The sequence below is a fragment of the Xenopus tropicalis genome, chromosome 5, assembly GCF_000004195.4.
Source record: "Xenopus tropicalis strain Nigerian chromosome 5, UCB_Xtro_10.0, whole genome shotgun sequence".
Taxonomy (NCBI): domain Eukaryota; kingdom Metazoa; phylum Chordata; class Amphibia; order Anura; family Pipidae; genus Xenopus; species Xenopus tropicalis.
This window is the reverse complement of record NC_030681.2, coordinates 119,670,955-119,815,133: the sequence shown is the minus strand read 5'-3', so window position 1 is coordinate 119,815,133 and position 144,179 is coordinate 119,670,955. Positions and strand designations below refer to the sequence as shown.

At 39.3% G+C, this 144,179-nt stretch overlaps 3 protein-coding genes across 3 annotated transcripts; 1 reads left to right on the top strand and 2 right to left on the bottom strand.

Annotated features, from left to right (window-relative positions):
- Positions 1 to 38,007: 38,007 nt before the first annotated feature.
- pcolce2 (procollagen C-endopeptidase enhancer 2) lies at positions 38,008 to 67,201 on the top strand. Its single transcript, NM_001005804.1, has 9 exons — positions 38,008 to 38,227; positions 47,333 to 47,441; positions 52,108 to 52,363; positions 52,487 to 52,611; positions 52,933 to 53,069; positions 57,419 to 57,573; positions 64,036 to 64,119; positions 64,657 to 64,824; positions 66,383 to 67,201. Exons 1-9 carry the CDS (start codon positions 38,142 to 38,144, stop codon positions 66,511 to 66,513), a joined length of 1,251 nt encoding a protein of 416 aa, NP_001005804.1. The 5' UTR covers positions 38,008 to 38,141; the 3' UTR covers positions 66,514 to 67,201.
- Positions 67,202 to 72,332: 5,131 nt separating this feature from the next.
- Positions 72,333 to 105,902, bottom strand: trpc1 (transient receptor potential cation channel, subfamily C, member 1). Its single transcript, XM_002937099.5, has 13 exons — positions 105,407 to 105,902; positions 100,739 to 100,893; positions 100,210 to 100,311; positions 99,395 to 99,597; positions 97,695 to 97,826; positions 97,323 to 97,518; positions 96,758 to 97,094; positions 90,292 to 90,431; positions 88,506 to 88,649; positions 82,600 to 82,775; positions 79,820 to 80,021; positions 77,530 to 77,724; positions 72,333 to 74,128 (listed from the first exon to the last, which is right to left on the bottom strand). Exons 1-13 carry the CDS (start codon positions 105,885 to 105,887, stop codon positions 73,901 to 73,903), a joined length of 2,691 nt encoding a protein of 896 aa, XP_002937145.3. The 5' UTR covers positions 105,888 to 105,902; the 3' UTR covers positions 72,333 to 73,900.
- Positions 105,903 to 107,714: 1,812 nt separating this feature from the next.
- On the bottom strand, positions 107,715 to 133,594 carry pls1 (plastin 1). The gene is made up of 16 exons (NM_001130259.1): positions 133,584 to 133,594; positions 130,476 to 130,591; positions 125,891 to 126,054; positions 123,552 to 123,681; positions 121,791 to 121,923; positions 119,623 to 119,704; positions 118,736 to 118,901; positions 118,503 to 118,645; positions 117,799 to 117,876; positions 117,461 to 117,656; positions 115,964 to 116,042; positions 115,703 to 115,817; positions 114,494 to 114,627; positions 112,169 to 112,292; positions 109,972 to 110,096; positions 107,715 to 108,626 (listed from the first exon to the last, which is right to left on the bottom strand). Exons 2-16 carry the CDS (start codon positions 130,543 to 130,545, stop codon positions 108,491 to 108,493), a joined length of 1,875 nt encoding a protein of 624 aa, NP_001123731.1. The 5' UTR covers positions 130,546 to 130,591; positions 133,584 to 133,594; the 3' UTR covers positions 107,715 to 108,490.
- Positions 133,595 to 144,179: the final 10,585 nt, after the last annotated feature.

Below are 144,179 nucleotides of genomic sequence, written 5' to 3'. Positions count from 1 at the left end.
GTGTTGGGTATGTGTTCTTAGAATTCAACCCAATGCAAATGTCCTGCCAGGACAATGTTAGAACATGATGCAACTGCAACTTGGTCTAAAATATATTAAGCTGAAGGAAGACTCTCCCAGGCCAGCAGCCTGTCAACCTTACTTGGAAACAAATGCAGTTAAACATTAAACAGGGCATATGATCAGAAAGCTGAATCTTCACTATTGTGCTGCAAAAAAAACTTTAGTTAGAAATTGGTTTTGACAGACACGCTGGTCATTATTTAATATCTAACCTATAAATCCTTCTTTTATGTGTTTGTTTTCCAAAACTAGTGGCTTATCAATTAACCAGTCTTGTGTTTTTGTGTGTTTAATCACAAACAGAAAGAAGTGATTAAAGGTGTGATATCCAACAAGAGGAAGCTTGTGATATACCACCATGTAAAGTCTTTAAAGGAAACATACAAAACTGAAAGGTCCTCTTTTTCTAGAGTAATCATTTGGCTACAAAACTCCTGTGGACTTTCACCAATGTGAATGTGCACGGTGGGGATTTAGCTCTGTAGGTAGAGTAGCAGCTCCTTTTACGCACGCATGTGCAAGCAAGTGCACGGTGCACGCACACAGGGTGGCAGGGTCACCAGGGCTGCTGGAGGGGATAATGCAGTGGGGGGAAAGAAGAGTTACCTGCCTTGTGCCCCTCCAGAGTTGCACCCTAGGCAAGCCTAGGCAAGCCTCTGCCTACACCTGGTTCCGGCCCTGGTGCTAAAACACCAAGGGATATGACCTTCCCACACCTGGCTTAATAGCAGGTTTGATGCATTGACTTCTGACTTTAAGACTCCTTTAACAGGACATTAAAACTCCATGTACTTGAAAGAATTTCATCATTGCAAGTTTTTAAGAAACATCCAAATAGTATTATGGGAAAGTCATGTCACATACAGGCAATTTTTTAGCAAATCTAATTGCTTGGCGACCTCGCCAAGTATGTATGGCCACCTTAAGATGCATGAATCCATATAGGTAGCAAAATAATACCATTGTTTTTTTAATGGTTACATGTTTTTAAGTAGACTTAAGGTATGGGATGCAAATTATGGAAAACCTCACAGGTCTCAAGTATTCCATATATTAGAACCCATACCTGTAAGCTCCCCACATGTGGTTGTATTTACTGAGTACTTCAAGTATTTTAGTACCCCAACATGAGGCACCATGGAGACAGATACTGGATGGTCCCAACAAGAGGCAACAAGGAGAAACACATCAGGCAAAAACTATGAATGATTAAAGAATTCTGCAGATTACCAGCTGTACATGTATATACATGAAGAAAACTAGGAAAATGGAATACAGCAGAATATATTTTTTTTTGGCCAGTTCATGCCTGGGGCTGGCTGTAGCATTTGACTTGTGTAAAACATGTTCAAGAATGTCCAGAGATTTTTCTTCCAGTCATTGTGGATGCAAGACTATTGGTGGAATGTCTAGGCAATAGTAAGTGTAGGAACTTATAGGGTTAACACTACTTTCCTCATTTCCATTGTTACTGGGCAGATGCTCATGTATTTATTTATGCTATTGAACATATTTCTGTATTACTGGCCCATAGGTATGACCACTTCCTGCCACACTTTAATATATTGTTTAAAAGGGGGTTGATCTCTCTTTTTGGCCTGCATCTGTCAAACCAAGTGGATGTTCACTGAGCCTGGGGTCAACAAAGTCCCTGTAAAGCTGTTCTGCCTAGAGGAACCTTTACCTCTAGTAAAGTTGGGGAGCAGGGACCCTGTAAATAAGGATTTAGTAAGTGCGGGGTATCATTTGTACTTTTTAGAAAGTTGAGATAGTTAGTTATAGCTAGGAAAGGCAGCTTCTTTGTTCAACCAGGAAAGATAGCTGGGAGTATTCTCCTAACAGGCTCTGCTGCTTTAGTGAAAGGACCGAAGTAGTCACAAGGGTGTCAGGCCTTAATTTATTCTCCCTAATCCATGTCTGCTGTATGGGATCCAGACCAGTAGAAACCCTAAGGACATTCTTTACTGCCCGTGCCTGTGCTCTTTATAGTGGTGCAACTTTATTCTGCTTGTTCTGCATTGGACCTGCAATCCATTTGCTCTACATCTGCATTAGTGAGTATTACTGCATATCCCTGTGGATCAATTGTCTTGGACAATAAACCAGTTATGTTTGCTGCAAGAACCTGCTGGCATCCTTTATTTTCTTATTTAGCACACAGCATAAGTGAGTTGCAGTTGTATAACACCTACCCTTGAGCCTTCCATATAGCGAAGGCCCATCCTGTGTGTTAGAGTCCAGTGTACCCCATGCTTTATAACCATTCCATCTGGTCCTTGTCTGTTTTACAGTCAATAAGGGGTAACATAAGTATACTGGAGAAACTTAAATATGTTTAAAAATATTACATTAGTGCAAAATCTTAAAACAAAACTAAATCTTAAACTAGATTATATGATTAATATTCTGCAAGTTTTTGTACCTAAACCAAGCTACAGAGAGATGTCTTGCTTAAAGGAAAAGTAACACAATGGGGCTGATTTACTAAGACACGATTTCGAATCCGAATTGGAAAAATTCCGATTGGAAACGAACATTTTGCGATTTTTTCGTATTTTTTGCGATTTTTTTGGCGTCTTTACGATTTTTGCGTAAAAACGCGAGTTTTTCGGCGTCTTTACGATTTTTGCGTAAAAACGCAAGTTTTTCGTAGCCATTACGAAAGTTGCGCAAAGTCGCGATTTTTTCGTAGCGTTAACACTTGCGCGCAAAGTCGCGCCTTTTTCGTAGCGTTAAAACTTAAAAGGCGCAACGTTTCGCGCAAGTTTTAACGCTACGAAAAAATCGTGACTTTGCGCAACTTTCGTAATGGCTACGAAAAACTCGCGTTTTTACGCAAAAATCGTAAAGACGCCGAAAAGATCGCAAAATTAGCGATCATTACGAAAAAAACGCAATCGGACGCATTCGGCCCGTTCGTGGGTTAGTAAATGTGCCCCTAAAAATGTTTAAGTAAAAAATCTATTCTCCCCTGCCCCAATAATTGCCCTATCCTGCAAACCATTTATTATTTTGAATACTTTATTAGAAAATATCTGCTAAAACTTGGCTTCCAGTCATTTGAAATAGGGTGATTTGGCGATGCAGGGCAGAATCCACTATGCGACGATCGATTGATCAATCCTAACCTTCCTTATGTATAGGAAGGAGTCGGGCTAGAATCGATCAAGCGTTCGTCGCTTAATGTTTGCAAAGGAAAAAATTTTTCTAGTGAACAAAAATATGATCATTTTTGTCAATATAACAGTAACCTTGCCGTGCTGGGCTTCTTGCAATAGACCCAGGATTAAAGGAAAAATAACACTAAAATTTTTAAGTAAAAAATCTATTCTACCCTGCACCAATAACTGCCCTATCCTGCACACCATTTATTATTTTAAATTCTTTAGTACAAAATACCTGTTAAAACTTGGCTTCCAGTCATTTGAAGAAAGGCGATACGGTGATGCAGGGGAAGTATTGGGGGAAGCAGACACTATGCGGCGATCGATTGATCGAGTCTAGCCTGACTCCTTCCTATACAGAAGCAAGGCTAGACTCCATTCAAACCCATTCAAAATAATAAATGGTTTGCAGGATAGGGCAATTATTGGGGCAGGGTAGAATAGATTTTTTACTTAAAACATTTTAGTGTTACTTTTCCTTTAAAGCACCAGTTTCACACAATTCACAGCAAGGTCAATGATTCCTCACTTTGCGTGCCTTCTGTTTGTCCAGTCCTGTTACAACTTTCACTACAACTGGAAAAATAAAAAATAGTAAGCTACAGTAAAACAAGACCACTGAAATGTATATGGAATGGATGGAGTGTGAAATGTATGCAAATTTATCTTGCATTAGTGCTATTATAATATGATATTATCTTTCTGGTCACTGGCGCATTACTGCTGCAATCTGGGCACCACCATGTGATATTTGTAGTGCTGGTCACCTTGGGCAATGGAGAATTGCAAGCCAATTTCACAACAGATGAACAGCTTGATACTTAAAGCCAGGTCTACTCTGTGCTAAGAAACCCACCAAAAGCCTACAGGCAATATAATAAATATATATAGAGTAAAACAGACACTGTAAGTCTCATTTATGAAGGCAAGTGTGGTCATGCTCAAATGGATGCAATTGTTGCAAGCAATGACTTATTAAAGGTATTTGTGTCCAAGCACACTCCTTGCACTTCCATATTCTCCTGAGAAGCACAATTGCGTCTATCCAGTCTTTGATGTACAGGTATAGTACCCCTTATCCAGAAACCCATTATCCAGAAAGTTACGAATTACATAAAGGCCATCTCCCATAGACTCCATTATAAACAAGTAATTCTAATTTTTAAAAATTGTTTCCTTTTTCTCTATAATAATAAAACAGTACCTTGTACTTAATCCCAACCAAGATGTAATTAATCCTTATTGAAGGCAAAACAATCCTATTGGGTTTATTTAACATTTATATGATTTTAAGTAGACTTAAGGTGTGGAGATCTAAATTATAGAAAGACCCCTTATCCAGAAAACCCCAGATCCCGAGCATTCTGGATACCAGGTTCCAATGTACTAGAATGCAGTTTTTGACACTAGGGAACCCTGATGCTGCCACAACCCTTAGCATCACATTAATTCTAGGGTTACCCCAGCAGGTTGCATCGTACAGACTTGTGGTAAAATAACTGCATCCTAATGCTGTTTTAACACAGGAAGTGTTCATGAACACTGTTTGCTTGCTGCCTGCCCTGACCATGTACCTGAACTTGGACTTGTATTAATTGCCTCCTGCCCAGACTTGTTTTTCTGTCAGATCATTATACGCTGGAGTCCATGTTTTCAGTTTTTATTATTAAACCTTCTGTTTAAATATGCTGTTCTTGTCTCAGTATGTCTGTTGGGAAATACAGCTTATACAGTAGGCTCACACTTGCTAGTTCAACTAGCACCCCTAACAGAATGATCCAGCATAACAATAAGGTGTCTGCTCTAATATACTACCCCTACTGGCAGAACTGCAGCTCTTTGTTGAATAACTCTCCAGTGCCGGATTCCCAGCCTCCAGTATCTTCTACAGAGCAAAGTGCCCAGTCTCCAGAACCTAAAATAAAATCTAAAATAATCCATTAGTTAGAGAAAAGGTATAATAAAAAAAAGCATTTATATAAAAAAAAAACAAGAAAGAAACTAAGCTGTTTAGGTACATTGCAGAGCCTGATACCAGCTTCCATCCTGGCACATACACACACAATATTAGTGATCTTACTATATCTCAGCCAGGCCCTTCTATTATAGTTCCTTATTCATTTGATTGTTTTGTTTTATCATGACTCATACACACTGAGTTAGTAGAACAGCTTCTTCACATTGCACACAGTCAACAGAACATTACATAACAATATGGTACTAACATGACTGATGTAAAGTTTTTCAGGGGAATTTCTTCCTGCCTAAACATACTGTATACTGCTAGTGAAGTCAATTTAAGCAGTGATGTAACTCCCTGTTAGCAGACCCTGTGGGGGGACCTGGGGAAAAGAGGGGCCCTCCCTCTCACCTGCATCCATGCCTTCTGATTCAAGCACTAGGAATAGATGGAGGTAACATGGCTATTTAACCATGCACAAATCTAGTTATTTATGGCAATTATATATACATGATTAAAATCTGTATTTTGCAGATATGAAAGCATCATATATATTTTGGCAGGTGTACTGATATTTTTACACATAGCTAGCCTTCTTGTTGGATTCTTAGCAATGTCTTGGCTAAGCAACCCAGGATTTCACTGGCCTAGCCAGGGCCAGAGCTGGTATTACAAATCTACCAGCAGTATATTTCTGGTTGATTTGTAACCCCTAGTTGTTTAGCTTCTGGCCCACCCCTGATCAACCCCAATTCTGCGCCTCACTCTCCCTCCATCCTGCACAATGTAATTTTCACACTGCCTTTTAGTTGATTCTCCCTCTCCTTTGCCCGATGGAGTAGAAGCTCCACCTCAAAGGCATTATAGGCCTGTACATTTTGCATCAAAGGCCTGCCTCTTTTGGTCCCATCCCTGCCTCCACGCCAGAAACACAAATGTTAGGTACATTTTAAATATGGGCTAACATACACTTTCTCTCCCACTAAAGAAGTGGCCAGTACAAGTACACTGAGAACAATTGCAATTTACATTTATTTTTTATTTTTTAGTGGTTTCTGAGATTAGCAGTTTTAAATGTCTAATACCAGGTGTTTGGCAGAACGGCTTTCTTTGGAGGTCAGTGTCTGCAATCCTAAAGGCCCATGCATTCTATATGCACATCTAGTATTCAGTTAACCCTAGGGTAGCTGACTCTTGCTACATCTTTTTTTTATCTTTCTCTGTAAAGGTGCTTGACCCTTAAAGGACAAGTAAAGTATAAAAAAGAAGTAAACTAGAAATGCTGAACTTTATGTTTTGGGGTTTCTGTACCAGCCCATAGGTAAACACAGACTTTAGCAGGGAAGATTTGTGCCCCCGAAGATGCCCCAGTAGCTCCCCATCTTCTTTTCTGCTGATTCCCTGCACATGCTCTGTGCTGCTGTCACTTACTGAGCTTAGGGACCCACTCACAATATACTGTATAGATAGAATATAAATGTAACAGTAAAAGGCTGATGCATAATAAGTAATGCATTCAGATTCATATTACATGGCAACTCAGAAACCAGTGTAATTTGTATAAGAATCTAATAGTGAACCGTGTAGCATCAGTCCTATGACAGGCAAACCTGGGACAACCCCTAAGCTTAACTTCTCAGCAGCTGCCTTGACCACACTAAGCATTTGAGTGTCACTGACACTTTCAAAGATGGAAAGATTCAGTGCACAGTTTGTAGGCCTTAATTATTACTGTTTTAGAAATAGTAAACCTTCAGGCTGGTGCAGTAAGTTCAGTATATTAAATATAGCATTTCTAACAACATTCAATTTTAGAGTTTAGTTCTGCTTTAACTATTTAATTGCTAAAGCCTCTCTACTTTCTCTCTGTTAAACATGTAAGACAAATGAACATATGAAACACTGTAACACATGAATAGTGCATCACAACAGGCATAATAACACTAGTGCATGATGCGCAACCTATAGTGCACGATGCGCAACCTCATAGTGCACGATGCGCAACCTACTTACATGAGCAGGATTGAGCTCTAAATCCTAATCATACAATCAATGGCCAAACATTTCCCTACCTGGTGAGAACAGGAAGAAGTTATATGTGATTTTTTTATTGATTGCATGAGGTTCTCTGCATGAGTTACAAAACAACTACAAGTTCCGCATTTTGCCATTGGCAAATTTCTTCTCAAAACTTTTGGTTGTGGCAAAAAGGTTGCAGCCACGGCAAAAAAAGTTGTGGCCGTGGCAGAAATGGATCAGAGTTAACAGGACAGGTTCGCTCACCACTAACTAGAAGCAACAGCAGCAAAGGAACTCCCTTGTGCACTTCATCAGTACCTGCTATTTCCCTCCAACTCTGACCCATTCTTGCCCAGAGCTGCTAAATGGAATCCTTGGCCAATAAATTAGCCTAATGATGGAGCATGAGAATAATCAAGCAGCCTTATAATTAAAGTCACATGGAAATTGTCAAGTAGAAGCACTCTAATGTGAAACACCATATATAGATTTCTTTCATCTTTCAAGATATGATTTCTTTATATATTTATTTCTGTATAATTGATTACAAATGCACGCTCTAGTTATGATGGCATATATTCTGCTGAGTGCTTTTCTTCTAACTGCTCCTTGAGGAAGCTAAGTTTTATCGTCCTTATTTCCATAGCAACTCAATGGGTGAGTATTTTTTTTCCCAAACCGGGGAAGCAAAAATTCACTAAACTATTTTGATCCATGCATGATTTAATAACGTAGGCAATGACTGACGAAAATTGTATTAAAAATGTAAGAAACCGAATATAAAATGTTGCCTAATGAAAGAAAATGTAATTCTAAGCATCTTTCCAATATTCATTCATTAGACATTTTCAGTTATTAGTAAATATAATTGGTACTGAAAGCAGTACCCATCTGTCTGCTATTCTCTTCACTGCTGGTTCTGAGTTCGAGTGTAGTTGGCAGTTAGCATCCAGACTCCAGAGTACATTTCCAGGGTCAGACTGGGCCAGCGGGAGACTGGGAAAAAAAAACCTGGTGGCCCGACCAACCCAGACCCAATCTCTGCCAGCAACTTTGGCCCTTCACCTCCTAAGAACACAACATGGAAATGCGACATGGCGTGCAATGCGGCAGGAAGGGTGGAGGAGGCACACCTGCGAGCCCCAACTCTTTCCAGATGGGCCCCAGACACCCCAGTCCAACTGTCCATTTTGCACAATGCCTTGTCCAGATCTCACATAATGAGAGAAGATGCAACTCATAGTGGGCATTGGAGTCTTAGCTGGAAGGTTGCTGAATTATTCTGCTTCAATTGTACAGACAATGCAGTCAGAACCAGCAGTGCAGAGAACAGCAAAGGACAGACAGATATTGCTTTCAATAGCAATTACATTTACAAATAACTTTAAAATTACGTTGAAATTAACAGATATTGGAATGTTTACTAAAATAAAATTAGTTTTTAGGTCTACAAACCCTTTAAATATGGAACATTATAATTAACACTCTAGCATGAAAAAATTGTATGGCTACAAACATAGCAACTGAAAAAAGAAGTTTGACTTTGATTTGAGAATCTTTTGGTGCCTTGGTTATACACAGCTGTAAGTAGTGTTTATTCTGCTGCTGAGAGCCTAAAGTGCCTCACTGAGCCTACCCTAAACTGACCTACCTACTGACAGTATATGGCACTTTAAGGCAATCTAGCCAGATGGTAATGCTACAGTGCAAAATTAACCTATAAATTATAGAGCTGAGCTGACACTAATTAAAGAGGAGTAGCAACTTCATCATTTCTGCTGCTTCCCATGAGTACCATACATCAGCTAATGCCTCCAATATTTGTAATTGTTTCTATTTATTCCCGTGTATAAAAACCATGTTTTAGCAGAATCACAGTCCCATTTTATTCAGTCATTTCCTCTTTTTTATGCAGTTTGACTAAGACAAGGTAGTGTTGCTGGGAATCCTGAAACATGGTGTGCCCTCCAAAACTATTTGTTTGAATCCTGAAACATAATACCTAACAGCAAAGGTACAAACTCTATAACTCAGTAATATTGTCCCTATCTGAATGATCCTGAGATAACATTTTGTAAAATATGCTGAGAACCCGCAATGCTAAAAAAAATCATCTATTAAAGCAGGGGTCTCAAACTCGCGGCCCGCGGGCCATTTGCGGCCCTCGGTACAGTATTTTGTGGCCCACACCAACGCCTTCTCAAAAGCAATGAATGGATCGCGATTTTTATTGCGATTCAAGGGATAATGCAAGGCACGGCGGGCGGGAGCTGCTGATTGCGGAAATGACGTTATGCCATCATAACAGTTATTATGGGAAGACGTTCTGTGTGCACAATTAGCTGCTAAGGAGCTAATTGTGCACACAGAATGTCTTCCCATAATAACTGTTATGATGGCATAACGTCATTTCCGCAATCAGCAGCTCCCGCCCGCCGTGCCTTGCATTATCCCTTGAAAGCCATTTTTTTGTGAAATCCCTTATGCGGCCCAGCCTCATCCTGACTTTGCCTCCTGCGGCCCCCAGGTAAATTGAGTTTGAGCCCCCTGTATTAAAGATAATTCTTTTCACTGCTAATGTAAGAAAAACTAAAAACCTAATTTTTATGCTGGTATTATATAAAGGTATAACATTTTCAGTACCTGACTACTTACTGCCTTTTTGCCCTGACTACATTTCTTGTGTACTGTATATATATATATTGCTGCCTAGGAAGGCTGAATGATGTCCCATAAATCCATCTGTACTGAATGTCACAACTGAAATCCCTTCTGCTTTATCTTCAAGGATAACATCCAAGCTTGTAAATCTGTGGCAGTAAGGATTAGAAGTAAAGGAAGGTATATAGTTAATAACTTACAAATAAGCACATTATATGTTAGTTGCACAGGAAATGCTTTTTAGGAAATATATCAGCCTTTGACATGTAGATGCACCAAATGCATAAAGCTGATATGTGGTATTTCTCTTTTTTTTTTTTTTTAAAATGTATTCTGTTTATTTGGTTATTTTTTGGATTAATTTTTTAACTGCATTATAGATTTCTATCTGTATATAGTTATCTCTTGACCTTGATCTCTCCTATTCATAAAACCTGCCATTTGCAAAGCATTAGCTATAATTCCAAAGAATAATCTATGATGTTTAACTATCTAAATACAGACATACTTTATGTCCAGGACATGTTTTCTCCTCATCTGACCCAAATCATATGTTTCCCACCTTTCCCACCTTGCTCTTTATACTACTGAGGTCACATTTAGGGGCCATTAATATAAAAGGTCCTTGTGGCATTAGCCTTACATGGCAGGCAGTGGCAAGGAATTTTAGGGGCTTTGTTGCCTGTTTTTTTTTTTTTTTTTTCTTTTTTTAAATTGCCATAATAGAATTGTATAATCATTTGCTAAAACCTAATGGCTCTCATTCCCATTCAGCTGGCCTCCCCAGTGATACATATTTTTATCCTTAAAGACTGGAAGCAAAAATCTCCAATGTAAACTGTATTCTGTATCCTCTACTTAAGTAAAAACTGTTATGATGTCCCCACTTTGCCAGCAAGACCAGTCTGCTTTATATCCAATGTGTGATGGGTTGTTATGCTACAAGTAGCAGGCTGCCCTCATTTGCTACAGCAAGATATGGAGATTTTTTAAACTACATTTAGATTATAATAAAGACTCAAGAATGCACACATTCTCAGCTTAGCCTTAGTGCTTAGTGCCATAAGCTCCAAAGTGTGAGCTGGAAACATAGAAACCTACATATTTCAAGGGATTTATTTTCCTAAGACCTCTTAAATAAATCCTTTAGATTGTAAATATCTAGCAAAGTGCTACTTGACTGTATTTCCCAGAACACTTAGCAATAAACTGTACCCTAAAATGTGAATACAGATATTGCAGATACAGATAATTAGGTTGAAAAAAAACAAGTCCATCAGGGTTTAACCTTTTCAAGACATTATACCAATTGATTTAGAGGGAAGCAAACATTTGGAAGCACATTTGGTTTTTTTTATTATTGACCAACAAATTAATATACCAATAAACCACTTGTTTATTAGCCAGATTACATAAAACTAATATTGTTATAAACTAGTTGCAAGTGCATTTATTTCATGTTCTGTTACATTGTGGCCTTTTATTATTGTTGTTGTCCCTGACTGTACTGTGCTGCGGCATTTGTTAGCACAATATAAATATATAAATAAGCACAATAATGAGAAGTCAAATGAGCCCTTGTATGTATGTATGTATAACTTTATTTATAAAGCGCTACTTATGTACGCAGCGCTGTACAGTAGAATAGATTAATACAACAGGGGGTTATTAAAATAATAATAGATAAATACAAAGTATGATGATAAATACAAATAAATACAAAGTACAGTTGCAATAAGTTAAGAATCAAAGAGACAAGAGGATGGAGGTCCCTGCCCCGTAGAGCTTACAATCGCCAGATGTGGCCCTCCCATATATTTATGATCCTCAATAGAAGCTTAATTTTTTTTAAAAATAACGCACAACCATGTGACAGGATAACTGGCCAATGGCATGGAAAATCCTGGGCAATACTGTCACTAAAGATATCAAATTATCTGTTAAAGAACAGCATTCAATTTCTTCAAGTATCTTTTTTACTGCCTTTGCTTCAAAGCAGAATCACACCTGGTATATGGCCCTATTTGGCTCATTAATCACCCGGGGATGCCCTGTTGCTGTCAGGGGACTACACCAAAAGGAGTTATCAGATAATATAAGGAAGTTTAGGAAAGTATTTATTATTACATGGGTTCTAAGCAGCTGAAGATGTTCATCAATAGTGTCCAGGTACACATATGAATCTCAAAAAATGTATAGGATAGACTTGTGTCTTATTTTAACCTTACCTACTGTGTTATGTTACTGTGTAACCATACTTATGGAATCAACAGAATGCATGTTTGGAATGGCTGCAGTCAATGTCACTCCCAAAATAATACCATATAATACTTAGGTTCTAAATATGCCCCATTTCACCCAAATCAATGACTAATTGAAAAACCTTTGCTATTCTTAAGATAAACAAGCCAGAGTTTTTGTTTCAGACCACAGCTGGATTTAGGTTTGTAATAAGATTCACTAGTACCTTTATCTTATACATTAATAATTGTTCCTTCACTGGTATAGAAATTTTGTTATAAAACATTGCTTAGGAATCTTCTATACTAAAATGGAAACAAACGCTATTAGGAAGACTATAAAAATGTCCCAGGCCCAGGTGCCTTTCTCATATATATTTATTCAAAGGCACTGGCTCTGCATTATGTATCTCTAAAGACTGGAAATCTCCACCAGCAGAATCCAATAACGTAATGAGTTAATATCTACTAGTACTCATTCTTGTGATTTTCCCTGGATGATGGCAGCTGTAGCAGAACATAGGGCTCAGATAACTCTGTGTTCTCAGTAATGGCTTCTGCAGACTGGTTTAAGAATGGGTTATTTAATGGTGAACCAAAATATTCAGTTGGGTACAATACAGAAATCCACCCCCCCCCCCCACCAAACACAATTAAAATGCTATAAACCTGGCAACAACCTAAACAACCTAAATCAAATGGGCACTAGTGTTTCTCTCACATTATGCAGGACATAATTAAACTCAAATGATGTAAACTTCCCACTGCATGGTCCATGTCAGAAAGCATCTCCATCTTTCTGGAATTATCAAATGACCTTCTTCCTTGTCTGAAACCTTTCCTTTGTGGATGCCTCCTTAAATCCTATGTCTGGGCTTACACATGATAATATAAGATTATACATTTTCCAGTGATCTAGGTAATATACACAATTCACTTAGAGGGTTGTTACTGGGTCCACATTCTTTAAAGGAGAAGCATTTTACTGCCAATAGATTCACCACATTAGTGCCACCTAGAATGCTATAGTTATTCTGCAGAAAGCATACCCATACCTGAGTAAAGAGCCCTAGAAGCTCCCTCCATTTTAGCTTGGTCTTCATAGCTTGCAGTCTAGCCATTATAGCTCAGATTATACATTCCAAGGGTGGGGGGAGTGAGCTTTATGAATTCTTATGGGAGGGGGGAGCAGGAGAAAGGAGAGAGCTGCGCAGACTCTGGCCTCAGGGATGAACAATTTTTCTGAGAGTGAAAGTCAGATACCCTAAGAGGACTCAGTGCAGCGTTTCTGTGAGTGCTTATGGCTGTATTTACATAGACCTTTCTGATAAAGCTTACTTAGTTTTTACCTTTCCTTCTCCTTTAACTTAATGAACTCCTCCAACAATCCCATGAAACCAAAATTTTCTTATAATATAAGAAATTATGTGGAGTATTTATTGGACATTGTCAGGGTTGGACTAGGGGGTACAGGGCCCACTGGGGCTCCCGCCCCATGGGCCCTGCAGGTGCCCGCACCGGCCACACCCATTAACCCCCCCCACAGGGGCCCCCCTAACCCCCTGCAGGGTCCCCCCACCCGGTGTCCTCCCCTGAACGCAAGTAAGTTTTACACATCAGGGGAGGAACGGTCGGGCAGGGAGAGCGCCGGCAAGTGTCAGGTCCGACCCTGGACATTATTCCCTAGTGTGTAGGGAAGTGCTGTGGAATTTTTGCATTGCCACATTGGCTTTGTCTGCTTTAGCGACATTACCTGGCTAAGCAGGTACACACATACAGCATGTAGCAAACCTCATAAGTGTATGATGCTGTTTCTCTATCATTCTTCCAAATTATTCTTGAATTTAAGGAGACAAATAGCATAACCAAAACACCTCCAGTCTTGTAGGCAGTAATGTATAATATATGTTGCTGGTTTTACTTTATAAATCATCTTCTAAAAAAAGACCATTTTATTGGAGCTCCCTATAAAACCTCCTTGGTCCCTGTCTGTGTTTCAAATGAGGGTTGGGCGTGTCCTAACGGTCCCTGCCAGAAGCACAATAGGAGGTGAATAGTCAATCACAGCCCTGCAGTCACACAAGCAAAGACAGACGTCAGTTCTCTATCAGGTCCACCTAGATGCTAATTTCTTCTATTCCTTCTATTTAGAGGAGTATCATTTATTGGCACATTCTTAATTTTCACATAATATGTCAAAATTACAACTACATGCCATGTACTGCTCAGCATTCTTATTTTAGCCTCTTGGAGGCCATGTAATAAATCACTGATATTGAATTGTGCAAAGGGAATGCCCTCTTAAACTTACTGCCTGAGTAAGGGGTGTTTTTCTGTCAACTAGTGCATTTCAGTTTCCTATATCTGTGTGCTGCCTTCATTTCTTTACTGCTCATTGTGGCTGCAGAAGACAGAAGAGTGAAGCCCCAGCTGATCATTCCCAGCCAATGTGTTTGACTACACTAATTTTACAGAATCTGCTCCAAGAAGAATATCAAGAAAACATATTCTTATCATGATGTGATACTGCTGATTTCCCATTTAGTCTGATTATCTCTTAGTACAGAATTTCCCCTTTTCCTTTATGCTTATTTGGAAGATAGGACTTGATATACTTTGTGCATAATAGGGTTTTTTTGTATGACTGTGCTTAATTACATTAAGTAACATTTCAAATGGCTGGGTCAACTTCTAAATATAATGCATTTTACAAGTGCAAAATGCTGACTATTTCATTTGCTGAGCTATTCCTGGCTAAAATAGTGCTTTGCTTGTTACTAGAAAGTCTAGGGAATTGCTGTACTTGCACTGCTGTCTAGGGAGACAAGTCTACTATACGTCACAGTATTTCATTATATTCCTCTGGATGCTTTCACATTCCCCAGTAAGATGAATTGAGTGAGGTTAGACTACTAATATTTCCCAATATTTTTTCAAACCAGATAGCGTTACTATAGAGCTATGTGTCATTGGCAGAATGACGTGGAAACCTTCCCCATGGTCCCCGAATGTAGTGTTTCCAATTCACATTGTGTCAGTTGCCAACTTGCAGATAGATTATAGCTGTTGGGACATGGACCCTGTACTGTGTTCAGCACATTCTGGTTCTAATCCAGGCTCTTCCAGCAGTCTATTTATAACAGAGGAGTGATGGAATCTAGGGTCATGTATATTTAACTCCTCACCCCTCTCGTCTGCTGACCTTCCTGGAACCTTGTTTCCTGAGCTCAGAGCTTATATCATATAAAATACAAAGCCTTTACTGTACAGCAAGCGCTATTTAATCAGTATGTTCCCAGCAAACCTTGATGATGTTGATATTTCTTTGAACTGCTGTTTCGTGATTAGATGTAATGTGCAATATTCTTAATGCATTTTAAATATGTTTAGCTGTTAATCCCATTACTGTTATTATCATCAATTATGTATATGTTCCAATATGTTCAACATCTCCGACTGCTTAAACAGCATTAACAGACACCATTCAAATTTCAGGTTCAGTCTCCATAAGGTAAAATGTGTTTTGTTTTGGCAGCTGTCTTCATTGTCCTAAATGTTAATTTCTACCTTTTTATAAGGTTTTGGTACTTGGAACAGTGGTCCGCTCCACCTTCCCTTTGTTGGAAGAGTATTGTATCAACATGAGCAAAATAAATAGGGCTTAAAAGGTATTCTTTTGGAATAAATAAGGCTTAAATGGTATTCTTCCCTTTGTTGGAAGAGTATTGTATGAACATGAGCAAAATAAATAGGGCTTAAAAGGTATTCTGCCTGCTTGCTTGTATTGTAAAGCTAATAGATTATTGTTTTGTTTATACTTTCACAATCTCATAATCAGGAGAATTTTATTCCATTGCTATCAAAGCTAATTTGCGATTAGTTACCAAGGATTACTTCCAAGTGCAAAAATTGCCCAGTTTTATTAATTATGCTCTTAATACAGGGGTCAAACTTCAACGGCTTGAATTGCAAAGATAGAAATGAAAGTTCTTCAAGATTGTAAGCTTTGTGGATCAGGGTCCTCTTTTATCAGTTAGGTTTAAATTACCTTAGCAACCAAGAAGTGGTTTAAATGAGAGACTGGTATATGAATAGGAGAGTGTCTGAATATAAAATAGGTTATAAATAGTAAAACAATTATACTCTAGCAATACAGCACTAGATTGCTAGAGTTGCTGGCTGCTGGGGTCAGTGACCCCCGTTTGAAAGCTGCAAACAGAAAAAGAAGGCAAATAATTAAAAAAAATAATTAATAAAGACCATTTGAAAAGTTGCTTAGAATTGGCCATTCCATAACATAGTAGAAGTTAACCTAAAGGTTGTTTACCCCTTTAAAAAGTCAGTCACTTTAAATGATCTCTCTGCCTCTAGTTCTAGTTCTCTAGCTCACTTTCTAGTCTCTGCACTGCTTACTCTGACTGTTGAATCAATGTAGCAGGCAGCCGATTAACAGACCTGGAGGAGGACTGGTTTCTGTTACATTGTGTCAAGAATTGGAACCAGAGCACAGAAAGTCAGAAACAAATGGCATGTCTCTTGCAATTACATTGGCAAATAACTTTGAAACCACTGAAAATGTTTAATTCAAATATATTGAAAAGTTGCTTAAAATGGCATTTTCTTTGCTTAAAGAAAAGTATTGCACCACTGCGCCAGAGGAAGGATTTCTGCAGCCCGTAACATGTAGTGCCTTGCATCTCTAAATAAATGTAAATACTTTATCGCATTGAACCAGCTCTCCAGTGGATTTCTACTTTATGTCTTCATGATATTAACACTGAGCAAGATTATATGTACTGCAGTAGTCTCTAAGGAAAGAAAAAAGCTGGCTTTGAGCTGAGTTCTTTCCTTCCATACGATTTATAATTCTTCATTCTGCTGCTGTATTTGTGTGCATATGTATGTTCTCTGGCAAAGACCAAAAAAGGAAGAAAAGTTGTTAAAGGAAAACCAGCTCTAAGCAAAGCATCCCAGGACACATGGACTGGATAATTAATTAGGTGCCCATCTGTTTTTTAGAAACATGCGACAGGATAAACAGAAATAATAACAAGCATCAACTGGGATTTTCTTTCCCCTTGGGATTTGCAGGCATGAACACTAATGAGGAAGGTACAGAACGTTATCTAAGGATCGGAGAATTAGCAAGTTGCATCTAAGGTCACAATCTGAGGGACATCCGGGGGCCTTACTGACAATCGTAGTAACTGCACTAATCACACATGCACTTACTTTACAGAGGTAGAGAAGCTAGAACAAACAAAATAAGTCTAGGGAAATGTTTTTGCTGATACTAAACTAAAAACAAATGACTGTGATCACATATGCAATTTAATGTTAATGAGCAATATGAAGTTACTGTAGTTTTCCACTGCTGAATATTTGCAGGCTGATCCATACCTACCTGGAGTTGATTGCACTTGCGCAATGTTAGCAGTATCAAGGGGCAAGTGATACTGGTGGATTTTATTTCTCAGCATCCCAGGACAGTTGAAAGTTGGTTGAGAATTCTGGTAGTTGTAGTTCATTAAAACCTGAAGAACCAGAGGTTGCTTATCACTGGTAAATAATATCACTTCTGTTGTATGGAGAAGCCCTTAAGCTGGCCATACACGCACCGATACACCTCGTTTCGTACGATATTCGGTGCGTGTATGGCATGTCGGCGAGTCGACCGATATCGCAGGAAGCTGCTGATATCGGACGACTCGCCGATCGGCCAGGTTAGAAAATTTTGATCGGGCGCCATAGAAGGCGCCTGACCAAAATCTGCCGTCAGGGCTGAATCGACAGAAGGAGGTAGAAATCCTATTGTTTATACCTCCTTATCTGCTGTTTCAGCCCTGACTGTGTGTGGTGGATCTGACGATGTTTCGTGTGACCGATGGTCGCACAAAACATCGTCAGATCGCCACGTGTATGGCCAGCTTTAGCCTGCAAATGTCACCCAAAAGTCTGGTTGTGCCTTCTGCTCTGTGAGTAGGAGTACATTATACCTGGAGAACTGGGGGCTGAGCGTGTCTGATATTGGCTGAGAAGAGCTGTTGTGTAAAAAATACTGCATTGTGAATATACAACAGGCTGAAACAAACTCCAGAAACAGACAGGAAATGAGAAGAGATCTTTGCCTACTCCCTTTCTACCCTTCCTATGAATGAGACTTAAAAGAAGTGGTCACACTGTCTAATTTACCATCCTATGACAGTGTGACCACTTCTTACAGGTCTCATTCATAGCCATGCAGTAGATCCCAAGGTCTTGTGTCTGAAAAAGGTAGAAACTAGGGGGCTTTTTTAGGGGATGCTCTGGTACTGCCCCCTCTGACTGCAATGCTGCATTCAGGATAAGGCTCAGAGTTTTCTACCCCATTCTAGAAGTGCAACAAGCAGGGCAACATGCAAGAAACAGGGTGCTTTTCGATGCACCCCTACTGATCAGAAGTCAACTTATCATAAAGAATAGTATTTAATATCCTCTTTTTTCAATGTTCCCTCACCTGTCATACTATATAGATTCTGTAACCCTGGTTTGTTAAATTATTGTAAGACCCGTAAGGCTGTTCATTATAAATTATTATAAAGCACTGCGTGACTTGCTGGCACTATAAAAATAAATGATGGTGATGAATTTATTATTTGCTATATGTTAAAAAGGAGAGGCACTAGAGCTCCAAGATTTAATCAAAGGCAGGAAATTATTGCTCCTAATATTTTGTTAAAGCAAAGATTCCAATAAACTGTTTTGCATATTTCACAGTTATCAAAAAACCTGTAATATAGTCTTTGTTTTTCTATGTACTGAGGTGGAAATTTAATTTAGAAAAGCCTGACACAGATTGACAGCAATGACACATCATTACTAAGGATTTATGTGTGCCTTACCATTGTAACAACTGCTGTCACTGCAACATAATCCTGGGAGACTCTTTCCTCCCCCACGCATTTACGATGGTTCAGTTACCTGCAAAATGAAATGACTTGCATATGCAATTAAATACCTCTGTAGTCAAGGCCCATCCTCCTTGGAAATAATAAGCAAATTTTTACTACTGCAACCAGCAAGTTACAGAAAATATTTCATTTTGTGGAAATAGTACATTATGGCAGATAAAGGGTTAGAAGGTTATAACAGACAGAAACACATTGGATTTATATAAAATGCACATGCTTTATCCTAGAGGCATGAGAAAAGACTGGCCTCTTTGTGTATCTGGAGCCACGGGCTGCTTTGTGTATATATATATCTACAGTATGGCACTGCTCATGGGATTGTATATATTAATTTTAATTCTATCTGAACATGTATAAGTGCAAACTCTACTGGATGTGCTGTATGAATGCAACTATTCAAACATTATATACAATTAACAGATTAAAGGCAAAGTTTCAGCCCTTAGATTCTCAAAGAATTCCTAAACCAACCCATTTACATATATGACATAAATGGGACATACTGTAGTTTGCCAGTAATTGCTGGGCGTGACATTTCTCACATTGCATTTAACATTGAACATGTTACTTTGTGTATTCTCAACTGTGCTGAACTCATGGCACCTCCTGAGTCTCTTAGTTTTGCACTGGAACCCATATCATACCAAAAAGTCATCATGGAAAGACCAATGAAATGTATAAGCTATATATATATTATTACCTTTCTGTTTGTAAGCTATAGTCTCGTAGAGATGGTAGAGAGCATTGGAAAGCCCAGGATATCTTGCTGCAACTTTGACACCTTGGTTGTTTTAAGGTGGCCATGCATGGGCCGATAGCTGTCAAACAATTGGCCACATATTGAAAGAACAGGTTGAAAATCCCATATAAAAAATACAAAATTATATTTATTATTTTAAGAAATACTTATTTCTAAAGCAACAGCACATGTAAACAATACAAACGGCATACACATACTAAATGACACAGAAGAAGAAAGCTCCTTCTCGAAAGAGCTATTAGATCTATTAGATTTTAGAGTATACAAGACCATGACGTGACACAGCAATGACAATGACAGATGAGTTCCTTCAAGACAGGCTTTAAAAATTTGAACACAGTTTGCCCAAGCACAATACTTGCTGGTTAAAGGACTTGCATTAATTATTAATATCATCAGCGGGTTTTATAAATAATTGGTGTTTGCCTGAATAATTAAATGACTTGATTTCACTGACCTTAAAAATGCTCCTAACTCATCCATCAGCACAGTGCCAGTTATTTGAGCATGTTATTGAATAAGAATTAATTGGTGCAATCTATATGGCAGTACAAACAGAAAGCACCAATCAGGCATTTATTGGTAACCTGTTTAGAATAAACATATAATTTGTTGCTATGGGTTACTCTACCTAGTGTAAACTTCATTTTACCCCATCAGTCAGTACCGTACCTAAACATTAGAGGGCCCAGTAAGCATAGCACCCTACCTGGACCTGGCCTGCTCATACCCCCCTGCCCTCAGCCCACTTGCTCAGGTAGGAGAGGGGCTGGGGAGTGGGATTTCTATAGAGCAGACCCTGTGGTTTGTGTGGTCAGGGCCACACAACTGCAATCAGTATCAACTGGGCTCAGGACTGTTTTGAATCAGTATCAATTCATGTTGGGTTAGTTACCATCAAGTCCCACTTACTCACAGAAAGAATTCACCACAGTACCAAACATCTGTAATTAAAGCTCATTATATAAATCCCCCCATACCCTAAGGGGCTGATTTACTAAGACACGAATTCGAATCCGAATGTGAAAAATTCCGATTGGAAAACGAACATTTTGCGACTTTTTCGTATTTTTTGCGATTTTTTTGGCGCCTTTACGACTTTTCGGAAATTATCGCGACTTTTTCGTTACCAATACGATTTGCGCGAAAAAACGCGAGTTTTTCGTAGCCATTCCGAAAGTTGCGCAAAATCTGGCAATTTTTTCGTAGCGTTAAAACTTGCTCGAAAAGTTGCGCCTTTTTCGTAGCGTTAAAACTTAAAAGGTGCGACGTTTCGCGCAAGTTTTAACGCTACGGAAAAATCGCAACTTTTTGCGCAAGTTTTAACGCTACGAAAAATCGCCAGATTTTGCGCAACTTTCGGAATTGCTACGAAAAACTCGCGTTTTTTCGCACAAATCGTATTAGTAACGAAAAAGTCGCCATAATTTTCCGAAAAAATCGCAAAATAACGATCATTACGAAAAAAACGCAATCGGACGCATTCGGCCCGTTCGTGGGTTAGTAAATGTGCCCCTAAGGTTCAGTAAATATCTAACAAATTGAGCTTGCAGTCTCAGTTTCCTCTTTTTGCATTGTCTCAGGCTAGATGATCTTCCATAGTCCTCCTATTGTGTTATAAGGCATTAATAGGAATCTAACAAGGGACGACATCCATTAGTAAAGGTGGCATAGTTGTTAATGGGGGCACTGTCAGCTAGTGAGGACTTTAAATATATCTATAAGCACAAACAGATTGAACAGAGATTAAATGCATCTTCTGTGCCAGTATATTAATCCCCTCTACTAAGCACAATTCAGCAGGAACAATGTAGGTTGCAATGGCCCATTACACATTTACAGTTCCTTATAGATAAGGAAATAAGCATTTGATTTTCCTCGGTGGGGGGAATCTTTGTTCTTTGTATTACTGAACGAGAGAAAATGTTACCGTAAGCTTTTATGGCCCTATTTTGGCTAATATTAGTCCAGCTAGATGGTACAGAGCAGGGGTGTTAAACTCAATCACATAAGGGGGCTGAAATCTAAAACACAGGCTAAGTCGCGGGCCAAATTTTTTATTAATATACTTAGTAAGATACTAAGGGGTATATTTATCACAATGTGTAAAAAGTGGAGTAAGACATTACCAGTGATGTTGCTCATATCAGCCAATAGATGCTTTGCTACTGGTGAAATCTGATTACTGATTGGATGCCTTGGGCAACATTACTGGTAATGCTTCACTCCACTTTTTACACAGCATGATAAATATACCCCTTAGTCACTATGTGAGGAAAATGGAAATTGATCAGGCTGGATGGTCAGACACACTCACCAAGGGCCACATAAAAAGCCAGGTGGGCCGGATTATGCCCCTGGGCCTTGTGTTTGACATATATGGTACAGAGCATGGGGGGAGAATGTGAATGAGAGGTGTTGCGGAACTATATCTCTCCCCTGCCAGATGTAGTAAGAATAGGATGCCAAAGGTTCTTGGCAAATAACTGGAACTTGATTTATGTATCCAAGACAAAGCAAATGCAGGGTAAATATACAGCAATGAGGTAGTACAGTGGAATATCAGGTGCAGTCATGTACATGGATGGGCAGGTGTGGTTCAGACACAAGGTGAATATTCTATTAAGGGAACACTAAACCTAATAAAGGAAATTGCTTTATACAAACCAGCCATTAGTATATATATATATATATATGTTAAGGGGGCCCTGAATAAGGGCTCTTACACCTGGGTGTTTCACCCTGCTGGGAAGCACAGGACAAAATGCTGCCCATGCAAATACCAAATACAGGTGAAATGCAACCAAAGTTTATATGGCAAAGAAAGGGGTATAACCATTACAGATTCTAAAAACATCTGTTATATTCCTGACGATGAATGCTTCATCTGTTTTCTAGTTCCTTTTGGTAGAACCAAACCCTTATCTGTGAATGGCATGCAATGCAGCTTTTGCACAAAACAAAACTCCTATGGCCAGGGCCATTTTAATAAATGGACAAAATAATGTGCCCCACCAGGTCTGGGGGCCCAGCATTAGACCTTTCATCTGCTACAACTTTTTACTGAAGCACACCCCAGAATTTGCAGACCCCTCATTTTAATAAAATTGTAATACAATGCTGTCATTTGTGATCGCAGTTTATCTTTTCCCAACACTGTGGTACTGGCTGGAAAGTTTTTTATATCTGTATTTTCTGCTTATGGTATTCAAGTTGTGAAGGTAGGACTATTAGAAATGTATTGGAGCAGTTGTAGGGGCCCACAAATGAGATCCTTGCCCTGGGCCCAGCCTATTGCCAGGCACTGGCCTACAGTCTTGTACTTTTAAACGCAGATTTATCATAGAATGAACTTGGGAAACCAGAGGGACCTATTTTGCGATGTATCTGTAACTTTCCTGATTGTTTGCAATGCTGAGCACTGTCACCCATTTGATTTCTTAGTTCCTGATACAAATCACATACAAGGAAAAAGAATTTGGAAAACAATTTGGAACACGTCACTCCATCACAGATAACGAATTGTTTTAAGTGTTTTTTTTCCAATCTTGTCTGGGTAAAAAACAAGGTTACTTTGCATATTGGCCATTGATTTCCATATTCAAACTGTATTTCCTAGGCAATAAACAAATGGAAACTTTTAAAAATGCATCCTTATTAGTCAGTCTTGTCTTTCCAGCATATAGAAATCATTTTCCTCTCATTACACCCAGGAGCGTCCAATACAAGAATCTATAATATGTCCCTACTTGCCCTATGAATTTTGTTTATCAAAGAATATGGATATTTGTAGTGTGAAATTAACTTATTTCTTAGCCTAGAAGCATTCACAGGCACCTCTCAAGCCACAGTCCATATTTGTATGTTCACCTTTGAATTATATTTCAGTATAACATGGAGAGTGATATTCTGATACAATTGGCAATAAGTCTTCAGTTTTTATTCATTCTGGTTTTTGAAGCTTTTTGCTTTTGCTTTTTGCTAGTTTTGAATTTCAGCAGCTATCTCGTTGCTAAGGTCCAAATTACCCTATCAACCTGGCAGTGGTATGAATGAAAGGCTTTAATTTGATCAGTGACCCTAATTTGAAAGCTAACGGCTCTGGCACACGGGGAGATTAGTCGCCCGCGGCAAAACTCCCTGTTCACGGGCGACTAATCTCCCCGAGTTGCCTTCCCCCTGCCATCCCACCGGCGAACATGTAAGTCGCCGGCGGGATGGCAGACGCGGCGGCGCAATTTCGTGCAAATCGCTGAAAAAGACTCGCGAGTCTTTTTCGGCGATTTCCCAAAATCGTCCCGCCGTGTCTGCCATCCCGCCGGCAACTTATTCGGCAACTTATTCGAATTCCCCGTGTGCCAGAGCCCTAAAAAGAGTCAGAAGAAGATAGTAAATAAGTTGAAAACTTTAAAAGCTAAACAAAAATAAAAACCAATTCAAAACTTGGCATGAATTGCCAATTCTACAGCATATTAAAAGTTATTGTAAAGGTAACCCACTCCATTTAAGCATAGGCTACTCTAAGCTCAGACCAATTACCTTCACTCACACCCCCTGTTCTACAGTCAGAGTTGCTTCCAACAGAGCAATACATTGCGATGATCAGCATGACTTTACCCTTAACTGCAAATACAACCTATTGATCAAACAACTGTTCCTGCTGGGCTATAAGATATGCCATTCACCATTTCACTAGTGCCATCAGCATACGCACAAGGTAATGACCCAAAGGAGACTGTAAATCAAGGCATGTTAAACTGACCTTTACTGGAAGTGAGGAGAAAAAAATAATTGTTAAAGGAAATTGCATTGCTATGGATTTTTCCATAAAGATAAAAAAGTGTCTTAAATAAATGAAATCCTAAACTGTTGTTTGCCGTGTTTAAGTCTTCAAGCACTTACATTGATAAAAAAACTCAAGTCCCATAATGCACAGAAAGGGCATGTTCTACATGAGACAAAAGTGGTAAGCTTCATGGAGACACGTATATTTATCATGCTGTGTAAAAGGTGGAATAAAACATTACTCATGATGTTGCTCATAGCAGCCAATCAGATGCTTTGGTTTGGTTAAAATCTAATTGCTGATTGGTTGCCCTGAGTAACATCACAGGTAATGCTACACTTTTTACACAGCATGATAAATATACACCAAGGTGTGAGGACAAATATTATGGGCAATGTTCAATCAACACCTCTCTTTACTTGTGTGTCTGTCGCCCTTAAGGTGGCCATACACGGACCGATTTTTTACTTACAAACGACCGATTCCCGAACGATCCGATGCTATCGTTAAGTTATCGTATAGTTGGTGGTGTACGAACGATCGTCGGCCCACTAAACGAGCTGACATTATCGTCCCCAAAATCGATCGGCCAGGTTTAAAAATTTTGGTCGTTTAACGATAAAATCTGCCAGTTGGTGTGAGTGTCAGACATTTGTCTTTCAACGATTGTTCTCTGCGCATGTCACGATTGCCAGCAGCGGAAGTCAACGACATCGATCCTACGTAGATGTACGATCGTAGGTATTTTACGATAATGATGCGACAAAATCTTTCCCGAATTATCGTTGCCCGTGGATGGCATATCGTATGGGAACTCGATCGCCATACGATCGTTTGTCGATATAATCGTTCATCGCACAACGAGCGAAATCGCCTCGTGTATGGCCACCTTTATATTCAAAATGTAATTTTTTTATTCAACAAGAAACACTGCAATGCATGCATTTTCTGTTCATGTTCTCATTTAATACACTGACTTCTTTTGTGGTGGTATGTATTGATACCTGGCCCTGGAGGCTGAGTGGAGACTCAGGATTTATATGAGCACTTGGGGGCAAATTTATTATAGTGTATAAACTGCATCAAGGTAATGTTGCCAACAGCATGATGTTGGCTAACACACTACAGGTATGGGACCCATTATCTAGAATGCTCGGGACCTGGGGTTTTTCGGATAAAGGATCTTTCCGTAATTTGAATCTCCATAACTTGTCTACTAAAAGATTATTTAAACATTAAATAAACCCAATAGGATTGTTTTGCTTCCAATAAGGATTAATTGTATCTTAGCTGGGATCAAGTACAAGGTACTGTTTTATTATTACAGAGAAAAAGGAAATCAGTTTTAAAAATTAGAATTATTTGCTTATAATGGAGTCTATGGGAGATGGCCTTTCCATAATCCAGAACTTTCTGGATAATGGGTTTCCGGATAACAGATCCCATACCTGTATAATAAATATGCCCCTAAGTATATGCAGTTGCATTGACAGTGTAAGAATGTGGCTGCATAGTTAGGGGGTGTTCTGTGTTAAAAATACTATATTTTTGGCTGCAATTGTATTCTAAAGTTTTCTCAGTAGGTGCTATAGACTATAGAAATTTCTCCATCACAATATGTTTTTTTTTCTATTGTGCTATTAGAAAATATACAAATGTAGAGAAAAGCTGAACTTGCTGTGTGTATATGTGTCATACCTTGGCAAACACAGGCACGCCGCAAAGCAACACACTGCAGGGAGCAGCTTTATACGCCATTGCCTGAGTGCTTGTAGAACCATGCACATTTTCTTAGAACATTTTGAATGCAGGTGTTCCATTAGGCAGAATGAAAAGTCAATTATCTAAGGGTGCAGTCACTCTGGAGACAAAGTTATCAGTGATAAAGGCTGTTTGAGACTTTTCAGTTTCCTGAGATAAATAAACATCTCCCCCTGCTGGCTGCATACTAAACGTATTATAAATAGATCTTTTCAGCATGGATACATCTATTATGTCTATTATGCCTTGATAGATATTATTGCATGTCTTGCTTTCCAAAGCATTTTGAAGATGAAGATCTTCCACAAAGACCTTTGAACAAAGAATAGTATCTATTTTGCTTTATGATTTATACAGAATAATTGGCTATATATGGTGGTATATCCAAGAGGGGACTTTAGCTGTGTACACTAATATATATATATTTTTTACAGAAATGCATTAAGGATCCCACTTTGTATTGCAACCCCCATACACACACATAGGTCTCTGTTCTGAGCTGTACTGTGTTTTTGGAGAGGAAATTTTTGCCAATTAAAAGCATAATTGGAAAAAATTCAGAGGAACCACGATAATTTCTGATGTGCGAAAACTTCCTGAAAATCCTTTTCCTGGTCTATGAAAATATTGTGGTTGCGATCCGAAAGTCACAAAATTTTTGTATCCAAACGATCATAAACAACACAAAAACCTTTCTGGCTTTGAAACTTCAATGCGTGTTTTTGGAAGCCTTCCATAGGACTCAATTGCGCTGCACAGCTCCAACCTGACCAAAAGATAGTCACGATACCGAAGCTTGAATGAATTCCGAAATGGTTGTAGTCTTTGCAAAAAATACAACTTTTTCATGGAATTTAACGAAAACCACAAAAAAGTCATACTATTTTAACGATATTATCATGGTCAATACAAACATTCGTATGGTCAATACAAAAAGTTCTAAGCCCTAAGGCTTTGTTATCTTCATTTCTATTATTTTAAATACAAATATGGGTTCCATTATCCAGAAACCCATTATCTAGAAAGCTATGAATTATGGGAAGGCCACCTCCCATAGATTTTAGATATTATAAGTAAATAATTACAATTTTTTAAAATTTTCTCTGTAATAAAATGGTACCTCACACTTGATCCCAACTAAGATATAATGAATCCTTATTCAAGGCAAAACAATCCTTTTGGGTTTATTTCTTGTTTAAATGATTTTTAGCAGACTTAAAAGAATATTGTCATGGAAAACATGTTTTTTCAAAACCCATCAGTTAATAGAGCTTCTCCAGCAGAATCCTGCATTTAAATCCATTTTTCAAAGGAGTTTTTTGTTGAAGATTTTTTAAAGATTTTTTTATATTTCATTTGGAAATTTCACATGGCACTAGCCATATTCTTGATTTCCCAGGGTGCCACAGCCATGTGACTTGTGCTCTGATAAACTTCAGTCACACTTTACTGCTGCGCTGCAAATTGGAGTGATATCACCCCCCTTCAGCAGCCGATCAGCAGAACAATGGGAAGGGAGCAAGATAGCATCTCTTAGTAGGTATCAGAATAGCACTCAATAGTAAGAAATCCAAGTCCGGCTTGGGACTCCTCCAGTTACATGGGAGTAGGGTTGCCACCTCTGCTGGTTAAAAACGCCGGGCAGCAGGGCCGGAACTAGGGGTAGGTAGAAGAGGCACCACGATAGCGGGGTGCCAGACAGGAGCCTCTCTTGCCTACCCCTAGTCCGTGCTCCCTTGTCATTACCCCCGCCACTTGTCATTACGCAGTGGGGGCAATGAATGAGGGGCAAGATGGCCGACCGGGATGCCTAGGGCGCTCGGTCGGCTTGGTTTGCCGGGCAGGGGGCGGGGGTGACATCATGAGTGCAGGTCCGTGACGTTGCGGGGCAAGGAGGAGGCACCAGCTTACCATATGGGCCTTCATGGGATTTCAATGAGCTTGAGATCTATCCCTTTTAAAAGGGCGCTTTTCAAAGCACTTTTGTAACATTTTTTTTAAATTTAATTTGAAAGTTATTATGTTGTTTATTAAACAGTTCACTTTCAATTAACTTCTAGTATTACATACACACTGATATTCTGAGACAATTTGCAAATGATGTTCAGTTTTATTTTGCATGTTTTTCCAGTTATTTAACTTTTTGTTCAGCAGCTCTTTCTAGTTTGGAATTTCAGCAGCTGTCTGGTTGCTAGGGTCTTGTTCACCAACTAGGCAGAGGTTTGAATGAGAAACTGGAATATGAATAAGAGAGGGGCTGAACAGAAAGATAAAGGATAAAATGTTATATAACAATAAAATTGTGAGCTCACAGATTAATAGTTTTTGGCTGCCAGTGTCAGTGACCTCTGTGTGAAAGCCAGGAAGAGGCAATCGAGGAAGGCAAATATTTTTTAAAAACTATAAAAAAAAATAATAGATAGACCAATTGCAAAGTTGCTAGGAATAGGACATTTTCTAGCATACTAAAAGTTGATTTAAAGGTGAACCACCACTTTAGCTGCTAATATAATAATAATAATAATACATTTTGTAACAACAGTGCCACCTGACTATACATATAGCCATCTGACTATACATATAAATAAATAATCAGAAGGAAAACAGAGAACTGTTCTGACATTGCTCTGCTCACACAAGAGATGGGGAAATGTGTTTTGAGGATTCTGATCCCAGTGACACAAAATCTGAGGGCATTCATTGAGCCAATTGAGGGCATTTACCTTCTTATAAAGGGGCCACTCCAATGTTACTTGTTCCTACTTTAGACTGAAGGCACACTGTAACATGTTGTGGGAAACATTTCTTTTGCCCATTATGGCACTTTTCTCTTTTCACTTTTCTTGCATCTAGTTCTGTCTGTGCCCTGTACCTAGCTCTAGATTGGAAGCCTTACAGGGTACAGGGCTCAGTTGCAGTGCACGCTCACTTGTTCTCCATGCTTCCCACCCCTCACAGGTTCAGATGCCAAACAGAGGCATCTGGGTTTCAGACACAGGCAGAACTGTATTTATAGGCCACATGTACAAGATAACACTGCTTATAAGCTGTGGTATCCTAGTCTGTTTATAATTGCTAATAATAGCTAATAATGTATTCTTGTTATGAAGCAGCAGTTCAAACGGATAAAAGTCTGTATCTGGTTAATGCATTTTGTTTAATGCAGAAGCATGAAGCACTGCTATTTAACTTTAATAAGGTACAAAATGACAAGATAATGCAGATTTCTCATTACCTATTAAATTATAAATGAGCCTTTATTTCCCTATAAATAGCTAGAACAATTGCAGTAAGAGGATACTAGCTGCTCTCAGTATGTGGATACTAGTTCCCAGTAGTATATGCTCTGCAGAGCAGGTGCCAGAAATGAATTATAGAATTATTTGTGGTAGCATTGCAGTAGAAGATATTTCCTAGTGTAGTTTAGATTTGCATTATGACACAGCTCTAAGATGTATTATCATCTCTAAGACTCCTGTTCCCAGAAATGGGGAGGTAACATTAATAATACAGCTAAACAAATGCTGGCATTGGAATATTACTTCAATTTACCATCAGCATCTCCAGCACAGTCTGGCTCTAACTTCTATCATTTACTCCGCAGACTCCTTTGTGACAGCAAATATAACTGGTTTCTTAATGAACAGCTTAAATTGAAAATGAGTTCATTTTTTGTGCAAACACAGAGACTTAGTAAAGTGACAGACTTGGGCTGACCAGTAATGCTCATGGAGCAACAATGCCCCCATCGGAAACCAAACACCAACTACTTGCTGCTCTTCCATAAGTTGCCAGTACTTACAGGGCTGCTTTTTGCCCCCAGCTGTTCTGGCTTGCACATTCCAGCGCCAATATGCCACCAAACTGGTAAACAGTGGTGTATACAGATAGAGGTGCACTTTGTGCATTCCATCTTAGGAAGAACTGCATTTATAGTGACTGCTGGTAAATTTTGAGGCTGGGGTTGTGTTTTTTGCACTTTGGCCCATGCCACCCTATGCACTAACTTTTCCAATTGGCACTAACTTTTCACATGGGCTGATAGGCTGGATACAAGGAATCTTCTAATCCTCTAATGCTGCCTCAACTGCAATCTAGACATGGATGGAAGAATTTTTTTTAGATTTTTTAATACATAGGAACCTAAGGCCCACCCCCTAAAGCTGCCTCCCTTGAGTGCCCATATATAAATACCACCCTGCCTGTTTGTAACCAAGCCCTTGTATATTTTATTCTGATTCATCCCACAAGAGGGCAGCAGTGTTTCTCAATGAGGCTATTCTTTGTATCAGGGTTCATGACTTCTTTAGAAGGACAGCCATCTATCTATGCTACAAACATTTCTACCTGCATTGCTGTAAGGATAAACAGACAGCAGACACTGTCATATATATTTTTATATATTGGAAAAAAAAGCTGAATTTGGACTTCTAGTTGTAATCAGATAGAAACTATAGATGGACAGGATTATCAATAAATCCAAAAAAGCTCATGTTTTTTTATTTATTATGACCAAAAAAAGTATAACCATGTATATTACATTCTGTATTAACAGCACACAGGGCACACTATATACAAGTAGGACAGCATGCTCTGTCTGCTAATGTGCAGCAACCATATAAGCCCATAGCTGTGGCAAGGAAACCTGTATTCTTTTGTGGATACTAGATAGTCAGCAGACTGAACACTACAACATGTGTTTAACGCTGCCCCTTCACCCCGTTAATACCAGCCACATATAAAATCCACATCCTGCATGGCTGCTTACCAACTAATTTAGCTGCATGCTGCATGGCTGTACATAAATCACTTCAGTCTGCAGCATCACAATTTAGTCATGCAGAATGTAGATGAAATATCTGGCCGGTAATAAAGGGATGAGGTGGCAAACCTACGTGTGTTAGTGCTCACAATTTCCTTATTTGTTTGGGGTTACTAGGGCTGAACCAATTGCTGTGCACATACACATATATAGAAACACATACACATGCATACGAACATGCACACACACACATATATAGAAACACATACACATGCATACGAACATGCACACACACACACACATATATAGAAACACATACACATGCATACGAACATGCACACACACATATATAGAAACACATACACATGCATACGAACATACACACACACATATATAGAAACACATACAATGCATACGAACATGCACACACACATATATAGAAACACATACAATGCATACGAACATGCACACACACACATATATAGAAACACATACACATGCATACGAACATACACACACACACATATATAGAAACACATACACATGCATACGAACATACACACACACATATATAGAAACACATACACATGCATACGAACATACACACACACACACATATATAGAAACACATACACATGCATACGAACATGCACACACACACATATATAGAAACACATACAATGCATATGAACACGCACACACACACATATATAGAAACACATACACATGCATACGAACATACACACACACAGACACATAAATGTGCACACATGCACACAGGATTTCACATGCACACACATGGCATGTATTACTTATTAGTCACTTCCTAATTACTAAGCTTCTGGAAATCAAAATGCTTTACCATAATGTACTGTATATTTTTAATTCTCTGAGAAAGAGGCATTCTGTGGATGGATTGATAGGAAAAATGTAATATTTATATAATTATATTAGAACTGGCAAGTGTTAGTGACAGGAAGATAAAGGAAATACCCAATGATGAGAAAACATTTACACAGACCATGTGAGGGGGCAGAGTGGAAGTGTCTGTGGGATTCTTGCTTGATCCAGGCACCCTGCTAGGCTCTGTCAGCAAGATGCAGCACTGGGAACCTGCGGGGGACGTGCCAAGGCCCAGTAACGTCAATATTAAAAGAATTTCTTTACATTTAAAGAAACACTAACACCAAAAAATGAAAGTGTTTTACAGTAATTAAAACATAATGTACTGTTGCCCTGCGCTGGTAAAACTGGTGTGTTTGTTACAGAAAGGCTACTATAGTTTATATAAATGAGCAGCCATTCAAGCTGGAAAAAAGGAGAAAAGGCACAGGCACATAGTAGATAACAGATAGGCTCTGTAGAATACAATGAGGCTTTATCTGTTATCTGCTATGTAACCTGTGCCTTTTCTCCTTTGAATGGCTGCCCCCATGGCTACACAGCAGCTTATTTATATAAACTATAGTAGGGTTTCTAAGACACAACAGTTGTACCAGTGCAGGGCAACAGTACATTATATTTATATTATTTTTATACAATTTCATTTTTTGGTGTTTTTACTGTTCCTTTGTTTGTTGTATCTGTTGATCAAACACCTACAAATAAATGATGTGGCAACACATTTCCTATATTATATCAGAAAGGTTTTCGTCTGTGTTATCTGTTGTTCAGTAGTCAGGCATGAATGGGATTTGAGCTGTGTTCATCTTGTTGTGTAACAACTAAACCAATTGTATATTATCTGCTATGTATACCTGTGCCTTTTTGCCTCTATGCCTTTTTTGTCTGCCCACATAGCTACACACTCCCAATAAGCTTGACGCTTGCGAGTTCAAGTCCTGAGGGAGAAAATAGTGAACTTTTAATAGTCCTCACCTGACACAAACTGTGTGTAATGGATTCATTATGCAACAGTCTGAAGACCAATAGGGTGCTGCCGCTCGGTCACCTAAGGATGATCACGATTTAGTATCTGCTCAAGGGTTTCCATGGCAGAACTGATTACAATGTGAGATGTGAGCCTCCTCGCAGAATAAATTACCATTGCATTTTAATTGTTTAATTGTAAAAATAGCAAAATTATCATTATAACAGCGTGATGCTAAGCATCAACAGTTCATTATGAACATGAAATGTAAATTTTAGTTTTAAATTGGCTTTATTACTGACGGGCATGAGGTGGTACCACAAACACACACATTTGTATAGCGCCTTGTTTCGTATTATTAGATAAACAACATGGATGGTAGACAAATTTAATTGTTTACATTTTTAATGTTTTTAATGGCATTGGTTACAGTAATTTGGGTGCAAATTACAGGGAGCAGGTAATTGGGCTGTGTTTGCAGGTGACTTTATCAGGTGACACAGTGTAGCTTACAAAGAATCTGTGAGTTGAAATGTCTGTCTCTAGATACTTTTTCACCCTCATTTGCTCAAATGTTTCATTATATTACATTATAACATTATAGCTGCAGTTGACTCTACACTGGCCTCGACATGCAGTCTGATAACGTAAAACTACCCTATTACCCCTTTAATCATATATATAGGTTTTTCACATTTGCCTAAATGTGTTGGCCACTCCCTGCTTATGCAGTCCAACAAGGGTTCGATATCAGTAATCGGGGTGCATCCTGGTTCTCCCTTAGGGCAAGATTTCATGGTGCAGTTGAGTTGCGATAGCAGAGCTCTATTGTGGGCAACAAACCACTCAGAAAAGTATTTCCACCGGCAATAATAAGGGTCGCCGGTGGTCGCCCTTCACATCACTTCTCTTTCTGAAGTCGCACAAACTTTCCTCCTGCAGGAAACTTTGCTCCGTGGGTTCTTACACTTACTCTTCTAACTGATCTCTCTCTGTCTCTTATGCTAACAAAACCTCATCATTGTAAGGTTCTCACCATGCCTCATGGCAGGATAGGCCCTGTTTGTATTTATTGGTATTCATTATTGTACTGACCACTGCTTGTCCTATTAATGCATTGTTCTGCTGTACAGTACTGCATACATAATTATATACATTTATATTATATACATTTATATAAATAAAAATATACATAAAATACACATTAGTCCCTGCCCAAAGCAAATGCCAGTTTTACTTTCTTTGTTCTACAGCAGAAGGTTGGCCCCATAATTGTACTCCTCTCTGCATGAATCTAATTTATTATTGCAAGTACAGATCAGAGGGAATCCTGCCTGCCACTGACCCATACTGCCCCTGAGTGCTCAGTGATAGGGGCCCAGCAAACCATCAGCAGACAGCTCAGAGATATGAATTAGACTGCCAAACACTGATTTTGTTATGGGACAAATGCAAACAGGCTTGTTATTTATATTTAAAAACTAGTATTTACTGTTACTTATCATATTCACACCTCCATTTACCACTTTTAGTAAATGAGATTCACAGACATGAGTACTTAATGTTTGATGAATTCTCAAGCAAACTTTGTGCCTTTTCTTTTTGCACCTAGAACCCACTGGTAGTAAATAAGCACCCATATTTCTGGTCTTATACTTTAGTTTATCCGCATCAGCTGAGAGCCATTGTTTGTCTACCGGACAGTTTAAGTAAACATATGTTATGTAGCTTCCTTTTTCTGTTTGAGGCTGGATGAACAGGTGTCTTTGTACTATTTGCCCCATACCATGGGCTCCCTGCAGAGCTGCCAATTGTTCTTAATTAGATATTCAGCAGCAGGATTTACTGAGAGAGAAAGATGAGCACAAAGTAAAGCCACAAGTCATTGCACATAGAGTGGCAAGTTGCAAGGCCTCATTCACATTGGGCAGTTTTAGCATAATGGCACACAGGGTGGCGTGACACTCACTTCATTTCCCCTGGGAGGTAGGGTATTTCCCATATATCTCTATAGTAAGCTGCAACTAATGCACAGGTGTGTATTAACCAACACTTTCTTCCACCTGTGCAAAGTAGTGAATGTGCCATGGTCTTAAGTCTTCTTTTTGTCACCCACAAAGGCTCTCTTCTTTAAGACAAATGTTTTCAAACTTTTTTGGTTCGGGACCCCTTTGTGGGACAGCATTTGGTGAGTTACAAACAAAGTTACAGATATATGAAAACATAATTGTAACAGTAAATCTGCTGTATTTCCAGGAGTATCCAGGGCAGTATTTATGACATAGTTCATGAGAGCCCTGGCTACTGATGTGACATTGTCCTCTCATATGTAAGACTGTTCCTGGAAACCATAAATACACTTAACTCCCCTGTATTTTGTAGGAACTTTACCCACTAAATGGGAGGCAGCTCCAATGCAATGTTTTCAGGGTGGACTGCAGCCTCCCTTTATTAGGATGCAAATAGAGATTACGCTTCTCCCTTAGGTGTTGCATGGCACCTCACTGTACCCCCAAAACATCATACATTTCTTATATAATACATTTTAAACATAGAAGGATCAGTGGGGAGATTCCTAATAATAACAGTTTGTCCTCCAAATATATTTATGGGGCCCAGTATCTTCTAGTTTGACCACTAATGCTGATTGCCATAAAAAGGCTCTCCAGTTCTATACTGGGATGTCAGTGATCCCTGCAGGAGGGCAAAAAACTGAACAATATGCAAAAGATCAGAGAAGTTTATACAGTATGTTGGTGAGCACAGGTTTAGAATATTCTGTGCCCAATTATTTATTACCTAAAAAGTAGGAAAGCTTTGAAATATTAGTGTGTCTTTCCCAAATTGCCTTTTAAGGAGTAGGTGACCGGGCTTTGCACAGTATCTTATACACATTCCATTTTTAGGGTAAAGGCAGAAGAGACTGGTTACCAGCGGTAAAACATATAAATCATGTAACTACCGCAAATTGCCTTCTCTTGTATTCTCCGGCAGATCAAGAGTTGCGTACCTGCTAGTTAGAGGCCACCTGCAATTACACTTAAAGGAACAGTAACACCAAAAAATGAAAATGTATCAAAGTTAATTACTTTGACTTTTGTGCATCTGTGCCATTTCTACTTTTTTCCAGCTTAAATGGCTGGCCCAATGGCTACACAGCAGGGTATTTTAGAAACTATAGTAGAGTTTCTTTTACCAACACAGGGCATCAGTATATTATATTTTAATTACTTTGATACATTTTCTTTTTTGGTGTCACTGTTACTTTAAGCTCAGAAAACATGTTACTTTGTGGGTAAAAACATGGCAATTTGCAAGCGTTTATCACTTTGTATTTGTATTTGTTAATGAGCTCTCAAGTCTCCTAAATTCTGCAGAATCAAGTCATATAATTAACTTACACTACATAAGCAATTGAAAGTTCTAAGGCTGATGCCAGACGTAGCGTAGGGCGTATATCTAATGCAAAATCTTGCGTTTTTTTATGTCTATTTCGGCTACATGTGCCTGCACCTGAGCGTATTCCATTAATTCGGGTGCAGGCACAAGCTCTTTTCCGCTTGCCGAAAATATACGCCCTACGCCATGTCTGCCATCAGCCTAAGAGCTCCACATATCTCCCCTTAGACTAAGGCTGATGGCAGACGTGGCGTAGGGCGTATATTTGCGGCAAGCACCCAAGTGTATTCCATTCATTCGGGTGCAGGCACAAGTATTTTTAGCAAGCTCTTTTCCGCTTGCCGAAAATATACGCCCTACGCCACGTCTGCCATCAGCCTAAGAGCTCCAGATATCTCCCCTTAGGCTAAGGCTGATGGCAGATGTGGCGTAGGGTGTATATTTTCGGCAAGCACCCAAGTGTATTCCATTCATTTGGGTGCAGGCACAAGTAGGAGGCGTAGGGCAGTATTTTTGCCAAGCGTTTTTCTGCTTGCCGAAAATATACACCCTACGCCTCATCTGGCATCAGCCTTAACTCCTGCTAATGAGACAATCATATTCTGCTACTGTTAATAACAATAACCTCCCACCAAGAGGCATTCATGGCCAGTTGTGTGTCTTTAGAGCCAAAAGGAAGGGAAGATCCAGGCATCTCAAGCCCAGGGTTCGGGGAGCAGGCATTACCCCTTTCGGAGCCCCTGGTCTTCATACTGGTCCCACAATACAAGCTAATGTATATAAACAATATAGAGGTAATAAATTGAGTTCTGAAGCTGCCTGGCTGCCAATGAGAGAGGGAATTTGGTAGCTCTGTTTTCACCTGTTAAAACCTCCGAAGCAAAATACTTTCAGAGACTGGCTTCAAAGTTTGGCAAACAGTAGGGCACCCCAAGCCAGCCTCTGGCCATATCCGTCCCTGGCTCCCCACTCGGCAACTATTTCCCTCCAGCCTAGTGACCAATGGGTGGGCCACTAGGCTGGAGGGGAATAGTGACAACAAGCAAAACGTGGCTCCAATGAAAAAAAATGCCTTGTGCACACATAACTGCATCATGATTCCATGATTGGCTCTAGAATGCACAGCCTGACACCGCACTGATATAAATCCTATGTGGTGACACTGTAGTCAGCTCTGTACTGCAGTTCTGTTGTCCTTATATCCATTCCTCATCAGCAGAGCAAGATGCTGCTCCTGACTTCCTGTTGGAAAGCTATTATAGCCTTACTGAGAGATCATAAAGGTACCACTGCTATAGAAGGCAGAGATAATTGCAATATTTTCAGAAAGTTCTAGGATACTTTTTCTCATGGAGAAAGCCAGGTGGCAGCCAGTTATATACAAGCTACATTAGAGGGGTGAGGGCTAGCTGCACTACCCTCAATATGGGAAATAATACTAATAAGCAGGCTAGCATTGCGTGGGAAAGGCAAACCTTAGCAAAGCTACATGCCCACAGGTGCGAAGGAGTTAATGGCAGCATTTGAAAGAGAAGTGCAGGGGGGAGGAGAGGGGAGGATCAGATTTTAGGGAGAAACAGATCCCCTCCTCCTGAGCGCTGCGCGAACAAATGGGATATTCATCAGGAGTCTGTTAGTGCCAAGGAGCCTCCCAGAGGAGAATGAGTCGGCCGATCTTCTTTATAAAGGCAAGGCAGCCTCCGTGCTACTGAGTCGCGCTGGGATCGCTGCTGCTGCTGTACGGACATGAGCTGGTTCCTGGGCTCCCTCCTCCTCCTCCTCCTCCTTATACTGCTGCCATATGGCATCCCTGGGCAGCAACTCAATGAGAGGTAAGGGGCATCACTGATGGGACCCGTCCTATTGCTGCAAGGGGAACCCGACCAGTGCCCACCTTGGCAGGGGTTAATGTTACTTGCCCTACATACAACAATCCTGTACCTGAGGGGTTAAGGTTACTTGCCCTACGTACAACAATCCTGTACCTGAGGGGTTAATGTTACTTGCCGTACATACAACAATCCTGTACCTGAGGGGTTAATGTTACTTGCCCTACATACAACAATCCTGTACCTGAGGGGTTAATGTTACTTGCCCTACATACAACAATCCTGTACCTGAGGGGTTAATGTTACTTGCCCTAAGTACAACAATCCTGTACCTGAGGGGTTAATGTTACTTGCCCTAAGTACAACAATCCTGTACCTGAGGGGTTAATGTTACTTGCCCTAAGTACAACAATCCTGTACCTGAGGGGTTAATGTTACTTGCCCTAAGTACAACAATCCTGTACCTGAAATTATTACCTGAACCCAAGTGACCCTTTAATGTACCCTCTGCTGGGCAGATACTGCCCCTCTCTATCTTCTCACTGCTGTGCTGGGAACATGTGTGCGGCTGGATGTACAGATGGGCAGTCTTGCCCCCCCTTGCTTGTACATGGCCCATATATACCCCATTCCCCTTTGGTACTGTCAGATCATTCTGCATAATGTGTTACAGCTTTCCATTTGCTGTATTCTTCCCATGGCCAGGGTAGGGCAAGGGGGTCATTGGACCTGCCTTCTTTAGGTATATTTTAGGGGATGCCCTCTCTGTTTAATAAATAATTGTCAAAATAATGATAACCATTATTACTATGCATATCAGATATGTCATACCTGTGGCCTTCCAGTTGTAGTAAACTGTGTGTCACTCAGCCAATGTGCCATGTATAGACCCTAAAGCAGTGTCCAGACTTTATGGCCTCAGCAACACCCGCCCCCCTGCTGTCTAACTTTTGGTGCCCCCATTAAGTTCATGATGCTAATAGTCACCCTCCTATAGATCTAGGGACAGCAAATAAGCATTCACTCTCAGGTTTCATTATAATTTGCCCTCAGGTTGGGCCCCTATTGTGGGGGCACAGTTTGGGATTCACTAACCTAAATTATAAGTCTACATTCATTTGTTATTCTACTACTGTACAGACCCCGCCAGGGCTACATTGCCAAATGGCCAGGGAGGTCTGACTGCGGGTGGGAATCAGATAACATGTAATTAGTAGCCCATACACTGCAACTGTTGAAATAAGGAAAACAGTAAATGGGGCTAAAAACAGCTCACCTACTTTGGGAACGATATAGAGCTGCTGCAAAATCACACGTGCAACCAGCTGTATTCATTTTATTCATATACTTCCACAGAATGGCATTTATTGTAACCTAACTCCCAAAAATTCTTCTTGTAGGAGGTAAAAGCCCTGTGAGATTTTATGGGAATCAGTGAAAAAGTATTTTTGCTGCAACAATGACCTAGCTTATCATTTGCATTGCTCTGCATTTTGCACCTTTTGGTCTATCGCTCCTATTATATAATGCAAGGTAATGGGTTTATTTGTACACAAAAGTTATGCCCAGGGAATGACATTCTTATTTTCACATATTATATTCATATGCCAGTGTCTAATTCATTCTGCTTTTCCCTGTTAGTACGCAGTGGCAACGGGGCACTGGGGACCATATAGCCTCTCAAAATGCTCACACAATTGTTTTATAGTTTTATATGTTTTTCTTAGTAGTGGGTTGTTACTGTTCCAACTGTGTTTGGTCTTTGCCATGGTTATACTCTCCTTTCATTTATCCAAGCCCTCAATTATAGAAAATCCACTGGCTTTTTGTAAACTGATTTATAAGCTAATGGTACAAAATTGCAGTGTCCAAATGCCTTTAATCACCTTCAACTGCTTCCCTCTTAGGGACATGAAATACACTCAGCATATGGCAGATATTGGTGATGCCAAGAGGCCGCCACCTTGTGGCTGGTGGTTAAACCCCCTTTGTGTTATAGCCCTTATTGCGGTGCTGGCCTCAGTAGAGGGGACTTGGAGTAGTAAAATTGGGTGGGAGAGGCACACCTTTTAAAAGCATGCCTATGTGCCTTCTTGCTGGTCCTCGAAGCACAGATTGTTAATCATTGGTACGTGGGCCCTCCATTGATTGAAGCAGCAGTGAATCCAACTAGATAATGACCACCACCTTTATATATATAAACATATATATATATATACGAGATCAAAGCCTGAACTAGAAGTGCATTTACTGTTATCTTGGTATAGTGATGCAACCAGCTGCTTTGTCATTTGGTCAGTTAAATCATCACCGTCGGGTCTTCGTTATCTGTGGCCAAATTGCACAGTATTGGTGAACTGCATTGGTAAGGCTAATGCCCCATGGAGAGATTAGTCGCCCACAGTAAATCTCTGCTACTGTGGGCAAATAATCTCCCCAAAACCCCTTTCCACCAGCAACAAAGTGAAGTGTGAATGGAATGGCATACGGGTCCCTTTGTTTGTCCGTAGTTGGCTAGTTGGTAAAGCTGCCTACTGTACCATTACTGGTTCCTTTAAATAAAGTTCACTCATTTTAAAGCTCATCTTGAGCCTTTCCTGATACATGTTGTAGTACTTTGTATGGATGTATTAACAATGGGGCATCAGGGATTCTCTGTGGTATGTTATGGATAGGGGTACATACCTCCAAGAGGGCAGAAGAAATAAGGATCCTCCAGGGAAACATGATTAACATTTGTGCTGCTGCCAGAAATGATGTAGTAGCGAATTCATCAGGCAGTTCCATCACTAGAATAAAATGTTAACATACCTGACTTGTAGTTATCTTTGCCTCTAATAAATAATGTGGAAACGGTTTTATAATCAGTTAATCGGTGCTAGAGATAAGTGAATCAATACAAATAAATCTACATGTAATAATTAATTATAACATTTGGAACATTTAGGTGACCAGTATATTCCCCACAAATAATTTCTTTTCCATGTGATGCAGATCAATTAGTAGATCAGTTTGGAAGCCAATGCAGCTAATTAGTTTGCTTGCTATGAATTCTGAAATGATTCGTCATATTGCCACAAATCAATAGTTTTGTACAGATTAACTGGCTTGATCCACATATTTCATTAGTGAGTCATAGGACATATATGAATTTATTTTCATTGCAAATAAATTGCATAGTTGACACAGGTATGTGTATGTGGTCAGACGCCAGATGCCTTTCTCTGGGCTCGCTGATATGATGGGAGGCCCAAGAACCGAACACATGGAAAATGGGCTTGCTTTGCCTCTCCACGTCCTTTCAGTCCTTCTTGGAATGTTGTCACAGAACTGTTTCAACTATTCTAGTTCTCTGAAGCATAAACTACTTTACACACAAGCTTCCCATTAAGGTGTAATGATATTGTGTCTGTATATTAGTGCTCATGAAAGCTTAAACTAGACTGTTTAGTAGTGTGTTTGGGATTTTTTTTTGTCTTGGAATTTTGGGAATTTGGGAACATCATTATAGGGTGAACCTGGTTTTGTAAAGCATGATAATACCCTTTAGATGTTTTTGTTTTTCAAGAGCAATCATCAAACTCAAGATGGCTTTCATATCGTTTTGGATCTAGTAGCCAAGATCAAAGTCAAAGTCACAGGTCCAGGCAATGTGCACTGGCCTCTTTCTGAATGGCAGGTCTTCCATGAACTCCTTTAGGAAGTCTAGTTTTGATGTAACTGTGTAACAGAGGCGCTGATTCAGTCCTGTGGTATTCTGAGAGCATATTTATATGACTTTACAGAGCAATCATCTGACCTAATGACTCCACCAAGGTGGTTACCCCAACCATTATAGATCCAGTTGGCAACAATGAAGGCATTCTTTGGCCAAGCCTAAACATATTCCAGTTGTAGTAAAAGGGTAAAAGATGACTCACCAGACTATATTCCTTTTTTCCATGGCTGTAACTGGTTTAAAGAGGTACTGATTCAATTCTGTGGTATTTTGAGAGCATTTTTTGGGGATGTTATGCAACATTGCTGTTAACCGTCCATCTATTCTTTGTTCACTTTGTTGACATGATTTTCAAGACTATTCCTCTCACTCATTATAATTATTACAGATGCAGCTGCAGTTTGGCACTCACTGTCTGGCATCTTTACAACTCATGTTGCTTTGAAAACTCAACCATCAGAGTCTGATTGTCAGAACTGTTATAATTTACTTCTGTCTGGCAATTAACCTAATATGATTCACAAGTTTAGCTGTCTTTCTATATCCCTTCCCATGTTTCCATTATTATGCTCAACACATACAGCAGCACAGCACATAATGAAGGGAGTTAAAGGAGAAAGAAAGGTAAAAACTAAGTAAGCTTTATCAGAAAGGTCTATGTAAGAACAGCCATAAGCACTCACAGAAACGCTGCACTGACTTCTCTGTAAAAAGATTTCTTGTGTCTGTAATTCATGTGCCAGAGACACGCAGCTTTCTGCTCTCTCCTCTCTGATGCTCCCCCCCTCCCTCAAGAATGCTAAGAACCCCCCCCCCTTAGGAATGTGGATCTGAGCCAATCAGCAGGAAGCTGACTCATAGCCTTACTAACTGAGCATGTTCACTTGGTCTGGGTGTCTGTGCAGGAGCGAGGCATTATGGGAACTTTCTTTACACAGCTCAGCGTTTTTTCTTCCTGTTTGGCTTCTGATCATCTGAACAGGTGAAATATGGGGAGACTTAAGGGCACTATTGAGACAACTGAAGGTATGCCTGCAGCTTGAGATTAACTCTTTACTAGCCTTTCCTTATCCTTTAAAGGGTTAGTGCACCTATTATTTGTGGTTTTTAAAATAATTAGGTTTATATTTAACAACTCTTCAGTTTCAATTAGCAGTTATATGATTGCTAGGGTCCACATTACCCTAGTAACAATACAATAAGAAATAGGAGTGGATCTGAAAAAAAATTAAGTAATCAAAAGTAACAATAACAATGAAATTGTAGCCTCAAAGATGCCGGAGCCAGTGACTCAGAAGATAAGAGCAAATAATAAAAAATTATAAAAAAGAATAAATGAAGATCAGTTAAAAAGTTGCTGAGGACTGGCTATTCTATAACATACTAAAGGTAAACTCAAAGCACAAGACATATTTTTAAAATGAGAAAGTATTTTCCCTGCAACACTGTTCTAAACATTCAATCTTTTGTGGTTTCAATAACATCCTTTTCATGTTGATCAAACTTGTTAGTTCTTAGCTTCCCATTCCTTATGGCAGGCTGTCTGACATGCCAGTTAGAGTGACATAGTAAGTTGGGTTGAAAAAAGACATACGTCCATCAAGTTCAACCATAATGCCTATACCTAACCTGCCTAACTACAAGTTGGGCATTATACATATTAGTTCTACTAGATACCCCTGAAAGCTCATCTACAACTTCACTTTAGGTAAGGTTTGGTGAGCGCTTATTTGTTGTACTATGGCTGTATAGCTGATGCATGATGAACTACTGTTTGGCCAAACACTTTATTGCAGACCTGCCTTTCTACCTAAAGGAGAAGGAAAGGCTAATAAAGAGTTAATTTCAAGCTGCAGGCATACCTTCAGTTGTCTCAATAGTGCCCTTAAGTCTGCCCATATTTCACCTGTTCAGAAGATCAGAAGCCAAATAGGAAAAAAAAACGCTGAGCTGTGAGGATTCCCATAATGCCTCGCTCCTGCACAGACACTATGACCAGCACTGTAGGCGGCGCATGCGCATGTTCCTCTTCTGTGAGCGCGCACAAACAGGAGCACTCCCCTTCCAACAGACCGTCTGAGCCGCCCACTATGAGCAAGCATCCGGTTGCTATGGTGACGCGATATACACGGAAACGAGCCGGCCAGCGCTCATTCTGGCTGTGTTAAAGGACGCGATCGTTGGATTTTGCCTCTCTCCCTGCTGCGGATTGGTCAGTCTTGGATTCAATAATATATTTAATTTTGGCTTGCATCCATCTGCACTGTTGCGCATGCACAGTGTAGTGTGCTGAAGAAAAGGAAGTGGGCATACCACTTCCAAGATGGCGGCGCCATTCATTACAGCAAGTTAAACTTTGAAGTAAGTTTAACTAAGTAATTCTTGCTATAAGAGAGCCAAAACTATAGCTTTTTTCATTAACTGCAGTAGCACTATTGAATGGTATTATTTATATATTTTGCCTTTCCTTCTCCTTTAATATATTTACATTCCAAGTGCATAACTATATTTATCAGCACTGAATCTCATACTTTGCTGCCTGGATTGCCAGCTTGTTTAGACCCCCTATAAGGATAACATTTGAAATGGATTCCATAATTGCTTGCAAGCCAGATACCCTGATTTCATCACCTTCCTGCAAAGCATTAATGAACAGATTAAAGAAAGTGGACCCAGTACAGAACCACGAAACACACCACACAGAAACTTCATACAACTAGAGCATGACATAGTGATACACACGCCTTCAGCCAGTTCCCAATCCATGTACAAATAACACCATCAGGACCAGAAGACCTTCATTTAAAAAGCAAACATTTTTGTGGCACTGTATCAGAAGTTTTGGCAAGAGACCACTGTTTCACCTCCTACTTCTAACATCATATGACCTGATCTATCCTTCATAAACCCACGCTGATTAAGACTTTTAATGCCTATCTTCAGGACATAATATTAAATGTGATCTTTTGATAAACCTCCAAATAACTTTACCATTACAGATGTCCAACCTACACGCCTATAATTGCAAGGTGAGACCACAAACCCTTTTTAAAGCATTGGCAATGCATCAGCACCTTTCCACAGAAGAGGAAGTCTGACAAAATCAGAATTTATGGAATGGTTAAGACTAAACTAAATTCTCTAAATAATATATAGGGTATAATCCACACCCCTTGCTAAAGTGCTTCAAGCATGTCAAGCACTGAGTAGGTGTTTAGGCTAGAACTTCTGTGCTACAGTTTAAGCCCTGCAACTCTGGCTTCTCTTTTGGATTTAGTACTGAGGTACTTTTGGCAGCTGACCCTTTTTCTTAAAGCTGGAAAGATGTAGAAGGCAAGTAATTCAAAAACTATAAAAAATGTCCCATCTGCAAATGACAGTCTTTCTCACCTGTAATTTCTGAACTTTCTTAGTTCTTTTTTCTGACAACAGTATGACCAACAGTATTATGTTGGTGACATAAAGGGTCGTTCCTCATGTGGAAGGCAATGTGCAACCTGCAGCAACCATGTTCTTGCACTCAGCGCCCTGCCGAAATTTCTTTGTGTCACTTCCCGTTACATCACTGCACACGTGCGTAGCCAGAAGTAACGTCACTGCGCATTTGCACTTGCACTGCTGAAGCCCCTGAATGCCCCCTGCATATACACATCAATGGTGATGCCAATGGGCGCTTACTGCACATGCATTATGGAAATATATGCAGAGAGCATATAAAAAGGGGGAATTAGGTATAATGATGGAAAACTGCGGCAAGGGCCAAAATCGAGTAACACCTGACAACATTTGTTGGATTAACAGTTCTGTCTATACCACCTCTATACTGGCAATACAAGATTCCTCAAAATTCTGATTAATCTCATCATTCAATGTATTGTTTGCTGCAACTCTCTTAACTGAACTTCACCTCCACAGACTCCATAGTCACCTCTCCAGTCCATAAAAAAATAAAACCAGTTAGACTAATATTACCCTGGCATTCAAAGCAGGTCAAAAACTGCTCCACCCTACATGTCTGAACTTATTTTCATGAACTTGACAAAGTGCGTGTTACGCTCTTTTACAAATCTGCCCCTCACTTATTACCTCTTCACATACACACATTCAGGACTTTGCTTTGGCTCCCACCTTCTCTGGCATTTATTCCAACGTTCCATCCAACTTTCATCCAATCTCTCTGTCTCTAAACAATCTAAAAAAACACGTTTCTTTAAAGAAGCTTACCCTCTTTTAGTCAAGCATTACTTTAGTATACAGCACATGTTATTGCCACCTTGTTTGCTATGGGTTACTGCATCTGGGAAAACTTTGTGCCTTTTATTACATAGGGAGGTTTATGCCTTAGCCCTTTTTTTCAGTTGCAGAAACATTTTTCTGTGCTAAGCTAATTGACGCTTTAAATGCACTTTATAAGTTCCTGTGCATGTTTACTGATTAAATGGTCTGGTAGGAATGTGTAACTAGTTCTCCTAACTAATTTGATGAGACAAATGCTGACCTAGTTTAGAAGTTTTAATCATAAAGACTGAGGTAATGTTCTGAAAGTAAAGGGAATCTTGGAAATTGTCAGCAGCAAGAGAGAGATTAGCTATATTAGGTAATTCAAAGACAGATTGCCTAGTACTGTGAAAGGGAAAACCAGTAAAATGTACTAAAGTAAAAATAAAAAGTAGTTAAGGGAAACCAATATATAATTATTGTTTTATATTCTTGAAGTTGCCTACATTTGTGAAACCAATAAAATGTATTAATGTGTAACTTTTACCCCATTTATTGTTTGAGTAGGCCATACACAGGCCAATAAATACTACCTCTCCAGTCAACAATTTATTGGCCTGCGTATTGGACAATTAGGACAGTCTGTCCGACTGAAATCTGGCCAAAAATCAGACGTAATCATGTCTGGATTTGGTCCAGTGCTTGGGTGTCCAACTTGGGCAAAGATATCTAACAATCATCTATCTATCTATCATCTATCTATCTATCTATCTATCTATCTATCTATCTATCTATCTATCATCTATCTACATATTTACCCATCTGTCTATGTACATATCTCACTTTCTACCTATCTTTATATCTGTCTGTTTATCCATATTTGAAAGAAGGAATAACAAAAGGCTAAATGGCACTATTTCAGATTAGAAGAATTAGATATGACATAGATAACATACAGTAGATATGATACTAATCTAACTCCCTGTAATTAATGATACAGTACAATCATTCAGATAGGAGTGGTAATATTTAAACACCATCAATTATGTAGAAGGAGCCTAGCAGAATTCAGAGCACTTGGTAATTCAGTGACATGTGAGTGCAAAATATGTAACCGTACAAGTGAGGTCCTTGTCTGTGACTTGCCATAAATCTGCTTTCTCTTGTTCTAGGCAGACTTTCACATGCGGGGGAAATCTGACTGGTGATACTGGGGTGCTAGGAAGCGAGGGATTCCCTGGAGTTTACCCTCCAAACAGCAAATGTACGTGGAAAATCACGGTAGGTCTAGTTATTCCTTACTGGATCAATTTCCTATGAGAACTAAGTCGCATTCGTCTGTGGCTAATGGCACAGAGAAGTGAAAACAGAATTGGGGAAACAAAGGTAAAACAAGGCTTGTGATTTTCATTAGTACATTTTTTACATGATAAAACCAGACGCTGCTTTATGTATTGGCTCATATTTATCACAAAAACTGAAACTGTCTTTTATTTACTTCTTTCACTGTAACAATATCGATTTGAGTGGTAACATGGGCAGAGTAACATTAGGGCACTAATTCACAACACTCAGTCAGATGCTGTTTTTGTTATTCTAACTGCCATATAGCAGTGAATAGTGATTGGGTGCTCTGGGTTCCATTAAATTTGCTAATTCAGATAGAAATGTTAACTTTTAAGGTGGCCATACATGTTAAGATCCGCTCGCCTGGTGAGGTCGCCAAGCAGATCTTCTCACTATACCTATGGGTGGGCGATATCAGGTGAATCCAGGCTAATTCGGTCGATTGGCCCTGGGGCCAAACGATCAAATTAAAACACCAGTAATAGGCGCAATTGGTTGAGGACCGCATCAACGAGCCGATGTGGCCCCCAAAATGAATACATTTTTTAACCTGCCCGATCGATATCAGCCCGATTTCAGGCCAGATGTACGTCGGACAGGCCCATCGTTTGTGCCCCTTCACGGGCCGATAAGCTGCTGAATCGGTCTAAGGGAGCTACTCAGGCCCAGATTTGTGGTGAGGCCGCAAAGGCCCAGGCCTAGGGCGGCATTAATTTAGGGGCGGCATGCCGCCTCGCCACACAGAAATTTTGCTCCCATACGGAGCAATGGGGATCTCTCCCCACTGCTCCTTAGTGTAGTCGCCACTGATAATTTACTGATAATTGTCTCTATGTGAGTTTTATCAGAGGCAATTGTCATTATTGCAGTGACAAGTATCTGCTACTATGGAGCTCCGTGTGTCTTAGCCCTTTCTGAAAAACAAACCGATCTTCATGTTATCTTTTTTGCCTATTAGTATCATTGGCATTAATCCTTACTTATATCGCCCAGGCTGGTAAAATGCCAACCAGGTGGCAACCCTGTTTTTTAGACAATATATATCAGATGAATTGATGCTAAACCCAAAAAAGCAAACGCCTTAAATATTTACAATGTCACACCAAGGCAGGAAAAAGTATAAAGACAATTGACACCTTTCCTCCTGAGTGAGCATTTATTTGCATCACTTCTCCTGTTGCTGTCATCTGTATAGCTAAAATCCAATGCATGATGAGTCTGTATACATGCAATAAATATCCATGCTCCGTAAGATCACAGAGATTATTGCAAAGGTTATAAACTTGTTTTTAACTGCAAGAACATTCCAGACAGATCCAGGTTTGTGATAAACGAATGCTTCTACTCTCAGGAGGTCTACAAGTATGCAAAACTGCCTTCAGTTCCTATGACAATCTGTTTTGTGTTTAGAAACTCTCCCAGCCACTAAGCTATTCGACAGTAAAATTAACAGCAATTTCTGCCAATAAATAAGTAACAAAAATGACTGAAATTACTTTTTTTTTCGAGTGGCAGAGAGCTTCCTGGTTTCTGTTCTTATCATTCTGCCAAGCTGCCCATCAGCTTCCAAGATTTATGTTCCTGTCCACTTAGAAAATATCCTGTTTATATCTAGGGTTTTGTCTTCCACTTGTTTTCCATTAAAAAAAAGGCATCATTTATTTCTTTCACAGACCATTCCTTTTCCTCATATTTCTGTGAGAGCTGCCATATTGCCATCTCTGAAGAATGCCTCACTATGTAGTGGAGCAGCTCCTTGTATACCGTATAAATATGAATATGTGTAGGTTGTTTTGCTTGCCAGCAACAGAGGTGAATTAAGAACTTAGACAATTAATATGTTGGCTTTTTTTAAATACATGATAATAAAAATTATTATAAAGAAGGCCCCTCCTGCAATTTCTGACTGCTAGCAGAGGGTGTATATATATGGCACCTAAGGACAGCAATGATCTTTTTTACATTTTCTTGATTTGCTCTAAAGTCAAAGAGATGGGTGGAAGAGGAGGGCCCCGAGGATCAACCTTCTAACAACAGGCCCCCATGGGCAACTCTTTATGATAGGAAATGATCACAGAGTTCTTTTTGGTTATTTTATATGTTTGGAGAACAATGAGATTTTTATTCTCTTTTATTTAACTGCAAATCCAGCTTCTTGGGCTCAAGTGAATAATGACACTCTTCCATGTGGAGCTGTGGTTGTTGGACTTTTTTTTGGTTCAAGCCCCGCTAGAGGTTCAACAGTTTCTGAAGGCCCTCTTTTAGCTCATAGCAAGGTTACAGATATATGAAAACCATCAGTTCAACTATAGTTTCAACAATATATAGAACAACAAATAAGTGCTCACCCCCAAATTCCTATTCACTTAATAGGAATATCTAAAGAGCAAATATGAATTTTCCCCAAATCTCAGCTCAACTGTACTTTAGGCTAAGAAACCGAAGCGCTGCTCCAGGGCAGCCCCTTAGTTGGAAACCACTGATGTAGAATGGGCTACTTACTTCTGTCAGCTGATGGGACTTCCACCAACGCACAGGCTAGGATCTATGCTCAGCTCTATATGGAAGGTGCATTCCTTTGCTGTCAAGTCTTAAAGCCTGTGTATCGGAGAAACAGCAGCCCTCTGGCACAATTCAAAGTAAAAATGTAAATTGCTATAGTGAATTGTTAGATCTTTGCTGAGTTTAATAAACATTTTTTTAAACCTACCAGCATGGCTAAGGGCAATTTATTTTTTTTTTTGTCTGGCGCTGCTGTTGCTTTAAAATGTTAATATCACTTTAAAGAAAACATATAATGTAAATATTTATTCTGAACTTGCAACAGATTTACTTACAAGGTTAAATTCTTCTCTCTTCTTTCTATTGATAAACAGCTGTTTCTGCTTAAATTGTGTAAATCTTGAACGTGACTATTGAGACATGAGAAGCAGTACATTATGTATTATCAGAATAGCTTCACAAACAAAGCCTGAGAGTATGTGGCCAGAGAAGAATATAGTTTGAGGTCTATGAGGTATGGAGTACCTGTCTAGGGGCAAAGACAAACTAACATCTTTGAGGGCCCCCACACACAATGACCCCAGTTGCTGAATCCTGCATTGGTTTCTCTCCTCTTAATAATGTGAACAGGCAGCATTGTGCTGTTCTCCCCAGTATTTGGAACATGCACGTCTCTACTATGCAGTGCAATGTGCAAGAATCAGTAAGTACTGTAATGCATGCAGCTAAATTGAACACTCAGAAAAGCAGGCAAGATAGCACTGCCATGCCTTCAAGTAGCAGTAAGGTTAGCAACTGGACTCATTGGGGAGTGAGTTATATATTTTCACCCAACCAGGTTGTTGACTTTCATTGTCCTTTATTGTCTGTAATCCAGTGAGCCTCAGAAGGGTATTTCTGTTGCTTGTTTATTTCTGCTTTAGCTGATTGCTGTGTTTTGCTATAAAATTCCCTTGCCAGACTGTCGTGTAATATCACAAATATGCTCCCAGTTTCACAAAACATTAGCTAATGTGTTTTCAATAGTAGCATTTTGCTTATTCCCAATACATCAGTAATAGCAGCTATTTTATGTACTTGTAAAGCAATAAAATGCAGTTGGGCAATAATAAAAACAGAGCATTGAGACAACAGCCAGAGTTCAGCACATATGGCAATGAAGGAGGCTGGGGGACGGCAGGAGAACAATACTGAGGCAATCTGATTTATATCAGTGATAAACTCCCAGCACCCCTGGCTGGATTAGATGGTGAGGAATCTGGGCAGCTTTGTAAAGCCCTGAGCTTGTAAAATGCCTGAGCTAAACAGACGCAGGTATAGCACTAGCACATATACAGTATATATGGCATCTGCTCCTTTCTGACAAGCTCTATTCTGAATACAGCCATTCAAGCTGTGTAAAAATAGGACCATATTCTCTAAGTGACAATCTGTCCCTGTTGGCTACTGAGTGACTGAATGTCATGCCACGGCTACTGTATTCTCTGACTGGACGGCAGAGTGACTGTCGCGGACATAATTCCCACACGTTTATGCACAAACTGCTCTTTTATATACATTTTGAAATGTAGCCAAGTAAAGGATATGATTAGCTACACTGTACAGTGTCACATTATGCAACAAGCCCTATCTTAGAAAAATGTTACTGCCCCTTTGGATGTAAGGGCACAACTTATAGAAACTTCATTGTTTGCTATGCTGACAAGGCATATTGTAGAAACAGAAAAAAAGAAGCCGTGCAAAGAGAAGCAGAAAGAAAGAGAAAAGAAAGAAAAGAAGCAGTTATGTAATTAGATGTTACTGGGCCCCATGGCAAACTAATTTTTGGGTCCCACTTAACTTTAGGATAAACACATTTTTGATGTACCATAGCGTATTATTTGAAGTGAGCACTGTATTGCATTGAATTGTATTGTAATGCAGAGCAGAATAGAAGAAGGGAATGCATAGGATGGAGCCATACTAGCCAGGGGCCCACTAGTTTCTACCAGTTAATCCTCATATGCAGGTTTGCTCTTCACTGATGTATGTGCCATGTTCTAATACAATAGTGTTCTATTCTTATGCTGGACCTGTCATAACATAACTGTTTTCACAGGTACCCGAGGGCAAGGTGGTTGTCCTGTCATTTCGCTTCATCGACTTGGAGAGTGACAACTTGTGCCGCTATGACTTTGTAGATGTATATAATGGCCATTCCAATGTGCATCGCATTGGGCGCTTCTGTGGCACCTTTAGGCCTGGCGCTCTCGTATCTAACAGTAACAAGATGCTGGTCCAAATGATTTCTGATGCAAACACTGCTGGAAATGGTTTCATTGCTGTGTTTTCTGCTGCAGAACCCAATGAGAGAGGTATGCCTTTTCCTTCTCACTTATATACACTGGATCATTATGTCCAACTAATTTCTGATATTATAATTATAATTTTGACTCTGGGAATATCAAGACTTGTCTTATGTTAATATGGAATTGCAGGCGATCAGTACTGTGGAGGGCGACTGGATAAGCCTTCTGGATCCTTTCAAACTCCCAATTGGCCAGAGAGGGATTACCCAGCAGGAGTCACCTGCTCTTGGCATATTGTTGCCCCCAAACATCAGGTGAGCTAAGATTTCTAACACTGATCATATCAGATACATTTATGTCAAATAAAGCTGATGATAATCCTAAAAAGTAGTAGATTGCTACTAATTTCCACATTACTTTGCCCTACTTTTTGTATGGATTGCACAGGTTTTTCCCAACTAGCCTTACACAGTTGTACCTTTACCAAATATATACATATATTTATGTAGGGCATATATTTTGTTACCTTTGAGATTTCTAAATGATGTCTGTTTGATGTTGCTTTGTTACTAGGCTAAAGTAAATCTAATGACCAAGAGACCCTGAAATCTGCTATTTTGCCTGTCCCGTTTAAGGTCATAGAACTGAAGTTTGAAAAGTTTGATGTAGAAAGAGACAATTATTGCCGATATGATTACGTGGCGGTATTCAATGGTGGAGAAATCAATGATGCCAAAAGAATCGGGAAGTTCTGTGGGGACAGTCCACCCGCGTGAGTGCATTTTCCAATAATCTTTTAATATCTATTAAGGCAGCACTTGAGAGTGAATAAGAAGTTGCCATATTTCTGCTCGGTTTCCCTTCTACAAGTGTGCAGCAGCTACATGCTAAGTTCTTCCTAAAGGTGGCCATACATTCAACAGCCTGCATAGTGGCAAGTATGATATGATTGTTTGCCCCGAAGACCAAGTGATTGGGTAAACACAATACCGCTCACCTCAAGGTAGCATGGCCACAAAACGAGGGGATCTTTTAAAGATTTACTACCTTTAGAAAGTACTTAGGAAGTAGCACCATGCACATCCAGTCCTCAAACCTGTCCAATCAACATCTGGCTGATATTTGACCCGATATTGGTCAGGTAGGACCATTGGAGGGTCCCCTACATGAGCCAATAAATGACCAGCTTGGTCCTTTGGCAGCTTTTATTGGCCTGTGTATGGCTTAACTTAAGTGCTCCTTGGATAGAAGGGCAATGACTTTCAGGTGGCTGTAGCAGAAAAAATCAGTCAGTTTGGGGAAAAGCTGCCACCTTTAGGAAGTCAAATTCAGTGATGACATACCAATAAGCTTTGAAATATGTGTCAGTATCCCCTTAAACATTTCTTAACATTGTGTCTGCAGATGGGCTGTAACTCCCAGCATTCATTTACTCCTAATTATATGCTGAAGAATGCAGCAACATCTGGGGACCCAAAGTAAAGAAGCATTTTTAAAAATAAAGTTTTATTTGCAATGAGAAAAGTGGTGTTATATCGACCAGTTTTAGCAGATGTTTCACATGAAAACACAAATGTACTGAATCTGGGCATGCATGACAGATTTTGTTGCCAGTTCTAACCAGTCAGCAATCTGTCGGCACCAAATCAATGGCCTTCCCAATAAATATGTCATTGGAACTCATTGTAATATTGGAAATGGAGGTTATATACATTAGTATTTTAAACTATGAATTACAGGAAAGTGGCACAGAACTCTACACCAAATGTAATGATCATAACACTGTGGTACATTAGGTGTTTGCTCTCAGGGCAATCTGTGGAAGTCAAAACATCCTTTGTGCCTTATAAATGCTTCCTATTCAAATGAATGGAAAATGCACTGCCATTCTCGGACATTGGCTACTTCTGGCAGGGATCCCTCAGAAATTCTAGCTTTGGTGAGTGACAGTCAGGGAGTGGAGTTTTAAACGCTGTGGTTCTCATAGAGAGTCCTGGGGGGAAGCCAACTTGTGTACCATAGCCTATAGTCATGGCATTTATCAGTTGAAATGGGTGTAATAGGTGCCCTCTAAATGTATATGGCAATATAACTTGTTTGGGCTATTTAAAAATAGGTGCAGTTTTGTACATATCAGCTTATCAGATATTTGATTTCAAAACCAACCAGCAAAATACCACTGTATTTTGTATACTTCCCACCCCTACTGCATTTAGTTACAGTCTTTTGCCTTTTATACTATCCCCGATTTGTTCTGGAGATTTTAATAATCTGCTAATTTCGCATTTTGTTATACAATAGGAACCATTCCTAGCCTGTAGTTAGGGGATTCCCCCCCTGTAACCTCCCAGAGGTGCCCATGGACCTATTGCCCCATTAACTACACGTGTGGTTGAGTCACAGGCTTTTGAGTTGATAGGGGGGATGCAGTGCAAGAAGCCATCATTTTTGTTAATGAACCCTATACTCTCAAATATAATAAAATTCTTTGTTACATAATCGGTTCAGAAGGGTCCCCTTCCCCCGCTGTCATTTAGCATCAATGTACTTGAAAAAATGCACCTTTTGAAGCTGAGCACTAATGCTTATTCCAGGCACTGGAAGATCAAAATGGTAGTAGACTTAACCCTTCTGCAGAATGAATTGTACAATACCAGGAGCCTTTAAACTCTTATAATGGATTTCACATTGTAGCCTGTTCAAATTTCATAAATCTGGCCACTTTGCTCCCTGACACATATATTATTTCTATAAGAAAATCAGTCTGGGGAAAAAAGACTTTAAAGTTTAAAGAGGCAGAATGGAGGAATTATATACAGCAAGGGTTTTGCTGCTTCCAACCTTTCCATATTTGGTGAAAAATTAAATACCAGTGTATACAGCAGCTGTGCTTTACTTAATGGGGGACTTTCCCTTTGGTGTTTATCATTCATGTTAAGGCTCTGTGTGTGCTGTTTAGAAAAGTTCACTATACACTTTGCACAGGAGCAGTAACCCATAGCAGCCAATCAGCAGGTAGAATTTTCTGGTTAGCTGTTTAAAAGCCAACATCTTATTGGATGCTATGGGTTACTGCTCCTGGGGAAACATAGTGCCTTGTATTACATATGGGGGTAAGTCTCATAAGTTTAATTAAATTGCATAGGAACAAGCACAGTTGGCAGCATTGCTAGTATGTAAGGGCAATGGCACACAAGGTGATTCCAGTGTTTTGTCACCCAGTGATTTCCAGCAAATCAGAGGATGTTCTGACCATGAAATAGTTGGCAGACACCAATTGTACGAAAGTGACTTCCTTTATAGGTTCCCCAAGGATATCATCAGATTCACAATACATGTCCAGATTTTATTGTTATCTGAGCGACATTTTCTAACCTGTCTGATCGACTAAATGACTGATCAGTATGGTACGAAAATTTTTGGGACAATAACTCGGAGCCCATACACAGTTCAAAAATCGGACAAAACTAGGTATGTGTATGGCCAGCTTCAGTCATTTATGATTTACAGCTTTATTGAGCTTTTTAGTTTAAGTGCCAGGATTGGGACACGTGAAACTCAAGTTAGACGTCTGTTTCTTTGCTTCATTTATTATCAGGCCACCTGATCATAATGTTAACTAAATATACTGTTGATGTAGCTGAAAAAGCATTCATTGAGGTATGAGAAGCTGCTGCCTTGGAGAGAATTGTTTATGTGGGCACGCTCCAGCCCCGCCAATGAGGAGAACTGGGCACAGAGCTGAGGAATGTTGCCTGCACAGTATCAGCAGGAGCAGGGACAGAGCTTTTGCACTCGGTTTAGATGTGCATGTTGAAACAGAAAATTAGATATTACCAGTAGAGATAATATATGTTCAGTACAGAATTTGGGACATTCTGGAAAATATTATATTTTCCTTTCCTAAACATTATTTAGGGCCTATAGATAAATAGAAATACCAGTAATCCTGTAAGAAACATGAGTTTGGCTTTTGCACCATATTGTGTCAGACAGTCCTTCAGAAGTCAATAGACATATTTTTTTGGTCAGGGAGATGACTAAATCCTTATCCCTTAGGTATTTATAAGAGACATCTATAAACAAAAGTAAATGAGGTTTAGAAAGTATAGGATAAAATTGTTATAGCACTTTCTAAGAAAGTGAGACAGCTTTAGATAGAAAGAGCAGCTTTCTGGCTCCAACCAGGAGAGATAGCTGGGAGTATTCTCATTTACAGGCTTTGCTGCCTTAGTGAAGGGACTGCAGTACTGACAACGGTATCAGGCATAGTCTTCTCCATAATCCACGTCTGCTGTAGGGGATCCGGTCCATTCCTAAGTATATAAATCTACATAACCCAGTGCCTTTCCATTCTGCTTGTTCTGCATTGAACCTGCCTAATCCATTGCTACGTCTGTATTGTGAGTATTACTGCATAACCCTGTGTCTTGGACAATAAAATCAGTTCAGTTTCAGTTTGCTGCAAGAACCTTCTGGCATCCATTTTTCATTTACTTTACACGCAGGCTAAGTGAGTTGCAGTTTGATCTTTCCACGTAGTGAAAGCCCATCCTGTGTTTTAAAAATCCAGTGTACCCCATGCTCTATAGCCTATCTAGCTGGTCGTGTCTGTATTACAGCCAAGAAGGGGTTACAATTCATTGCAGTGTATATATAAAACAAGAATTCCGTACAGAGTAGCCATAGTATTTTTCATAGTATTTATAAAAGGTACCCATCTAATGTTACCATTCCATTTATCTGTAGGTGAAATAAAAGTAGAGCAGAGTAGTAAGTAATAGTAAGTCCCTGGCTCCCACACTAAATATTTTTCAGTGCTCTTTGGCATGTTTCAAAGAATTTTGAATAAAATTCCAGTAATTGCCAGCAAAATTCTTAGTTGCATATTTGCTGGTATTTATGGCCAAAAACACTTTGGAGGCTTGCTGTATGTGAGATGCAGTAACTATTCCAGGTTGAATGAAAAAGGCGCAGCTCTTGTTCCAAATGCCATATATTGTACTACAGTACAGGAGATATTTCAGATACAGATAATGGAAGATTATTTGCTGCAGGAAGACTGGGATGTGCATGTCATCCACTGCGTGGATTTTTATCTTTGTCTCTCCTTTTTTCTAGGCCCATTGTTTCTGAGCGAAATGAACTCCTCATCCAGTTCTTGTCTGATCTCAGTTTAACCGCGGATGGCTTTAAAGCTCATTACAGATTCAGGCCTAAAAAGCTACCCACAACCACAGTCTCTCCTATTACCACCCCTGCCGCTACAACGCCAAGTAAGTCTCACGCAAGTTTAGCTTGCTCAATTTGCTCTCCTTAACGTATTCAAATCTGTAGGGGCAGGGTACAAATGTGCCCAGCACTTTGCAAATGAGGCTTCAAGACTTTTACTCTGCAGGGAATAATATCTGTGGAGTTATGGATAAGAAAATGTCATATTAATGGAAAAAGTACTCATCTGACCCTTACTTGAATGATCTTGTGCATAATGAACTAGGCGCACTTTTAAGCTAAATTGAATTACATTTTCTGTAATTCTGCCATATATGTAATTCAGTGAGATGATTTGTGCATACAGAAAGTAATTACTTACGTGCTAAATTTTTTAAATGTGTTCATATACTGAATGTGACCAGACTATATAATCAGAATTAGGTACATCAGAGGCATGTGTCAGAGGCAAAAAGCACCAGTATCCAACGTGGGGACTTGTAAGATCTGTACCTAATTCCAATTATATAGACTCCAGCCAAGCTCTGCATATTGTACCCTTTTGTGTGGCTTAATATAACAAACATATATATATTGTATGTATTACCAGCAGTGGGATGTTAGTCTCCTGAGGCAGACCAGCTGCCCATTAAATAACACAATGAAGGCCCAAAATAGGGTGAGACTAGTCAGTTTTATTAAAAGAACAAAAATAAGAAAACCTATGTAAATTTAGCACTAATACACAAAAGGAAGCAGTGATATGTTCTTAGATGATAGGAAATGAAAAATAATAAATATCCAGCTATTGTAAGCAGCCAAATACCAAGGGAACATAAACAATTTATAACAGCCTTTACTTGGTTAAACCCTAAAAAAAATGTAGAAAATGATGATACCCAGTACATATTTCTGTCAAAGAGGGACACGAAACAGCTCTGTGCTTTCTATAGGACTTCCCACAGATCTGTAGAACTTGCACACCCACACATATTTAGTTTGTAGTTGTTTTTCCTTTACTACATTATGAAAGGTATTAATGCTAATAGGAAGAGAGCAACCAGTCTCCCCATGAAGTATGAAAGGGCTACCGTAGGGTCCCTGTTCCACAATGTGAGCAGCACTGCTAGAGAGCCTATCACACGACAGATTTGTGACGCTTCATTTATATTTGCAATGTATTTATATTCATTTTCCATCCCTTAATTTCTTCTCTGATTGTTGCTACAGCAACCCACAGGCTACATTATGTGCCTTGATGCCACTTTCCAGGCACCCAAGCTTCTCGCCAGTTACTGCATGGCACTCATGCTTACAGAACAGCGCAGGCTGTGGGCGTTTAACCCTCCTCTTGCTTAAGGGAAACTGCACTGAATTTATGGCTTTGATAAAGTCTTAAAAAGGTTTTAACTGTTGAGAGTGTTTATGTTAATGATCCCACTCTTGGTTAGTCTGTGTCAGACTTACCTACTTACATCAGGGAGGTTTCATCAATCAGAATGAACAGGACCCTATCCTTGGCCAGTGCAGGACATCACAACATTGCCTTGTCTTTAGTTGTGACATAATAAATAGTAAGTATAGTTAAATAGTACAGTATAGGAGCTTATGTATTAACATTGGAGACAAACATCACCAGGGATGTTGCCCATAACAACCAATCAGCAATTAGATTTGAACGGTCACCTACAAGTTAAGAAACAATGCCACAATTTGATTGGTTGCTATGGTCAACATCACTGGTGATTTTGTATTAATACCTACACCCCATCATGAGTGCACTAGTCACTGACTGAATGATCAGACACGGTTCACCAGTGTTTCGTTCAAGCACCTTGTTGCAAGCTGCAGGCATTGCCATATATGCTTTGTGGTCTCTGTATTTGCAAAAACATATGGTGGATCTGTGGTATATAAAGCTTGATATCAGCTATGCAGCAATCTAACAAGACAATTCTCCTTTGCCAATCTTAAACGGGCTGTTCACCTTTAAATTAACTTTAAGCAAGACATAGACATTGATATTCTACTATTTGCAGTTGGTTTCAATTTTTTTATTTTTGTGTTTTTTTTCAGTTATTTAGCTATTTGTTCAGCAGCTCTACAATTTGGAACTTCGGTGGCTATCTGGTTGCTAGAGTCTTGTGTACCTTAGCAACCAAACAGTGGTTTAAACAAGTAACTGGAATATGAATAGGAGAGGGCCTAAATACAAAGATAAAGATAAAAAAAACAATAATATTAAGTGTAAGCTCACACAGCAATAGATTTTTGGCTTCCAGGGTCAGTGACCCCCATTTGAAAGCTGGCTTGATGTAGGAGAGGCAAATAATGCAAAAACAATGAAAAAGAAACAATGAAGACCAATTGCAAAGTTGCTAGGAATAGGACATTCTATAATATACTTAAAGTTATTTTAAGGGTGACCCACCCATTTAACTGTGTATATGCAGAAGCTGTGCAGACACAAAATGCAAAGCTAAGCCAAAGGTGATTGGGTCTCCTTTACATAGAGTTTCATAATGGAATAGTATTAAATGTAAAGTGTTATATAGGGAGTTTTTAAGTTGTATGTCATGTGAATGATACTCTGTTCAGTGACTGCAGCCCCAGTGTGTAATATTCAGCCATGCAGTTTGCACCTGAGCTGATCAGTAACCGGCCATGCAGCATGTAGATTTCTTATGTTTGGCACTTACATGCACCCGTGTTAGTACTGGCTCAATAGGAACAATAGCATGCGTTTCTTCCTGTGCTGCCCTGCTGTGTTCCGCAGGAGAAAGGAGAAAATACTCGTGGCTACAAGCCCTTAGAGAAATGTAAGCCCAGCAGTACATTAAAAATGATTCAGTTTTTGCAGTATTTTTCCTTCAGGGTTAAAGATGATATTGACAGAGCAGCTCTGGGCACTAAATATAACATGTTAGACTGGGTAAATTACAGGGTTGCCATTACACAGGAGTACCCCTGTTATTCATGCATTCCGCGGTGGTTTGCCACAGAGCGTACAAAATCTCATTATGTATAGAACCACAAAATAAAATAAATAGCCATTTTAAACTGGGTATCATTCTGATCTTTTCCGAGCTGTCCTTGCTGGAATTTACAATTGGAATGCAGTTGGGAACCTCTGCCATTATTTTTTTCCTTTGAGATATGCACACACTGGTTGTTGCCTGCTGGCATGGGGCGCCTCACATTCATGTGGGGGAAAGAGCGGGAACCATGAATTCTGTAATTAGAAAACATGTTTTTTTTTTTTACTAAAAAATGCATCAGTTATTAGCTCTCCTCCAGCAAAATCATGCCCTGAAAATCCACTTTTTTTAAAAAAGCAAACAGATTTTTTTATATTTAATTTTACATGGGGCTAGCCATATTCTTCATTTCCCAGGGTGCCACAGCACATTTCCCTGTGCTCAGATAAACTTCAGTTGGAGGGATATCACCCCCTCCATTTCCTCCCAGCAGCCGATCAGCAGAACAATAGGAAGGTAGCGAGAGCAGCTCCCTGACACCTGTATTGCTAAAATACATATGTTGGTTCAAGAATTGAATGGTAGATTGAATTATTTGCAATGTACCCAGTGTAATTTAGTAATAAAAACAACACATAAAAATCATGACAGAGTCCCTTTAAAAAAAAGAATTGAGACACACTGTACTAAACACAGTCTCACTCACAGCCTCATTCTGTTGGTGAGCTTCTTAGCCTAAGGGACCTCTGCAGCCCAGTTTAATAAACAATCATATTTCTCCATCCAGTCAGTAATTAACAAACTTTAAACTCAGATAGTTGAGACTACTTTTTACTTTAGAAGAATCTTTTCTACACAGCAAGACACCCCCTAGCAGAATTTTATAGAGCAACTATTATAGCATTTTTGATCACCTGGCATATCAGATACAGAGAGGCCCAAACAGTCATTGACTGGCCTATTAAATAGTGTCTGTCTACAGCATCTTACAGTGGCCCCTCTGGCATTTTCCAGAATCTGCAGATTGCCTCTACAGATTACCAATCCAGGCCAGAGGTTTTCTGAATTCTGCTACTTAAAAGGCCTAGTGTGTCATATTCTGCTTGCAAAAATCACCAAGCTTTTTCGGTGAAGACGGAAGATTTTTGGTTGCCTGCCATCTATGCATACTGCTAGGAAGGGTTTTTCACCTATTCACCTTGGAAGATTTGTTTAGCCCTTAAGATGCTTAGACATCAGAGCTTTCAAGCTGGGCAAAAGTCTGTTGATGTTATTATGAACAAAACTTTACTGGGCCACTCAGGGACATTCACGTTTTTATTCCTAAATCCTATTCCTATTTATTCTTTTTATTCCTAAATTCCCAAACTAATATTTGAAGATTATGCTTATTTAGCATGGAAACATGATGAAAACATGCCATACCTATTTGAGTATTTTACACTGCAGTTTTTTACCTAAGCAAGTAAGGAAAGCATCATTTGCAACTTCACATTTCACATTTTGGTTAAACTACAGTTATTAACTGTTATGTTTAAAATTGACTATTCAGTTATTAAACATGATCTGCAGAATATGCATGATTGCACATCAAAGTGTGCAAGAAGAACTGAAGTACTAATGAATTTATCCAACTGAAACCACAGCCTCAGCGAAGTTCAGTCTGCTTTGTAACCCTTGGGGCCCAGTGTACAGAGCATAGCCCCTGAGATGGAAACTAATTCAGTGTTTCTTTATGGAAATTAACATTTTATTTAGCTAGCCTGCTGAATAAAACATCAAATATTTTACTTTATTCTGGAATACTGAATTATAATGAACACAGAGGCATCTGCTTCCCATAGATACAGGTCTGAGGCCATGCACCCAGACCCAAATTAGCTATCCCGAATGTTGGGGCAGGGTCTGTTTATTTTAAGAAAATGGAAGACATTCCTTTCAACAGAAAAAATAAAAAGATTAAAAACTGCTAATATCTTGGAAACTAGGGAAAAAATGTAAATTGCAAATGTGTTTAGAAGAGCACTCTGAGCAATTTAACATTTATGCGTTTTGAGAGTTTAGCACTAATTAGAAATCCTGCTACAGGAACAGACTCAAGGGCCTTATAATTAGGGCACATTGCTCTGCTGATGCATTAAGTTACAGTTTTGGGAGAGAGGCCAACTCAGGCTGTGCAGGAATACAGGATTCCAGGAAGGGTTTTACAGCAATCACATTATATAGGTTTTCATATATTTGTTTCTTCTCAGTAATAATAATACAGTAAATTGTACTTGTTAGCAAAGCCAGCATAAATCTGTTAATAGCAAAGCAGCCCTATTGAGTTTTTAGTAACCCCTACTCACCTTGTACCTCTATCCTTCAAATCTCATCTTCCCCCAGGCACAATAATGGCGTTTAGTTTTGGGATTGAGAAGGTAACAGCTTCTAATAACAGTTTAAAATGCAGATACAATAAATGAGAATATATTCATTTACAATCCAGACAATGCTTGATTCTCAAAAGCTTATCAGAAATGTATTATCCACACAATTTTATAAAAAATGTTAGCCAGCCTTCCAGTTTTAAAAACAATTAATAAAACAAACTTTTGCATACACAGTCCTAATGAAATGCAATTCATTTGTGTAAATATTCACATAATAGTGTAAATATTTATATAGTGTCAGTTTTTATCACTTCATTTAACATGTTTTATTAGTTGTAGCACTATCTCTCTAATGAACTATGTGTAAATATTTATAGAAATGAATTGTATTTCATTGGAACGGTGTATGCAAAATTTTGCTTAATGAATTGTTTTTAAAATTGGCAGGCTGGCCCACTTTATTTGTTTTTTAAATGGTGTGCATAATACATTTCTTATACAAAGTTTTTGAGAACCAAGCATTTTGTCTGTATTATATATTTACCTTTTTATAGAGGTTAACAGGTTGTTGCCTTTAGTCCTCTAGTTGAAGCTAGGACAATCTGTGGTTGCTACCTGCTTGGTTCTGCGGACAATGGACACATTTAATTGATAAATGACAACAAATTTCAAACCTGCCCAATCGATTTTTCTGATCAATATTAGATGAAAGATCACTAGATGTACAATTGTTTGGTGCACACTAACCTTATGATAATTTGACGGTTTTGTTGGATTGCACTGAAATTGGTCGTGAAGGAAAGAAAAATCATTATACGTATGGCCAACTTAAGTCTGCTCATGTGTCTCGGTCATACCATGCTGATGCATCCACTGACTCTTATCCAGAACCCTTTTATAAGGTCTCCATGTGTGCACATCACCTTTCTATAAACTACAAACATTATAAAAGTCAGAAGTCATGTCAGATGTTTATGCAATGGTTTATGGGTCAAAACAGCTGAGACAGAAAATCACAAAGTTTTTTCCCTGGAGACAAAAGTGATGTGTTGCTGCTGAGACTTGCCATCCATGGAATAAATCTGTGTCCCAATGTCCCCTCCTGTTATTCCCCTGAGCTGCTGATAGTCTTGCTCAGAGTTCTAAACTATTTGTTCTTTCCTTTTTCTAAATAAAGGCCTGAAACCAACCCTTGCACTTTGCCAACAGAAATGCAAACGGACGGGGACGCTGGAGAGCAATTACTGTTCCAGTAATTTTGGTATGGAAAAAAAAATGATTCCAAGTTTTTTAATTTTATTTTGGAAATCAATGACTCAAGGTTGTGACTTTAAATTCCAAGAAGTGACTGAGGCTTTAGCTGTGAGCTACCATTAATAGACAGAGCAGTGCTTGATAATGTTCCATTCCATCTGCGACTGAAAAGGTTTCCTTGAGATGTTTAGAAGAGAAAACTGTAAACATGTGTCCCAGCAAATAGCCTAAACACAAATGGCTGAACAGAAGGTGAATTGTTCCTATATAAAAGTCTTTATTCAGGCGCATGCCTCTGGCATGTTGTGTTGCTGGAACACCGTGTATATTTTTGGCCAACAAGGACAGACTTGTCATATTTTCATCTAATCCTTAAAAGAACAATTCAGACTGATGATAGAAATGGAAAAAGTTCTTGAAGATCAATATTTTTGTCACTCTCAGTCTTATTGTAACGTTGCTTTAGCATTGTAACTTGTTTGTATGTGGAACGGATTTGGTGGAACCTATTTTTGATTACTACTGGTAAATATTTCTCCTCTAGTTATAACGGGAACGATTATCACAACTGTGAGCAGAAGCGGCAGTGTGTATGCAACCATATCCATTATAAACGTATACAAGGAAGGAACGCTGGCAATACAGCAGGCAGGCAAAAACATGAGTGCCAAAATCACTGTGGTTTGCAAGCAGTGCCCAATGGTCAGAAGAGGTGAGTAACAAACACAGTATTGAGAGCAATAGCAAAATGAGCATCTGCATAAACTGGATGCAATGAAATGATCTCTTCATTCCTGTGACTAGGGTTGCCACATTTTTATAAAATCTGTACTGACAGGGTGGGGGTGGGGCCATGAGTGGGTGGTCAGTGACATAAATGGGAGGGGTGGTGATGTCACAGGGCAGAGTTGTGACATCAAATGACAGAGCCAGGTCAGCAAAGACTTAAACAATACGGAATTAGGTGAGTATCAGCACAAAACGGGTGGAAAGGAGGCGGATAAAAGAGGTGGATGGACACGTTATTACAAATTTACCTGCAAGTACATTGCTGGTAAATTTGTAATGACAGCCTCAGCCCTGGCTGGTATTTTTCAACCATACCTGTCACCTGCCACTATTTTTTAGGGAAGTCCTTTATTGGCAACTGATAAGGAACCAGGGCTAGACCTAGGGGAAGGCAGAAGGGGCACGTGCCGAGGAAACAACAGTGGGGGGTGGTGCAGGGCATGTACCTCTATGTCTATTTACCCTAGTTCCAGCCCTTTTGTACCTCGGGAGTCTGTTGGCTTAGGGAGAGGGAAAGTTCTTGCGAGAGTTCAGGAGAGTTATCATGCCCTGACTCAATCTGTCAGCTGGGGGCGCAGTCAATCAATGGGCTTACATTTAGGCCCCCTACTGTAAGGTATTACATGTCCAGACTTGTAATAACCAGGTCTGCATAGGGTGGGTAGAGTTTCAGGCAGAAATGCTGGCAGGTATTGCTCTCAAAATAAAGGCACAATCAACCATGCATTTTGCACATTTGAGTCTTGCCATTTACTTTTCAGAATTGCTGCATTTCTTTGCGCTCCAAAGTAGAACACAGAGACCTATGTGTGCCCCATAAATGCAGTGCTGCCTGTGTTCAGCAGTGCTATGTCTATAAGTGGAGGGAAGGTTGGAAGCACATAGGTTTCCCACTTAGCCCCATATTTACATGGCAGGCAGTAATGTCAGGGCTGCATAGCTCCCATGATCACTGGGTTGTGCGCCTCACAGATCCAGCGTATGCTGCAGGTTTGAGAATGAGCACTAAAAGGCATGCTTTTCACCCATGCAGCCCTCCTGCACTTGCATCATAAGCAAGTGTTTGACTTAGAGCCAAGGGTTGCGGTATAAAGAACACAAAGACACTGGGCAGAACATTATTATACTTTGTATACAAGGCAACTCATTACATACTTATCACCATAACTCTTGACACAAAGCAAATTAGTTGCTTGGCTGAAATTCGTGTCTCCACATCCATTAGTCCTTTTTTATTAAAGAGGTCAACTAAGGGGTATATTTATCATGCTTTGTGAAAAGTGGAGTGTAGCATGTTGCCCAGGGCAACCAATCATCAATTAGATTTCAACAGAAAACCAAAGCAAATCATATGATTGGCTGCTATGAGCAACATCACCGGTAATGTTTTACTCCACTTTTTACACAGCATGATAAATATTCCCCTAAATGTCCCTATGGTACTTAACTGAAGTTGGCACTGCTGTTCTCCTTTCCTGCAGGACTGAATTACATCATCATGGGTCAGGTAGATGAAGACGGACGAGCAAAGGTTTTACCGAGCAGTTACGTCATGACCTTCAAAACCAAGAACCAGAAGATTCTGAACACATTAAAAAACAAGAGATGTTAGAGCTCCGTCCATCTGTCTTCCTTTGCAAATGTGACTGTACTTCCCAAACCTGGATGAACATCGTTTGGATCCCAGGAGTAGAGTCAGCCATACTTGGCTGTGGTTTCATTAAAGGGCAAGTGGAGCACATTTTATGCCAGTTTCTCCAACTGAGATTAATCTGAGTTCCAGTCTGAACTGTTCTAGGTTCTGGCTACTTTAATCTCTTTTGTGGGGGATATATTAAGTTTTAAAATAAGAAATGGTAGAGTAGATATAGGTGTGTTATTTAGTAACAACAATGCTATCTGTATTAATAGATACTTGTTGCTGGCATTAAAAAAAACAAATATTTCTAAGCCTTACATTAACTGCAGGATGTGCAATGTGTGGCTGATGGTTGGCTGGCACTGCCAGTTTGGCTGCTGGGAATTGTAGTTTAAATATAAAGACACAAGTTGCAGCAGCCTGTACCCTTTCTTAGGTTAACACTCAATGATTCCCTTAATTATTTATATTAAAAATCATGATTATGATGATGAAAGAATAATGTGGTGATGTAACATAAGGAATTTAAAGTGCAATATTTATAATATTTTTAGATTTTCTTCAGTGGAGCAGGTTATTTTTTTCTTTATTTGTTATTTTTTTATCTACTGATGGTTCGTGTGTGTAACCTATGCTTAATAAAATCAGTATATGAACAGTTTTTATAGTCCTCCATTATTACATCCACAAATAAAAACTGGAAAAACAAATGACATCATTGAGTTGGTTTGTTGAGCCTGATAACATGTGATGTGTGCAGACCAATTCATTAACAAGGAAGGGGGTTATGTCTGTGGGAGATGTGCGGTTTTGACAATTTGCGGCTTTCAGCAATAGATATTTTCACATGCACCAGAAATCTCCTGTAGGCTGTAGCTGGCTAATACTGGCAGCCATGTTAGATATCCAGTCAGCTCATGAGCTAAATAGCAATTGGATCATTCTCCATCACCCAGAAGGAGCTGTTTCTCCTCTGTCATCTCCATCAGCTAATGGCATGTCTCTGAGCTAATGAGGGGCTTCTGCAGATCCCATTTTCAGGCCACAGATCAGTCTGAAGAAACTCTCCTCTGAAGTACAGAATTCACTGAGTAGTTATAGCCTGGTTACTAAAATTCTAAACCTCTTAAGTTGCACTTTCTTAGTAAATGCCCCCTTTAGTATATACTAGGTCAGATGATATGAACAGGCCAACTAGAAATAATCTTTCAACAGGATGTACACAGTGATATTCTAAGGTAATTTGGAGTTGGTCTTTACTTTTGATTTTCTGTATCTTTTCCACTGGTGGTAGGAGCCCCACTTACCCAAGCAAGTAGGCATTGGTTGGAATGACTGACTGGAAGATGAATAAGAGAGGTTTTGAGAGAAAAAAACTCTATCCTCCAGGATTAATCAGCTTATGGTTGCTAGGGTCAATGGTTCCAAAAACAGAGAATTAAAAATTAAAGACAAGTTGCAGAATGTTTCATTTTAAGGTGGACCGCAAAAAACATTTTAGAGGTTGAAGTTCCAGTAACCCCAGTTGGGTGAGTATTGGCCAGAGGGATAACCCATAACCCATGCAGACCCTGAAAAAGGACTTCACTAATCTGTCGTGCAGAAAGCTGGACAATGGCAATTTTATATTTTATTTTATTAAAAGATAAAAAAAAGCACTACCATTAAAATGACAAAAGATCACATATAATTATCACTTTGGGGCAGATTTATCAAGGTGTGAAATTAGAGTTCACCACAGTCAACATCCACCGTCATTTTGGGGATTTTTTAAAGACCTGTTTATCAATGGGTGAAAGTTAGAATGCATTCCCATAGGAATGAATAGGGAGCAGTAGAATTTGCCTGTGGTGAACTCCAATTTCAAACCTTGATAAATCTGCCCCATAGAGAATTATGGAGATAATCAGAGCAGTTTAGGGCAATGTCTGGTGTTTATATTGTTTATTTAGATTTCTGCAGTTCCGTAACACCCAGGATTAATGGTCTGCCCATTATTGCAACATGTCTATGTAGAATGTGTCTCTAATTATAAGGGGAACTTCGACATGAGTACCATATGTTAGTGACTTCATGACTCAATAGAAATGATTTAATTTTTTCTGTATTACACAGTGTGAAAAGCAAAACATAGATCATGGCTCTTCCATTTCAGCTAGGTTTGTTTGTCATTGCTATGGAGAAGCTTGGATAGAATTTATAGCTTAGTAAAGAATGATTCACCTTCTGACTGGGGACTTGCTAATTCCTGTGGGGAACAGGTCAGTGCTCTTTGCTCTGGACATGAGCTTAGAGTTCAGAAGATGGCCGTTCTCCCCCCCCTTCCCATACAGAGTGCCTTCCATGGCATTCTTACTGTACTACTAATATTTAGGAGTAGTTGTAACCCCTTCACTATCCAGGAGAGCTCTGTTTAACCAGCACTTACCCTCTGCAGTTCTTCTGGTCTGGCCCTATTACACCTTCCTTTCCTTGGGCATAACACATTTGCATTAAGCTATTTGTGGGTGCAGGGTATTTCATGTGTGACATTCTGTGCCATGTCAGAGTACAAAATATGTGATAATAAAATGTGATAATAAAAAGTGAAGCAAGTACTAAAAGTGCAATAACGTAGAACTAACTGATACTGTAGTCAACTGATCTCCTTACTCAGTTATCAGATTTGTACCTCACACAGAGTTGGCAAGATACGATATATTTTGAAATAACACAGGCAGGCAAATATATGGATGTTACATGCACGGACATAAATTTTTGATTCAGCGACTCACTTAGTTGTTCTGTAGGCTGATCCCTCTAATGGGTTACTAGAACTGAAGCAAAATTTTCACATCCACGTGTAATTCCCCCCCCCCCCCCCCCAAAAACCATGGAAAACATACAGGAAATATATCAAATATACCAAATATAACCAGATAGGAGCTTTTAATGAAGAACTTTTTGGGTTGGTATGGGTGAAGCATAAACATAGGATTGTGCCTGGCTGGGGATCTGGTTGCCAGATTAGTAAGGCCCGCCTCTTGTATGCACTGGAGCCCATTACTTTCTGTTTTTGTGATATGGTAGAGAGCCACGGGAAGGGAATCCTGAGAAAATTCTGTGTATGCAGATTCCCCCATAGAACCTCCCCCAGACTTGGATGGATCCTGTCCTAAAACTAGCCTTGGTTACTACTACCATGGCCTTAAAGGCAGAGCCACCTGTTTGGCTGTAAGAGCAGTCCTTTGTTTTTCTGTGCTGTGAAGCGCTATCTCTGTGCTCCTACTAGTAACTCCCTTTTGACTGCCCCTATCCAGTTCCCATGACTTTATGTCCAAGGGTATAAAAACTTGGTTGTTTCTTTGGTCTGACCCTTGGTTTTGCTCAGAATTCATGGAGTCCGTGTCAAATAAATTTTGTCTTACCTCAAGGGGTCTCCAGTAACTGAATTTCCATGACAATCCCTATTCTGCATCAATGCATGTATCTTTAAAATATAGCAAAAAAGGCAAGATAAAGTTGTGCTCACCATGAAATTTTAAACCATTGAGTGGGGGTGCAAAGAAGCTGCGACCACAACATTCATAAAGACAAAAACAAGAAGTTCTCTGCCCTCAACCATTATGAACATATATAGGACATTAAGACATTCTGTGCATTAAGGTACTAAAACCTGCCCTCCCCTTGTCCATATACTGCAATATATTGAAGGTGGCCAACTACATCAAAGTCATTCCTGTTTTAGTCCATTAAAATGTAGATTCCTGTTAAATGTATTAGATATTGGTTCTTAATTAATAACAGCATTGGATTAGCTAAATGTGCCGTTAGCTTGCCTTTTTATTGTTTTTAAATAATAATTGATAGAGTTTCGTGTATACATTAGGTTTTATTTCAGCAACAGAAACCTCAGAAGTCTCTATGTCTCAGTCTGCATAGACAATACAAATGCAGCTATAAATCTGTGCAGTCAGTCTGCTTTATCTATTCCTTGAATAAGCAATATTAGGGAAACCTGAGACATATGCTAGATTTCTCTATGATTCAGGCTTCAGATTTGGCATATTTTTATAACAGGAAAATATGAGAACGGGTGACAAAAATAACACCTCATAATGTGTATTGTGCAAGGCTTCTAGAAGAAATTGTCGTATGATAATTGTACTCCCAAAGCTGCAGCATTCCCCAAGACTTTATGTGTATAGGAATAGGCTGCATCTACTGGTTTGCACCCAATTAGCACTTGAGAATCCCCCAACAATCATGCCTGTATTAAAGAAAACATGGAATAGACACTAAGAAGGAGCCACTAAAAACAATAGAATGTATAGAAAGTTCAGAAACGTAGCGCCTTTCTCTGGTTATCAACAGAGCATGCCCTATCTACATTGACTTTTAGATGTAGAGAAAGTGAAGTTGGTCAGCTTTACTGCACCTTAAAGTGTGTTCATCTTCAAAAGATTTCTTAGTTCATAGAAATGTAAGGCAAGAGACTATTACAGGGTAATTATAGGCTCTGATAAATGCAGTATCTACCAGTGGGGCCCAACTGTACAGTAGATCCAGCAGGTTTTGGACTGATATCGTTATGGGTGTGTGAAAACCAAGGTGCTTAAAACCCTTTACTGTGGGATACAAATAATATCTAACTAAACCACTGAGCTTGGTGGCACACTTATACAGCCATAAATTTTTCCATTATAACTTTTTTTTTACTCAAGGCCAATTTGTATCAGGCTTTCAAAAAATTGTAAATTATTTTGTCAGGTCTACAGTTAACAATGCCAGCTATACATAGCTTTGGGTAATTATCATTTACACCATGTTTCCAGCTTGAACAACACACGCTGCTGCCATACAAAGCACTTGGGCAGGCTGAAATCCTTTGGGTATCCATAGCTAGCCACCATGCCACCGGCTCGATATTCCTGAGTTTAAGGAAACTAAGCACAATCTGGCAGTTCATATTAGTGGATTACTGGTGTTTGTGGTAATGCTAGCTTGTTATTATGCTAGCTCTGTTCTTGTGACTCCACTAATTAACCTGTTAATTAATGAGCACAGCTCTTGTGCTGCAGAAAGTAGCAGATTTACAGTGCAGTAATACAACACTCCCATTTCTCGTTCTCTCAGAGTATGACCAGATGGCGATTCGGTACTTCTGTTATTTACATTGCTACCAGCTGAGCACAGCTGGCCACACAAGTTCTGAACTTTCTGATCCTCTGAGTGTTATTGTGTGGTGTGAAAATCACTAAGAGAACCTTTAAAACACTTGCAACAAAATGAGATGGCAAATTAAAAAATCTAACAAACTGATTAGGCCTACATATGTGGTTGATCTGGCACTGCACGGACCCAGGCTCCTGCCTGTGGTCAAAGCATTCTGCAGTGGGCCACCTTTCACCTTTTTCTGAATAAAATAAAAATACTATCCTTTCTATATCTGCTACTTAATCCATGTTAAAGACACTGGCACTGTGGCTAGTAAACACTGCTAGGTAGAAACGCTATCAAAATGCCACTTTTTGTGAGTTCATAATATATTTTAATATATTATTATATCAGAAAATTTAATCACTTTGCTTGCGTTTAAATGTCCCTACATCTGTATATCAGAAATGTGTCTCAAACGCAGGTCAAAAGCACAAATAGGGCCGTAAGGTATGGCAATGCAAGCCATGCAATCCAAATCAGCAGGGGATTGAGTTACATTTAGTAGTGTATGTGCACAATGGCACAACATATGATATCCCCTCTGGAAATGAATTGCATTGAAATCCCAACCAATAATATCATACAAAAGAATACAGAATGAAACTTTTAACTCTTTAATAAGAACCAGAGTGGAAAATTACTCTTTTTATAAGTGTTCCAAAATAATGGGGGAAAAAATTCAAACAAGGCAAAAAAGTCTAAATTAGACTCTTACTGAAAGTCAAAACAGACCAACATTTCCCCATGCACGTTGGGATATTGTGAATCTACATAAAGGCTGCCCAGCCTCAGAAGAGAAGTGCAAGCCCTTATGCACAAATGGGAACGCAGGAGTTACGTGATCCTCCCTTTCTTCTCTTTTACCCACGTGAACAGACTGAAACATCGAATTGATGCAGCATTTCAGTCCACTGCCGTGTCTTATCTGCTGTGTTTCAGTGTGCTTCTGTGGGTATGATCATGGCATGGAAAACCATTCATATGACTCAAATCCTTGTTTTGGCATCAAAAACCATTCAGTATTTCACAGTTTATTAAATGTCACCTGATACGTACATCAGTTTCTTACAGCAATCATGCTGGGTGCTATGACTGCTGCACTGGCTCTGGATACAATAGAAACATAAAAGCTCTTTCTATATACAGTTCTATATCTTACAGACTAACAAAGGTTCACTCTTGTGTATATTCAGTTTTGCTGGATTTGGATAGAATTGCTTGGGATGATTATACAGCATTAGTGAATGTACCCTTGGGCACAAACCCACAGGACGAAGGGAAATCAATCAACATTGGAAAAAAATGCACAGCACAGCAAACATGGCTACGTACCCTAAATAAAAGCTCCAATTAACTGATGGCTAATTCAAAGTAAGGAAAAAATAAATGTCCATCAGAATTGAATATAAAACATCATTAGTGCGGTGCTCTGATTTTGTGCGACACTGCATATTGTAAATGGGTAAGAGACTTTTACAATGGCCTATGATGTTTACTGGCAAAAGTGTTGCAGCTTGGCTTAAGGAGCGACAGAATATTGTTGGTGTCAATTTATGAAGTTCAGCATGTAAAGGGTTAAAGGCATGTATCAAGTATATTTAGTGGTAAATATTATATGGGCAGGACCAGTTAGAGATGGGTGGGGGTTTGCAATACAGAGCAGATCTAAGGCGCACATCTTGGGAGGGAGTTAGAATACAATAATAAGGGATGCCCAGCTGGGCACGTGCACTTATAGGGTTACAGGTTGTACATGCCTGATGTATATTCCAAAGGGACATCTCTGATGCCCTCCCTTAAAAGTGGCCCTTAGCCTGGCCTTGTGCAAATTGAGTGTCTATTGTTATATAACCCTGTGTGAATGCAAATACGGGTTCATGTATATAACTAATCCATATAATGAAAAAAAACCATAAAACATGGAACTAATATAATAATAAATAATATATATTACTCTAGGAATAGATAATTGCCTGTGAATAACACCAAATGTGACTGAAAATACTGACCAAAGGAAGTGTAGGAAGGCATAGGTCACCTTTTGATGGAAAAGAATCTCAGCAAAGTCAGTAAGTGAAACTCCTAGTGGGTAATGTTATAACAGGCGTAAAGTCTGCGCTAGGTCCAGCAGCCCATAGCAACCTGTTATTACATTACCATCCTAGTTCCTTGGGTAGAACATCGCGTATTTGGAGGTGCGGAAGCCAAGCAGGTCCCTCATCTCATTCCTAAATTTTGAGAGATCCTGACGGAGCTCATTTAGGTTTTCCACGGTGGCCTGGTCAGTGCTTTGCATTTTCTGTCTCATGGAGGTGAGATAGCGATGCACAAGGCAGCACATCACTTTCTGATAGTTCTCATCCCGCTTCTGCCTCAGGCTCTTCCACTCCTGAAATTAGAAACAAACAGAATACAATGATGTTGATGAATCCTTCTCACACATATAACATTCAATCAAATAAACTAAGGAGATTAGCTTTTACTTTTTTTTATAATGTATACACAATATGTTTGTATGTATTTATAATATGGGAGAATATAGGGGCAATGTAATAAATTATATTATTTCCAAACCCATTAAAAACTGATCTAGGAAGTGAATATCTTAGATCAATATATGAATGTAGCACACAATGAACTAAATATGCTGGTCATATATCCTTGCTTTAGGAAATGATTTTAAGTTTGCTAGTTTCAATTGTCTGGTAACCCATAGAAACCAATCAGCAGGTAACATTTACTGGATAGCTGTTTAAAAACATTTGATTGGTTGCTATGGGTTACTAGGTGTGGGCAAACATATAACTTTTTATTACATTACCTCAAAACACTTTGGCAGTAGCAATAAGAGAAGACAGCAGGAACTACTGTAATTGTTTTCAAATTAATAGTTTAACACATTTTATAATGTTTAGCCTGCATGGTTCATAATTTAGGCTAGAAAGGCAGACATCTGATGAGGAATACTGTCATGGGAAAACATGTTTTTTCAAAACACATCAGTTAATAGAGCTTCTCCAGCTGAATTCTGTATTGAAATCTGTTTTTTAAAAGCCCAAATAGATTTTGTTATATTTAATTTAGAAAATTTTACATGGGGCTAACCATATTCTTCATTTCCCAGGGTGTCACAGCCATGTGAGTGGCACTGTGATTAACTTCAGTCACACTTTACTGCTGAGCAGCCAATCAGAACAATGGGAAGGGAGCAAGATGGCAGCTCCCAGTAGATATCAGAATAGCACTCAATAGTAAGAAATCCAAGTCCGGCTTGGGACTCCTCCAGTTACATGGGAGTAGGAGAAACAATAGGTTACCTGAAAGCAGTTCTAATGTGTAGCGCTGGCTCCTTCTGAAAGCTCAGACTCAGGCACAATGCACTGAGATGGCGCCTACTCACCAATATTAAAGCTAAAAAAATACATTTGTTGGTTCAAGAATAACATTTTAAATGGTAGAGTGAATTATTTGCTATGTAAACAGTGTCATTTAGAAACACAAAGTACACCATAAAAATCAAGACAGAATCTTTTTTAACCAAAAGCAGGGCTGCCATCAGTAATCATACTATCAAGTAAGCCCTTCCTCAAGGGACCCCAATAATTAGTCCACCGGGCACCTGGGCCCCCTGGGTGGTGGGCCCCACCAACAAATAAAATAAGGGGCCCTTACACACTGACATGACCATGATCTGCAATGGTGACTCCTCAGTTAAACCAAAACTCCATCCATGATCAACCCAAACCCCACCCAATGCCCCACAGGCGCGGGGGCCCCCTGCCCCTTGTGCAAATCTTGCCTTGCCATCTTGCGGATGCACGCCCCCAAAAGATTTTTGCAGGGGGCCCAGTATATTGAAGGTACACCACTACAATGTTTATTGATATAGTTGTATCACCAAATTATTGTAATTAATAGAATTATTCTATAGTTATATAAATTTAATGAATTAATGAATAATGAATAATGAATTCTATAGTTTGGTTCATTTTCTTTGAGAAAGCCATATGTATAAACAGAATGCACTGTGTGGGATAAATTTTCCGGAACATTCACACAATGACCTCATGTTGTTATTCGGATTTGTTGGGGTGGATCTGGAAAAGCTGATCTGTGCACTGGGTGAAGATGTTAAGCTGAGATCATCCATTAGTGATATCATTATTTCAGCTTCCAGCAGGTGTCACAACCCCAGTTTGTCAATGCGGATGCTGAAGGGGTTAAGATAGAGTAAATAACTTTTCCTGAAAACCTGTGGCATAACACTAATAAATAAGGGGTGCTATCTTGCAGGATTACCAGCTGACATATAGGGGCACATTTACTAACCCACGAACGGGCCGAATGTGTCCGATTGCGTTTTTTTCGTAATGATCGGTATTTTGCGATTTTTTCGGAAATTATCGCGACTTTTTCGTTACCAATACGATTTGTGTGAAAAAACGCGAGTTTTTCGTAGCCATTCCGAAAGTTGAGCAAAATCTGGCGATTTTTTTCGTAGCGTTAAAACTTGTGCGAAAAGTCGCGATTTTTTCGTAGAGTTAAGTTTTAACGATATGAAAAAATCGGCAGATTTTGTGCAACTTTCGGAATGGCTACGGAAAATTCGCGTTTTTTCGCGCAAATCGTATTGGTAACGAAAAAGTCGCGATAATTTCCGAAAAGTCGTAAAGGCGCCGAAAAAATCGCAAAAAATACGAAAAAGTCGCAAAATGTTCGTTTTCCAATCGGAATTTTTCCAATTCGGATTCGAATTCGTGTCTTAGTAAATCAGCCCCCTAGAATGCAGATGCCCCTGCATAACTATATCTGCTCCAGAAAGGCTGCTTCTAGAGTAATTACTGCTTTGTGTCATGCACAGACCAGATGAGCCTATAGATTAGCTCTATAGCCCACCTCTGCCCCACACAACCAAAGAACATAGTGAGATGCATTTTTGGGCCATGAATAGTTTTATTGCAATCAACCCAGGGAAGTATCTATAGATAAAGAATAACTAAGTTATAGGGGGGCACATATAGGGGAAAGTTACCATCTATTTAGGCCACTGGTCACATCAAACTGCACCATTGCCTTTAGGGCTAAACAGAGAGGATCTTGGACACAAATTGCCATGGGTTATTGCCCAGGTGCAAATGTGCTCAGTGTTCATAAATAAGCCATGCTTCTTTTAGGGCTCTGGCACACGGGGAGATTAGTTGCCTGCGACAAATCTCCCTGTTTGCGGGTGACTAATCTCCCCGAAATGCCATCCCACCGGCGAAAATGTAAATCGCCGGTGGGATGGCATACACAGTGACGCAATTTCAGTGAAATCGCGGAAGTTTCCTCTCAAGGCATCCCACTGGCGATTTACATTTTCGCCGGTGGGATGGCATTTGGGGGAGATTAGTCGCCCACGAACAAGGAGATTTGTCGTGGGCGACTAATCTCCCCATGTGCCAGAGCCCTTAGGGATTATAACACAAAAGGATTATTATGGGAAGTGATATGGAAGGTTACAGACAGTCAGCATGAGAGATAACCACAGCTTAGTCAAGGCTAAAACTGCAAGCTAAACTAATAACACCTTCATTTTCATGTATATAAATAATCTTCCTAAGCTTCAACGATGGCACTACTCAAATAAGTAAAACAATAATAATAAATAAAGTAAAACAATTCTAAGTAAAACAATTATAAACCAACCCTTTATACAAACACAAAAATGCAAGATAAATGTATAGTGTTGGTTTAATGTCTACAATTACATAACTTTGCTGCAATTATTCCTACAGGGCTCTTCTTTACCTTAAGGCTGTTCTGACGTTTGACCCTCCCAGTAGTTGTATGAGAGCAGATCCATTTACTGATGCTGTTGAAAAGATAGCAGATAGTCTTGGGAGAAGGAACAATGTTGAAGGGTGGAGGCAGCGTGCATTTGTCATCAAAGTAGCTCAGCCAGAGCTTGGCCCGGGCAAACTTCCACTCCTTGTCCTCATGATTCTAGAACAACAATAAAATAATAAATAAATATACAGTACATCAAACAACTGAAATAAATAAATATACATCAAACAATTGAAATAAATAAATATACATCAAACAACTGAAAGGAAGTACAGTTTAAAGAAACTGAACACACGGCAGCATCCATTAGAAGTTTTTAACATTAAATGTATCGGTGATGATCCCAATTAGTCTTTGGCAGACAAATAAAGGAACAGTCACCAAAATTCAGGCCGCACTTGCTTAGGAAACAGAATGTCCATATTGTAAACAAGCCGGACTAAGTAGTATTGCCACCCAAGGCAATACTACGTCTCACCCAGGACCTTATCATCCTGCCCTCTGCACAAAATATTGTTGTTGCTGCTATCCACCACTCCCCCAAGCTGTCATTTGCTTTCTCAGTGTTCTCCCAGCAGGTCTGGTCTGCAAATTTGACCATGACTGCCCCCCCACGACTGTGCCCTAGGCAGACGCTTACCCTCCCTATCCCTATATCTGAACCTGACTGTAAAACATACATTTATCAAGAAACCAGATTTTTTTTTACATAATGAGCTTTAGTAATTACACAAGCTTTCATGACTGCAGAAAGCAGGATTCCCAGATTTTAGAATACCATATAGAGCAGGGGTGTACAAATAAGTATTCACACCAATTCTTTCTCATCTACTACTTTTTGGCCCCAATGGGGGCAGCCAAAAATGGTGGAATGCTTTGGCTTAATGGGATACATCAAGAAGGACATCCTAAAGGACTCCAAATCGACAGCCCAAGCATACATACAGGTATATAAAAAGAGTAGTAGTCACATCCTTGTGTTAAAATGACCTTGTCATCTCAGTCCCAGAACTTAGTAGAAAAGTAGTAGCCTTTTTAGCAGTATTAGCCTTATTAGAAAACAATTACACTGTGTCCCCAAGGTTATTCAATAGAGAAGGAAATCTGAGCTACCAAACCTGCTGCTTAACCATCTGCTTTAGATGTGGCCTGCAGCAGAGCAACAGGAGCTCCACTTGCCAAACCCAGGGAGAGGAATCCAAAAAAAAGTCTGTGCTAATTACAGTGGAACTGAATCATGAGAAGAATACAAAGCTCTTGTGATGTAACTGGCAGCAAGGAGACCAATGTTAAAAGGCCAGTTACAAGGAGAGTTAGAAGTCTGCAATAGACAACAATGTCGTCAAGAAACCTTAAGCAATGTTAACAGCTGCATTCAATATAAAATATATCTAGCTAGTCTAAGGTATAGGGCTGGAAATGTTGCTGAGAACCTGAGAATTTATGTAGCAAAGCAATGATAAATCTCATTAAAGGTGCTAATCCACAGTTAGGTTTGGCCATTCTAAATTTGTTTTTAGTTAAGTCAGTACAAATATCAGTTCATGGTGACTGGTTGTGTGGTCATTGTCTGTTTGGCCCTAAAAATTATCAAATGTTTTAAATGCCCTGGAAAAATCAGGACAACAACAATGACGTTGTATAGGGAATTGGTATTATGTAAAGTATTAAGAGTTGAAAATGTCATAAGAAATAAGTATTTCCTAGAAATGTGTGTAGTTTGAATAAAAGAGGAATGTTAATTGTTTCCTTTAGCCACTGAAGCAAAGTAAATCATAGAATTTCTCAGTGGTATGTCAATGACTTCCCATATGATGAGTTGGGTTATAAAGAAATGTGCTATAATACCTTCTGGAAAGGAAATGAGATCATATTAAGTGTTCAGAAGGTTGTATTGGGGTTATTCCAAAAATGAATGGTTTGAAGATGACACAGAATTATTCAGAAAGTCAACAGCAGGGAACAATCATGTTAATAGCCACTGTTTTTGGACTTTAGCTGGTAAAGGTCACTGACTAAAACAATAGCATAAGGTCTGAAATCTCACATCATCAAAAAAGCACAGTTAGCCCATCGTGAAAACGTTCTTTAGCTAATCCTTTGCCTCAGTCCCCGCAGTGCACCCCACAGGTATTTCCTGTCTGACCTGGCCACACTGCAGCATCTTTAGCAGTGGGGACTTCAGCCTGTGGAAAGGGACATAGTATGAATTCTGAATAGACATTTAGAGAGAATTATAAAGGCCACTTACAGCTATAAGTTGGAAGCTTTTGTGAAGCATAGCTACTAGGAGCTTGGTGAGCACAATCACAACAACCACATTGTATGTTCCTACAATGAGTGCTCCTACAAAAGACTGAAGCTCTTCGCTGAAACTGAACCTAGTGACAAAAAGAGCCACGTGTGCCAAGGAAAAGATGTACCAAAACAGAGCATAACATGTCCCAGTGAACCTGCAAACAGAGAAAGATACCATTTTATTGAATATTATTGACCAGTCAGCTTTGTCTATTTTCACCACTTGCACTACAAGGAAAAATGAATAGGTGAATATATAACAACATAGTAATCTCTTAATTCTTATTTCCTTTTATAAAGGCTTTCCTTACTGAAAATACAGATTCAATATTACCTTTTACTGTTGTTGTCGTGGGTGGGTTGCTACAACCTCTATTATTGCCTACCATAGCCCTGCTGTTATATTGTACTATGTGGTTGGTAATGAAGTACTTAGAGCATAAGAGCAGCAGATTTTTGCTTGCCTCCTTCTAAGCTCTGATTCCCCCATTTACTGTGTTAATTTCCTTAATTTTATATTCTCTAAATTCTGCTCATTTTTCAGCATCTCTTGCTCCTCTTCCACCATCTCTGAAATAAAATGTAAAAGTTAGATACTACATTTCTCCTCTTGTTTTGACTCTTTCTTACTCTTCCTTTCCCCACCCCTCCCTGTATCTTATTCACTGCTCATTTTGCTGTGTACTTCAAGAGACATAATAATGTAATCCGATATTACATTACTCAGCAGCAATGATGAGCCAATATTTTTGCCAGGCATGGATTTGCAGCGAATTTCTGCTTGTTGGCACTGCCAAATTGTTTTGCAAAACTTATGCAAAAAAAAAAAAAGGCGCGGTCGCATCAAATAACAGCATTTCACAAATTTTTCTATAATTTTGCTAATTTTTTGGTGAAGCAAAATGGGACAGATTGGGAAATGGGATTGCTCTTAGCTGTCCTCCATTCCAGTACAATCTGTTCTGTGGTGTTTCCCCATGTATTTTAAGAGGTAGCTCCCAAACTTCAGGTTTCATCACATCTTGCTCCATGCCCTGTTCCACAATATCACCCTCTTTTTTAAAGTTTTTTCTGATCTTTTTAATTTTTACAATCCTTTTGTCTTTGATAGGATCTTGCCCTGTCAATTAAGGGCTCTGGTACACGGGGAGATTAGTCGCCCGTGGCAAAACTCCCTGCTCGCGGGCGACTAATCTCCCCGAGTTGCCTTCCCCCTGCCATCCCACCGGCGAACATGTAAGTCGCCGGCGGGATGGCAGACGCGGCGGGGCGATTTCGGGAAATCGCCGAAAAAGCCTTGCGAGTCTTTTTTGGCGATTTGCGCAGAATCGCGCCGCCGGGTCTGCCATCCCGCCGGCGACTTACATGTTCGCCGGTGGGATGGCAGGGGGAAGGCAACTCGGGGAGATTAGTCGCCCACGAGCAGGGAGTTTTGCCGCGGGCGACTAATCTCCCCGTGTACCAGAGCCCTAAAGCATGCACTAATCATCACTATAACTAATAAACAGTAACCTGTCTCCCTTCTCTATGTCTTCATTTTTTTCTAATCCACTTGAGAGCTTAGTAAATACCAGATGACCTACTTTCTCTCTAATTGTGGCTTGCTCAACCAACTACAATCTGATTTTCAGCCACAACATTACAAAGAAACAGTTCTAACACCATTTACCAATGACCTGCTATCTACAGCAGCTTTTCACACCAACAATGACCCTCTCCTCCTCCAGTTTCTTAAATTTTCTTCCTACCTAAATGGGTAATATACACCCTTTTTTAACATGAGCTAAATGAATAGGGATTGTGCTGAACATACTTCCTGCCTTTTTTTTTTAATGACTGGCTTTTCTAATTTTGTAACCTAAAAAATTGCCACTTCTTACTGTCCAAATTCCTTTTGTGCCGAGTCAATGTTTGCAGAATATAAGCTGATAAAACAAAAAATGAACTGCTACTTATAATAAAGGCAGTCCTACAGCTTAATATGACACAAACTGTCAGGAAAAGTCTATACATAGTCTTCTCTTCATATACAATGCATACATATAAAGGGGAGATATTAAGTAGGTCAGCTGGCTTTCAAGGATGCATTGATAGCTTTAGAATAGAATGGGGGAGGGTAAAACAGTCACAATTAGCCTATGCCTTTATTTATTTTTTTTGTAATCTGGTTGTGAGTGATAGGACTTTTGGATGTGACAGACACCATAGCGTCGTGAAATAGATAGGATAACAATTACAAGCAGCCTAAGCTCAAATATGTGTGTTCCCCTTTGATTAACACCAAAAATAAGGATTCCTTTTAAAAGGTGCAGAAGCCAGCCTTAAATTTGACAATACTTAATACTATTAACAATGGCCTTTTGTTATCAGGAACCTCTGATGTATCGCTACTCAAGCAAGAGACTACACTGTCGTAGTTGTAGGAGGCTGTAGTTGTAGGGTTGTAGAAGGCTGGGAAAGTGCAAAGCATTGTTATTTAAAGTGCCAATATGCTTTACTCACACATAAATACAGTATAAGCGAAATGTTCACTGGCCACTGTGCCATTACTTTCATTCTAAAGTATAAAGCATAAAGTATAGTTCTATTAATGGACAATAAAATATTATTTATTAATGCTGCTGAGTCAATTTGAGCATTTATATAGTAAACAGGTTTATTACAATTCTCACTGCTATAGGTTACTGCTTTTATCATCCTGGAAGTCATGTAATGAGCACTCTTTATACTTACGAGTGGAAAGCGTCATTGCTTTGTTGCTCACAGAAAATCCCCACACAGTCCTTCTGCTCATTGGTGGTGTAGCCTTTATCATACAGCTGGGTAAGACCGATGGTGAAGGAGAACAGCACAAGAAGGAACATGCCCAGAAACTTCCCAAAGTCTTGCAGCATCTGACCCATGGAAATCTGCAATAACCAATACTAACATGAGATTTTCAGTAGACAGTAGGGCTTCATAAGCCACATTATAATTAACAATGTCACTCCTGCACAAAGCAGACTGGGGATAATTTGGCATCTCTGCTATCATAAAGCCTTCCATATAAGCAAGGATACATGTGCTGTCTAACAAACATTATAAAGTACTCCAATCAGATAGGCTAGTAAATCTGTTCATGTTATTGTCATATTTGTCCTTGTAAACCATTTGTATGACAGCTAAAAGATTGCCTGTTAGCTTGTATTACCCAGTTTGACCCATGTGTGCTGCCATACTAGGCAGTGACCTGCCTGTTTGGCCAAACAGACTGTATATAACTACCATTAGAGTCCACTATTAATCAGTCCCACAATTTTCTTTGCTTCTCCTAATTATTATTATAAAATCACATAATATAACTCATAATTATGTATAACTGATAATAATAATAATCACATATATGTGCAAGAGCTGTACCTCAACATCCTTCTAGACCTTGAACTCTAGATGTGCTTTTATTTTACAGTTCTACCATGTGATTGCTCTTCCCTGCATCTCCAGTACAAAGCAAGGATATCGGACCCCTTATCCGGAAACCCATTATCCAGAAACCCATTATCCGGAAACCCATTATCCAGATAGTTCCAAATTACGGAAAGGCCATCTCCCATAGACTCCATTGTAATAAAATAATTCACATTCTTAAAAATGGATTCCTTTTTCTTTGTAATAATAAAACTGTATCTGGTACTTGATCTCAACTAAGATATAATTAACCCTTACTGGAGGCAAAACAATCCTATTGGGTTTAATTATTGTTTAAATCATTTTTGAATAGACTAAAGGTAGGTGATCCGAATTATGGAAAGACCCCTTATCCGGAAAACCCCCAGGTCCCAAGCATTCTGGATAATGGGTCCCATACCTGTATTTAAACATTAACAGAATTCAAAATGCATGCTAACATGATATCTTAGATTCCTGACAGGGTTAATGGATCATATTCAGGCTGATATAACACATTCATTTCTCTTCATAATGTTTCTAATGATTCATACTGGTGTGATATGCTCTAGAAAGCATTTGGCAGTGTGGGAGTTCTCCTTCTGTAGCAGTTGGCATTTTTCAAGCATCAAAGCACATGTAACAGCACTAATCCTATTCTTTTTGGAGGGCACATTGGGCCAGAAATGGTACATTTAACAGAAAATCAATTACACAAGACTTAAATGAACCAGAGAAATATAATATATATACACACATTAAATACTTAGTTAGTCTTTTTTCATTTTTTTATATATATAGTTGTGTTTTTCACAGTATTTTGACCACAACATGTGTGGTCTGACACAGCAGTACCATTGTAACTGGAAAAGTTAAGTTTCCTGCCTCCGATGATGCGGCAGCAGGATCATTAAATAGTATCCATACATGTGAACAATTTTGATATCTAAATTATGAACCATAGCTCTTGCTTTGTCACATTGTTATATTTGTTTTATAGCAACGGCCCACCAGCAAAAACATGTCTACAGCATGGTTGTTGCTATAGTGCACTTGACACAAGCTGTAATATCAAAGCACCTGTTTTTTGGTGCAAATTGCATTTTTGCAAAGGCAGAATTCCATCGATTCCAAACTTCATGTACTCTGGGCTCCAGTTCTTAGTGTCAAGGATAGCAGAAGTATAGGATCCATTATATGGGAACCTGTTATCCAGCAAGCTACTAATTGTGCAAAGGTCATCTTCTGTAGACTCCATTTAATCAAATAATTATTATTATTTTTTTTTAAATGCTACCTTTTTCTCTGTAATAATAAAACAGTACATTACACTTGATCCCAACTAAGATATAATGAATCATTATTGGAGGCAAAACAATTCTATTTTCTTTATTTTTTAGTAGATTTAATGTATGGTGGTCCAAATTACAGAAAGATCCCTAATCTGTAAAACCTCAGGTTCCAAGCATTCTGGAGAACAGGTCCCATACCTGTATGAAAAGTTTGAAGTTGCAGAGCAGTGCTAAAGAAATGCAGTAGGTAAGTAAGTGAAACTCACAAATAACATTTCTTTGCTTTCCTTTGAGCACTTTACTATTAAAGTGTTTCATTTTAAAGCTAGAAAAATCACAATAAGGCGAGCCTCTATTCCACTATTCTACCAATTTTGACATCAGCTACAGTGTATTTGCTCATCCCTGCAAGTGATTAACAACATCCCTTCAGAACCTGACAGCCCTAACAAATAGGATTAACGTCTATGTTTCATATTTTTTTAGTTACTATTTATGCCAAAATAATAATTGTTGGTTGCTAAGCATTACAAAACACTTCCAATGCTTGCTGAGCATTAAAAAAAAGTTTCCAGTCCTCAAGGGCTCTTCTATATCAGATATTAAAGAAACGCTTTAAATAACTTAAGCCCAAAGAGGTAAAGGCATTCTGCATTACTATATGAACATCTACACATATTTAAAAATAGATCATACTCTTTGAACTTTGAGTCCAACACGTGGAAAGTCTCATAAAAAAGGTGACTTTAGATCTTTATTGGTTACTAGATAGCATATAGGCCACACTGTTTATGAGTGAATGGTGCGACTGTGTACTGCATCGATGGAAAAAAAATAACTGAAGAAATGTTATATGTGTAAAGCAGCATATTGCATAAAGCTGTGGCACTATAAATGAACTGAGTGTGTGGACAGTATGTTAAGTATGTGTCATGCACTGTAAGTCTAGTGGCAAAAACTCTCAATTCTTTTTAAAAGGATAGTAAATACATGCAGGTTTTTAATGAAAGGGTTAATGAGAGTTTAAAGGTAAACGCATACATAAACAGTTGGGTCAAATTATAAGGTTTGTTACTTCAAATTATTATGAGGATTGTCCCCATAGAGGGACTTTTACTTATCTCATAGACAGTGATATTAAAATAAAACAAAGTGGCACAATGCTTATCCCTGCTGCGCTGGGGTTCTAGATTCACTTTCATCCATGACACTATCTTTAATAATCTTTGCATGTTCTCCCAATGGGAGAACATACATAGGAGCAGGTTAATTAGATCCTGAAAAATTGGACCTACTGTGTGTAAAAGTGATAGGGGCGTTAGACTGTAAGCTTCAATGGGGCAGGGGCTGACATGGAAGATTTATAATATTTGTTACATGCTGAAGAAATGTGTAAGAATAATAAGACAACTCTCTATTTGGGCTCATTTACCAAATACAAATTGTGTCAGTATTCCAGTTGTGCTGAGTGTGTTCAGTGCTGTTCCCACTGATATGCTACCCCTAGCAGATTCACTTTGCACACAAACACGTTATCCCAGGAGCACTAACCTATAGCAACCAATCAACAGCTAGTATTTACTGGTCATCTGTTTAAAAACCAATGTCTTATTAGTTGCCATGGGTCTATTGATTATCTGTTCCTTTTCCTTCATCGTAAAAATAATTGCAATGTGTGCCATTAGGCTTTAGTTCTGTTAAATTACGGCCAGTGGCGTAACTGCTCTGCTCCGGGCCCAGGGTCGGACTGGGGGGTGCAGGGCCCACCGGGGCTCCTGCCCCAGGGGCCCTGCAGGTGCCCCAGCCAGCTTTGTCCCCTACCCCCCCAGGGGCCCCCTAACCCCCCCACCGGGGCCCAGTCCGACCCTGTCCGGGCCCCCCTGCAAAAAAAATCATCAAAGGAGCCCAGCACAGAGCAGCAGACTTACCAGGGCCCCCACCCTAATACATCCTCCTTCTGCCCTAACATGTATAAACCCCTGCTTCCTACCCGCTCTCCTACCTCGTAGCCACAGTGGAGTGGGGATTTGTATGTAAAATGGAGCAAGCAGACCCTGTGGGCCGGGCCCCCCTGTTCCCCAGGCACCCCGTGACCGCAGGGTCTGCTTCCTCTATTGTTACGCCACTGATGATGGCATAGTTGGTTCAAACTAGGGTTATTAGACAAGATTCAGACTAATCTCTTTCGGATGTTTTTCCACCTGCTTTACACACAGATTTATTCCCCCTGGGATGCTGCTAATTTGTATATGCAAATTTGGATGTGATTCAGCATTTAATAAATCCTTCATAGAGATTGGTTATTTGTCCGAATCCGGCAAAAATGAATTTGGTGCGTCCCTAGACTCATTTACTAATATAGGTGCTAAATGACATTGGTGTAACTGCAATAGTAACCATACAGTAAATAGTGCTGAACAATCTACTCCAAGTTAGAAGCACTTATTTATAAAATCAGTCTCCTTTCTAAATGAGCCCTTGGGTGTTTGCTCTGTTTTGTGTCACAGGGTTAAAGAAAGGGACCTGTATAATATATTATATATGCCTGTAGTTTAAACAGTAGCTTATTTAGAGAGTTAAAACCAAAATCTGCTTTTAAGCTCACTTCTCCTGCTTGTGACAGGCCGAGCATGATTGATGACATAATTTCCATGATGAAAATCTACTGAGTGTCCCATGGCTCTAATTCTAGAGAATCATGAGAAAAGCCTATGTTTTCCATTAAAATCCCACAAATTTGTTATATCTTTAACTCGCTCAGAGGCTTATACTGTACTTTGTTACCTTTAGGGCAGCTATTAGCTACACCCGGGCAGAGTTAATGAAAAAACCTCCACAAATCTTTATACTTTTCAGCTATATTAAATAAAAAACTAGATCAACTTATTACCTTAAAACATTTTCTGTTGAAAATATTACGGACTGACAAATTAATTAACTCCTTGTTTTTTTTTAATTCCCTTGAAAATATGTCTTTGCATGCAGAATTTCATCAGGTGGAAAGCCCAGGCAAGTACTGTGTTTAACCACAGATGCTGTTCATAGTGGTTTTGCATGGCCCCCAAGTGACCAATTGCAGCCCAATGGGTTGTTCATAGTAATTTGAACAGCCCATTTTTGCCCACCACTTGGTGGCCAAATCAGGCCAAGATCAACTAAAGTAAGCCACCTGATACACATGTGAATACTGCCCAAGGCCCGGACAAACAATATACAATATCAGATGAAGCCCTAATGACATGAAATGCATTAGGAGGGAGGAGCTCAGGGAGCCTTTTGGAATGGTTAATTATTTGAATTTGGATAAATTTATTTTATGATTGTTTTGTGTACCAGTTAATTATTTGAATTTGGATAAATTTATTTTATGATTGTTTTGTGTACCAGTTAATTATTTGAATTTGGATAAATTTATTTTATGATTGTTTTGTGCACCAAATAAACCTTTCATGTGGCACCATGTAGGTACAACACTGATAAAGGGCAAATAGTGAACCCTGTTTTCTAACAACAGCAATGCTTTTGCAATAGATTATATTTACTGTAAGCTGCATATATATAATTTTGTATAATTTGTTACTGGCCCCACAGCAAATTATTTTAGGGCCCCATGGTGTCCACAGGTTGTCCTGCTTTACCAATATAAATTGAAATTGTTCATTAATTAGGGCCTTATGGGGCCCTCTATACCCCCTGGCCCTCCTCGCAACCGCAGGGTCTGCTTCCTCTGTAGTTACGCCCCTGGCCGTTTTGTTCTTTAAGAGACTTTTGATTAGCTGTGCTCCACTTGTGAACTGAGTTTTTTAAATTTGAATTTGAGTTTTGGCTTTCTATCAAGCAAAAACACTTTCTAGCTATAAAATAACTTTCAGTTACTGCTCTTTTGAACTGCTTTGAGTTTTTCCTTTACAATATTCTTACCTGAAGTGGTCCCAGGATTGAACTGGTCGTGTACATGAAGAAGAGACGGAGGTAGCTGAGCACATTGCCAAATGCAAATAGACCCTCTGCTACCAGCGTTGGATGAAAAGCATCCCAATCCTTCCTCTCTGCAATAGAATGGAACTGGCCAAGAAGGACAAAAACAAATACATATTATACATACCTTCTATAATGTATAAGGGCAATAACTTTTGTTCTACACTACAGTAATAAGAAAAAATGAAATTACATAATAATGGATACAGCACATTTACCTTTAGGGCAGATCTATGACATTGCAGAAGATTTAAGAAAAGTATGAGATACCCAAAAGAAACACTGCACTTTGCACCTTCCCTCTGGTTAATTAATACTACTACACAGTATAGTCATAAAATAAGATGTAATTTCTATTCCCAACAGATATGTCCTAAGGGAAAGACATATAAACTAGGAACTAATTTGCCTGTGATCTCAAAGTGATGCTTCATTTACTAAACTGAATTAATGGATACATATGATATATGGATACATATGGATAGCATAGACCAACTGCATACACCAAAGTGGGGTTTTCTAAGACTATAGGAAATTTTCACCCCCATTGTGCTTAAACTGTCCCTAGTATTAGAAAAGTCATCCATGCAAAGAAGAAGGAAGGAAGAAGAGAAACATTAGGCTATGTTGGTCTGCAGGGAAGTAGCTAAAAATGGGATTGACAGTGGCACGCTCTCCTTTGTGTTTTTGGGGCTGTGTTTGCTCTGCAGCCAAATTACATATGCTGCAATTGCAGCCGATGCAATAAAACAATGCAAGTGCACGTTTTTGGCAATTTTAAAAATGGGTATAGCTTTGTTTCCACTCTGCAGTGTTATTAGCATGATATTATTTTGGCCCCAAGTTTGTTGCGTCTGTTGATGATTCCCCATTGTCAACTGGCATACCTGCACACTATTTAGAACTAAATGGACACAATGGTAATATTTCTACCTAATTTTCTTCTCTCTTTCCATGAGTTATGACTCTCTAGACTTTATGCACCCTATACCAATAGTAGCTGCTCTCCATTATACCCTGTGGCAGCCCCTTGCAACAAACGAGCCAGTAATTTAAATGACTACTTATTGTAGGAGGATTATAGCAATTAAAACATAGTCTTTAGTCTAGATTCATAATCCTTTCCTTAAACAAAACCCTTTGTTCTTGTGGACATCTTCTCAGTGGAGACAGGGTCTGAAATAAATAGCCATGGATCAAGGACCATTTTTGGGCAGGTGGCACAAGCTCTTAAATCTGATCTTAGTGAGTCCAGAGAGAATATAAAATGCAAAATGAAATTCAGAAAAAAGTTTTTTTTGTACCTTCCTTAGAACAGTCAGATAGAGGTAGCTGACCAAGTATGCCTCCAGGCTTCCATTCTATTCCTGGCCTTATCACATGCATAGCAAACAAATCTGATCTGATAACAACTGTAACTAGTGGTGCACGTTTCTACCCTCTGTGTTAGATTGAAGGTGTCTCAAACGGATACATCTGTTCTACAATAAGGGGCTTCCGAGGACTGCCTTTCTTTCTATACTGCTAATGATTCTCCATTTGACATCAGGCATGTTGGTCTATACTCCTACATGTGTATCCAAAGAAAAAATAAACATGTTGCTAAGAGATGTTATTTCACTGTAATGTTTGCACATAACCAAAGTTGGGCTCCTTTCCTTTGGTTTCCCTTCCAGCAGTTCTAATTTTTGGTCTCTTGAATAGAAGTCATGATGAATACAATAATCACCTTGTTGTGAGCCACTACTTTCAGGGCAAAGGTGGCCAAGTATAAGGAATTCATGACAAAGCTAAGCTGATTTCGGGATTCTTCTAAAAAATCCTCCAGTCCATCATACCAGAGCCGCTTCACATCAGACCAAACCATCCCTGAAAAAGAAATAATATATAGAAAATCCAAGCAATATGCTTTCTCTAAACATGCCCAGCTGCTAAACTATTCTAGGATCAAACAGTTCATTCACCCTTTCATGTACTCAGGAATTTATCAAGTTATAATACATTTTTCACGTTGAATACATATTACATTCCATATTTACAATAGAACAGGTTAAGCCATATTGCTTGTTTAATTCACAGTTCATTACAGACATAACTTGCATATTTTATTTCAAATAAAGGGGGAGACTTTGGTAAGATGGAGTTGTACTTTTCCTGTTCGGATGCAGTAAATTTCTTCCTATCACATTTAAAACAGTTTCTTTAAACATACCACCATCTGGTTCATTTCAAGCAATACGCTCAGACCTACTTTGGCGCTGACTGAATTCTATAAATATTAAAAAAAAGGCTGCAAAAGAAACACTGGAGGGGTGTAATCAGGGGGCTGGAATGGAAGTGATCTCTTTGTGCAAGATTTCTGTACATAGGGATTGCCGAGAAGCTAATGGAACTATATAGCTGTAGTTCCAAAAAATATTTTATAAGTATATAAAATATTTTATAGGTTACTGAATCATGTGAAGTATTGGTGATACTGCTAAAACCTCCAGGTAGAAGGGTGCCAGCTGTGGCAAGGGCATTCGACACTTACAATTGCTAGACATGTTCTTTACATAGTTTACATGTTGCCCCATTCAGAGCTAGATGTAACTGTCTCCTAAAATTCTGGCTTCAAATAACATAGTCACATAGTAAGTTAGCTTGAAAAAAGACCATCAAGTCCATCAAGTTCAACCATAATTCCTATATTTAACATGCCTAACTGCTAGCTGACCCAGAGGAAGGCAAATAACCCCATCTGAAGCCTCTCTGATTTGCCGCAGAGGGGAAAAAATTCCTTCCTGTCTCAAAGTCCCTGGATCAACTTGTACTAACAGCTATCTCCCATAACCCTGTATTCCCTCACTTGTACTGAGAGCTATCTCCCATAACCCTGTATTCCCTCACTTGTACTGAGAGCTATCTCCCCTACCCCTGTATTCCCTCACTTGTACTGAGAGCTATCTCCCCTACCCCTGTATTCCCTCACTTGTACTGAGAGCTATCTCCCATACCCCTGTATTCCCTCACTTGTACTGAGAGCTATCTCCCATAACCCTGTATTCCCTCACTTGTACTGAGAGCTATCTCCCATACCCCTGTATTCCCTCACTTGTACTGAGAGCTATCTCCCCTACCCCTGTATTCCCTCACTTGTACTGAGAGCTATCTCCCCTACCCCTGTATTCCCTCACTTGTACTGAGAGCTATCTCCCCTACCCCTGTATTCCCTCACTTGTACTGAGAGCTATCTCCCCTACCCCTGTATTCCCTCACTTGTACTGAGAGCTATCTCCCATAACCCTGTATTTCCTCACTTGTACTGAGAGCTATCTCCCATAACCCTGTATTCCCTCACTTGTACTGAGAGCTATCTCCCATAACCCTGTATTCCCTCACTTGTACTGAGAGCTATCTCCCATAACCCTGTATTCCCTCACTTGTACTGAGAGCTATCTCCCATAACCCTGTATTCCCTCACTTGTACTGAGAGCTATCTCCCATAACCCTGTATTCCCTCACTTGTACTGAGAGCTATCTCCCATACCCCTGTATTTCCTCACTTGTACTGAGAGCTATCTCCCATAACCCTGTATTCCCTCACTTGTACTGAGAGCTATCTCCCATAACCCTGTATTCCCTCACTTGTACTGAGAGCTATCTCCCATAACCCTGTATTCCCTCACTTGTACTGAGAGCTATCTCCCATAACCCTGTATTCCCTCACTTGTACTAAGAGCTATCTCCCATACCCCTGTATTCCCTCACTTGTACTGAGAGCTATCTCCCATACCCCTGTATTCCCTCACTTGTACTGAGAGCTATCTCCCATACCCCTGTATTCCCTCACTTGTACTGAGAGCTATCTCCCATAACCCTGTATTCCCTCACTTGTACTGAGAGCTATCTCCCATAACCCTGTATTTCCTCACTTGTACTGAGAGCTATCTCCCATAACCCTGTATTCCCTCACTTGTACTGAGAGCTATCTCCCATAACCCTGTATTCCCTCACTTGTACTGAGAGCTATCTCCCCTACCCCTGTATTCCCTCACTTGTACTGAGAGCTATCTCCCCTACCCCTGTATTCCCTCACTTGTACTGAGAGCTATCTCCCATAACCCTGTATTCCCTCACTTGTACTGAGAGCTATCTCCCATAACCCTGTATTCCCTCACTTGTACTGAGAGCTATCTCCCATAACCCTGTATTCCCTCACTTGTACTGAGAGCTATCTCCCCTACCCCTGTATTCCCTCACTTGTACTGAGAGCTATCTCCCATACCCCTGTATTCCCTCACTTGTACTGAGAGCTATCTCCCATACCCCTGTATTCCCTCACTTGTACTGAGAGCTATCTCCCCTACCCCTGTATTCCCTCACTTGTACTGAGAGCTATCTCCCATAATCCTGTATTCCCTCACTTGTACTGAGAGCTATCTCCCATAACCCTGTATTCCCTCACTTGTACTGAGAGCTATCTCCCATAACCCTGTATTCCCTCACTTGTACTGAGAGCTATCTCCCATAACCCTGTATTTCCTCACTTGTACTGAGAGCTATCTCCCATAACCCTGTATTCCCTCACTTGTACTGAGAGCTATCTCCCATAACCCTGTATTCCCTCACTTGTACTGAGAGCTATCTCCCCTACCCCTGTATTCCCTCACTTGTACTGAGAGCTATCTCCCATAACCCTGTATTCCCTCACTTGTACTGAGAGCTATCTCCCATAACCCTGTATTCCCTCACTTGTACTAAGAGCTATCCCCCATAACCCTGTATTCCCTCACTTGTACTGAGAGCTATCTCCCATAACCCTGTATTCCCTCACTTGTACTGAGAGCTATCTCCCATACCCCTGTATTCCCTCACTTGTACTGAGAGCTATCTCCCATAACCCTGTATTCCCTCACTTGTACTGAGAGCTATCTCCCATAACCCTGTATTCCCTCACTTGTACTGAGAGCTATCCCCCCTACCCCTGTATTCCCTCACTTGTACTGAGAGCTATCTCCCATAGCCCTGTATTCCCTAACTTGGTAAAAACCCATCCATCCCCTTCTTGAAGCTATATAATGTATCAGCCACAACGACTGGTCAAGGAGGGATTTCCACAGCTCTCACAGTAAAAAACCCTTTCCGAATATTAATTGGAACCACCCTTCTTCAAATCGGAATGGATACCCTTGTGTCAGTTGGAAGGACCTACTGGTAAATAAAACATTAGAAAGGTTATTATATGATCCCCTTATATATTTATACATAGTTCATCATATAACCTCTTAAGTGCCTCTTCTCCAATGTAAACAGACCCAACTTGGCCAGTCTTTCTTCATAAATAAGACTTTCCATACCCTTTACCAGCTTAGTTGCCCTTCTCTGGACCCTCTCTAATTCAATAATGTCCCGTTTAAGCACTGGAGACCAAAACTGGACAGTATAGTCTAGATGGGGCCTTACCAGCGCTCTGTAAAGGGGAAGAATAACCCCCTCCTCCCGTGAATCTATACCCCTTTAAATACCTCAGCTCAATACCCTGTTTGCCCTTGCAGCTGCTGCCTGGCATTGCTTGCTACAGCCAAGTTTATTATCTACAAGGACTCCAAGGTCCTTCTCCATTATGGATTTGCCTAGTGCAGTCCCATTAAGGGTATACGGGGCTTGCATATTTTTACATCCCAGGTGCATGACCTTACATTTATCCACATTAAATCTCATCTGCCACTTAGCTGCCCAGATTGCCAGTTTGTCAAGATCCTGCTGCAAGGATGGCAGAACTTTACTCCAAATAAAGAATTTTCCATTAACAACCACCCTCTGTACCCGATCCTGTAGCCAGTTTTCTATCCATGTGCAAACGACTTCACTAAGACCAACAGACCTTAATTTTACCAGAAAAGGTCTCTTGTTTCTTTAAAGGAGAAGGAAAGTCTAAGTCACTTGGGGGTGCTAAAATGTTAGGCACCCCCAAGTGACTTAAATCGCTTACCTTTTACCCCGGGCTGGTGCCCCTGTACGGAGAGAACAGCACCAGCCCGAGGTAGCAGCAATCGCTTCCTTCTTCCTGATCGCGTGTGTGCGCACATGCGCAGTAGAGTGAAAAGCGGAACTTTAACAGAGAAGTCTGCTTTTCACTCTACTGCACCTGTCCGGGACAATCAGCAGCAGTGCGATCAGGAAGGAGGAAGCGCATCGCTCCAGGTACTCCGGGCTGGTTCTGTTTTCTCCTAACAGGGGCACCAGCCCAGGGTACAAGGTAAGCGATTTAAGTCACTTGGGGGTGCCTAACATTTTGGCACCCCCAAGTGACTTAGACTTTCCTTGTCCTTTAAAGATGCTAAGATATCTTCATGGGTATAACAATAGAAACAGTATCCCCAGAGCACTGGAGTGGCTGAATGCAGAAGAACAGAAGGAATGGGAGGCGCCTAGTTTTAATATATTTGTGCAAAACAGTTCCTTGTCTCCACAATTTCAAAGAGGGTAAAATTCAATCTTTTTCATCTGTATAGTCAGCATCTCTAAATAATCTGTGCCTATAATTAGGGCTTTGCAAGGAAGAGATGGCATTATTCAGTGCTAGTTGCAGTACTTTTGTTCCTTATCTATTTTATTTAGTATAAAAACTGTAAGGAAGGGAATCACAAGCACGTCCAGAAGAAAGATTATGTTCTAGGCTATTTGCAAGATAGATGTGTGCTACTGCAGTTTCCAGATTTGTGTAAACAGTCTGCCTGGTTCCATAGCAAGCCGCAGTTTCGCAAACAGAGATCATTTAGAAGAACATGGGGTGAAATGAGTAAAGTTACTCAGCTTGGCAGTAAACAAATTTTGCTATGTAGGTGGCTGACCAAATCAAAACATGTATTGACTCCCAATGGGCTAATATTATTAATAATCAACAAAGCCCACTTGTCAAAGCAAAATTATCCTTTGACATATATGTCTTACCTGAGTCTCCCAGGAAAAATGAAATATATATACATATGTGTGTGTGCTCATAGTGGGTGTTGATTTTAAATAAATATAACTGTGTCTAGGACCAAAGTTAGAGAAGAAGGTAGGGAGGAGTTACACAGATCTCTAATGAACAACCTGCTTCCTCCAGTTGTTGCAATACAAAATGCAGCATCCTTGACAGACAGCCTATAAAATAAGTAATATTGTAACTGTTTTGTAGTGTAGAGAATCACAGCATGATGGTGGAACAGTAGCCTGATGTAAACATGCTGACTCATGCATATGGTATGTCTTCCATCACGCAGTCTGACATACACATGCTGATTGTAGCATATGATATATCTTACCGATATATCATAATTAGCTAGTTATACACTTGCTGACCCTAGCCTATGGGATGTGTTTTGTAAAGAGGCTGGATATGTTTAAATTCTTTTTTCTTGCTACTCTTGCTACTGGCAGGGACCCACCCAGCTACTATGTCCTGGACCTGTATCCATGTTACCTGAGTGGGTTAAGTGTTCCCCATTGGCCTAGGGATATACATGAGTGCTTCCTATTAGTTTGATAAAGCAATTGAAAAAAAAGTGGCTCTCCCACCTACCGAGCAGGGTGGATGAGTCTGGAGAGCCCTAGTAGGAGTGGGCCCTAAGGGAGGTAAGCCCTTAGTGAAGACGGAGATGCTCTACACTATTTGTGTGAAAATTTGTTCTGGGTTGGGAAATACAAGTAACACTGCCATTTAAACTTATTCCCAAGTACCATGAATACAATTATATTGATATTTTAGCTTTTGTGCGCAGTCATATTTAGAAATTAATTATTGTTGTCAGAAAGTCCTGCAAAGATAGCGGAACTATGGCTGGTTGCAAACCACCTTGGCTGGGAGAAACCACCTTCTTCAGGTGGCCATAAATGTAAAGATAAGCTTATTTGGCAACGCAGACAAACAAGTGGATCTTTTACTGTTATGCCTACCTTGAGGTGCATTCCTTGGCTAATTTGATTGTTACATCTACCTGAACAATATGTGGCTGACTTGTGTGGGGCCAAACGTAGGGCCCCACACAGGGGCCAATAAGCTGTTGACTTGGTCATTCTGCAATGCTCTGCTATGAGGCTATATATGTAATGTGAATTGCTGGTGGCACCTCTGCTCTACAGTAACCATAAACAACAAGTATTGTATTCAATATAGCAATAACCAGATTGGTTTGTCATGAGAAGTATTGCAACAACATGGAACTTACCTATCAGCCACATAATAAGAAGGAAATCGATTCTCTCTAACGCTGGCCCCATGGTGTTCTTCTTATCCTCATTGTAAACCAAAGAATATAGGTTAAGAAGCAGCAGGAAAGTGAAGTAAGAAGCTCCATGTATAATAAATTTCATAAACGGGGTATGAATTATACGTCCAACTTGGGATTTGGGAGCTAGCAAGTAGCACACGGAGAGGACTGGCCAAAAAATTCCAACGGTAAGGACAATCAATATCTTTTTGCAGGTGTGTTTCCGTCTGTACCCTGCCATTTGGCCAAACCAGACAGTATTCAGAAATTGCTGGCAGTTGGACTGGGATACAAACTGGAAAGTAAGAAGAAAGAAAAGAGAAACTAGTATTTGTAAAATAAGACTGCAGTTAAAGCGATGCAAACTTATGTAAAATGTAAATGTAAGCAAAGGGGTGGGTGCCATTTTGTTTCACACTTCTCTGTAATATTCGATTGAGGTAAAGTGTTGTACAGCACCTAATTTGTTAGTCATCTTTCTAGAAGTTGAGCTTTCTAGAATAGTGTCTTCCCAGACTCCTACCTCCTTTTGATTGTACTTGATAGCGAGTTTCAATCGGCTCAAGTTCATGCGCTCCTCAAGCAGCCCTCTCTTGTCTACAGGCTCATCACTCGATTGGTGGTTTAGGATGACTTCCAGCTCTCGAGAATTCCGGGCCTGGGCCAACAAGTCTTTAGCAAATGTCTTACACTTTTGAGCAAGTTCTTCATAATCGTTTCTGAAGTCAACATGTTGTGATAAAAAACAAAAAGGTCAGATGAAAGGAACCTACTATTTGGTGTTTCAGTTTGACTGCATGACAGAAAAGTGCTGCTCCTTTTAGAAATCACCATGAAATATTTTAGAAAATAATTATTTATATAGGTCAAATATTTGTGTGATGGTTATTCTCACCGAAATTCCACTTCTACAAGGCTAAGCTCTTTTAAATCTGCACTGAGTTCAAAGGCCCGCAGAATTGGATCCTCCTCAGTCAGCATAATTAGAGCTGGACTGGCCAGGCATCGATAGATATCAAGTCGAAACCTGTAATAAAATACAAGCATTGTTACCGGTACTACTGTGAAATATCTGACCTCCTAGAATGAATAAAGCTGCGGACCCTTTGTGAAATGCTTTTTTGTAGGTGCAATAAATCCTAGATTCTGCAAAGAATCTGGTGCACAACACAAACACAACTTAGGTAAATATATAATCTTGACCGTCTCTTGTAGATGCAGCTGCCAGGATACTTCAAATTATGGCTCAAGAGCAGCTGGAAATGGACTGCCTAAAACAGTAAAAACATTGCCTTAGGGCAATGGCACTCAGGTAATTCAGGGCATTGTGTCGACTCACCTGGGGATTTTCTAGTTAATCAGAAGGTGACATAATCCTTGGAATTACTACATAGTAATTTCAGGGGCAATTGCCTTGACCCAATGGTCAGCTGATTGCCCTGTAGGTTCAGATGATTGCCATTGAAATAAATGAGGAGGCAATTTTGGGTCTTTGGCCTCTTAGCTGTTATTGCTCAGGCAAACTTTAATCATTTTCCCAAGACCCTGGGCACATTTGCCATTGACCTTGAATGTAAAGCCCTTGTCAAATGTATATATTTATGGACAGGTTTTATATCTGAAGCTCAATTAAGATTATGTGATGCTGTAAGTGTGAATACACAGAGCCATTAACAGTGGGAACCTGAAATAAAATCATGCAACATAAATACATATTTTTTTAATAAAATACACCACAGATAGCAGTTCTTATGCACAGTGTGGTCCTTCCTAATTCTAAATGACATTACTTTTTATTCTATATCGGGCAGCTCTGTACACTGCCCATTCAGACACACTTTGGGTTATAGAATAACAGGGGTCAGACTTTCCTGGTCTTGTATGCTATAGCAACCAATCAGCAGTTAGTAATTACTGGTCTGGTGTAAGGCAAACATGCTGACTATTTACTAGATCTGCTCAAAAGTTTTATTCATACACAAATCCCTCTGAATACCTACTCAAGGGTCAAAATTGATGAAAAAATGCAGTCCTAAAAGTGTTACAAATAGTACAACGTATTCACAATAGGTATTTGTTGTTGTAATGCCCCCAATGTTTTAAATATTTGTTGTTATTGTGCAGGAAAATGTTGTTATTCTGGGAAATAAAATGCTCCCCAAATTCTTCTCTATGTTGACTTGACCTGCAGCACTTATATGCACAAATCATTGTACTTACTTTAACAAAGTGCAACAATATTAAGTATTTTATGTACTAAATCATTCTTGTACTGTGTGTGAATACAAACATTTTTCCATGCTCCATAAAAATAAAGTGTACAGAAGACAAAAGCTTCCTGGGGGGTGTAGCATCTGGGCCACAGCTGAGCTTAGAAAGCTTGCATGGCTCCCACACTACGTGCCCCCCTGGTTGCCTGTTGGGCATTGCTTGTGTATACAGTCAGCAGTAAAGTATTTGACACATGAGTATCAAAGCCTTCCAGCTGCTGCAAATTCAGCCACCAATCCTAAACTGGATATTTATTTATAATTCTTTCTAAATCTTGATCAAAACAGATATTTTGCATTGTCAGCTGAGTTTGATAATCCTAACCTGGAGTGTCTCAAACTGTCCTTCTTGTTCTTGGCTGTACAAAGGGTGCACTCACAGCCCACAGCATGAGGCTTTGGGAGAGAGACATCCTGTTTCAGAAGCATGGTAAGAATCTCGTAGTTATTCCGGTGAGCAGCCAGGATTACAGGAGCCACATCCATGGTGGTGGAATATTCTGGATTTTGAATTCGCTCCATAAGTTTCTGCAATATAGGGCAAATGTGTCAATCAGACCAGAATCTATATAATGGGTGAGTTTTCCCTGCAAAGCTTGAACTTGCTTCCCATTATGATGCCTACTGTTTTTTTTATAGCTACAATACAACAGAGACTGACCTGACTTTGATATATTGATTATTGCACTGTCCCACTGGATATGTTCCCCTTAGCAGACTTAGAATGTGCTGTGGCTTATGGCAAAGGGAATCAGGCACTGATCGTTTTAATTGTGAGACTCAATTTGTTGTCACATTTTAGTACTGTTTACCTTTTTTTAATTTTATGAAAACCTACCAGCACCTGGCTAAAAAAGGCAATCTAATTGGTTGCTATGTGTTACTGTCCATGGGCAAATTTGCCCAGTGTTGATAAATGAGCCCCAGTCTGTCTTTTATTACATAACCCCCAAAGAGTAGTGTTCTGTACACCCACATCTACATTGCTCATACTATTTTTATATGGCAATAATTACAACATTTACAAAAGAAATCAGAAAATATTCCTAGTCTTATATGAACCATTATTAAATCTAGTCCATCTTATTTTGCTGAAGTGTCCAGAAAGTAAAATGCAAACCTGCATGGCATATGACTTACTACAATAGTTGGTCTTGTTCTCCATTTTGGTTGATGATTTAACAAGATATCCACAGCTCCCACCACCTCAGAGTCAATTGCCACAAGGAGGGCATCAGTAGACTGATAAAACACAATAAACACTCTATAAATAAGATATAAAATCTAAATTTTAGGCAAGATAGTTGATGAAAAAAGAGAATGTGTAAAAAAATATGCAGATGTTTGTTGTAATTATATATATACACCATCTGGATACTTTTGGCTATGTTGTATACTGTATGTACCTCTGTCTAATTTTACTGTACTCACTTACAAGTAATAAATACATTAAAGTTATTATTTGAATAATCATGAGGACAGCCAAGCTTAGTATGGGCTCTGCATATCTATGGCTTTAACGAGAACATTTTTATATTATTTTTTTCAAAACAGTTTAGAGTTCTCGGTGTATCAATTTGGACAGCAGCAGAATATCTAGATATGCTTAGTTTCCTGCTGTTGCACGGCCAGTTGGAAAGAGTAGGAGGTACAGATGTTACTTATTTACCTGGCAACCATAATTGAGGAGAAGCTGCAGGATATCCAAGTTCTCATTTTCAATGGAAATAGTGATGGCATTTCTCCCTAGTACATCCACTGAATTGATGTTCAGTTCTTCTGAGCTGTTTTCTTCCAAAAGCTTTTTCACCATATAGTAATCACCTGCAGTACAGAGTTAGCCATTAGCGCCTTATTGGTTAATAATTCTTAATAAGACTAATGCAGCCTCAGAACGTTAGTATGGACAAGAACCTGGCCGATTATGTCCTGGTTTGTATACACAATGAAATTGACCTTGTACTCAGCTCAAGCTGCGGTCTGGGTAGAATCATATAATATGTAATGAGTATGCACAGAGGTCCACCACTTCTTTTAAGGAGACTAAATATGGATTCTAAAGACAATACACGCTGATGGCTTTTCTTTCAGAATAAAACTAATTTATTACATTAGTGTGGAGATGCTCTGTAACCAATGATGTATCCAAGCATACATTCAGCCAGGTACAGGGAGCTACTTGCCATTGAAAGCAGAATGGGAAATACCACAAATAACTACAGTTTTCTTTCTTTTTTGTACTTAATACAGGGGGATATCTATGACTGACTTTCATTCATGAGTGCTACTGCAGTGGCAAGTTCTATATTGGGTGCAAGTCATTGTATCTCTTACCTCAATGCAGCATTTTTTTCCCACAGTTCCAGTGTAACTGAACCCACAAGGTGGAGGTGCAATTACGGCAATGTGTTAAAATAAATGCAACTGCGAATTGCTGTGAATCTTTGGTATGTCTTTGTTTCCAGTGCTCGCTGTCAAAATTACATCTGTGCCCAATTGTTTAGGTGCAAGTAAGATGCGTCAGTTGACACAGACTGCTGTGAGGACTGTGCCAACTACAAAAAAATATATCTCCTTGGCTGCTTAACCATGCCCTATGCTGACAGGAGGGCTTTGGGAGGAGGTAAGGAGGATTACAACAGGGCTCATTGATGAACAGGAGCCAAGGTGTCATGCTATGGGCCTACAATGCACCTTGCCCTTGTGCAGCACTACCTGAGCGCAACTCTTTGTGCCTCCACTAGAAAAGTGGTGTAACAAATACATGTTACTTAGAAGGCAGGTACGGAGTACCTGTGTGCTGATTCAGAGCCCTAAAATATTGCCTGCTAATGATGGGCATTAAATAAAGGGCCCCTTTGCACCCAGCTCTGGATGTGCCAGCAAAGGTGCAAACATGGCTCTCTGTAGCCAATGGATTCTTAAAAGAGACCAAATATCTGTAAGACCAGGCATAATCTTTTCTGAAGTAAGAAAAGACTTTAAAATTTAACTATATGTATGTTTTTCGGTTATTCTATTAGCTAAATACAAATGAAACAAAAAGCAAATGCTAGTAAACATTGCACATTTACAGAAAATATAATAAGCATAAAAAGTGTATGTATAGCTATATGAATACATATACAGTATGTTAAATTTTAGAATAACTTTTCAGCATTATACAATCTCCAGTAATGATAATATAGCGATGAGCTTGAGATACAAAGGCAGGAGACAAAAACAAGCTCTACTATAAGACATTAAGGGTTTGAAAGAGATAAGAAGTAATATTTAGGGCCATAATGTAAACTGTAAGCCAGGATGTAAACATGTGTGATTGGAGGAAGAATTTGGAATAATCTAATAAGATTGAGCACAGCTCCCATGCAGAGTCCCTAGTTACTGCCTGGGTAGTCACCTGGCCTGTCTATGGTGTGATTCTAATTACTTTACCCCAAACCAAAAACTGTAGTATCGTGTTAGCCAGTGTCAAAAATAATAAAAAAAGCACAAATACAAGAGTATTGTAGAAATTATATCTATTTTGGCTAACAATAAAAATTAATTGCAAGCTTTCGGAGCTCTAAGGCCCCTTCATCAGGGAAAAAAAGGGGGCCTTAGAGCTCCGAAAGCTTGCAATATATTTTTATTGTTAGCCAATATAGATATCATTTCTACAATACTCTTGTATTTGTGTGTTACAGTGGCCCGACATACATAGCCACTTAATACCGAAGGTCAGCCTCATTCACTGAAAAGTATTCCTAACCATACTGGATTAACTTTAGCTGTAAAGGTTTTGGCATATACACACACACAAATAAATGCTATGCTACAAATTTTATGCCCATATTAGGCCAGATTTATACATCCTCCTGTATTCTTTCTGTGTGCCAGCATTATAGATAAGATTTGTTCTAGGGACAGAAGAGAGCCTTAAGAAGAAAGCTTCCCAGGGAAAAACAAGATACAACTTCTATGCGTTTTAATGGGTGATATTCTGTGTCAAGCATCTTCCCACTCTGCACTCTTGTGGCAGTTACACCTACATTGCGGATATCACAGGTAAAGGAAGCCATTCCCTAAGCAGATGTTAAGTAAAGGGTTCCACTGGTATTCCTTTCTCTGCATGGTAAGCATAGAACACAAGGAAGGGCTGTTTGAGGGATGCCCACATCACTCCTATTTTCAGCGCCACTTTTAAACAGGAGACACTCACAGATTTTGGTGCTGTGTTCTAACAACAAGGTTGGGGGATTATTTTAATTATTGGCATATATATAAGATGTGGGAATCAGGGAAGTGTGGGAGAAGAGCATCTACTCTGTTAGGAAAGGCTGTTGCGCAGTACCTTTGATAGTGGAAGGTCAAAGACATTATGATCTGCATGGGTCATTAGGCTACAAAATAGAGAATAGTTGTCTTCAAGTTTGGTCAATCTCTGCAAACTACATCTGGCCATACATGTAAAGATCTGCTAGTTTGGCGATTGGGCCTGTATTACAGCTTGATTGAAGCTGCACCTGTCATTCTTGTGGATCCTAAAGTAATGGAATCTATAAAGAATTACAGCACACATAAGAATCCACAGAAGAAACTGAGAGATGGGGGAGAAGTTTGGATACTCCCAGGTGATATTTTGTACATTTTCTTCCCCTAATGAAATTCCCTTGCAGTTAAGTATAAGATGTTATATTAGAACACTCTACTTTGAACACTTTATGTTACCATACCATATGACCATACACAGTAAGAGCATGTGGCCAAAGGCTGAGATCATTTATACAGGGCATGGAACTTTTAAGGGGTGCATTATTTATTATAATACACATGTTTTAGTGAGTCATGTGACAGAAATCACATCACTAAGCACTGATTTTAACTGATGACATCACTAAGCACTGATTTTAACTAATGACATCACTATGCACCGTTTATAAGGATATCATTTACAATATATTAATGGTTCTTGTATATATATGATTTAACAAAGCAGAGAGAGAGATAATAACATTTTAGAGCAATAAGAAATCCTTGGCACAACCAGAAGCTTGTGTATCTTCTAACTGTAAAGAGAGTATTTTCACTTGGTCAGTCATTCCATACTGTCTTTTTAGTAGAGTATAGCTCTTAGCCTATCTCAGCTTTCATGTAACTCTCCCAGTTTACAGAGGAAAAATAATGATGTTGTTGCTGCCCTGGAAACAGAATAAAATCTTGCTGATATTTTTTATAAGGGTGTGGTGACTAAATCTCTTTAACATAACCAATATTTACTTCAGGGCTGATTGCTAACCATTTCAGATGCATGGCTGCAGACTGCACTGATAACTGTAAGCAGCCCTTTTTTGTCGCTGAAATAAAATACCATGTGAAGGAAATGATGACCAATTAACAGTTGTTTAGCCCCAACTCAAAGCATGCCTTCAACCTTTTAGTGTGGCTTTTCAGTACAACTTCACTTATAATAAGGCAAAGAATATGGGTGTGTCTGCTATAATAAACCCCAATGTGAGTGATATGTTGGTGAAGGGAGGTCTGAACATTCTCAAGTGAGCTACGTGATCTCAAAGGACCTCTCAGCATCTTCATCAGTGTATCCAGAAATATACTAGTCTGTGCAGCATGATTTATGTGACACTAGGCATGTCCCCCAGGAAGGTTTCATTCAGAATCTTGTCTTTAGTATATTGATGTGACCTTGCAGCACTTTCTGCATTATATCCTCAGCACTCTCGGTTAGCTGGGGTGATGTTGGTGGAGGGCTAAGTGTTGGATATTACCATGAATACTTTTGAATAAATATTGCTACTCACTTCTCCAACAAACAACCCTGGTCAGAATTAGGGCTTTTGGGAGCTATATAGTGACAAGGATTTCCATTAGTATCCCAGAAGCCCAATCAGTGGCTGCTCATTATCACATGCATTATACATTTTCACAGTTTACAAGAAGGCAGTCCTAATGAAATGTCTTCAATCTATAAATCCACTAATGGACACATTTGTGGTAAAGCACAAGCCATAATGAAATGTCTATAGTATAAGCTACATGTTGGCACAGCTGGCCACACTCTGGATACACTGCCTGTGTGCACTGATCGGAATGATTGTGAGTTTCCCTGACAAGTCTTCTCAGTACAATTCAGTGTGAACATATAGCATTTCAATATAAAACTGATGCTAGGTAGTACATGACAAGGTTTCAGTACACATTGCTATTTCATTAATAAAATGAATATAATTGACTGTAATAATGTTTTCTGTAAGCAGAGGCTTCTTGCAAAAACCCAATGGCAGCTCCAGGCACATTTTACAGGCAGGTTAGCAATGACAACATGACGTTGTGACATTACCTTTCTCGCAGGCCAATAAGAAAAGCCTTTCATCCAAAGTGGTCTCTTCCTTCACTTCTCTGACGTCTTTAAGGGCCAAAAATTTATTTGGGGAAGACGAGTCTGTGCTCTGGTAAAGAGCAGCCATGATGACAGAACTCCCATTGGACACGCCGTCCCTCTCTGTGCTTTCCTTTAGGATCTCTGCCTGCCAGGGTGTCCCTTGCTGCTGCTGCTGCAGCTCCTCTCTCTTATTCTCTGCCTCTGATACATGGAATTCCTCCTGCTGTGCTTGACAATCCCAGCTGTAAAAGGCTTTGTGGTGCTCAGATGTAAACCAGGCCCCAATTGGCTGTTTTGCTTCCCATTGGTTTCTGCTCAGTATCTCTTGATTTGTTCTCAGCTGATTTTTGCTTCTCTCCGCATTGGTCCTCTGTGCTGAGTAGTCTGAACAGCCTGTGATGAGCTCTGCTTCCCTCAGGACTAGAAGTTTGCTTTGCATCAGCTGTCAGGACAATAGCTCTTGCTGCCAGCTACATTTTATTAGGGCTTGTGCTTCTATGCCTTTGTTAACCACTGCAGCGCTGCAGCAAGAGCTGGGGGTCATTTATCCTTTATCCATATAAGGTTACTTTTTTCAATAACATATCCCAGTTAAATCCATATTCTAATTCATAAAGTATGCTGTTGTTTAAATTATATATTCTAATATTGTCAGCAGTCAGTATGCTGTTCTTCAAGATTAAAATGTGGACTACATGTGTCATAATGCACTGTTAGGTCCAGCACTGGAATTGTATGCTAGCAATCTCTTATTGGTGCATTAACCTCAGTTAATAGAGTGTTGCTCAATTTTGTAATCTTTAATTACTGTTAGGTAGAAAGACTACATGCACATGTGGCCTTTGCTCACAGGAGGGTAGGGTAGCTATATGAGCTAGTTAGAAATTGCACGTGCCACTGTATGCCTCAGAATGTAGGATCCATGTATTTACCAGTTGGGAAAATGGTCTGTGCTGGCTGCACTCTAAATTTTATATGGGATCCCTAATCCAGAGCATGGCACAGGGCACAGCACTGTCAGGCGCAGAGGAGCCCTTTACATAATGCCTCCTCTAGGTGATTGGTAAATACAGGGCTCTTCTGTGTCTTGCAGCCCCTAGTGCTCCCTAGTCTGTGTATCTTTTTGACATACAAGCTAGGGGTGTTCCAGGGGACTCCCATGTGTCACTCACCACCCGCCCCTTTTGAATGCAGCACTGCCTGACAAAGTGATGTTACTTGTCAAGAACCTTAAAATAAGGATTTGTTCCTTGGGAACCCCAACACCTAAAAGAAGCAATGCTAACAGCTGTCCATAAAAATGCAACCAAGGCAGAAGTGTGGGTCTATAAAAACTATGTGGCCCCTTCACATGGTGTTGTTCTGGTCATTAAAACACAAGGGAAGTGTCATTCTCACTTTACTCAGCATTAGGACTACCTTGTCTCTTGTTAAAAGCTAGGTTTATTTTGCAGAGAAACCTTTACTTTTTATATTACCATCACATTTATACTAATCTTGCACCATTACACCATGTTTGCCCATCTTGGATCTGCCAACATCATCCACACCGCCCACAAGTTCCCTGTGGACATGCGCACCTAGCCCCATACAAGTGATGCACATGACATCGGAGACTTGTAACCCTTCCTGTGGATGTACAGACTTTGCCCTGAAATGCAACAAGTTCAGAGTTCCCGACTCACCGGTAGTGACATGCTCCAAATCCTTAGATGGCTATACATGGAAAGATCTGATTGCTTGGCAAGGTTGCCAAATGAGTGTATCTTTCCCCCTATATGCCCACCTTGAGGTCAGATCACAGCACCAGTATGCAGGCTGTCAGTGCAAGGACAACTTCAACAAGCCCATTCGGCTCTCTCCCTCTCCCACAATGGCTGATTTTCAGACAGATAACAGTAGGGCAGGCCAGTCAGTCTGTATGGCCACCTGGCTTGTCTGGTGGGCAACATTAATATTCAGGCTTTCCTTGTGTTTTAAAATTTAACTAAATCCATTGGTGAATAATGAAACAGTTTGTTTTATGTTTACTATCTAATACAGGCAGCGCTGCGATCAGGGGGGTATAGGGGGTAGCTGTAATCAGTGTTTGTTTAAACAGTAAATGTTTGCTGTGTTTTGTAGCTCAAATTCAAATTAGGGGTTCTCTAGCATTTTATAAAAATGCAATGGACTCATTCTAGTTATTTAGCACTCAATAAAGACAAAGTCCAGTCAAAATAAACACATTCTTTATTACAAAAACAGAGTTTCTCATTAATATATTTTTGTATACTAAATCTCATGATCTGTATCTAAATTGGAAGTATTGTGCAGCACTAGATTGTGTCCATTGAATCAAATGCACATTTACTAAATTGCCTTTTATTTTACTGATATAATAGACCCCATAATTGGAGAACTCAATTCACTTGCTAAAATATGTCAGTTTGCACTGTTTTATTCTAGTTTATGTGGCACCTTATATGTGCTGATTAGTAGCACAATATGAATAGGGAATCTAAATCTGTATTTTGCATGACTTTAATGGATTGTTTGCAGAACTCATCAGATTCTGTTGACTCTTACCATGTTGGCATAAATGGAGAGAAAAGTGCTCTAGAAGCATTTTAAGGGTAACTTAGTTTATGAAAAATAATTATATTCATTTTGCTGCTGTTGGTGCACTCATTATTTTAACATTCGCCTTACAACTTGAGCTTGTTACTTCCTCACATGGAAAGCTCACTGTTATGGGTTTGGTATCTCAGCAAACAAAAAGGCTGCTTGTCACTGACTAAATGAAATAATGTGATAATGATATAATGTCTCTATTGGCATGCTAAAAGAAAAGCTGCTTCCTGGGCCCGGTGCTCAATTAAATCCAGAGCCAATATGTTCGGTTAATAATACAGCAACATTTCATTTTCAGACATCAGTTCATTATCAGTTTTAATAAATCATGGGCAGCTCTGATTGTTTTCCTTTAATATACAGAAATGAGTGAGGCATTTGGTGTAATAAGCATTGCAGATTCGCTACAGCAAATGAAACAGCTCTTCCTTATTTTAATTTGTTGAGTCCTCTTCCCATGAGGCATGCAAATACTGTCATCACCATCTTTGGCTTAACTTGTACCAGATCTTCAGGCAGCGCGTAGATCCGTGCTCCAATCTTTCGGGCAATGGATAATGCATACCTTATAAACAAATGTCAGAGAGTAGTAAGATTTTCTGCATTTTCATCTTTCATTAAACCACCAATTCTCCTACACAGGCATCATATTATAACAATTTACTAAGGGTCAATGGTATATGCTGCAGTTCGGGAACACAGGTTCAAAGTACTTTACAGCCTTTCATAAATTTAAATTGCTAGCAATCTTATACTCCATATTGACAGGACATTGTATGTACCTCCCACATTGCACTTACTACAAGGGAATATATGTGCTCCCATAGTATTTTTGAAGACCTATGGAGTTACTCCTACTAGGGAAAATAACAAGCATGGCCAGCAAGTTATGCACCTAGGTAATGCCCGTAATGCCCTATTTTGGCTTTTTGTTACAGAAGCACAACTGAACAACTGTAGGCAGTGGCACGGAAGCTTGTGGCCAGCCAACCTCGGACAGTGACTAAACCTACAAGCTGAGCCTGAAACACTGTCACAGAAGCTAAACAAAACAAAGCAAAAAGAAAATACATATTTATAAGACAAATACAAAGGAAGCGTACAGAAAAAGGTATAGGGGACCATTCAAATACAAATGTATTTGTTTTATTTAGTTTACACTCATCCATTAAGTTTTACTGGCAGAACTAGGCCCGGTCTCTAGAACACAGGCCAACAGTGCACAGGTGGCTCAAACAGCAAAGCAGATGGACTTCTAACAAATCCACTGTGGGCCAATCCTGTTACTGTGCACTGTTGGGGGGCCAAGGAAAGGGGCTTGAAATCATAGCTCTACAGCCGAATAAAATAACCAGCTGTTACTGAAGCACAGTTTCTGTTATCCCCAGCCAGCAACCTTCTGTTTAGGACACTCTCTTATTGGAATTAACTTCTTTATAACCAAATATATTTTGGAATATAAACATATGCTATATAACTCTGGGGCTCTGTCTTGGCTGTAAAGTAAGACACTGACTATATTTTTGGTCTGCAAATGGGGGCTTGAACATTGAAAAATTGGAGGATTATCATAAAAGGTGCCAAGTTTGCCCAGGTGTAGTAACCCATAGTAGCCAATCAGCTGTTTGCTTTAAAACATATCAGCAATTAATGTTCTCTGCTGATTATCTGCTACAGGTGATGACCTATAACAAACGTTGTACCTTTTTTTACACTAGCCAAAATGACTAAAAACCTTTTGTGCTAAAAGCACCCTTGGCAGGTTGGGGCTCGTGTTTGTGCTCAGCTGAAGATGATATAAGGACTCATTTCATGCCTACAAATGTATGTGAAATGATCTGAAGCAACACACAGTTAAATTGTAATATTCTGCTGCTTCACAAACACAAACATTTGAAACAGCAACTTACTTAGCATTACTCATTTTGTCCTCGTCCGAAAGATTCTCCCTTTTCACCATTTCCTGATTAATGGCTTTTGGCTCAATGGCATCAATTAAATCCAAAACAGGAAGGCTTGTGCTAATGGACGAATCCTAAGAGACATACATATTAAATATTCATATTTCACCCTGCAGACGTAAATAACCTTTAGATAGCCCCTACATTGTAAGGGCAATAGCACATGAGGCGAGTGCTTAGGAATGTGTTGACCCCTAACCCTACCACCCTAAGACAATGGCAAAGTCAGACAGTAACTTGCAGCTGTGCACACAACTTTATTGTACTGCTTTATGTCTTAAATAGTAGCCTTGCACCATTACTATAATGGAGCTACGTGCATAACTTGTAAATACTGCGAATAACATGCAAAAGCACCTCTCACTTAAATGAGGCAAATGGTGTGCAAGGTCAAGATATAAAGTAGCATGCCTCCACTGAGCTAAGTTTTAATTTTATGGAATTTATAGAAATAATATTTAATGGGGAGGTGCAACTTTCTAGGTTGACCTAATTATCTTTTCTTTTATACAATATTGCAAATAGTTTATTGTTAGCCAAAAATGTAAGCAAAGCATCAGTATTATGAATATAGTATGCCCAAGCTCTATTACACTAGTCGGGCCCAGTGCAAAACAAACTGTGCTGGGTGTCATTATTTCTCTATACTATGGTAAGTCTGTTCAACCCTTTGCCCTTCAGTTTTCAATTAGACAAAGCTCTCACCATTCCTGGCAGCATTAAACTAATGTTGGGCTCTGAAAGTTATACTTCAACAACTGTAGGCTACAGTTTGAAAGTACAGTACAGCACACTTTTAGCCCCACTTTGGCCACATTACTTGAATGAATAAATTGAGCTCCATCTAAAGCACTAGGTCATCCTTTTAAAAAACATAAAACGTCTATCTGCTAAATAACAAAATATACAACAAAAATGTTTCTGCTCCAATGAACTCAACAGCCATAATGTTTCATTAAGTTGAGAGTAAGCAATGAGGCTATAATACAATGCTTTGCTTTCCAATGTGTCCAATCTGATTTTGCAGAAAAACAAGTGTTTTTACAGTAATTGTTGTGGTAAGTATAAATAATGACATTTTAATGAAATGTGCAAAGGGAAAACAGGCAATTAAACATAAACATCATTATAGAGCATGCACAGGTCTCCAGCTAGTGTGACCAAATAATAATAATAACCAAAGAATAATAGCTACAGACTCCAGCAGGAACTCATCAGCTCCCACCTCTCACTCATGAATTTGAGTGAGTTTTGCAAGTGCAATTTAGGAAAAATGGTTTTCTAAAATTGTTACATAATTATAGCAGTAGCTTTTGCACTTGAATAGAGAAGTGCAATCATATGGTCAAGTCACCTTCCTTTCTCTAGCAAATCAGTGTTTCTGTCAGATTTGATAGCTTATAATCTTTCTGTTCTATGTATATGACAGTAACTGGCATTTCTCCTCATTAGAAGTACATACAAAACTGAAACAGAAATAACATTCTGGTATGGTTGTAAAAGTAGTACAACAGTGGCTATGAGACACCTGGCCTTTGGGCAGCGGTGGTGCTTTCAGTGAGAGAAAGCCTAGTTTAAGAGAGTCTCATCATAAAGGAACTAAAGGAAGTATTACAACAGTATAATAAAAGGCACCACCAGAATCTATAAATTCATTGCAAAACCTCAAAGGAGCAATTCTGCACACAAGCTCAGGTTAGGGAAAGAGCTGCAGTATACTCCTGTGGGTCTGTTTAATAAAAAGCCAATCTGGATTGCACCACATCATTTAGAGGATTTTGTGGTCATGTTGGGTGTGATGAAACTGTGCTTATAAATTTTCCATAAAGGAGTGGAATTCAGATATTCATGCTATTATATTCTCTGTTTAGTGCTAGAGTCACTAAGAGATTAAATGACTTTAAATATTAGCAACAGAAATATTAGCTATGTTTGTCACGGCAGTGGGATGGTGCACATATGGATATATGGGTAGACTACTTTTTTCCCTCATTACTCTGTACACAACTACAGGCTATGGCCCTGTTTGGATTGTGTGGATGGGGCCTATAGTGATATACATTTTTGACATTATAAATGTGAACATTTTACAAAAAATTAATGGCTATTAATGGTTCAGAAACCAGAATAGTATTTAACTATTTACCTTAAAGCTGTGGATGAAAGTTTGCTTGTATGCACCAGCCAGAGTTTCATTCACCCAAGAAATGATATTTTGGTCATCTATCTTTTGTCCACCTCCCAGGTCAGATAATACATTTAGTGTGTACCTAACAGGGAAGATTCAAATTAACATTTTACTGTACACATGTGTGGCTTATCAAATTGCAGATCATTGCAGATCATAAAACCATATAGTAGAACCACAAATGTAGCAAATAAATGATTATTATTATGCATGATGTCTTCTACCTGCACAACTTACATACTTTTTAAAGCACAGGAAATAACTTTATATAGCGGTAGTTCACCTTGAAATAAACTTTTAGTAAGACTTTTAGTAAGTAAATTTTATGAGATTTTTGAAAAACTAAGTGACACTGACATGGTCCAGATTTTTTGGTTAGTATAACTATAAGAAGCTTTTGGCTATTTGGTTGAACAAGTGTATCTAAAGAAAGGAAGAGGGAGCTGCAGCTCCTGGCGTCGCAATGAGGAATTACCAGATGACAGGATAGTTGGCCAGTAAGGTCACACTCAGCCAGCATTCCAGACTATATCTGTGTGTGTATAGTAACATATATACTCCGCAAATCAGTTTTTTGCTGCCATACAGATGGCCAGCAGCACTACCTAGTGATTGGTTGCTAGGGGTAACTAGAACTTACTTTAAACCTTTGCAGCAAAAAAAAAATGCACAACAAAAAGAAATAAATTCTAATACATTTAATAATTTGGGTAATTATACAATGGAGTTAAAATTTGTGTGATAGTTTCATTTAAAAAATGAATATTTAAATGACTTTAAATATTAGCAACAGAAATATTAGCTATGTTTGTCACGGCAGTGGGAAGGTGCACATATGGATATATGGGTAGACTACTTTTTTCCCTCATTACTCTGTACACAACTACAGGCTATGGCCCTGTTTGGATTGTGTGGATGGTGCCTATAGTGAATGAAAATCTTCATAGACATTTAAAAAAAGAATTGTCCTTGCCCATTTGCTAAGATAGCTTTGTTTGGAATATAAGAAGTTAACACTATATGAGCCCTAATACAAAAATCCTAATGATCTGCACTTTGAGAGAAAAAAAATTCCCTTGATCAGTTCATTTCCCTTTATCCCCTTGGGGGGGGGGGTGTAAATAGTTTTTATGTCTATTTCTGCTATATCTGCTGTCATACCAGGTGAACTTTCAAAGAGAGAAAATGTGATTTTCTCCATGGCAACAAACTTTATGGTTCCAAAGAAGTGTGAATGCTAAGCTACAGCAAACAGATCCTTTATCTGAAAATCCATTTTCTGGATGGGCTATCTCTACAGCAAATAATTCTTATTTTTTTAATTATTTTTTTTACTGTTTCTATTACTATGTAATACAACAGTACTTGTACTTGATAGTAACTAAACTGGCATACACCAGTATTGTAGCAGAAAATTATATTGAGATTTTTTAATCTATTTATGTTTCAGCAGACATAAAGGGATACTGTCATGATTTTAATGGTGTAATTTTTTTATTTCTAAATTACACTGTTTATATAGCAAATAATTCAATCTACCATTTAAAATTTTATTTTTGAATCAACAAATGTATTTGTAAAGTGCATTGTGCCTGAGTCTGAGCTTTCAGAAAGAGCCAGCACTACACATTAGAACTGCTTTCAGATAACCTATTGTTTCTCCTACTGCCATGTAACTGGAGGAGTCCCAAGCCGGACTTGGATTTGTTACTATTTAGTGCTATTCTGATATCTACTGGAAGCTGCGTTTTTGCTCCCTCACCATTGTTCTGCTGATTGGCTGCTGGGAGGGGGGTGATATCACTCCAAGTGTGACTGAAATTTATCAGAGCACAGGTCAAATGGTTGTGGCACCCTGGGAAATTAAGAATATGGCTATTCCCATGTGGAATAGCCATAAATATTTTTTTATAATGTAAATGTATAATGTAAATATAAAAAAAAATTGAGTTTGAGTTTTTGAAAAACAGATTTCAATGCAGGATTCTGCAGGAGAAGCTCTATTAACTGATGTGTTTTGAAAAAAAACCATGTTTTCCCATGACAGTATTCCTTTAAGGTATAACGATATATTATGGAATGACCCCTTATCTGGAAAACTCCAGGTCCCAAGCACTCCAGATAGTAGATGCCATAGCTATATTAATTTATTAATATAAATAACTATAAATTAGTTTACTGTTTTACCTTTAGTATATATGACCTATATATGACCTATACGAATAATGTATCTTTACACACAGATATAAAAAGAGTACAAATTGAGATGCACTTAATGCTCACCTTCTCATAAGCTGCCATATTAATGCCAGGGTCAGTGTTTTGTTTCCTTCATGGAGATCGGAGCCACTTATACCAACTAAGGAAAATCCACCCTTGTTCTTGCCAAGATTAACAGCATAATTGCAGTTCTCAATCTGAAAATAAACAGTAGCATTTAAGGAACAATACAAGTATTAGTACTTATTTCTTTAAATATTTCAGAATTATCTTTTAAATAGGAACAGAAGAGCAGTAGATTTATTTCTGTGCTGCACTACTACTAATTTTAGGCAACATTCTATAGGTACCTGGACTGAATTTTCAGGTGTATAAGCAGGCTGATCAGTTAAATACAGTATAATAATGATACACTTTAAGAAGGCACTATAAAAGTATATAACATAACCCCATGTGGGACGGCTTTAACACCTGATCTCACCAATGCCAACAGGAACGAACAGGTAAGATGCATTCTGTGCATTATTCTATTCTGTTCTATGCCCAAAAATGATACAAAATGCCTAGAAAGTCTGAATTATCATGCTCAAACATCAATACCCAGCCTTACTAATGCACTTAAGGTAAAGAAAGTAAATCTCAGCACCAGTAGTAGAGGCTGTTAGAGCAGCAAAGCGAGGACCAAGTTCATATTGATACCCTTGGCTTTGGAATGAAAATATTGTATGGGTGGTTGCCCAGATAATTTTGGTAATATAATACATTTTAGCAACCAGTCAGTCTCCGTGTGCTTAGTACAATTGTGCATGTGCAAACACTGCCCTCTTGTGTTGCTGTTCAGTATTTATAAATAGAAATTTCACTGCAGCAACTTTAGCTCAGGTCTTGCCTGTACCAGCTGGTCCAGCATTTTATTTAGCAATAGTATTAATTTAGTCAAAAATGATAACTGGTTTCTCGAGACCAGATACCAAGAGATACAATATTAGATATATGAATGTAATAAATGGCCAGCATATGCACAATATACTGCAATACTGTATGATACAAATAAATACAGGTACAGTATCCCCATATATAATTCAGAAATGTAATAATAACTGATTGAACTAGTAAATTCTTATAATAAATCCTTGAAAGGCAATTACTATTGACTTACACAGGAAAAGGTTGCCCTAAACCTGTAATTCAGACTGTCCATATAACCTTTAGCTTTCATTGGCTATGCAGAGATAGAATAATGCCAGTAAATAATTGGTTTTGTATATAGACCTTTTTCATGTGTCCACCAAGAGCAGAAAATGGAGGCTTGTTGACACGACCCCAGTCAACTGCTATGCGAGTCCTATCATACAGCTGGAATAAAACGAGCGCATCACACATATCACTGAGGATGAGAAAAGAGTTTATGATTTTTATGAAAAAAACAGACATTTCTGTTATTGATATCAAACAAAGGCAGTTGCATACAACCGTATACACAATTAAGGTATAGGTAGGAAATGCCCAATTAAAAAAAAAAGTCTCTGATACCTGTACAAATGATTTACATATGGGTTGATGCCTAATGAATTCATCCAGTTGCGGAATGTCCTCTCCTCACTGGTTTCTCCTAAAAGAATCAGTGAGAGAAAACACTTATCATGCTGCATAATTACCATTAAATTCTTCTTGGAATTAATCTGTAGATTCACACTCACACTGTAAAATTATCAAGAGAGCATTCAGCTTTATTAAATAAGATATTGTTTAAAGGAGAAGGAAAGGTAAAAACTAAGTAAGCTTTATCAGAAAGGTCTATGTAAATACAGCCATAAGCACTGACAGTAATGCTGCACTGAGTCCTCTATCAAAAGAAAAACAAGATTTCTTGTCTCTTTTTTTGTAAACATGATGTTCCAGTGTCTGACTTCCTCTCTCAGAAACATCCTTAATTCCCATGGCCAGAGTCTGTGCAGTTCTCTCCTCTCTCCCCTCTCCTGCTCCCCCTCCCACTAGAATGCTAAGAACTCCCTCCCTTAGGAATGTGTGATCTCAGCTATAACGGCTAGAGCTGCAGGCAGGAAGCTACCTAAAATGACAGCTGCTATCTTAAGAAAAGGGAGAAAGTTTCTAAAGCTGTTTACTCAGGTATGTTAATGGTTTCTGTAGAATAAATATATTGTTCCAGGTGGCACTAATGTGGCAAATCTATTGGCAGTAAAATGCCAAAATGACTTTCCTTCTCCTTTAAAAACAATATGTATAAAATTATACATAAAATATATACAATTATTGATTGCTTATACTGTTCATTTCTAATTTATAAAGTTTGCAGTTTTTTAATTTTACACTTTTAGCTGTATTTCAGGCCTGCTAGGCAGCTATCTTAGATTAATATTACATCTGTGAATTGGGTACTCATTCTTCTCCATGGAAATTTGCAGAAGGAGGATGTATGCCAATTTGTATGAGGCCTAAAAAAAACCCTTAAACATATACATTTTAAATAAAAATAAAGCCAGTGTGTAAAGATCAACTGATAGCACTATTTACCTACCCTGGGATCTTTCTTATGTACAAACCTATTGACAGAATAAATGGTAGTTTGTTGGGGGTATCCTTAATGGAGAAGGATCTGGGGGGTTTTGTAGATAACAAGTTGTCTAATTCCTGTCCCATGTGGCCCCCCTAAAGTCACTGACTAAGACGTTAGAGGGCTAAAAGCAGGAGGTAGAGTTCTGGCCATTACGTTAGACATCTGCTCACTCCAGCCTTTATAGATTACATTAGAAATATTTTTTATTTTGTGCAGTCTAAATTTTAATTTTTACACTAAACTGTTCCTTTAAGATCTGGCTTCCTTTCCCACATATAGAAAGAATAAGCTGTGTACACACAGTATTGTCCTTATTATTTACTGGATATTAAAATTATAAGTATGACTCTTAACTTTCTTTTCTCTTTCAATGAACATGAATTAGAAGAGAGACCTATGACAGATACATAAAGGACAACTGGATATTTAAGCTTGAATTCAAGAATATTTACCTTCTATTTGATTCAAGTCTAAGCCGTGGTTGTTGACATTATGCAGAGCAGGATACATATTAAACAGATTTGCAGTAAAGGCTAAATTCAGTTTAGCATTGCCAGAAACTACATCTGATGGTGTCACAAATTGCCTGCAACCCAGTTTATCAGCCTCCTTGAGCATGAAATTGGCCCTTTTTAGGTCATCTTTTTCCTGTTAAAAGAAGTATACAGATATAGATGTACATGACATTTACCATAAATTCAGTTTGTATAGTTAAACAGCAAAATGTAAGGTGGCATTAGATATTGCCCATTATGAAACATAACATTAAAAAGCATGAGAGCAATCGTACTGCAAATCCAGAGAAGTCAATGAAAAAATCTTCCTTGGGAGCAATCTCTCTCAGCAAGTAAAAGTAAGCCTTGGAATCCTAGAAAAAATAAAAAAACAAACCATTAGTTATTGATTAAGAAAATTATCAATGAAGGACTGTTATCCAGAATTCTCAGGACCTGGGGTTTTCTGGATAAAGGGTCTTTCTGTTATTTGCATAACCATATTAAGTCTACTAAAAAATAATTACATAAACCCAAACATTACATAAACCCAATAGGGGTGTTTTGCCTCCAAAAAGGATTAATTATATCTTAGTTGGGATTAATTACAAGGTACTGTTTTATTATTACAGAGAAAAAGAAAATAATTTTCTAAAATTTTAATTATTTGTTTAAAATGAAGTCTATGGGAGATGGCTTTCCTGTAATTTAAAGACAGCAAGGTCTTTAAAAGTTAAGAGGCTAATTAAACTAATCATATGTTTATTCCATTTCCTACGAGTGAATCCAATAGTGAAAATTTAAGCAGGCCATCAAAATGATCCAACTGATGGCCCAATCTAGCCAATCTGCATGGTTAAGATCCACTAATTTTCTGACTTGCCCAAATACACAGTTGTCAATAGAACCAAACAAAAAGTCAACAAAAAGGGTAGTGGTTTCTTTACTAACCATCCTTTATGTGGACTAGAGTAGTATAGTACTGGTGGTTTATACAAACCTTAACATCTTTACTGAAGTTGCTTATTGAAGGCCAGCCAGCATTAGCCAGGTGATAGTTAACCCACCGAAGCAAAAGCTCTTCAGGAGTTAGTTTCATTAACTCCTCCAGACTCTCCCCATCCTTAAGCAAAGCAATCAAAGCTAAAAGATAAAAAGCACTATATTACTACTGGCACAGTAATTCATTGTATGAGCAAAATTAGACTGTTTCCTTGGAGTCGTTTTAATAACCTTCATTCTTGGATATTTCGATGTCTGCAAACAGCCCTATTTTAATGATTTGCCATAGCAGCCCAAGCACTAAATGGATCTTCGCTTCTTTAAGATCTTCAGCTCCAATATTGACCACTGTGCAGCCAATGGCAGACGCAGAATTCAGGGCAAGGTTTATATTTTCCTACAAAAAAAAAATTCCGAACATGTTTTCCATATATATATTTCCAATATATTTTAAATCTGATGAATATTACATGTTTGCACTGTTGAGCAATCACTATTGTATAATATATATATATATATATATATATATATATATATTCATTTAATGTGTAGGATATGTAGGATATACACAAATATATGAGGTATGCAAATATATAAAAAAATATATATTTCCTTAGAATTCTGTAGTATGAAAGGAGATTATGAAATGGCACAACAACTGGAAAGAGAAGCCAAAAGTCTCAGTAATAGCTTACATATCTTTTACATTCCAATAAACTGTCTTTTCCTATTATTTCCTACTAAGTAACCAGTTTGCTAGTTACCCAGATATAATTGTTATTATAGGCTAATGGTGCACTGGGTGGATTTCAACTGGTGTATGCCATTAAACCCAATGGGGTCGATTTTGGGCACGTATGGGCCTGTCTTATTTTAGCCATATTAGTGAGGCTTACAAGGCTATATTTGCTGTCAAATTTGAGAGACTTTTCCCTCTTCCGATTTCCCTGCCCTTTCAAATACTGTAAATGCACCACAAAACCATGATTTCTCAAAGATTGTGATTGGTGGGGATTTTAGAGATACACTCAGGACTACCCCTTCAAAATAATTAACATATTTTGCCTAGTGAATTTCTATGTCGAATAACATGATTTTAAATATATTTTGACACTTACTGAAATGGTGAATGATGTGAGTTTTGTTTTGTTTATGGCTCTCTCATCAATAGTATCTGGCTGAGACATGTTGATCAGTTTACTGCAGAAAAAAAATGATTATTTGTAGATTGTATTAGGTTTTATTTATCAGACCAAAACCAGGCAAGCTTACTATTGAAGATGTTGTAATATGAAAAGTAACTGCATTTGATCATTTTTATTTGTAGGACCAATAACAACAAAAATTACAATACTGTTTTGAATTGGTATACTATGGGGCACATTTACTTACTCACGAACGGGCCGAATGCGTCCGATTGCGTTTTTTCGTAATGATCGATATTTGGCGATTTTTCGGAAAATTGTCGCGACTTTTTCGTTGCCATTCCGAATGTTGCGCAAAATCTGGCGATTTTTTCGTAGCGTTACTACTTGCGCGAAAAGTCGCGACTTTTTCGTAGCCTTCGCGCCGAGTACGAAAGATTCGGATTCATTCAAGCTTCAGTATGGTGACTTTTCTTGGGCCGGGTTGGAGCTGCAGGGTGCCATGGAGTCCTATGGGAGACTTTCCTTGGGCCAGGTTGGAGCTGCAGAGTGCCATTGAGCCCTATGGGAGACTTTCCTTGGGCCGGGTTGGAGCTGCAGAGTGCCATTGAGCCCTATGGGAGGCTTTCCTTGGGCCGGGTTGGAGCTGCAGAGTGCCATTGAGCCCTATGGGAGACTTTCCTTGGGCTGGGTTGGAGCTGCAGAGTGCCATTGAGCCCTATGGGAGACTTTCCTTGGGCCGGGTTGGAGATGCAGAGTGTCATTGAGCCCTATGGGAGACTTTCCTTGGGCCAGGTTGGAGCTGCAGGGTGCCATGGAGTCCTATGGGAGACTTTCCTTGGGCCGGGTTGGAGCTGCAGAGTGCCATTGAGCCCTATGGGAGACTTTCCTTGGGCCAGGTTGGAGCTGCAGGGTGCCATGGAGTCCTATGGGAGGCTTCCAAAATCATGCTAAGTCTGAAAGTTTCGCCCGCCGCTTACGAGCGCTCAATACGAAAAAGTCGCGACAAGATACGAGCGCATCGTAATGGCTACGAAAAACTCGCGTTTTTTCGCGCAAATCGTATTGGTAACGAAAAAGTTGCGACAATTTCCGAAAAGTCGTAAAGGCGCCAAAAAAAATCGCAAAAAATACGAAAAAGTCGCAAAATGTTCGTTTTCCAATCGGAATTTTTCCAATTCGGATTCGTGGGTTAGTAAATGTGCCCCTTAGTCTGTCTACATTAAACATGGAAAATAATGCATTTGGTTTTATTACAACGTATTTGCTATCACCTCTAATCCGTGCAGAACTTCTTAATGGATTAATCTTGACAGAAAAGCTGTCCCTTTATAAGAATTATCTAAATGCAGTTCAATTGTTCTCATTTTATGGGGTTGTCAGTTCTATGTGATCAACTTTTTTCTTTGTACTGCATTAAAATACCTTTTGTTTGATACAAAGTTGTATTCAAACCTACTGTTTTCTATTATGATTAAAACATCTCTGGCTGCTTTCTTCTCAGTGGCAAAGTGCATGAACACTGTACCTCCAACTGGTGATATTTAAAGGTGAACTGACCTCTTATCAGTAACCTGACTTGTGAATCATTAACCAGCATAATAAATGATGATAGCATCACTTTAACGCCAACCCCCCCCCCCCCCCCCCACACACACACACAGACAAATGAGTATTCAAGATTTGCAGAGCTCCACCCAGCTGTGGAAAGAAGTATTCCCTGGAGAAACAGTAAATTACAGTATAGACATTTTTAAAAGAAAATATAAAACCTACATTTTCCTACCATGAATTTAAGTTGGGCCCAACCCCCCCACCCAAACTACACCATTTGTATTGCATATACCCTTATATACCTTTTGACTAAAGCAGCTGTCAAGACAATGCACCATTGAAACCCCTGTAACTTCCCAATGCCACAGTGTAATGGGAAATACACAAGTGCTGCGCGTAACAAAGTTTTTGTAAACACCCTGCATTTTTGTCAGTATTTCAATTATTTTGGTTATCTCTCTAATAGAAATGGCTGATTCCATTAATATTTATTATTTTTTTTTATTTTGTTCCTTTTGCCATCTAAGGCAGGAATACAAAATGCAGTTGGCATCAGCTCCGAACATATAGGTTGCACAAGAACTTACCAAAGTAGAATGCCATCCCTTAGTGATGTAAACAGGCTTTTATCGTTTGGGTTTAAGGGTAGTAAGTGTTTAAGGTCTGGGTCATCTTGTAAAGCTTTATTAATCCAGTTAGCAAATGCAAACTTATCTTCCTCTGAAATGAAACACTTATTTTCAGTTTTTAGCAATTAAAAAAAAAAAAAAGCACACATTGAATCAGTCTTGCAGGTCAAGTAACACAGAAATAACAATACCCTAAATGCTTATAAATCATATTGTCTATGGTTTCTAAAGTAAAATTTAAATAATCTCTAAAATAATATATATAATATTAAATTACAAATAGTCCTGTGAATGCCTGTCATAGCCCTGACCATCGGTTAAAAGGGCTGTATATCCCCTGATCAATTAATAGAACTGCTGAATGGACCTTTTGCCTATTAATATAAGAAATATCTATAAATGTTTGTTATTTCTTACACTAAACGGAGCAAAGACAGTAAGCAACTGTGTGAGGAGGAGAAGAGGTAAGCTCCTATATAATATATATAATGGGATCTGAAAGCTTGACACAGACTGGGGGAAGGGAGGAGTTTGTTTGTATCAAGCTCATTAACTCTATTGAAACAAAATTATTACTGCTGTATAGCATAAGAAAGTGGGAAAATGTGCATTTTAAAAAAAGAAAATATTGTCAATGCAAGTCGTATTTATTTTACTCATGCTACATCACACTGCATGTAGGCATATAATACTCCTTTAGGCTCTATTGCATGCAATGGTTTGATTAAGGCTTTGCTTGGACAATAGATAAATGCTGGGACCAAAATAGTAAGCATGTCTATTAAAATGAATACATTTTCAGTGTTTTGGTGTTAAACCATTGCATTCAATAGAGCCTAAAGGAGCATTATATGCCTATATGCACTAATATCTGCAGCTTTGTCCTCTGGTGATAATTATTCATAGTTTTTTTTTTCATAAGGCTTAGTGACATATATGACATTCCAACTGACTCACATGCGCAAAACACTGAGCCACCCCAGATCATAAAATGACAGTATAGACCTAAAAACACCTTTGCTAAAAAAAACAAATAAAAAACTCAATAAATATGACTTATGTTGAAATTACATTCTGCCTATTGTTTTAAATGTAAAAAAAAAACATATTTTCCTACTAATTTGAAAGTTGAACTCACCATCCTCTTTCTTTACGTTACCTATCTACCTTTAACCAAACAAACCTCTCCCTCCAGCAGCCTCTGAGCACCTTGTTATTAGGGGTTTCTTAGTGGACTGGTAAATCAGCTCCTTTGAAGTTCTTTGGGACTATAACTGACAGGAAGTACTAAAGAGAAACTGGCTTTACATTCTTGTCTAGTGTCAGAAATAATAAAAACCCTAAATATTTCCAGGCCCGGATTTGTGTCGAGGCCACAAAGGCCCGGGACTAGGGCGGCAGAAAGTTAGGGCCAGCTTGCGCTGCGGAAAATTCTGCCCGCATATGGAGCAATGGAGAGAGAATGCGCATAAACTTTAGCATGTCCGCTCCCCAATACTCCGTATGAGTTGTGATGCGTATGCACGGGGGGCGCATGCATCGTCGAGATGGGCAGGCAGCCTTGGGTGCCCCAATCAGAAATCCGGCCCTGAATATTTCTTAATTTAAAAAAGGCAAAAAGTATGTTTTGCACAAGCCCTATTCATTCAGCTCATGCTTAAAATGGGTTTATACTCCCCCTTTAATGCTTTGCACTTAAAGCTGTAAATAAGCTCATACCGGAATATGAGTGCTGTGTGCCCTGGCTGGAATTGGAAGATGTTCCTCCAATTGCAGTTATGCCGTCTTTCTTGTTGATAGCCTTCCTGAAGGTTTTGCTAATGTCACTGCTTTTCAAGTCTGTCATCACCTAATAAAAAAGTGATTAAAACATGAATCAAGCACAGTATACATTATACACACTATCTGAGAGAGGATAGCTAATTCAAAGGGGATTTATACTCTATAAATATGACTATGAAGGTTTTCATTCATCCAGGTCATGGTATATCTAGTTTAAATAAATCTAGAGCAACTGGACTTGCTGAGTAATTATTGAAGATGTTTCACTACTCATCCAAACAGCTTCTTCAGTTCAACTGACTGGTACAGGAAGTCCTTGGCATATATAATGACAAGGGAGACTCCTTTGAAGATAGCAATGTTAACATTTTGGACAGAGAAGCCCACTGGTTTGAACAAGGTGTAAAAGAGGCCATTCATGTTAAGGTGAAAAAACTACCCCATAACAGAGGTGGGGGGCTTTGATACCACCTATCTGCTACATACAATGCTGGTCTAGCATCTGTACCCTGGAGGTTTTAGAACACTTCACACATCCACATGCAACTCTCACAAGTAACACCTGTCTCTATGAGTTGCATCATCTTGGAAATCCCATCACAGTAACCACCACAGCATTTACAACCTCTGTGAGTTTCAGATGTCACCTCTCTGAAGAGTTAAAATGCACCATTGTGATCGGATTAGTGGAAGAGTTTATATGCCAAGGACTTCCCTTACCAGTCAGTTGAACAGAAGATGCTGCTTAGATGAGTAGTAAAATGTCTTCAATGATTACTCAGCAAGTCCAGTTACTCTAGATTTACCCTTACTAGATATACTCTATAAAGCACACCTTCTTATCCTGCCAAGTGTCATTGAGAGGTTTGCCACTATTATCTAGACTATTTTCATTCTATTGCAGCCAAGTTTATCTAACATCTGACATCTAACAGCTGTTACACTGCTTTTGCACCAAGCCCTGCTTACCTTAGTTCTGACTGTAACCTGTTATACCAAGTACCTAAATGATACTGATTTCATGTCCTTTATTTTTTTGGTTTCTGATTTTCACATGCTTTTTGACCTTCAATGACAGATCTGCTCTGGCCATTCTTTCAAAACATAGGGTGATAAATATAATTTCAATTCTATGAAACAGAAATTGCAAACTGATACACCTATACAGAGATTAGGAATTTAAAGTTGCCAAGAAAAATGTTTTACTACATATTTAATTCAAATGTGTACTGTACAAGCCACAAATGAAACGAAAGCAGTTGGAGCATTTGACAAGGAAGGCAAACACCTGACATGTTAAATATTCACTATTCATGGCAGTCAATAAACTGATAAAAGTTATATAGTAAACCTCATAATTTCCAGCCATTCATGGCAGTCACTCCTAATGCCCTTGTTCAACTGATGTCACTCAGCAAATATCTTTCTATCATTCTATGTAAAAAAGCACTGGGCATTCTCCTTTTCAATGATAAGATATTATTAATATTTAACGTTGGGTTATGGAGTGAATCAGATTTAATATTCACAGCAGATAATTTATAAAGATTTTTTTTTTACTTTTACTCAGCTAATAAATGTGTTCATGTGTAATACTGACACTTTTGCTATTGCATTTATTGACTTTATTTGCATTATATTGCATTTATTGATTTTATAAAGTATGCAAGATGCAAGCTTCTCCTCAGTACATGTTTATATATGAGAACATTTAGCTAGGTTTTATGCTTCTCCAGTAAGTAATATCTTTTTCAAAATACAAGTAGTTTAGGGTAATTTTTCTTTCTATTGATATGCCAATTTTCTTCGGGAGTCCAATTTGTGACCCTGCTTAGACCCACAACTACCTTACCCCAGATGACCCGCTACCAACAGTGTTGTTGCTGCTGCAAACCGGTGTGGCATTATCAGAAAAGGGCAGGGTGAAAAAAACAGGGTAAAAAGGTTTCAAGCAGAAGACCTGCACCCATACCCACATCTGCAAGTCCTACACTCTTGGATACCCTGATTTCTTGGCTTTTGATTTTGTAATAATAATTTAATTTGTGTAAACTGCTTGTAATTTCATTGTAACACAAATTTAATTCCAGAGAAAAGCAGAGGCCATAGGACACATTTAAAGGTTTAGCTCAGTAAAGTGATTGATAAAGGGCATCACCGCAGGCCCTAAGTCAGGTAAGTGTTGAATGGGTTTATTTTAATATAATTATAAATGAATATGCCATATTGAACATCATACTTTATGCTAGGTGTGGGTGTACTCACTCATTACCCACCGTTACAAACTCTTCAAAGTCTATCTTGCCATCCTTATTGTGGTCAGCCTCCACAAAGATCCTTTCAATAATATCCCGAACCTGGTAACCCGGAAGTGGAAGGCTGGCTTCTCTGAACAATTCATGGAGCTCATAATCATTGACATAGCCACTGTTGTCAATATCTGCAATAAACAAACACAGCAGGAATATCGTCAGAAATAGATTTTTTGGTGTGTTAAACATTATATGCATATACTGAATATATGGAAAGTTGTAAACATAAAGCTGTTACTTGATCCAAAAATATTGTATTCTGAGTTTCAGTTTCAAATATTATCAAAGTCCTTATTACAGAAAGACAAAATGAGAACATGGGCACAAATCTTTATGTCTAATACACTGGCAAAAGCCCAGGGAAAATAAGGTTTGCATAAATGTGTAATTAAGTGGCAGCCCAAGAGCTTAATTTTAACTCAAAAAACAGTTTGAAAGTTAAAGTAGCAAACCCCTCTAGGAATTCAGGAGAAAAATCAGTCAGTTGTTGATTGGGCAGGTTTGATTTTCCCATCAGATTGAGGACTATATCTGCATGTTGATGTGGTACTAGATCGAACAGCTTGCATTGCGGCAATTATGATCTGATTGTTGGCCCTAGGGCCAAACAATTGGATCAGCCTGGTTTTAGCCACCTCAAGGTGACTTTATTGGGGAACTATCATCTTTTTATAGGGGAACTATCATCCCATTTTCTCCCAAACTGCAACTAGGTATAACCCTGTCAGTGCCAGAGGGCTTTCCACTCAGCTGCTGTTGGAGGATAAAACAGACTCATGCAGCTACCACTAGGAAAGTGCATTGTCACATGACTTTGTTGCAATCAATAGAGGCTTGCCTTCTTAATTTTTATGGAGGGGATGTGCACAAAGCATATGTATGTAACTATGTACAACATAGTCAATAGATTGCTACTTAAAATGGTTGCTAGCATAAATGTGTCTGATGTTTAATTTTCTATAACATAGATAAGTGTAGGGATGCACCAAACCCACTTTTTTGGGTTCGACCCATAGGCGGACAGTGACTTTTTTGTTTGGGGAGGCTAAAGATGGGCCATACAGAGACTGACCTACAGCTAATGTGACACTTAGTGGATTCGCTGCTGGTGTAAAAAATGAACCTCCCAACTACCTCTTGTGGTTCCCACTGACTGGGTGGGAGAGCTTTTTTACCCTAAAATGCTTATGATGTAAAAGTATTCATATGTGCACTTCTGTGAGGGGTTCTCCATCCACTTGTATTTGGGATCAGTTAGCTTAAAGGGGTAGTTCACCTTTATATTAATTATTAATATAATGGGTTAGTGAAATTATTCAAAAACTATAAAAAAAATGAATTAGGAAGACCAATTTCAAAGTTGCTAGAAATAGGCCATTCTATAACATACTAAACGTTAACTTAAAAGTGAACCTCCCCTTTAGATGTGTTTTAGTTTGTTATATAGAGAGAGAGGCAGTGGGTACTGATATCCAAGGCACATTATATACAGTGAGACGCAGTCTGTATTTACAAAACCAGCATATTATATGCAGTGAGAAGCAGTGGGTACTAATGGCAGATATTCAGGCCTTGGCACCAGGGCCGCCATCAGGGGGGCACAGGGGGTACAGTCGTCCCGGGCCCGGCCGATTTTAACTTTAAAAGGGGGCCCGGCCGTGCTAAAGTTTTCTTAGTAGCTCGGGCCCCCTTTAATCAGTTCCGGGCCCTGTCATTGGTGGTCAGCGGGGGATCCTATTGGTCGCGCCCCGTGCGTTCATCACGTCAGTACGCACGGGGCGCAACCTTATAAAAGGGCCTGTGTTCTGCCGGCAGTCAGAAGGGAAGAGGTGTCGGCAGGGAAGGACCTCGCCGCTGCTGAAGATGCCGCCGCTGCCGAACTAGACGCAAGGGCTGTGCTGGCTACCAATGTACTGGGGGGGGCCCTGCTGGCTACCAATGCATTAGGGGGGCCCTGCTGGCTACCAATGCATTAGGGGGGCCCTGCTGGCTACCAATGTACTGGGGGGGGCACTGCTGGCTACCAATGTACTGGGGGGGGCACTGCTGGCTACCAATGCATTAGGGGGGCACTGCTGGCTACCAATGCATTAGGGGGGCCCTGCTGGCTACCAATGTACTGGGGGGGCACTGCTGGCTACCAATGTACTGGGGGGGCACTGCTGGCTACCAATGTACTGGGGGGGCACTGTTGGCTACCAATGTACTGGGGGGGGCCTGCTGGCTACCAATGTACTGGGGGGGCCCTGCTGGCTACCAATGCATTATGGGGGCCCTGCTGGCTACCAATGTACTAGGGGGGCCCTGCTGGCTACCAATGTACTAGGGGGGGCACTGCTGGCTACCAATGTACTAGGGGGGGCACTGCTGGCTACCAATGTACTAGGGGGGGCACTGCTGGCTACCAATGTACTGGGGGGGCACTGCTGGCTACCAATGTACTGGGGGGCACTGCTGGCTACCAATGTACTGGGGGGGCACTGTTGGCTACCAATGTACTGGGGGGGGGGCTGCTGGCTACCAATGTACTGGGGGGGCCCTGCTGGCTACCAATGCATTATGGGGGCCCTGCTGGCTACCAATGTACTAGGGGGGGCCCTGCTGGCTACCAATGTACTAGGGGGGGGCCCTGCTGGCTACCAATGTACTAGGGGGGGCACTGCTGGCTACCAATGTACTAGGGGGGGCACTGCTGGCTACCAATGTACTAGGGGGGGCACTGCTGGCTACCAATGTACTGGGGGGGCACTGCTGGCTACCAATGTACTAGGGGGGGCCGTGCTTGCTACCAATGTACTGGGGGGGCACTGCTGGCTACTAATGTACTGGGGGGGGCTGTTGTCTACCATGTATTAGGGGGGCCCTGCTTGCTACCAATGTACTAGAGGGGGGCACTGCTGGCTACCACGTATTAGGGGGGCCCTGCTGGCTACCAATGTCTCATGTCTGTGAGTCCTTTGTACTGGTGGGAGGGGGGCCCAGAAAATGTTGTTGTGAGGGGCCCCGTGATTTCTGATGGCGGCCCTGCTTGGCACTATAACACTGGCACCGATACACAACTTTGGCTCCACTGTAACTTACTAGAAATGAAGAAAACAATGACAAAAGTAAAAAACAAAATAGTAAGTGCAAAAAACAACAAATATATAAAAGCACAATGAGCTTTTTAAGGGGGAAAGAGTTAACTTACCATCCATCTGTCAGGGTAGGGGATAGGGATGTTATAAATGTCAGGTCAGGCAAAAAACAATTTAATTTCAACTAGTTATTCAGCCTTTGGAACTGTATAATACCTGTGTATAACGCCTGTGTGTAGTGCCTGTGGGAGTGGGATGAAATCTGCAGCAAAATTTGAGAGTTGGTTCTCAGGTAAAGTTTACAGTCTGCAGATTCTTCTTTTCAGTCTTCATTTCTGCACTGCCTTCAGTTAGCAAAATCTCCCGATCCCTGTGTGCAACTGTGCTTTGATTGGTCAATTTTACTGTCTGTCAAGAAAGCTGTGCTCTGATTGGAGAATCCACAAGAAGAAAGATCCAGTCGGAGCACAGCAGAATTGGCTTGCAGGAACAGAAGATTTGCAGGACAGTGCAGAAACGGAGTGAGGTTTTTTTCGTATTGTTTTTTTAAGGGGCCGAGCAGGTTTGGGGAGGCTTAGCCTCCCCTAGCCTTATTGAAAATCCGCCTATGGTTCAATTGAACCCCCAAACCCACCCTGACGGATTCTGCTGAATCCCAAACCGAATCCGAATCCTACTTAGCATATGCTAATTAGGATTGGAAGGGGCAAAAAAAATTTCCCTTGACCATTTAACCCTTTCCGAATGCTAATTAGCATAAGCTAACTTATGCTAATTAGGGTTCAGATTCGGTTTGGCCGGGACCGTGGATTCGGCCGAAACTGAATCATTCAAAAGAAGCCTGGATTCGGCCCTAGCGGCCCCTCTGGCATGTTGACTATAGGATATATATATTAAGAACAACTGCTATAAACTTTAGTATTTTAGTACATAATATAAATTCCTATCACTAGAAAACTGTCGAACATGCTGATAGGCCACAGTTCATTCTCCTTCAATACAAAATTACCTAATAAATGTCTGGAAATATGACTAGACTGCACATAATATCAAAGGTCAAGTGGTAAGCTTGCTGAAATATGTTGTGGTAGTCAGCAATGTATTCATGCATACAGTGTTCACAAATGAATATATACAGTATGCAGTTAATCAATGGCCAATATTAATCAGATAAACATACAAAAGGGAGAATGTACAAATTTGCAGTTACAAAGCCACACAACAATTTTAATCCTTTATAACCGCACCAAAAACCTACAGAGATTTCTATTTTTGCTAAAACAATCGATTGTGGATTATACCTAGTCTATCTTCACTTTTCATGTAACTTTTTCTTGGAGCAGAAGGTTGCAGAACTTACTGCCAAATATTTATATTAATAACCTATAGGATGCATTAGATAAAAATAAAAGCATCCACTTGGAGTAAATTTTTTACTATTTTTAAAATTGGTGATAACCAGAACCACTTACCGACTTTCTTAAATGCCTCTTTTAGATCTTCCAGTTCATCTCTAGTGATTGTAATCGTCTTGTTGGCCATATCCAGAGGTGCGCCGCTGAGGATTTCACTCCTTTAAATCTGGGACCTATAAAGAGGTGACACAGGAGCTTAGCTGCCCATCATTCCATCTGTAGTTATGGCTTTCTAAGCTCAATGCTGCATAATGTAAAAGATTTGAGATATTCAATAAATAACTATAACAATTCTATAACTAGGTGATAATAAGTATTAACTGCACATCAGCAGTTATCAGTGCCTAAGGTCAAAACTCTGTGATATGAAGGATATAAAAGCAAACTACCATCAGCACAGAACTTACAGATCTGCACCACTGACACAGGCCAGAATTTCGAACTGCAAACACCTACTGTATACTGCTGGTACATATTCATATTATCAGCACTACCTGGGTGGAGGCACTGATGAGTAGGAGGGAACTTGTTTAATGATTTGCCTGCATATACCTACATTATGGTTTGCATAAAACAATAGATACCACTTTTAAATTCTGCTCAGCACAAAATCGTAGACAAAGCAGCATAATACACGAGTGCAGAGAGAACCCCTCAAGGTTTCAGATAATGAATCTTTGTTGTATCATAAGTTTATTTCATTGATTGCTTTGCATCATGGAATCTGTGCTGTTTATATAACATTATGGTTATATACAACATCCACTTTGCCTGTTTACTTTCAGCCCATTAATGTTGATGGATTCTCAATATAATTTGTTGCTTCTCCAAGGCATCTAACATTTATTTTACAATTCTTTCAACATCCTTCTACTTCCAGTTGAGGTTTCTTACAAGAAGTAACTGCTCATTATGTAATGTAGTGATATATGGTTAATTTTAGTCAGGCAAATAAGACGAGAGTTTTAAGACGTATAATGTCTAGCCCATGGGATCAAAATCTAGATATTTAGATATGGATTGTTTGGTAAGGCAAGATATATGGCCAAAATGTATTGGAACTGCCTATTTTAGCCAAACCCATCATTACTGACACAGGCACCACTACATGAAACAACCAATCACCCACTATTCTGTGGTCCCTACTTTGTGGCAATAGTATGGGAAAGCTCTTTCCTGCTTCAGCACAATAATAACCCTGTACAAAAATTAAGGTTAAAGTTAACTTTTAGTATGATGTAGAGAGTGATATTCTGAAACAATTTGCAATCGGTCTTCATTTTTTACTATTTGTAGTTTTTTAGTTATTTCATTTTAAGTTCAGGAGCTTTCCAGTTTGGAGTTTCAGCAGCTATCTGGTTGCTAGGGTCCAAGTTACCTTAGCAACCAGGGAGGGGTTTGGATGAGAGACTGGTATATGAATAGGACTGAATGGAAAAGAAAATTATAAAAAGTAACAATAACAATAAAACTGTAGCCTCACAGAGGAATAGTTTTTTGGCTGCCGGGGTCAGTGACCCCCATTTAAAAACTGCAAAGACTTGGAAGAAGAAGGCAAATAATTAAAAAAACTATAAAAAAAAAAAAAATGAAGACCAATTAAAAGTTGCTTAGAATAGGGAATTCTATAACATACTAACAGTTAACTTAAAGGTGAACCACCCCTTTAAGGCACAGGAATGTATCAAAACCAGCACTTGTTTAGGGTTTAACAAACTTTTGCGATGATCTGCAAGATTTGACACACAATAGAAACAGAAACAATTTGAATATATACATTTTAGCCTGTATAGTCATGTAATTTTGCTGGTCACCTACAGAATGTAAACATTTTGAGTACTGAGTTCAGGGTTATAAGCAGGAAAAAAGAAACCTGCCTAGTGTCCCTTCAGGACAGGGGTGCCCAAATTCATCCCTTTAATCTGCAAAAACTTCTAAATGGCAATTTTCGCAGAAATCTCTCAGAATTTGAAATAGCTCTTCAACAATCTTTTTCTTTATTTTTTATTTTACCTTAATGTTATATTGGAGGTAATATTTTTACAGAATGATCTTTATTTTGATCTTTTTCTTTATGTCTTTAAATATTTTTTATTCTTGTGTCCCATGTAGAAGAGGGTTGTGAGCTTCTACTTGCTTGCCTAGAGCACATATTATGGAGGTCTGTGGTTGTTTTCTGTGCCTGGCGTGGTGGGCATTTAAATCTCTGATTTTACACACATACAACATTTTTTGAGAATAAAAAATAGTAGCATTTCTTTATTAGCTTTTCATTGTTGTCCAACTTTGCAGAGTCAGTAAGCCCACATTGAGATGCCTCCGCCCCCCTGCATTGTGCATACAATGACTGTAGTAGAGTTTATACATTCTTAGTCCTATAAAATGGTTACACAAAACAAAGTATGGACCATTAAAATAAAATATAGTTTCCTTAAACCTTTATGTGCTGGCTGTTTTTTTTTTTAACCCAAACCATCTTTCCTATAGGGAAATATAACCTGGGCCCAGGAGTGTACGGAGACCAGTAAGGACCTAGTTATTGAGTAATTTCAGAATACCTAAATAGAATAGCTTAACTTAGCAATGTTTTGGGCCCCTAAATTGAATTTGCTGTGGGCCCCAGTAACTTCTAGTTACACCACAGAGTACTCCCACAAATTGCGCAAATCAATGGGATTTTTTGCTCACAATTGCCAGTATTTTTAGATTGTAGCTGTGTTAAGCAGTTTTACCTTTACCTCTGGTTACCTTGGTTATTGCTTGCATTTTTGTATGCAGTCTTTATGTTCAATGTCTATTGTACAGCACTATTCTGCTAGTAATAATAATACCATTCCAAATTTGGTATTGCAGTACTGGAACTTTGTTTGCACTCTAGGGTGCAAAAAAATATACATATTTTTTTCCACTTATTGCTTTTTTACCATTTAGATTTATGTATCTTCCAAAACAAAACTTGCTGCTTTGTGAGTATTAGATTAATTCAATTCAGATTTACACTGTTACAGACTTAGTAATGACTTTCCTGCTTTTAGAATGAATTGTCTTTTTATAAGCAAGCAGTATAACTCATAATAGTATATTGAAAGCAATCTGGAAGGCATATAGTATAAAAAGTAAATTATTATAGAACAATTACAGTCAAGTGTATGACAGAATGCTTACCTGGGTGTAAAAAGCTCAGGCAGAATAGAGAATATGGGGTGGTAGTTCATTTAAGTCTTGGCAGATGAACTCCTCTCTCCTAGACTGAACCTGGGAGAAAAGTGCTGCTAGTAACCGTGTGTTAATAATATTTCTTAAGAACTTTGTCCTACGGGGCGACCTGAGCTGAGTATGGGTGGGGCCTTTGCAGCTGCAACAAACTTTTGTATAATGTCCCTAGTACAGTAAAGAAAAAAACTCATTATTAACAAGATTCTGCACCTAAACTGTCTGGGGACTTGGTATAAAATGCACATTATGTAAACATTTTTTTCTATGCACTGTGGCCTCACATGAATCAAGAGCTTTAAAGAAGCAAGACAGAACTAGAGTTGGAAAGTCTGGGCTGCCATTATTTTTTGATTTCTCATGTAATCTCTGAACCTATTGATGCTGGGCACCTGCTGAGTATGGAATCAGATGTTCTGTACTGCATTTGGGCTTGGCTGGGGGGTGCAGGGAATGAGTTGTAAAGAGGAGGAATATGGGGGCATTGTGCTTACAGAAAAAGTACACCAGGCTGGTGCATTTTTTTTTTAAAGCAAGGCCCATCTTAGGAAGCAAGCAACTTTAATCTTTGGGGGGTGTCAAACAACCTGCCGCCTAGGGATTTACCATTTGTTCTCTTTTTCAGCACAACTGATACTGAAAGATCCCTCACCTTGGGGCCGATTCACTAAAGTGCGAAATAACGTGCGCTATTTATAGCGTGCGTTAAAAATGTTATCGCGTCTAAATTATCGCGACTTATCGCACGATTCACTATAAGCATACTTGCACTATTTTACACGTGATATTGCATGCGTTATTTAACTCACGAAGACTATTTTCGTTCGGTATTTGCCGGTACATGCGCTAAATAACGCACGCGTACAGTCGCCGCATAGTAGCATATAAATAGTGCATATAAATTGTCGCCGCATATAAATAGTGTATATAAATAGTAGCCACATATGAATAGTAGCATATAAATGGCAGCATATAAATAGTAGATGCTTATAAATAGTAGCCGCTAGTGATGAGCAAATGTGTTCTGGTTATCTTTGGTGAAAAATTTGCAAATCTTTCAAAAGATCCACGAAACGGCAAAAATTTTGTGCGGGCAAAAAAATTGTTGCCCGCGACTATTATTTTTTGACACCTGTGTCAATTTTTGGACGTGTGGCAAATTTTTCCGCGGCAAATTTTTTCACGCGTTTTGCCATTGGCGGATTGTTTTGAGAAACGTATGAAAATCCATGCCTGGCGAAACATTTCATCAATTATAGCCACATATAAATAGTTGCGCGAATAAACGCACGCCGTGTTAGCCATACATGCCAATACTTTTGTAAAATTACTGTATTAAAAATGACCATTTCGCTGCAAACTGGCGGCTGCGTCACTCTGGGGCCAACACATACTTGAATAAATAGCACTGCAAAGTCTATATTTTATTGCTAAAAGCTCATTTACTGTACTTTTCTATAATTATCGCCTGCCTCAAGTAGATCTTATTTTTCGCATAGCCTAATGCGATATTTAGCGCGCCTAAGTGATTGTGAATCATGCGTTAGTATTCTTTTCCGTGCGCTATTTTAAAACTAACGCATGCGGTCGCGCGAAAAATAACGCAAGCGATATGGCGACTTAACGCACGCGATAATACTATAGTGAATCACGCGCTAATTATTGCGTCTAATTTAACGCAAAAAAGCGTGCAATAAAATTTAGCGCACTTTAGCGCACTTGTGTCTCATACTCCTTCTCCTTTTAAGGTGGCCGTACATGGGGCGATTGTAGCTTCCAATATCGGTCCCTTGGAGCGGATCTTAACGTGTATGGGCACCTTTAGACTCCAAGCTGTAGTATTTAATCTGTACATTTGTTGTACCGGTATACACCCTTTTATATGGTTTATTAGGTAGGTCATAAGCTAGGCATTTAAACTGTTGCTAAACATTGCAGGGCTGAGTTGCAGGGAAATATTTAGCAGAAAAGTCAGAAGTAGTTTGTACAACCCAGACTGCTCAGAACTTATATTTTCAGGTGTCCACATATTTTGGGGGGCATACATTGTTTGTTAAGAAGAGGAACTGACCTCTTATAAGAAAATATTTAAAGATTATAGAAAAGTAACTAAAGTAATTACATTTGTCTGTATTAGGAGTCGCTTAAGAGTCCCCTGCACTGGCTTCTGTATGTAGGAATGGTACAGCAGCTCTATGCAAACTGTATATGCAAAACTGTTTGCATGTGCTCCCTTTTATGGAAAAAGCATTGAGACATTGCTTGTTTCCATTTATGTTAATGATATTAACTGTACTTCATTCTTTTGCCTGATCTAATCACTTGATTGGCTGTATCTAGAAGATATCTAGTTGTAAAATGACATTGCTGTGTAAGCACAAATAAAATACCGTATATAACTGTATATGCAAGCAGTTTCAGGCTAATCTACAGAATATAGTTCTGAATGGTTTAGCAAATGTCTATAGCTTGAACGCTTGTTTAGAATTTAAAGCAGATTTAAAAGCTTAAAATAATTATTTCCCCTAATAAACATATTGTAATACATGACTTGGGCTATGCTGTGTCATGCACCCTGGCACAAAAACACAACCTGGCACAAACAGCTGTCACTGCCATTGTATGCCTCCTGATTCCACCAGCGTGTCTACTCTATATGCCCTGCATTCTTCAGAGAAAGAAAAATACTCATTGCAGTGGGAATGGAGATGGACTGAAAGTAGCCACACAACAAATACAATGGAGAGCTGGGAAGCCTAGACAGAGGGATTCAGTAACGAAAGGGAAAAGATCACTGATAAAAAGCCAATCCTTGCTGTCTGCTGCTTCTCATTTGGGTAAATGCTAAAAGGCTGCATAGTCAATCACATATCAGCCTACTCCATAAGAAATCAGAGGGCTCATTTACCAACAGGAAAGCAGGACACAATGCTCAAAAAACAGGTGCAACACACCATTTTTTGCACTATTCACCCTGCCTTCCACCCTTGAGCAATTGCTGCAGGTTTCTGTGTTCTGTTTTCGTTGCATTTGGCAGAGCTTTATTCATGAGGGGTAGGCAGGGGGAGCAATGTAGGCTTCCCCATTGCTACTCCCATAGAGACCAGCCTGCCATGAGGTGCAGAGGCACAGCCTGACTAAAGGCAAATGTGTTCTCTTCAGCAGTAACTTGTCAGCTGGTATGCATTCTTAATATTTATAATGACTATAGTAAAGAGTTTTTATACAGTGCACAGAAGTGTGAGGTGATTTAAAATACTGCAAGTTGATGTTTAAAACCCCTATTCTTGCACTGTCATTCTGGGCTCCAAGGTTAACGTTTTCAGCATTAGATTATGTGCCCTTTAATGCACTATGGTGACTCACTTGAGCTCAGCAGGGGTAGTTAGAACCTACAGTGAGCTGCAGTAAAATTAGTATTACTAATTAGCACTAACCATGCACATTCTTGTAGCCTTTAACCCTTTTACTGCCAGCCATTTTGGTCAAAGCGGAACTTGTATTGCCAGACAGTTTTTGAACATTTTGCACTGTTTCACTTTAGGGGCCTTTCCTCGGGGGGACTTTTAGTTTACCAAGGAAAACAATATATCGTTTTTTTCAGAACAACCTAAGCTTTCAAAATATGGTAGAATTTTTGTGTAATTCCAATTCTGTAACAAGATATAGGCTTCTAAATGTCTAAAAATGCAAAAAAAATCAAATTTTCCATAATATAATCACACATACTAGAAACAAAAATTATTTTATGCACGAATATACAACTGATTTGGAAAGTCCCATGTCTCCTGAACGTGCCAATACCAAATATATATAGTTTTATGGAGATTTCTCACTTGTATAGGTCAAAAACTCCCAGCAGTACACTACCAAATTCCCAAAGCACTGCTCCAAAAAAACTGCATACTTTGGATTTCAAGGCCAAAATTCCACTAACAGAAGGTTTATCCCAGAAAATTGTACATTTTTGGAAAGAACAGATTCTGGGGAATACAGAATAGGCACAACTGTCTGTCTACTCCAAACTATCAAGTCGCAATGCTTTCCTAAAGTTATTGGTTTTTATCAAAATTTGTGATTTTTTTTAAAAATCGCTTCAAAGCTTCTAGTCTATAGTATCTTATCTCCTACAGGTCATAAAGTAACCAAATAAAACACCCTAAATATGAATGCCTGGGGTCCACTGAACAGTTTGATGCCCAATATGTATAGGTTTACCTAAGTATGTGGCATGTAGGGGCCCCAATGTGAACATACCCCATATGAACTGTCATTTCTGTCATTTCAGCTTCTGCAAAATCAACACATTTACATCATTATATGTGGGATGAAGCTAGTAAAAAGTACGCTCACCCCAGAAAGTCATATATTTTTGGAAAGTACACATTCCCCCGAATCTAAAATGGGTACCCATGTCTTTCTACTCCAAAGTACCAAGCCGCACAGCTTTTCTAAAGTTAGCAATTTTGATGACATTTCCAAAAATCCCCTCAAAGCTTCCACTTTGAAGCATCTAATCTCCCACATAGCATTAGGTACCAAGATAAAACACCCTGAATTTGAACGCCAGGGGTCCACTGAACAGTTTGATGCCCAATATGTATAGGTTTACCTAAGTATGTGGCATGTAGGGGCCCCAATGTGAACATACCCCCATATGAACTGTCATTTCTGTCATTTCAGCTCCTGCAAAATCAACACATTTACATTATTATATGTGGGATAAAGCTACAAAAAAGTACGCTCACCCCAGAAAGTCATATATTTTTGGAAAGTACACATTCCCCCGAATCTAAAATGGGTACCCATGTCTTTCTACTCCAAAGTACCAAGCCGCACAGCTTTTCTAAAGTTAGCAATTTTGATGACATTTCCAAAAATCCCCTCAAAGCTTCCAATTTGAAGCATCTTATCTCCCACATAGCATTAGGTACCAAGATAAAACACCCTGAATTTGAACACCAGGGGTCCACTGAACAGTTTGATGCCCAATATGTATAGGTTTACCCAAGTATGTGGCATGTAGGGGCCCGAATGTGAACATACCCCCATATATACTGTCATTTCTGTCATTTCAGCTTCTGCAAAATCAACACATTTACATCATTATATGTGGGATAAAGCTAGTAAAAAGTATGCTCACCCCAGAAAGTCATATATTTTTGGAAAGTACACATTCCCCCGAATCTAAAATGGGTACCTATGTCTTTCTACTCCAAAGTACCAAGCCGCACAGCTTTTCTAAAGTTAGCAATTTTGATGACATTTCCAAAAATCCCCTCAAAGCTTCCACTTTGAAGCATCTTATCTCCCACATAGCATTAGGTACCAAGATAAAACACCCTGAATTTGAACACCAGGGGTCCACTGAACAGTTTGATGCCCAATATGTATAGGTTTACCCAAGTATGTGGCATGTAGGGGCCCGAATGTGAACATACCCCCATATATACTGTCATTTCTGTCATTTCAGCTCCTGCAAAATCAACACATTTACATCATTATATGTGAGATAAAGCTACAAAAAAGTACGCTCACCCCAGAAAGCCATATATTTTTGGAAAGTACACATTCCCCCGAATCTAAAATGGGTACCCATGTCTTTCTACTCCAAAGTACCAAGCCGCACAGCTTTTCTAAAGTTAGCAATTTTGATGACATTTCCAAAAATCCCCTCAAAGCTTCCATTTTGAAGCATCTTATCTCCCACATAGCATTAGGTACCAAGATAAAACACCCTGAATTTGAACGCCAGGGGTCCACTGAACAGTTTGATGCCCAATATGTATAGGTTTACCTAAGTATGTGGCATGTAGGGGCCCCAATGTGAACATACCCCCATATATACTGTCATTTCTGTCATTTCAGCTCCTGCAAAATCAACACATTTACATCATTATATGTGGGATAAAGCTACAAAAAAGTACGCTCACCCCAGAAAGTCATATATTTTTGGAAAGTACACATTCCCCCGAATCTAAAATGGGTACCCATGTCTTTCTACTCCAAAGTACCAAGCCGCACAGCTTTTCTAAAGTTAGCAATTTTGATGACATTTCCAAAAATCCCCTCAAAGCTTCCACTTTGCAGCATCTTATCTCCCACATAGCATTAGGTACCAAGATAAAACACCCTGAATTTGAACACCAGGGGTCCACTGAACAGTTTGATGCCCAATATGTATAGGTTTACCCAAGTATGTGGCATGTAGGGGCCCGAATGTGAACATACCCCCATATATACTGTCATTTCTGTCATTTCAGCTCCTGCAAAATCAACACATTTACATCATTATATGTGAGATAAAGCTACAAAAAAGTACGCTCACCCCAGAAAGCCATATATTTTTGGAAAGTACACATTCCCCCGAATCTAAAATGGGTACCCATGTCTTTCTACTCCAAAGTACCAAGCCGCACAGCTTTTCTAAAGTTAGCAATTTTGATGACATTTCCAAAAATCCCCTCAAAGCTTCCATTTTGAAGCATCTTATCTCCCACATAGCATTAGGTACCAAGATAAAACACCCTGAATTTGAACGCCAGGGGTCCACTGAACAGTTTGATGCCCAATATGTATAGGTTTACCTAAGTATGTGGCATGTAGGGGCCCCAATGTGAACATACCCCCATATATACTGTCATTTCTGTCATTTCAGCTCATGCAAAATCAACACATTTACATCATTATATGTGGGATAAAGCTACAAAAAAGTACGCTCACCCCAGAAAGTCATATATTTTTGGAAAGTACACATTCCCCCGAATCTAAAATGGGTACCCATGTCTTTCTACTCCAAAGTACCAAGCCGCACAGCTTTTCTAAAGTTAGCAATTTTGATGACATTTCCAAAAATCCCCTCAAAGCTTCCACTTTGCAGCATCTTATCTCCCACATAGTGTTAGGTACCAAGATAAAACACCCTAAATTTGAACGCCAGGGGTCCACTGAACAGTTTGATGCCCAATATGTATAGGTTTACCTAAGTATGTGGCATGTAGGGGCCCCAATGGGAACATACCCCCATATGATCTATCATTTCAGCTCCTGCAAAATCAACACATTTACATCCTTTATGTGGGATAATGCTACAAAAAAAGTACATTCACCCCAGAAAGCCATATATTTTTGGAAAATACACATCCCCCCGAATCTATAATGGGTAAATATTTCTTATTGCTACAAAGTACCAAACTGTAAAGCTTTCCTAAGTTTGCAGATTTATATGACATTTTCGAAAATCGCATAAAAATGTTGCAATTTGCCGCATTTATCTCTCATAATTTCTTGATAAAGATCAGATAAAGACAAATCACCCCAAAAAGGAACACCGGAGGTCTACTGAACAGTTTGATGCCCAATATGCATAGATATACCAAAGTCTGCGGTATGTACTGAACCCAAAATGAAAATAGCGCATAAGGATTTCTCGCCTGCCAGCTCAGCTTTTGCACACAGAGCCCCCTGTCAGTGTATTATGTGCCAAAACTTCCCCTAACCATACAGTGACCCCCACAAAACCATATATTTTTGGAAAGTACACATTCTGACAAATCCAACAAGGGTAAAGAGTCCTTTCTACACCAAAGTACCAATCTGCAGAGCTTTCCTAAAGTTATTGGTTTTTATGACATTTCAGAAAATCGCCTAAAAATGTTGCAATTTGTCGCATTTATCTCACACAATTTCTTGCGTACAAAGGCAAGTCACCCCAAATAGGAACACCAGAGGCCTACTGAACAGTTTGATGCCCAATATGCATAGATATACCAAAGTCTGCAGTATGTACTGAACCCTAAATGAAAATAGCGCATAAGGATTTCTCGCCTGCCAGCTCAGCTTTTGCACACAGAGCCCCCTGTCAGTGTATTATGTGCCAAAACTTCCCCTAACTATACAGAGACCCCCACAAAACCATATATTTTTGGAAAGTACACATTCTGACAAATCCAACAAAGGTAAAGAGTCCTTTCTACACCAAAGTACCAAGCCGCAAAGCTTTCCTAAAGTTATCGGTTTTTATGACATTTCAGAAAATCGCCTAAAAATGTTGCAATTTGCCGCATTTATCTCACACAATTTCTTGCGTACAAAGGCAAGTCACCCCAAATAGGAACACCAGAGGCCTACTGAACAGTTTGATGCCCAATATGCATAGATATACCAAAGTCTGCGGTATGTACTGAACCCTAAATGAAAATAGCGCATAAGGATTTCTCGCCTGCCAGCTCAGCTTTTGCACACAGAGCCCCCTGTCAGTGTATTATGTGCCAAAACTTCCCCTAACTATACAGATCCCCCACAAAACCATATATTTTTGGAAAGTACACATTCTGACAAATCCAACAAGGGTAAAGAGTCCTTTCTACACCAAAGTACCAATCTGCAGAGCTTTCCTAAAGTTATTGGTTTTTATGACATTTCAGAAAATTGCCTAAAAATGTTGCAATTTGTCGTATTTATCTCACACAATTTCTTGCGTACAAAGGCAAGTCACCCCAAATAGGAACACCAGAGGCCTACTGAACAGTTTGATGCCCAATATGCATAGATATACCAAAGTCTGCAGTATGTACTGAACCCTAAATGAAAATAGCGCATAAGGATTTCTCGCCTGCCAGCTCAGCTTTTGCACACAGAGCCCCCTGTCAGTGTATTATGTGCCAAAACTTCCCCTAACTATACAGAGACCCCCACAAAACCATATATTTTTGGAAAGTACACATTCTGACAAATCCAACAAGGGTAAAGAGTCCTTTCTACACCAAAGTACCAAGCCGCAAAGCTTTCCTAAAGTTATCGGTTTTTATGAGATTTCAGAAAATCGCCTAAAAATGTTGCAATTTGCCGCATTTATCTCACACAATTTCTTGCGTACAAAGGCAAGTCACCCCAAATAGGAACACCAGAGGCCTACTGAACAGTTTGATGCCCAATATGCATAGATATACCAAAGTCTGCGGTATGTACTGAACCCTAAATGAAAATAGCGCATAAGGATTTCTCGCCTGCCAGCTCAGCTTTTGCACACAGAGCCCCGTCAGTGTATTATGTGCAGTAACCCCCCCCTAACTATACAGTGACCCCCAGAAAACCATATATTTTTGGAAAGTACACATTCTGATGAATTCAAAATAGGTAAAGTTATTTTTGTACACCAAAGTTACACCTGGCAAAGCTACGCTAAAAACAGATCAGGAACACTTATATAGGGATAAAATGTGATAAAACCACAAAAATTGTGCAAATCAGTGAAACAACAAAATAAGTTACATGACAGTGTAATTAGTGGCCAGAATATCTGATCCAATAGTTACGCTGTCAAAATAAACAGTTTTTAGGTAAAAGAAAATAAAAACAAAGTGGTAATATGAAAAAAAAAAAAAAAAAAAGCAAAACAAAAAAAAACCAAAGTGTTTGTGTATACATGTGTGTACATGTGTAAAAGTTGTGTGATAGTGTGTAAGTGTGTATATGAGTGTAAATAAGTGTATAAAAGTGTGAAAAATGAAAAAAAAAAAAAAAATAAATAAATAAAAAAATGCTAAAATGTGTGCTGTAAGTGTGTGTAAATGTATGTAAGTGTGTATAAATGTATGTAAATGTGTGTATAAGTGTGTAAAAGTGTGTAAATGCAATAAAAAAAAAAAGTCCTTACCTGTTCCTGAAGACCGATCGCCTCCTTCGTCATTTGGGCCGGCGCTGGGGGAGAGGGAGGAAGCAGGAAGCAGCAGATGCGATGCGATCGCATCTGCTGCTTCCTGGAGGGTCCTGCGAGCGATCGGTTCGCAGGACCCTGATGACAGCCCCCCTGGCACATTGCCCAGGGGGGCTGTCATTGTTAGAAGCCCTCTGCAGCGGCGGCACATGCCGCCGCTGCAGAGGGCAGCGCTTAAACGCCAACGACGTATGAGACACGTCGTTGGCGTTTAAGCCCTTTTACTGCCAGCACGTATGCCATACGTGCTTGGCAGTAAAAGAGTTAATCGTTGACACAGAGAATGGCTACATTTATTTTATTGCCTTTAAGGCCTTCACAGTAGTAGGACAGACGTTCCAGCTGTAACAGCTAGTTAGTTTTAAATCCTGCTATCCCTTCTAAGTTTTTATTTGATTATGATTGAAAATACCACAGATCCCATACTAAACTGTATGGTCCTTATTATGAACAGCTAAAACAGACAGAATAGCTATTATTAGCATGGCTCAAAATACTGTACCTTTATTATGGGCATCAGAAAAAAACTACAGATCCATGATGCATTGCAAGACCTTCCGTAATAGGTTGTAGAAAGGTAGCAGCACGTTGGTCAATTTTTGACCACACTAGGGGGCTGATTTACTTACCCACGAACGGGTCGAATGGAGTCCGATTGCGTTTTTTTCGTAATGATCGGTACTTTGCGATTTTTTCGTATGTTTTGCGATTTTTTCGGATTCTTTACGAATTTTTCGGATCCAATACGATTTTTGCGTAAAAACGCGAGTTTTCCTATCCATTACGAAAGTTGCGTAAAAAGTTGCGCATTTTGCATAGCGTTAAAACTT

What these genes read in the sequence shown, in the direction of transcription:
- pls1 (NM_001130259.1), bottom strand. Translation starts at nt 130,545, where the DNA reads ATGGCCAACAAGACGATTACAATCACTAGAGATGAACTGGAAGATCTA. An exon ending in AGACTTGAATCAAATAGAAG is followed by an intron (nt 116,043 to 117,460) that starts GTAAATATTCTT and finishes TGATTCTTTTAG; the next exon opens with GAGAAACCAGTGAGGAGAGG. An exon ending in ATATGGCAGCTTATGAGAAG is followed by an intron (nt 112,293 to 114,493) that starts GTGAGCATTAAG and finishes CTTCCCTGTTAG; the next exon opens with GTACACACTAAATGTATTAT.
- pcolce2 (NM_001005804.1), top strand. Translation starts at nt 38,142, where the DNA reads ATGAGCTGGTTCCTGGGCTCCCTCCTCCTCCTCCTCCTCCTTATACTG. An exon ending in GGGCAGCAACTCAATGAGAG is followed by an intron (nt 38,228 to 47,332) that starts GTAAGGGGCATC and finishes CTCTTGTTCTAG; the next exon opens with GCAGACTTTCACATGCGGGG. An exon ending in CCCTGCCGCTACAACGCCAA is followed by an intron (nt 57,574 to 64,035) that starts GTAAGTCTCACG and finishes TTCTAAATAAAG; the next exon opens with GCCTGAAACCAACCCTTGCA.
- trpc1 (XM_002937099.5), bottom strand. Translation starts at nt 105,887, where the DNA reads ATGCAAAGCAAACTTCTAGTCCTGAGGGAAGCAGAGCTCATCACAGGC. An exon ending in GAACAAGACCAACTATTGTA is followed by an intron (nt 99,598 to 100,209) that starts GTAAGTCATATG and finishes CCTATATTGCAG; the next exon opens with AAACTTATGGAGCGAATTCA. An exon ending in AGCAATGACGCTTTCCACTC is followed by an intron (nt 80,022 to 82,599) that starts GTAAGTATAAAG and finishes CTCTGTTTGCAG; the next exon opens with GTTCACTGGGACATGTTATG.